At 37.4% G+C, this 144,179-nt stretch overlaps 1 protein-coding gene across 2 annotated transcripts; it reads right to left on the reverse strand.

Moving 5' to 3' along the window:
• Positions 1–45,005: 45,005 nt before the first annotated feature.
• UFL1 (UFM1 specific ligase 1) lies at positions 45,006–82,973 on the reverse strand. Of its 2 annotated transcripts, XM_036766511.1 has the most exons (20): positions 82,672–82,973; positions 80,351–80,496; positions 73,443–73,471; positions 72,192–72,289; positions 71,187–71,301; positions 69,782–69,912; positions 67,013–67,071; positions 65,325–65,471; positions 62,736–62,911; positions 60,749–60,928; positions 58,541–58,661; positions 56,717–56,839; positions 54,508–54,625; positions 49,450–49,616; positions 49,241–49,371; positions 48,961–49,041; positions 48,508–48,593; positions 47,043–47,223; positions 46,586–46,794; positions 45,006–46,252 (listed from the first exon to the last, which is right to left on the reverse strand). In XM_036766511.1, the coding sequence occupies exons 1-20, from the start codon at positions 82,746–82,748 to the stop codon at positions 46,228–46,230; spliced, it is 2,400 nt and encodes a 799-aa protein (XP_036622406.1). In that variant the 5' UTR covers positions 82,749–82,973; the 3' UTR covers positions 45,006–46,227. The 2 variants fall into 2 exon arrangements, with proteins under 2 accessions (XP_036622406.1, XP_036622407.1); XM_036766512.1 differs by having other exon boundaries at positions 45,006–46,794; positions 82,672–82,949.
• Between the last annotated feature and the right edge of the window lie 61,206 nt (positions 82,974–144,179).

The raw sequence follows: 144,179 nt of genomic DNA on the forward strand, positions 1-144,179 counted from the left end.
AGTGATTTGTCCAAAGTCATACGGGTAGTAAGCATCAGAAGTAGAATTTGTACCCACACTCTTTGAATCCAGAGGTAATGCATTTACCACTGGACCAATCTGCCTCCCTTTCAAGCGCCTGCCATGTGCTATACATTTTGCTTGGCACTGGAGATACAAATCCAAAAAGGAAAACCTCTAATGGAAAAATACATGTGATGCCCATATTTTTTAAAACCAACGAAGTAAGACTTGAATTTTTTTGAAGTGCTTGAGGCTTGTGCCAACTATGATTCTTTCGTAGGAAGATAATTTTCCAATATAGTTTATAAAACAAAGGATTGTTGCTTGATGGAGTCAATTACCAGATCATGTCTTCTATTCTTCCCCAGTCCTGCAGTTTATCTTTGGAGCAATTCATTACTTTTTATATCTTTTTATCCAGCCGTTATCCAAAATGTAGACCAAGGCAGGCAACATAACATTTTGAGATGTGTTATCCCTAGAAGCACCAATTAAATTCAACAAATATTTATTAAATATCTACTATATGTGGCACTGTGCTAGGTATTAGAGGAGATAGAGAATGTAGATAAGACAGAGTCCCTGCCTCCCTACAATTTAGTAAATGGATATGAAATCTATAAAAATAATAATAGTCCCTAAGTGCATAAAAGCAATGCGAGATTTAATTGTGGAAAGATCATTCCTGATCTGGAGAGATCAAGGAAGGCTTCCTGGAGAGAAATAGCCTTTACAGGAGAGGTAAGAATTCAACAGTTTGGATGGAAGAAGAAATTCTAGGCCTAGGGAACAGCATGTGCTATTTATTGGAGGAAAGAAAGCATGCAGTAGGAACAGGTAAGAGGTGTAAGACATGACAAATAGTCCAGTTTGGTTGAAATATAGAGCCTATGGCTAAAAAGAGTATGAGAAAAAGATGGAAAATTAGGGCAATGTAAGATCAGAGAGTTATGCAAATAACTATGACATAATATGTGCACAGATAATTGTAACAAATGGGAGTGTGAGATACATATAAAGATGTCAGGTCAAAGTGCTAAGAGAAATTGAAGGTGGAGATAGCATTCTTAACTAGGGATCAAGGCGGGCTTAGATGTGGTGGCACCTGATGTGGATCTTGAAGGAAGGGAGGAATTTCAGCAAATGGAGATGGGAGATGAGGGTCCATTGTCAGCAGAAGAAATGGTGCAGAAAAAGGCACAGAGACAGAAATTAAGGATGGAGAATAGAGGGTCCCTTTTGACTTGCATATGCTAAGACTTTGGGAACACCCCATAGACACATGAAGCGAGTTAGCATAGTAAAAATCTAAAAACCAAAAGTGGTGTGTTGCCATTGACCCGAGTTTAGAGTTCTCTCTCGATGCCAGGAAGTCCCAGGTCATTTGTACTGGATTCCACACTGTCAATCCTTTCCCTAGTTTTCTTGGACTCCCTAAAACCCAGATACCTACTATAAATCTCCTATGGAGGGAAGACAGTCCATTTTTTTACTTTGTTTCTCTACTCACTCATCCCCTGCCTTTTACATGCTCTCCCAAAACAGTACATCACCTTCTTGTGTACTTTTTAAAACGACACTGACTACATAGGGGAAAAATGGAGGTGGGGTACAAGCTATAAAAGTTTTTTTAGCTTGTAATATGGACCCTAAGTGGTAGCCACTGGATACTAGGTATCACTCTTTCTTGGGTACGTTGTTTTTGCCCAATTTCTTTTTCTTTGACAACTTTTTTATCCTTAATAATAATGCAATTCTAACTTTTTTCTTCCTGTGGACTTAGTTGGCAAGGCTCTTGGGTGTCCTGAAATCTGCTTCCCCAACCATCAGGTATAGGTAGGAAGGGACGTAGCCTGGTACCTCCTAATGTGCCTTAGAGAAGAAACCTTAGAAATACTCTATTCCCTGCAATCATAGGGTTGATATGGACCTCAGAAACCATCTAGCTCAACCCTCTCATTTTACAGATGAGGAGAGATACCATTTAGGCCATTCCATGGGAAACTTCACCTTAAAGTATTGGCTGTGAACTTGGGTGTCAGCAAATAGTTTCATTTGTCCGACTGTGGGGTTTCCTCCTACCCCTATAGGTAACCAGATAAGTGAAATTGTTTTCTGATCGTGCACCCCATTTTGCACCCTTTTACTTCCCCTCATCAGATGAGTGGACATGCACACCTTAGAGCCAATGGGACCTATATATTTTCATTTGCTTTTAACTACTAGCTTCAAACATTTCCCCGTCTTAGGGTGCTTTGTTATGGGGTTCAAGCTTGGGTGTCTCACCTCTGATGGTGAATCTTGTAGACTACATTAAAAAAAACATAATTATAAATACAAATCCACAGTTATAGCAATATTGGCATAATTCCCCATTCCTTCCCCACCATAGTCAGACAGCATTATATTATTCCCAGGTAGGTTGGAGGATTCAATTCAATCTAGGACTCACTGGGAACAACAGCAATGCCTATGATGATTTCCTAGAGTTTCACTGAAGGTGCATTTAACATAAATTAGCCCTTTTATTTTTTGTTCTTTTTTTGCAAGCGGGAAGGCAGGGCAATTGGGGTTAAGTGACTTGCCCAAGGTCACACAGCTAATAAGTGTGTCAAGTGTCTGGAGCCGAATTTGAACTCAGGTCCTCCTGACTCCAGGGCAGGTGCTCTACTCACTGTGCCACCTAGCTGCCCTTAGCCCTTTTATTTTAATCAGGATGATAAAATAATTTTTAAATTCCTGTGTTGCGACTACCACTGTGACTAGTGAAAAATCACTTTACTTCTCTGGGCCTTTTCTGTTTGAAGATGATGCTATCAATACATCAGTGGGATAAGTTTTCAGAATTTTTTTTCCAGTAATGAGGCTGGTTTTGTGGTGATCTCTCTGGACTTTTTAGTATTTGTTATAGCCAATAATATACATGGGTTATTCCCCAGTATTTAGGGTCTTTGGAACATGTTGAAACTTAATGGACCATGTCAGAATTAAACCTATAATCTCAATTACACTGACAACATACGCATGGGCCAAATAACCCACAATATGCCTGGCACTCAGTCTGTTAATGATTGTTGGTTTCTGTGAATCAGAATGAAATAAAAACTTTACTGGGGGCCACAGCAGACTATGTGGTTAGAGAAAACCACAGACCACAGAACATCAGAATTAGAAGGGATCATAGAGATTGTTTTTTTTTATTTCCCTCCTTTTGCCAATGAGGAAGCTGTGGTTTAGAGAAGTAAAATATATTGTCTAAGGTTTTACAGCTCTTAAGTGGAAGGCCTCAGACCTAGGTCTGCTGACTCCAAATTCAGTGCTTTGCAATATACCATGTGTATGTATATCATATCCTTGTTTATAGACTGTGCTATGCTAACCCATATATACTACTCCCCAGGATTTAGGGTGTTTGGAATATGTTGAAACTTATTGGACTTAACTTATTGATAGGGGGTGACATTTTCAGTCCTGTACTTTAGGAAGATCGCTTGTGATAGCTGAGTAGAAGACAAACTGGAGTGGAGAGAGACTTGAGTCAGAGAGACCAGCTAGCAGGCTATCGAAATGGTCCAGGTGTAAGGAAATGTGGGAGCATGCATTAATGTGGTGATGGTATCAGAAGAGAGAAGAGGAAATATATGAGAGATACTATGAAGGTAAAATCAACAGGACTTTGAAACACATTGGATATGAGGAGTGAGAGAGTTGCAAATATCTATATGTTGAGCCTGTGTGACTGGGAAGATGGTGATACATTCAACCATATTAGGGAAGTTTGGAAGAGGGAAGGATCTGAAGAGGGAAGATAAGGAATTCAGTTTTAGAGCTGTTGACATCCAGTTGAGATGTTCAGTAGGCAGTTAAAGATACCACACTAGAAGTCAGCAGAGAGATTAGGACTAGATAAGTAAATTTAAGAAACAGCACCACATAAAGATGATAATTTAACGTAGCTCTTTGAAACCACATAAAGCAAGTTGTTATCATGGAGGGAGAAGAAAGAGCTGTGTGGGATATCTACAATTAGAAGGGAAAACTTGGTTGGAGAGCCAGAAAAAAAAACTGAGGAGGATTGGACAGATAATTTGGAGACAAAATAGAGTATTAGTAGAGTATAAAGAAAAGAGTATTAAGGGCGGGGGAAGGGTGAGTAACATTGTCAAAGGCTGCAGAGAGATCAAGAAGGATGAGGAGTGAAGAGATTTAGAAACTAAGAAATCATTAGCCTGATTGCTCTCTTCTTCATTTAAATGAACCCAACACTTCGTAGCTTTCATTTCACTCTCATAGCTTCCAAATTCTATCTTATATTATAATTATTTCTGTACGAGTTGATGTTCCTTTCTGACTTGAACAAATATGTTTGGAGAAAGGGGCAGGAAACAGCCTCCAGAGACAAAGGCAGAGATACACAGGTGAAGATAGCTAAAGTATGCTGCTTTCCATCTTCTAATTTTCATAACAGATATGAGGTCTTTGGAATTGATAACTTAGAACCTCTAATATCTACTTTACCCTAAATTAGTGACTGTAGGGCAAATTATATTACATAGTTGTGACTCAGCTGCCAGAAATGTGCATTTTGGTTTCTCACCACAACTTAGAAATGAGCCATTTAAAACACAAGAGACTCTGTTTTGGAGAAGTAGGTTAGTCAAAGCAAGACCTTTGAGTGGGTCACTGTAATGACAAGCAAAGTGGGACTTTTTGTTTTGCTCTTTTTTCTTTTGGAGTTCTAGTTCTTCTCAGCACTAAGGCAACCAAGTGCCTTTGATTGAGTCTTGCCTTTGTTTGAATCAAGAGTCTTTGATTGCATTAAGAGTCTTTGATGACCTGCTTAAGTTACAAGAAAACCTGTCACATGAGTTTGAGTCACATGGTTGTGATGCCCTCTGTGGGCTGACCCTGAAGAAGTATATATATCCTCTGAGGTTAGCCTTTTGCTTCGGGGGCTCATTCATTGGAAGAGTGTTCCTATTATTTCACCAGAGGAGACTCTGGGTAGCCGTTAAGGAGCCCCATAGCTTTGAAAATCCAGCTGTTAGTGCTTTTCTCTCTGGTAACTACATATGTATTGCTCTGGACAGACAGAAACCCTGTCTGCTGGTTTGTGTTATTTGCTCTGTTTATATAACTTTTGCTTGTAATTTCTGTTTGTGTTTTCTCTGAAGGTCAGGGTGCTGACTTTATCCCCAGAACTAAGTGAATGATATATGCATGTTTAATTAAAGTGAGATTGTAAACCCCTTAAAGTTGCTTTCCTTAGAAAAGCAGATCAAAGAACCTGTGCTAGCAGCCCTCCTGCGTGCTGGCATTGTTAGTCTTATACCTCCACAGCAGCTGCTAGTAGCATTGGTGTTAGTCACAGAAGATTTCTGAACTGAGTCTGAGAAGGATCTTCAAAACCAAGACTATGAAAGACCTCTGTTCCAGTCTCAAAGTTTATATTGCTAAAAGAAATGACTAGAGGGAAAGAAATGTGCCACCTACTGTTAGCTGCCAAACTGAGGTTAGTGCTCAAAGAAGAGCTGGACTTGGAATGGAGCTGAGCAGAACTTAAATTTAGCTTTCAAAGAAAACATCTGATTACATCCTTATTTATGACTCATTATGGGGCAGCTAGGTGGCCCCCGGGACAATGAGTCAGGAAGAACTGAGTTCAAATTTAACCTTCTGTACTTCCCAGCAGTGTGACCCTGGGACAAATCACTTAAGTTCAGTTTTTTCATCTGTAATATGGGAATAATAGTAGTACCTCCCTTATATGATTATTGTGAGGATAAAATGAGATTATAGGCGTAAAGAACTTTGCAAACTTTAAAGTACTACATAACTGCTAGCTATTATTAACATTACCCCCAAAAATGAACAATAAAGGAATAGAAACCCTCAGCTTACTTAGGTTAATTTTCCTATATTGTTTAGGTTAATTTAGAATTTTAGTGGTTATCTTCACTTCTGTAACAAGAAAATAATACAAACCCAGTTTTCCCATTGGTTTGAAGCTTAGGTCACATTGAGTTGTTATATTAAGGCAAAGTCTAGCCCACACACAAATATCATTTTAGTTGATTTGCTTTAGGTGGTTCTAAAGAGCTAAATTTACACATCCTTCAAAATATGAGACAATAAAACAAAAGTGACTTTTTTTTTAAAATAACAGATTTTGCTGATGTATACTACAGGTAACTGCAGAAGCAGGAAAGTACAATGGGGAGGTCACTCAGTGTGAATTCAGGACCTGCATTCAGATTCTCAACTTGCATACTTTGCTACCATTCTGACCTTGGGCAAGTAATTTAGCTTCTCTGGGCCTCACTTTCTTCATGTGTTAAATGAAGACATTGTGCAGGAGGACCTTTAAGCATGTTCCCTTCCAGTTCATAATCTATTATCCCTTGATCTTGGTTCCTAGACATTATATAAATATTTCTTTTAGGAAGCTTGGACTAGAACAGTGGTTCTCAATTTTTGGTCTCAGAGCCCCTTTATAATCTTAGCAATTATTGAGGACCTCAAAGAGGTTTTATTTATATGGTTTGTATCCATTGATATTTATCATATTAGAAATTTAAAGTATATTGGTATTATTATTAAAATAGTTTTTATCTTCTAGGCTCTCTCAAAGGGTCTAAGGACCCCCAAAGATTCCTAGCCCACACTTCGAGAACTCCTGGTCCAGAAGTTTGGTGCTGTTTAGGGATTGCTCCTCTGGATCCATGGGGCTTGGTTCTGGAATTCCCCTGCTTTTATAGGTACTCCTTGGTCCCTCCATCATTGCCACATCACTGCTATTAACTAGCTCTCATCCTTCAGCTTCTGGTGCAATCCAGAAGTTCCTTGTCCCTCATTCTGCTGCCATCTTTAAGGCCATGTGGTTTATTTCCCCCTGTCCTGGGCCCTAATGTTCCTACTTTCATGGGGAAATGTGGTTCTCTGGAGCAGCACTATAGGTTTGGAACCTGAGTCCTGTTCCTATGTGTAGTTCTTCTATCAACTTCTCTTAGTTCTTGTCCTCTCCCTCTATAACTATTTCTCACTTCCCTTATGGAGACTAAACCTAAGGGCATAGTTCAGAATTAAGACTAGACATGACTTAGGGACAGCTAGGTGGCACAGTGAGTAGAGCACTGGCCCTGGAGTCAGGAGGACCTGAGTTCAAATCTGGCCTCAGACACTTGACACGCTTACTAGCTGTGTAACCTTGGGCTTAACTTAACCCCACTTAACCCCAATTGCTGTGCCTTCTCCTCTAAAAATTTTTTTAAAAAAAAAGTAGACATGGCTCAATCATCCTCAAATGTTCTGTAATGTTGAAATTTCCCCTTCCAGTGCTAAAAGTCCTCATCAATGGGTGGCAATGAGGACACAAGATAATGCCTAGGTCCAAATTACACACACACACACACACACACACACACACACACACACACACACACATACACCCCAAAACCAGTAACGGGAATTTACAATTTGTCAAAAACTCTGAACCTGACATCCTGAGTTAAACAAGTTTGTTAGGAAAAACTTTCAGCCACTTAAATAAGAGAAATAAATACAATTTCACATATAATCACATAATTCTTCCCTGATAACACAGCCGGGTCTAACTGTATAATATATCGGGTTTCATATATTCTGACATTGATGTGTGTTCTGGAGGCTATTGGTTTATGAACATCTTCTTCAAATTCATGAAACAAGCTGATGAGAGAAGTCCTCATCTATGTTTTATTCTGACTACTGAGATAAAGGCCTGTCAACATTTTCTATTTCCCCTCTGATTTTAAAGCTGCGAAAAGATTTTTTTCCCCTTTGACTAGAAATATATTTGAGATATCTGTATATTGAAATGTCTCAAGTTTTCATCATTAAAATATAATGATGGCTATGAAAATAAAACTGATAACATTTAGAAAACTTCATGATTTAGTGAACTGATACTGATCCAAAGTCAAGAAAGGGGCTGTGTCATTCTTGGCTATGACCAGATGTTATACGGTTGTCTTATTCTTAGCACAGCTCATGGGTTCATAGATCTAGAACTTGGAGATCATTTAGTCTAGGGATTCTAAAACTGGACTCCATAACCTTATGCGTGTATGTGGATGTGTATATGCATGTATGCATGTGTATATGATTGGGTAGATGCATTATACACATGTGTTGGTAATCATATTTCAATATAACTGGTTTCCTTTATAATCCAGTGTATTTTACTTTATGTATTTAAAAACTTTTTTCTGAGAAAGGGTCCATAGGCTTCACCAACTGCCTAAGAGGTGAAGAACCCTGATCTAGTCTAATCTCTTCATTTTACAGATAATGAAGGATGCCCGTGGAGTTTAAATGACTTGCCTAAGGTTGCACTGGTAGTAAATCTCAGAGGTGAGATTTAAATCCATGTTCACTGACACCAGAGTTAGCAGTCTTTCTTTATATCATATTGTCTCCTCCTAGACAGGGACATTATGAACGAGAGAAATGAGATTGAAACTAGGCTCTCTGAATCCAGAGTTAGTGTTTTGTCCATTGTACTACATTGCCTTGTGCCCCGCCCCCCAAATCCTGTGACATTATGAATGCCTTTTCCACCAGTTATAGGAATGGAGGCAATAGTTATTTTGACTTTTACCTTCTATGAAAGCCTTATAATGCCCCAGGAGAAGGGGAAAGATATAGGGATGACTCTGTCTTTTAGGAGACTTTATTAAGCTTCCAAAATAATGAGGAATATCTCTGTCTCTTTAGCCTCCAGTGAACTGAGCTCCATAGGTACATTTTGGGGGTGGGGTGGAATGGGAATGGGAATGGGAGAAAAGGGACAATTTTCTGCTGGTGTTCCTCCCAGAGTTGGTAAAGATGTAGGATAAGAAAGCAGTATTGGAATCCCCTTAACACATTCTCCCATGGGGCTGGGGACAATACAACTGAGGGTCAGAATGAAGGTTCTTGGGCAGGGGTAGAGGGAACCTATGGCCTTGAGGCCACATGTAGCCTCCTAAGTCCTTGGGTGCAGCCTTTTGACTGAGTCCATGTTTTACAGAACAATTCCTTTTATTAAGGGGATTTGTTCTGTGAAGTTTGGATTCAGTCAAAGGGCTGTACTTCAGAATCTAGAGTGTGGTCTCAAGGCTCCCCACTCCTGGGGCAGAAGGGTTGTGGTCCTATAGTCACCTCTTGAATTCTCACCTGTGTCCTAATTTCTGCTTTGACATTCTCCATACAGATTGTGTTTGTTTTGGTGTATCCCAGGTCATCCCTCACAATAGTGAGGGATGTCCCTTAAGTAGAAAGGGACAAAATGAATATATTATCAGCATCCCACCCAACCAAGTACTTTGGTAACATCTAAGTACAACATTAATCATATTGGGCAGGAACACACACATAACAAAACTGTCTTTGGTAGGGGCAATATTGTCCATTGAGAATGTTTCAGATAAAGCATGAGGTGAGGACGTGAAATTATCTATAGAAAGCAATAGTCTTTTGTATGAACTGATGCAAAGCAAAATGAGCAGAACCAAGAAAACATTGTACACAGTAACAGCAACATTGTGTGATGACAAACTATGGATGATTTTGCTCTTCTCAGCAACATGATGATCTAAGACAACTACAAAGGACTCATGATGGAAAATGCTATCCACATTCAGATAAAGAACTGATGGACTCTGTATGCAGATTGAAGCATACTCATTTAACTTTATTTTTATGTTTTTTCCCTTTTGGTTTGTTTCTTTCACAACTGATTAATATAGAAATATGTTTTATGTGACTGCACATATGTAACCTATATCAAATTGCTTGCCATTTTAGGAAGGAGAGAAGAGAGAGAGGGAGGGAGAAAAATTTTGAACTCAAAATCTTGTAAAAATGAATGCTAAAAATTGTCTTTACATATAACTGGGGGAAAATACTATTTAAAAAAAGAAGCCAATAGTCTTATCTTAATCTGGATAATAATGTTGTTCTGAATTTTGAATGTGACGTTTGACATCTGACTAAAAATCCACGCACTATCTTCCACTGCAGAGAGACAATGTTGTATAGTGGATAGAACATTGGGCTTGCAGTCAGGAAGCCACTGGTTCAAATCCCATCTCACCTAATAATTATATAACCACACTGGCTAGTCACTTAACCTCTCAGAGCCTCAGATTTCTGATCTGCCAAAGGAGTATAATAACAACACTGACTTCACAATATGGTTATGATGATAATATGTAAATTCTGCAAACTTTAAAGTGATAAATGAACATGAGTTATTATTATTAGATGTGATCCTTTGGTCTCAAGCTTAGAAAGCATCAAACTTTAGAACTGGAAGAGACCTTGGAAGATCATCTAGTCCGAGTCCAAGTCCCCATCTTTTAGTTGAGGACAAGACTCAGAGAATGAAGTCACTGTCTATGGTCACAAACCTGGTAAAAGAAACATGGAGCACTTCAAAGAGAATTTTCTTTAGGAAAGAAAGAGGAAGCCAAAAAAATGTAATTTATCATTCGTTAATAGTTTCAAGTAAATAGATTGAAAAATACTTAACTGTAAGGCTATATTAGTAATTCAAATTAACTTTTGCATGCTCTTTTATAGATAGCCTAGAGCTTTATAATCATTGACCTATTTAAAAGCAGCTTTTAAAGTAGCAATGAAGAGACTTGGAAGAAAACTAAACTTTTTTTTTTTTTACTCAGCCAAAGTTGGACATCAGTTTATTGACCCACTTAGGAGCAAACTATGTTTATCACTACTTTGGCCATTCTGCTCCACTTCTTTTCCCACAGCTCTCCTTCAGCTTAGCCTAGTTTTCTCAAGAAGTAATTTTTTTTAATGGCCTCTCTTTCCCCCTCCAATAAAACTTAGTCTTCTTTAGTACAAGTTCTCTCAGAGATATGAAATATTTGTCACAAAAAATAAGGCCAGTGTTCTGTTTTAATGAGTTATTGGGAAGAAAGCAATCTAAACATGGCCTTCATTTAGTTAACATGTGGAATACAGCTTTATTTACCTTCATTTTTTGGACTTAGTTCATAAACCATTTATTAGCCACCCAGTATGTGTGCTAGGTTCCGAGGAATTTTGATTCTTTGTGTCTCTTATAGAAATCAGCTCTATATTAATCATTAGGTTGTGAACTCCTTGCGAGCAGGATCTATATTTCACCCTTCTTGATAGCCCCAGCATTTTGCATAGTAGGTCCTTAATAAATGCTTATTGACTTATGATTGTCAATATTTACTAGTTGCTTGTCTAGACTTAAGGAAGTGATGGAGAAAATGTTAATCCCTGTGCTTCAGTTTCTTTACCAATAACATAAGGTGGTTGAAATCAGGAGTGTGCTTGTAAATACTTAACAACCATTTCTCCATAAAAAATGTATTCATGACATACTTTTAAGTATAATATAAATTAACATTTCCTCCATCATTTCTTTAAGTCTAGACAATCAACAACAACAAAAATAAAGCCTGGCAGTTTTCAGAGGAAGAAATTAAAGATATCTATAGGCATATGAAAAAATGCTCGAAATCACTAGTGATTAGAGAAATGCAAATCAAAACAACTCTTAGGTACCACATCTCTCCTGTCAGATTGGCTAAAATGACAAAACAGGAAAATGATAAATGCTGGAGAGGATGCGGGAAAATTGGAACAATGTTACATTGCTGGTAGAGTTGTGAACTGATCCAGCCATTCGGGAGAGCAATTTGGAACTATGCCCAAAGAGCTATAAAAATGTTCATACCCTTTGACCCAGCAATACCACTTCTAGGGTTGTATCTCAAAGAGACCACACAAGAGGGAAAAGGACCCATATGTACAAAAATATTTATAGTGGCTCTTTTTGTAGTAGCAAAGAATTGGAAATCAAGGGGATACCCATCAATTGGGGAATGGCTGAACAAGTTGTGGTATATGAAGGTAATGGAATACTGTTGTGCTATAAGAAATGGGGAAGATACAGACTTCATAATAACCTGGAAAAACCTACATGATATAATGCTGAGTGAGAGGAGCAGAACTAAGAGAACATTATACACAACCACACATATATGGATTCTGTGATGACTAACCTTGATAGACCTCACTCTTCTCAACAATACAAGGTTCAAAGACAACTCCAAAGGACTCACGAGGGAGAGAGCTATCTACACCCAGAGAAAGAACTATGGAGGCTGAAAGCAGATTAAGGCAAACTGCTCTCCTTTTTTCTCTTTTGTTTTTTTTTCTCTTTTTTTTTGGTTTTGTTTCTTCTTTCTCATGATTCATTCCATTGGTCATAATTCTTCTTTACAACTTGACTATTGTGTAAATAAGTTCAATGCGAAGTTATATGTAAAAGATATATGGGATTCCATGCTGTCTTGGGGAGTGGGGGGAAGAAAATCTGGAAATCAAAATCATGTGGAACTGAGTGTTGTAAATTAAAATTTAAAAAATCTTAATTTAAAAAAAAGCCTGGATTTTTAGCTTTTCCTGATTCCTGACGTGCAAATGCTCACACTGAAAATTTAACAATCAGCTCTTGATTTAAGCTGGCTCCAGTACCCCTACTGAAATGATCTCTAAGGCCCCTTCCAGTCCTAGTTCCATTATAGTAGGGCCTCATTCCTCATGTATAGAACAAACTGTCTCTTATTTAACAAAAGGAAAACTCTCTAGGGATGTAAATAATAGCATTAACGTCTGTTTGCTTTGGTTATAATCATCACTAAAGTGTCTAGAAAAAAAAATTCCTAGGAATACATCTGGATTTCATTTCTCGATCACCCTTTTTAAATATAGGAAGTAATTGTTAAGTTGTCTTCTTAGTAGTCATACCCTAAGAAAAATAATATGAAAGTTGAGTCCCAGCTTCACATCAGTTGTCTGCTAGGCACCTCCACCTGAAAGCACTACCAATACTTCTAAGTCAACATATTCCAAATAGAACTACTGAAGTTCCTCCCCACCCCAGTTTCCCCATTTCCCCACTTTCCCTTCCTTAATTCATTCTCCAGTTACCTAGGATTTAGACCTCTTTCATTTCCCAAATCTCACCATTTACCCAGTGCCTCATTCACCTCTGCCTGGACTTGTTTAATTGTCTACCAACTGGTTTGCCTGCCTCCCTGTCTCTCCCCTTTCCAATTTTCCCTTCATTCACTTGCCAGAGTAATTTCCATAATGCATAAATCTAACTATACTGTCCTCCTCCATGAAAACTTTCAATGGCTCCCTATTACTTCCCAAAAAAACATTAACTCCCTCTCTGGAAACTCAAGGCCCTTTTTAGTCCAGCTCCCAGTTTCATAACTTATTGCCACCACCACCACCCCCCCTCCTGTATTCTAAATTCTAGTCGAGTCAGCCTGACTTCTCATCAGTACATGATTTTGTCTTGCTCTCTCCCACCTCTTTGCCTTTGGATAGCCCATTCCTCATATCTGGTATGATCTCTCCTTTATCTTACCTATTCTACTACTGCTGTCTCTACCTGTTAGTGTCTTTCCTTTTTTTCAAGGTCCAGTTCAGATGCGGTTTCTTCCATGGAGGTTTTCCTGATCCTCTCAACTAGGAAAAAAAAACCTTCCTCTTCAAATTTCTCACCCGTTGTGAACCTTTCTTGTTTTTTTTTCTTTTTCCTGTACTTTTTAATATTTATTTTATTTTATTTTTTAAAATTCAATTCTATTTTGTTTTCAGTTCCAAATTGTCATATGCCCCTCTCTCCCAGTCATTAAGAAGCCCATTAAAAATATTTGGAGGCATGCAAACAAACTCCTTCATTAGCAATGTCCAAAAAAAAGAAAGAAAGAAAGAGAAGAAAGGAAGAAAGGAAGAAAAGAAAATATGTTTCAGTCTCCACTCTGAGTCCATTACTTCTCTTTCTGGAGATGGATCGCATGTTTCATCACAAGTCCTTTGGTACCGTATTTTATCATTGTGTTGAGCAGAATAACTAAGTTTTTCAAAGTTAACTATCTTTACAATATTGCTATTACTAAATAAATTTCTTCCATGCTTCTTAACTTACTTATGATGTCACCTTTTATGTCTAAATCATGTACTTATTTGGAACTTATCTTGGTATATGGTGTGAGTTGTTTGTCTATATCTAATTTCTCCCGAACTATATTCCAGTTTTCCCAATAGGTTTTATCAAATAGTTGAGTTCTTGTCCCAATAAGCTGGTATCCTTGGGTTTATCAAACATCAAGTTACAGTGCCCATTTGCTTTTGTATATTGTGATCCTAATATATTCTATTGATTAATCCCTCTTTTTCTTACTCAATTCCAAATAGTTTTTGACAACAAGCGTTTTATAGCATAACATAGTTTGAGATCAGGCACATGCCGGATATCCCCTTCTTCTCCCCACCCCTTTTTTTCATTTAATCCTTAATTATCTTGATCTTTTGTTCCTCCAAACAAATTTTGTTATTGTTTCTAGCTCTATAAATTGTCTTTGGTAGTCTGATTGGTATTGCACTGAATTAGTAATTAATTAAGATAATATTATTTTTATTGTATTGGTTCGGCACACACATGAGCAATGAACATTTCTCCAATTATTTAGGTCTGCCTTTTTTGGGAGAAGAGATTTTTGGTAATTGTAATTGTGTTCATATAGTTCTTATGTGAGTCTTGGCAGATAGACTCCCAAGTACTTCATATGGTTTGTAATTATTTTAAATGGAATTTCTCTCTATATATCTTCCTGCTAGATTTTGTATATACAGAAATGTGGATGATTTGTGTGGGTTTATTTTATCTACTGCAACTCTACTGAAGTGGTTAATTGTTTCCATTTTTTTAGTTGACTCTCCAGAGTTCTTTAAATAAACCATAACATAATTTGCAGAGAATGATAGTTTTCCTTCCTCTTTGCCTATGCTTTTCTTTTAATTTTTTTCCTTGTCTTAGTTCTATAGCTAACATTTCTGGTACAATATTGAATAGTAATGATGATAATAGACTTCCTTGATTCAACTCCTGATCTTATTGGAAAGGCTTTTAATTTATCTTTATTATAGACAATTAATTTTTAATTTTTGCTCCAAAAACCATTACTAAATATAATTTTTATTGTTTTATGATCAATAAAACATACATTTAACATTTCTGCTCTTTGCATTTGTTTGTTGAGGTTTTTATGTTGAATACATAGTCAATTGTTGTGAAGGTGTCATAAATCGTTGAGAAATGAGTATACTTCTTTCCTATTCTTATTCTATTCAGTCTTTTTCAGAGGTTTCTCACATCCAAATTTCCTAAAATTCTATTCATCTCCTTAAATTCTTTCTTATTTATTTTATAGTCAGATTAACCTAAATCTCAGAGAGATAAACTGAGATCTGTGCTATTATAGCTTTGCCATCTACTTCCTCTTGTGACTCATATAAGTTTTTCTTTAAGAATTTAGATGCTATTATTTGTAATGGCAATAAGCTAAAAGCCTTCCCAATAAGATCAGGTAGGGGTGGAGCAAAGATGCCTGTTATCACTACTATTACTCAATATTGTACTAAAAATGCTAGCTATAGCAATAAAAGAAAAAAAAAGTTGAAGGAATTAGAATAAGCCATGAGGAAACAAAAAACTATCACTTTTTGCAGATATGATATGATGGTATACTTGGAGAATACTAGAGAATCAATTAAAAACTGGTGGAAATAATTAGCAACTTCAGCAAAATTGCAGGATATAAAATAAACACACGAATCTTCAGCATTTCTATATGTTATCAATAAAGTCTAGCAGCAAGAGATAAAGAAAAATTCTATTTTAAAAACTTCAGACAGTATAAAATGCTTGGGAGTCGACCTGCTAAGACAAACCTAGGAACCAAATGAACACAATTACAAAACACTTTTCATACAAATAAAGTCAGATAGAAACAACTGGAGAAATATTCATTCCTTATAGGTATACTGAATCAATATGAAAGAAATGACAATTAGATCTAAATTAATTTACTCATTCAGTGCCATAACAAACTACCAAAAATTATTTTATTGAGCTAGAAAAAATTACAATTCATCTGGAAGAATGAAAGGTCAAGAATATCAAGGAATTAATGAAAAAATTGTGAATGAAGGTGGCTTAGTTGTATCAGATCTCAAATCATACTATAAAGTGGTAATCATCAAGACAATTTGGTGCTGGCTAAGAAACAAGAGTGGTGGATCAATGGAATAGATTAGGGACAAAATACACAGTAGTAGCTGACCATATTAAACTAGTGATTGATAAACCCAAAGACCCAAGCCTTGGGGACAAGAACTCACTATGTGACAAAAATTGCTGGGAAAACTCGAAAACAGTATTGGAGAAACTAGGTACAGACCAACACACTACTAAGATAAGGTTAAAATGGGTACATGATTTAGACATAAAGGGTGATACCATAAGCAAATTAGGGAAGCATGTCAGATCTATGAAGAAAGGAAGAATATAGGACCAAACAAAGGATGGGAAGAGCATTATGAGATATAAAGGGGACAATTTTGATTTTTTTAAATTAAACAGGTTTTGTACAAACAAAATCAATGCAACCAAGTTTACTTGGGAAACAGAAAGCTAAGAGAAAAATTTTACAACACTTGTTTCTGATAAAGGCCTTATTTCTCAAATATATAGAGAATGGAGTCAAATTTATAAAAACATAAGTCATTATCCAATTATTAAAATGTCAAAGGATATGAACAGGCAGTTTTCAGATGAGGAGATCAAAGCAATCTATTATCATATAAAAAATGCTCTAAATCACTATTGATTAGAGAAATGCAAATTAAAACAACTCTGAGGTACCACCTCTCAGACTGACTAATATGACAGAAAGAAAAATGATAAATATTGGAGGGGATGTGGCAAAATTGGGACACTAATGCATTGTTGATGGGGTTGTGAACTGATTCAGCTGTTCTGGAGAGGAGCAATTTGGAACTATGCCAAAAGGGATATAAAATTGTGTATGTGCTTTGATGATCCAGTAATACCACTATTAGTTTTGTATCTTAAAGTGATCAAAGGAAAAAGGGACCCATATATACATAAATACTTAAATCAGCTCTTTTTGTGGTGACAAAGAATTGGAAATTGAAGGAATGCTATCAGTTGGGGAATGGTTGAACATATGACATATGATTGTAATGGAATACTATTGTGCTATAAGAAATGATGAGCATGCAGATTTCAGAAAAACCTGGAAAGACTCATGTGATCTGATACAAAGTAAAATGAGCAGAACCAGGAAGACGTTGTATACAGTAATAGCAATACTGCATGATGATCACCTGTGAATAACTTAGCTATTCTCAGCAACACAATAATCTAAGACAATTCCAAAGTACTTATGATGAAAAATGCTATCCACCTCCAGAAACAGAACTGATAAGAGTCTGAATGCAGACTGAAGCATGCAATTTTTCAGTTTATTTTTTACAGTGTTTGTTTTTTCTTGGTCTATGTTTTCTTTCATCACATGACTAATATGAAAATATGTTTTGCATGATTGCACATGTATAAGGGAGTGGGGAGAGGAAGGAAAAAGGGAAGGATTTAGAGCTTGAAATTTTTTAAAATGAATGTTAAAATTGTTTTTTACGTATAATTGGGAAAAATGAAATATTATTCAAAAATAACAAAAATAGCAAAATAATTTAGATGCTATGCCATTTGGTGCATATAGATTTGATATTGATATTAATTCAGTGCCTGTGATACTATTTAGCAAAATTTTAATTATGCCTATTTTTGCTTTTGCTTTGATCATGATTGCTACCCCTCCCCATGGTGATTCATCAAATCATTCTCATACTTGATTAGAATATGGTAATAATTTTCTACTTTAAAAAATAAGCCATGTAATTTTGCCTAAATAGTTATTTGCTTTTTTTAAAGTTGAAGGTAAATGCTATATTTATAAAAGGTCAAAGTTTGGATTACTTTGTAATGATGGAAGAAGAAATAAAAGAGAAGGTCAAACTGACCTATGCCCATTGACTGATTTTGACATTCCACATCTTACCTCTGTCTCTTTTCATAGGGTACCACTGAAGCCTGGGATGCACTCCTTTCTCCTCACTTCTGTCCCTGAGAAGCCCTGGCTTAAAGATTAAGTTCAGGGGTCATATCCTGTAGGATCTCTTACATGACCCTGGAGTTGTTAGTACCCTCTTTTTTCTCTTCAAATTAACCTCTGTGTGCTTATCTATTTATGTATTATACCCTCAGCAGAATATAAAGCAACTTACACAATTCCTTTCACACAGTAGGCATTTAATAAATGCTTGTTGCATTGAATCAGATTGGAAGAGATGGAAAAATATGCAACTAGAATAAATAGAAATTGATCTTTGAATTAAAACTAGACTTACTTTAGCCAGTATGACAACAGTTAGGATGCAGGGGTTTTATTTCAAATACAAGGTACATAGTTGAATCTGATCAAGAATTTTGTTTTTTGGATGAGGAAAGAGAATCTTGTAGGAGATAAAGAAAGTAGATCTGGTAAGGTTTCACACTGGGAAGCTTTGTTGTTCATTACTATGATTAGGATCTGACTTGCCTCCTGACCACAGAAACACAGGAAAATTACTGTAGTCATCAGTACCAGCATGAAAGTTCATGACTTGGTGACTAATCAGCAGAAGACACAGTGATGTCCAGATTCCCGTTAGGTGTTTGCTGATTTTTTCTAGTGAATATGAAGGTGTTGGTCTGGGTGATAGAGGATACTTCAAGGTCAAACCACGTGGGTGGGAGAATTTTGTTTCCTCTTTGGTTGTTCAGTTGTTTTTCAGTCATCTACAACTCTTCATCATCCCACCTGGGATTTCTTTGGCAAAGATATAGAGTGAGTTGCCCTTCCTTCCCTAGCTCATTTTACAGATGAGGAAACTGAGTCAAACAGGTTTAAGTGACTTGTCTAGGGTCATACAGCTAGTACGTGTCTGAGACCAGATTTAAACACAAAGATTAGTCTTCCAACTCCAGGCCAGGTACTCTGTCCTCTGTGCCACCTAGCTGCTCTTTCTTCTTTGGTACTGTAGCTATAATGCAAATACAAATGATGAAGATAATTTTGATGTTGAATTATATGAGGGGAAACTTGGGGATATGAAGACTAGACCGTCTCTGAGGGTCCTTTTAGTTCTAAAATTCTGCGTCTAAAATGCCTTGCTAGAAAATATAACTCATGACCTTTTTTGGTATGTAGAGATTTAACAGAATGTGTGGGCAGAAAGGAATTTCTCAAAGCATTGCTAATGTAAGAGCTCAAGTTGAGTTTAAAATGGATTAGTTTCGGGTCAGCACAGTGAGAATAAAGCCCTCTAAGATAAGGGGTTACTCGTTCATTTGACACGCTGGTCTTCTCTCTTTGGTGAATTCGAAACCTCTTATTGCTGACACATATGAGAGTCTGATAGGGGCTGATTAGGAGTGTAGCTTACACTTAGATTTACATTATTTTTAAATGTAGGCAAAAATGTTGGCAAAGCGATGGAGGAGATCTAATGGTTTGACCTGAAATTTACACTGCTGATCTTAGCATAGAACACATATGTCCATCTTCTTTACTGGGACTCTGGTCCAAAGTGAGCTGGGCTAAATGATTGCCAGTCATTAAGATGATGTCTGTCAAGCTGTATGCAAAGCAAAATTAAATGTCCTTTTTTTGCTTGATAGGCTCGCAGGCTGACCCAGAGGTCTTTAAGTTCCGTTTTAAATTGAGCTCTCTTCATTCTATCTCTAATCCCAATTATTTCCTCTGTCTGTTCATATCCAATACTTATATTATGCCTACAGAATATTTATTCCAGTAACTTTTTTATTTCTCTGGCTTCTTTCAAAGAACACCTGAATCAGTAAAACTTCAGACCATGATGGAATTGTTCCTTTTGACTTCTTAGAGATCTTGGCCTTACTTCACTCCATGTCTTTTGGTAAACTCACCTTGCAGGGGAATGGTCTGAGACTTGAAGATTCACTAAATCAGCAACATAGCTTTAGGTAAAGTCTGTATGAAGTGCAGGTTAACAATTTTGAAAGGATTTGAAATATATTGGCCAGAAAAACGAATTCCTTCTTTGAAATCTTAGCACGAAATCCACTTAGGATTGTAGATTTCTTTAGAGTTTGGAAGGACCTTAGAAACCATTTAGTCTAATATTTTACAGATGAGGAAACTGATGCTTAGAGAGGTTAAATGTCATGCCCAAAGTCAGAGAAATAGGCAGCATTTGACCTCAGATTCTCTAACTCCAAAGCCAGTACTGTTTTTGATTATTCTACTCTGCCTCTTCTTTTAATACATTTGTAGTATATCAGAAGTCCAGTGAGTCAGTGAGTGAATGAAAAGGCATTTTATTAAGTGCTTACTATGTACCAAATAGGACGGCTAGGTGATGCAGTGGATAGTGTTGGGCTTGGAGGCAAGAAGACCTGCATCAGATTTGACCTCAGACACTAGCAGGGTGACCCTGCGCAAGTCACTTAACCCTGTTTGCCTCAGCTTCCTCATCTGTAAAATGAGCTGGAGAAGAAAATGGCAAACTACTCCAGCACCTTTGCCAAGAAAACCCAAAATGGGGTCGCAAAGAGTCAAACGTGACTGAAACAGCTGAAAAAAATGTGCCAAATACTATGGAGATGCAAATAGAAAAATCAAGACTATCTGCTCTCAAGGATCTTACTCTCTATTTGGAGATGACACCTATTAGAGAGTTTAACTGTGCAGTGAATAGGAAGTCCTGAAAGTCCTAAGCGTATTGCTACAGTGTTGGCAGAGCTACAAAGTAAGGTAGCAGAAATGTCAGTGATGCGATGTTACATTAAGGAAGCAATCCCTTGTTCCTGCCTAAGCTTGAACAGCTCCAGAAATGGCAGCTAAAGATTTTTCTTTTAAAAAGTGGGAATAAATAAAACAGGCAGAGCAAACAGACATCCAAGTTTTTCCTCTCAATCAAGAGATTTGGGTTTTAGCTTTAGGCATATGTCATAACAAATATGTTACAAGTTATTTTGCCTGATACTTATAATATTTATGTAGTCAATTACTTTCTATGTACTTGGCTATGGAGGAAATGCCAGTGTTTGAAAAGGACATAGCTGGGTATATGAAATCATACCTCAAATAACTCTTGTTATTTATGGCAAATCCACATTTTATTAATGCTTGTCCTGTGTTCCCACACTTTAGAAGCACAAATAGAAGCAGCTATATTTGGCCTAAACATGGATCATAGACACAAAAGAGATATATGATTCAAAGAGGGGAGGAGGAAGCTGAAGCATGTGTGGTGCGGATCTTTTCACACACCTTTACTTTATTCTTTGCTTTAAGAATCATCACTCCGGGGGTAGCTTGTCTATATGGGCTATGTGGCATTAGATCATAGAGCATCTCTGGGAATAGAATTCAGGGTTACTAACGGTTTCATTATTTTGAGTTACTGAGTACTAGATAACTTTTTCTTGAAGATAGGACACATACTGTCTTTTTATTTGAAACCAATGAGTGTCTTCAGAGAGTGCTATGCACTTTCTAAAAGAGCCCTGAAGGATATAACTAAAATAGGAAGCATTTATTAAACACTACTATGTGCAAGACATCATGTTAGGTTATGAAAACACAAAGATAGCAAAACAAAACGATTCCTACCTCTAAGGTACTTTGTTTTGAATGGAAGAAGTCATTCAGGAAAATGAAATGTAAGAGAAATCCACAATCCCTGTGTTTTTCAGACGGTGATATCATGTTGCAGTGTTAGGACCACTTCAGGAATCCAGGATACAACTATAGAGCATTATTTGTAAGCTATGTTGTTCTACCCTCATAGAATCAATATTAGTCACATGAAGAGGTCTCTTTTGAGCACACCAAATGCCAGCAAACAGCTATTGGTCCCAATGTCTTACTACACTTACTTTCGCAATAGAAAACTCCAGATTTACAGCTACTCGGCCAGTCAGAGCTTTGGCTAAAATGGCCTCTGGAAAGCTCATGAAGATCCCTGGTACTTTAAACAACATTTATGCAATTCAGGTACCCCACAAACAAGAGAGGAAAGAATTTACTCAAAGACTCACATTTGATGCATGCTGCTTCTCCCTGTGACTTACAAAAAGATGAAAGACTAGGAATATATTATATACCATGATTTTTTCTCTTTCCAACAAATACATACATTGAATCCAAAAGAAGCAGAACAGGCTGCCAGGGATGTTTGAGGGTATCCTCCGACTTCAGTTCTGTGGGAGAAACATGAGCGTCAGTTTGTTTTCTCTAAGTCTTGTGACATACAAAGAACTGACTCCCACTCTGCTACTGAACAACCACTCCCTGTCCAAATATATTTACACACTGTAGATAGCAAATCCCCTGTAGGATGTCCCTGAAGGAGAATTCAGTCTGATAGATTGAAATTTTTGGCTAAGAACCACCCACATTCACCCACACCCATCAGCGTGCATCCACATCCACATGCCTGGCATAAAATAATAAATGTAGCATACACTGGACTAAACCTTGAGCCTTTTTTCCAGTACAACGTTCTTTAAAAAATAATTTCTTGTCTGGTTATATGATGGAAATGGCTGACTGCAAAGCTCTGGTCATTAGGCAGTCATACTAAAGTAATTAGTTCAGGGTAAGAGTCCAGGCTGGGGCTCCCCAATGGGGGATTGTGTCCCCACTGCTCTCTTCCTATATCTTCTCCACCAGGCCCTAAGGAAATTCTTGGCATTTGAGCCCGGAGATGGCTCCTCACAGGGAGCCTGTTCTGTTTGGGGGTCCCTATGACAGTTTTTGGGAGTCCCTGGGCATATTTTCTGGGGACCCCAAAACTCCGTAACTATATAGTGACATGAGGTAGGGAATAAAGGGGGGTAGTAGAAGGAGAAAACCAAATAAATTTAACTTGTCCAGATGTGATTTCATTGTGGTAGAGAATTCCCAGGTGAGGAAACTCCCTCTACAGATGCAGTTCAGCACCTCCTCCAAGCTTAATAATCTTAGAGAGCTGACTTTAATTGTGAGAGAATATATGACTGGCCCAGGGTCGCATAACCAGCAAATGTCAGGAGGAAAACTTGACCATAGGTCTTCCTGTTTTAAGGCCAGCTCTCTATATGACATGCTGATTCTGACAGATAAGACAGCCATAGACAGAAACACATAGAGATCTGTAGATAGATATAGATAGACATAGAGATAAATAGATGTATATATTCTGATTCTAAGCCTAGGGTTTTTCTTATTTTGTTCTACTGTGTGATGCCCTCTGGATTCTAGTTCTAATTCTAATTCTTTTAATCATGTGACTACATGCCTGTGATTATAGCAAAGGTGTGTTAACCCCATGTACAGAGAGGCCCATATGTTGTAAGGATGCTGTCCTTGTGGGTGACTTGAAGGGAGGCATCTCTAGACATCTTTATCCTCTACTCCCCCCAACTTTCTCCAAGGGAGGCTTTTATTCCTGCCAGAAGAGAAAGCAGGGAGTTGGGGTTGGGGGCTACCACTCTGCTCTCCTCAGATAGAAGGGGTACCAGCCTGAAAACATGTCTATCTGCTCCCTTAAACATGATTATCTAGGGAATATGGTTGGATTCCATCTAACTTTTGACCACTTTGTAATTTTGGGAGAAGGAGGACCCCAAACTCTTTATGCAAGGCTTGACCCCGTTCCTATCTAATACCAGTTCCAAAATGAACATACATAGCTAATAGCAAAAGCAAAACCAAAGAGAGGATTCTGGGAAGATGGTGTAGTAGGTCAGAAAATTCCCAGCTTTCAAGATTTTCCTGCACAAAGGAGATGAAATAGCACCTCAGGACAAACATAGAGTGGTAAAAACTAATAAGAGCAGGGCAGAACAGGGGTCTTCCTAGGATAATTGGAAAAGATTTGAAGAAAAATCCCAGGATGAAGTTTGGTCCTGGTGAAGAGTAAACACTTCCATGTCAGAGACTGCTTAAACAACAAGGCTCAAGCCGTGGGGTTAGCTGGGTTGGGAGGCTGCCTCAGCTCCAGCCACAGGAACTTTTACCCCCAGGAAAGTGAGGGGAGTTTGGCATCTGAGCTGAGGAAGATTGAGGGAACCTTTGCTGACAAGGAAAACCAGACCTAGCTGGGCTGTGGAGATGCAGCACGGGGCAAGAAGGACATGCCCCATGAGCACAGAGGCAATGGGGTAGGGACACTGCTGGCTGTGGGCATTTAGAAGAGGCTGGAGGTCTTGGTTTCAATTCCAGGCCAGAGGGGAGAACTAAAGGAAGATCTGAAGCCAGAGCACTATCCCCCATACCCCAGGACTAGAGGTGATTACAAAAACTAAGCCACTACAAATTTTAAAAATGTACAGGCAAAGGAGAAAGAATCCAACCATAGAGTTACTATGGGAAAAGAGAAGACTGGGGTTCATCTTCAGAGGAGGATACTCAAGCAAAGAAACCCTCTTCTACCCCTAAGGATAATGTCAGATGGTCACCTCCCCCAAAAAAATCCATAGAAGAACTTAAGACTTTAAAAATCAAATGAGAGAGATTGAAGAAAAACTAAAAAAGAAAAAGAAAGAGAACATTATACACAACTACAGATATGTGGATTCTATAATGACCAACTTTGATAGACCTTGCTCTTCCCAGCAGTACAAGGTTCAAAGACAACTCCAAAGGACTTATGAGGGAGAGAGCTATCTATACCCAGAGAAAGAACTATGGAGACTGAATGCAGATTGAGGCAAACTGTTTGCTCTCCTTTTTTTTTCTTTTTTTTTTCTCTCTTTTGTTTTTGAATTTTTTTTTGTTTTGTTTCTTCTTTCTCATGATTCATTCCACTGATCATAACTCATCTTTACAACTTGACTATTGTGTAAGTAAGTTCAATGTGAAGTTATACGTAGAAGATACATCAGATTCCATGTTATCTTGGGGAGGGAGGTGGGGGAAAGGAGGGAAGAAAATCTGGAACTCAAAGTTATGTGGAACTGAGTGTTGTAAACTAAAAATAAAAAAGAAAAAGAAAAAAATAACAATCCAAGAAAAACAAGATTATGAAAAGAAAGTCAACCAATTAGAAAAGGAGATCCAGAATCTTAAGGAAGAAAAAAACTCCTTGAAAATCAGAATTGGGTAAAGGGAAGCTAGTGAAGTTATAAGAGATCAAGAAATAATAAAACAAAATATAAAGAGTGAAAAATAGAAGAGAATGTGAAACATCTCTTAAGAAAAACAACTGATCTGGAGAACAGATCAAGAAGAGAAAACATAAGAATAATCAGACTACCTGAAAGCTACGATTTAAAAAAAAAAAGAATCTTGATACTATAAAAGAAATAATTAAAGAAAACTGTCCTGAAGCATTAGAACAAGAGGGGAAAGTAGAAATAGAAAAAATCCCACCTATCACCACCTAAAAGAGATCCTATGAGGAAAACCCACAGGAATATTATAGTCAAATTCCCAAACACCCAACTCAAGGATAAAATATTATAAACAAGAGGAAAACAATTTAAATATGGCAATGCCACAATGAGAATCACACAAGACCTAGTAGCAGACACACTAAAAGACCACAGCAAAAAAGTGGGGTTCTGGCTGAAAATATCATACCAGCAAAGCTAAGCATAATCCTGAATGAAAAATAGACATTTAATGACCTGTCAGACTTTCAGGACTTTGTTTAAAAAAACGGAAGATTTGACATACAAGAGCCAAGAAAAATATAAGGTACATACCAAAGACTAATTAAAAGGGACTCAATAAGGATAGAATGTTTACTTTTTATGTCTGTAAAATATAAAATGTATATCAAAGATTGTTACTAGTGATTGGGTAGTTAGTTCATAAGAAAGACTGGGGTATACCTGAGTATAATATGACTTTAAAAAGTAAAATGATTTAGGAACAGCTAAAAAGAGTAATTATCTTATACAAATGAGGTACAAGAGGAATAACTAATATAGAAGAATTAGATGGGTGAGGGGGGCTGTTAGTTCTGAAAACCTACTTTCATCTGGAATAGGTTCAAGAGGGAGCAATATCTGTGTATCTAGAAAAGTAAAAAAGTCTTCTAAATTCAGAAAGAAATAAAACACTAAGGGGAAACAGAAGGAGGAGAGGATAAGGGAGGGTTCTGTAGAGGGGATGATGAGGGAATAATGTAAGGGGTGGTATAGAAGGGTGTTTAGATTAATGGGAATGAGAAGATAAAGGAGGAATCCTTGGGAGGATAAGGGAGGGATCTTTGGAGGGGAGGGTGAAGGAAGAGGTCAAAGAACAATAAAGATAGGTGTTTAAATTTATGGGAATGGGAGGATAAGGGAGGGAATCCTTGGAGGGGGGGATAAATTAAGCCAGGAGTGGGGAACCTGGGGCCTTGAGGCCACATGTGGCCTTCTGGGTCCTTGGATTCTGTCTTTTGATTGAGTCCAAATTTTATAGAACAAATCCTTTTATTAAGGGGCCTTGTTCTGTGAAGTTTGGATTCAATCAAAGGGCTGCACTTGAGAACCTAGAGGGCCACATGTGGCCTTGAGATTGCAAGTTCCCCACCCCTGGGTTAAGCAATAGGAGGGCAAGGTAGTGGGTAGAAGTAGAGGAGTTAGGAGGGATAGGAAATAAGAGATATATAGAAACATAAAAGCAAGGATCAGAGAAAGTATATGTCTATATATGTATGTGTGTGTGTATATGTGTATGTGTGTATGCATATATATGTGTATATGCATATATGTATGTGTTTGTATGTATATGTATATATACATATACACACATATATGACATGTTTCTTTTTCTTATTTTGTATTTAAGTTTCAATATTTATAATGTTTCTTTTTCTTTTGTTATTGTATATTTAAGTTTTTGTAATACAATGCTAAAAGCAAAACCAAAAAACCCAACATTTATCCAAATTATAGCAAAATAGAAATCAGAGAAAGTATACTTAGGAGAACATATACTAGATAATACAGAATGAAGGAGTTCTCCCAGTAGGAGTGAGATAACTCGGCTTAACCAAAAGAGAGAGTCCTAGATTTCACCCAAGGGGAAACACCTCCAAGTTTCTAGAGTTGCAATCTGGGATTGAGGACATGATGGAGACTGCCTCTTCCTCTCACATCTTCCCAGAGCCTTTCCTTCAACAACCTGAAGTGGACTTGTCTTCTTTCATCTTATTTCTCAAAGTTGGAAGCCAGGAGTACTAGAATGAAGAGTCCCCAAAAGGGAACTGACTGGGAACTGAAGCTCTCACCTCTCACTAATTCTGCCTCAACCTTCACACAGGGCAGAGCCTCTAATGTCCACCAATAAGGAGATAGTCTCATACCACTGGCTTTGGGATAGGGGTTACATGATGTAATTACTTAGCCTCAGTTTTCTCATCTATAAAATTGGCATGATAAGACTAGTCCTTCCTCCCCCACAACTATTGCAAGGAAAAAACTTTATATGCTTTAAAGTACCTTAGAAAGTGAGTGTTCATTATTATGCTCAGATAAGCTGTGGCAGTGAGGCTTTACTGAAATGTAACTTTGGTGTATTGAAAACTCTTGATTAAATGGAATTAAAATGGATTAGAGGCAGTTAGGAAGACTGAATAATTCAGGATGGGAATGAAGCAAGAGTTGAATAACAGATTAAATGGAAGTAAGACATCCTGGTGTTTAGTGGGGAAGAGCAATGGCATTTGCCCAGAGTATCTTCCTTTTTCCTCAGTTTGGGAAGTGAGGTTTTTTAAATTTTTTTTTTAATGGAAGAAAAGGGTATCCTTTCTGACCAAATTTCTGCCAGTTGCCCTTTTACCCTATTGTAACAACAATTTGGCTAGCAGCTGTTGTGGGGTTCATAGACCAACATAAGACCAACAACAAGAAGGCTGCCAACACAGGTTCTTTGATCTGCTTTTCTAAGAAAGCAAGTTTAAGGGGTTAACAATATCAGTTTACTCAAACATACATATATCATTCACTTAATTCAGGGGGAAAAGATCAACCTCCTGAACTTCAAGGCAAATACAAACAGAAATTACAAAGAACAACAGACAGACCTTGTCTGATCAAATCACAATTCATAGTTATCAGAGAAGCACCAACATCTATCTGGGTTACAAAGGTGGGGCGGGGGAGGCGGGGGAGGCAGGGGAGTGGGGGGAACGTGGGTTCAACGGCTTGCCCAGTCTTGTCACCCATATTTTTTCAATGAGTGAACTCCCAAAAGTCAAACACCAACCTTGGATCTTATATGCCTGTGTCAGGGCCCTGGGGCACATGAGGCTCACCATTTAGAGTGTGAGAAATCAGTGTGGGAAAGCTCCAACCACCAGCATCACATCATGTACAATTCAATGACTCTCAATTGTCTTAGTGCTGAGAAACATTCCAAGGCAAAAGATCCCTGTACCTGCCCCACTCAAACAAAGAACAGTGAAAAGTCCCATTTTGCTTGCTGTTACACCTATTTCTCCACAAAAGTCCTATTGCCAAAGCCTTAATGAGAGATGAAGTTGACCTAGAGTTCTAGATGATTGTGCCGGATTGAGCACAATTTCTAGCAGGTTACCAAACTGGAAAGGTTATGATTAAGGTCCCAGTGATAGAGTATGTGATCTGTCTGATTTTGAAGCTAAGCATTGAAAATAAATAATTAAAAAGTATTTGTTAATTACCTACTATATGATTGGCATTGGGCTAGCCTCTGGGCATGACAAAAATGAAAGAGACCTTACCCCTCAAGTGGCTCATCAGAGGAAACAATATGTACATATACAAGTACAAAATAAATACAAGAGAATTTGGTGGGGGGAGGGTCCTAGAAGCAGGGAGGAATCAGAAAAGGCTTCACATAGAAGATGATACCAAGCTGTGCTTTGAAGGGAACTAGGGATTCTAAGAGGTAGAGATAAGGAAGCAGTGAATTCGAGGCACAGGCATAACAAAAGTCATTTATCATTAGCAGTTTGGCCTCGAGTTCATGATTTCTTTGATTATAGTAGTTCACAAAATCAAGAAAAATACAAAATGGCACTTGGCCCTTCATTTGATTCAGGCAGGCAGGAAAAGTGGCAAAGGTTACTATGAACCACAAAGCTTTTAGACTTTCTATAAGCATTAACTTAACTGTTGACACCCCAAATTTGAGATCCTCATCTAATGACCTAAAAGTTGATGTTGTTTGTCCTTCATTCTCAAAGAAAACCAATGACATCAGGAAGGTGATGTCTTGATTTGCAAGTGAATTTAAGTGAGGTAGGGCTGTGCAAAATCACCAGCCTCACTCTCTCCTCCAGAGCCATCTGGGTCCAGGAGTGGCAAGATGTAGATCAGGACGAGTAGAGATGGCCCCAGAAGCAGTGGCCTTTTTAAGCTAAGGTCTTTCACAGATCTCAGTCTGTCTGAGGCAATACCCATGCAGTGATTAAGGCTAAGTAAGAAATGAGGGAAAAAATGGCCTCTTTTATCTGTTCAAAAAACAAAAAGTATACAATACTAAGCAGGTGGTCAGCAGTGTCAAAAACCATTGGATCTACCAGTTAAGAGGTCATTGGCAACCTCTGAGAGAATTAGTACAAGACTGGGATCAGGAGGGAGATCTCATGAGGTTGAGGTAGTAAGGAAGTGAAGATAGTAAACATAAACATATAAATTCCAATTTCCTGGAGAGAAGCCTGTATAACCTCATGGTACTCCCAGGGAATTTATTTTGACCTAGATTGACCTAGAAACTCACCATTCCATCAATATTTTTATCTAATCTCATCTCAATCTGGGAGCTAGTGGAACTTAAATTGGTATCAGTATTGCAACAGTGGCAAGAACATTGAATAAGATCCTGGTCTGAGCTTCTGAACCCAGAAGAAGGGTTCCTAGTCTAAGCAGGAGCCAGAAATAAAAAAGCAGAAAGGGACGGAGTCTTGATATGGAGAATAAGTGCTTACATTTCAAGTGGATTGTTCAGGCCCGTAGGTTTTGGAAGACCTCCCCTGGAGTACCATTTCATAACAATGTGCAAAGTCCCAACCTCTCTACAAAAGCTCCTTTAACCTTAGGCTGCATTTAAAGAAGTATAGTGTTCAAAATGAAAGAGGGGAAGAGTCCCACTGCACTCTGCCCTAGTCAGACCACACCTGGAGCATCTTGTTCTGTGAACCATGTTTTAGGAAGAACATTGATAAACTGAAGAGTATCCCAAAGATAGTGACTGAGACCTTCAGACTATAGGAATTCTTGGACAATAGAGAATATAATAGCAGTCTTTAGTTCTGCCCCCAAGGTATAGGCAGGGTCTCCAGAGATGCAAATGTAGGCTTTAGGGAAAGAAAATATTTCCTAACAAAACTATCAGGAAATGAAATGAGCTGTCTCTAGAGGCTGCAGTCTTTGGGGATTTTCTAACAAAGGTTGAATAACCACTTGTTAGGATGTTACAAAATGCTCTCCTTACTCACCTGCCTCTTTCAAGTACCACCTTCTTTAAGAGGGCTTCCTAATTCACCATCATTTCATATTTATTCTGTCTATATTCTGTATTACTTATCTGTGACACTATGTTCCATCTCCCAGTCATATGATACCTGTAAAATATTGTTATTTTAAAAATAGGCCTTTTTTTTGAGGAGTTTGGGGTCATTAAAGAAGCTTTTCTATTTCTTGAAGGTAATTTGTCATGTTCTTCTCATTTTCAATTCTGGATACAACTTGTCATCATTCATCCTGTATTACCACATGTAAAGACCAATGGTATTTGAAAACATGTGTATCCCATTAATACCTAGTAGATATTAAAATGCTATTGGATTCCGGAGGAATTTGTGTTGGACTAAATGGCCCAGCTTCAGGGTCTCCAAACTTGTGTTTGAAAAATGGAAATGAATGCTTCCTGTATTCTCAGCACAGTTCTTGGCACATAGTAATTACTCAGTGCTTTCTCATTCATTCATTTATTATTTACCTCCCAGAAATGTTATTAAGTACTTCATAAACTATAGTATTGTATCATTTGACTTCTTGGTCTGTCAATTTTCCTATTTTATATGTTTGTGAAGTTGTTAAGGTGGTGGGCCCCTTTTGTTCTATAAGATGCTAGGTGGATGATAAAGATAACATTTCCGTACAATGCCGTCACATCACAGCAAAGAAACTCCCGAGGGGGAAGGAATCAGTGTTCAACTGTCTCAGACACTGGCCTTTCTAGGTTTGGGCTTCTTCCGTCTACTCTGTTTCCCCACATAGTTCTAGGCTCACTCTCTCCAAATCATTTCTCTATTCCAGTTGACACAAAGTTTAATTTCTCAAAAGCATTTTTGTCTTTAGAATATTAAGGCAAAAGAAATGAAAAATAAAATAGTAGTTTAAGTCTAGAGAGTAGAAGAGTTTCCTGAACTAAATCAATTCTAGCTTCAGAATAGCACAGTTCATAAACAGTTTACCAGATATCAGTCCTCATTCCTCTTGATGACTTCCATTCAGAGTGGTGTGAATGTTTCCTAAGTGGATGATAACCAAGGGAACTTATATACCTTGCCTGAGACAGATGTATGCTGTTACTGTTGCCAATCCTTTGTCCCACCCCCACCCACCCAATTGTATTATGACAGTGGGACTTTGAGAGCATAATGTGCTTCACTCTGGTCACATTTCCTCAAAGGGAGAAAGGGAAGCAGATGGTCAGATAAGCTAGAACATGTCAAAAAGTTTTTTTCTTTTTTACCAACTACTGTATGTATATTAGTAATTTTTTCTAGTTTACTAATGACTAGCTTACTCAACTAATCAAAAAGCATTTTTTAAGTGCCTGGTATGTTTCAGGGACTTCGCCATGTGCTGGGAACATAAAAGCAAAAGTCCAATAGTTTCTGCCTTCATTTACATTTAAAGGGAGGTGGGGGGGGACGCACACATAGACACATACATATGTACTCATACATGTATACACACGTATATTCACTATAATATGTGTGTGCATAGTTATATACACACACAAAACCGGGGGCGGGGGGCAGAGATAAGGTAGCTGTGGGAATCAAGAAAGACTTCATGCAGAAGTAGCTAAGTCTATAAAGTCTGGACTCGAGCTAAATCTATATAAAGAAACTAAGGATTCTAAGGGGTAGAGTTGAGGAGGGAGTGCTTTCCATGAATAGAGGATCGCCTGTAAAAGAGACGAAGGGAGCTGGAGTTTCATGTGTGAAGAACAGTAATAGGTCCACTTATTACTAGACTACAGAGTACCTGAAGGATTCTAATATGGCTGGAAAAGTCAGGTTGTCAAAGGTGCCTGGGGTCTGCTTATTCTTATTGTTCAGTAGTGTCCAATTCTTTGTGACCCTGAGGACCATACTGTCCATGGGGTTTTCTTGGGCAAAGATACTGGAGTGGTTTGCCATTTCCTTCTCCAGTGGACTAAGGCAAATAGAGTCCTGGTCGGCTGTCACTGGGGTGCAGGCAGGAAGGGCTCTATGCAGTTTTGTGACAAGTGGCCAGATATTCTTACCACGTCATTTTTAACATCATTCAGTTATAGGAAGCAATGCGGCATAATGGATTACATTAAGGTGTTTAACCTAAAACAACTCCAAAGGACTCATGCTAGAAAATGCCATCCGCATCCAGAGAAAGGACTAGGGAGTCTGAATGCAGAGGGAAGCAGACTATTTTTTTTTCTTTCTCATGGTTTCTCCCATTTGCTATAATTCTTCTATACAACATGACTAATATTAAAATATGTTTAATAGGAAATGTATATGTAGAGCCTATATCAGATTGCAGGCCATCTTTGGGGAAGGAGGTGGGAAGGAGGGGGAGAAAATTTAAAACTTATGGAAGTGAATGGTGAAAACTAAAAATAAATGAGCTAAAAAAACAATTAAAAAAAACGACAAAGCAAAAAAACAAACAACCTTAGACTCAGGGAGACTTGGGTTCAGGTCCTGCCATTGACACATATAGTAATATGACCTTGGCAATTTTTCAGTACCTCAGGAAACCCTCTTAAGAGTATAAACTGCAGAGGTGCAGATCTGCATTTGTAAAGGAAGTTTCCTCACTGAGATTCCCTATGCCAATTAAATCATAAGTCCAGTCCAAACAAAAAGTTCGGAGTGAATTAAAATCCTTGTGAGCATGTGCCATGTCTTTCTTCCTTAGAGCCAGACAGACCAGGAGGGCCACACTGGGTAGTATCATCAACCAAGTGAATAATAATGATTACTGCCATTATCATTTATTGGTAAGTGGAGAAAATAAGTTGGCCTTGACTGTAGACTGTTGACTGTAGAAATCTCAAATTCAAGACAAATTTCAAAGCCATGTGGTCATAGAAAAAGCAAAGAACTGGAAGTCAGGGAGCTTGAGTGCTGCCGTGGCTCTGCTGCTAACTTGCTGTGTAACCTTTGGCCAAGGAATTTCATTTCTCTGGGCCTCATCCTTCTTATCTGTAGAAATGAAGAAACTGAAATGCATGATTTCTAAAGCTCCCTTTCTAGACCCTAATTTTGGTCTAAGTAAAATTCTTGGGTAATTAATAACTTAATGGCCCCCATAATAAAAGGTGACCAGTTGCAAAGTTGAAACCATTTTGGTTTCATTTGGAATCAGACATGTGGTCACATCTTTCAGATCAAACAGCTGAAGAGCAGCTAAGCAGCAATTAGGGAGCCATTTTGCGTTTGCTCTAAGAAGAATATTAATTAGCAATGTTTTATTCCATTATTTCCATTACATGTTCATATATAGGTTAGGAAAAGATGTAAATGTAAATCACCTGATTGCATAATTTAGCAGGTTTCCCCCCAAGAGTGAATTATCAATGCCTCAGTGTCAAACTTAAACCACAGGATCATTAAGTAAAAGGTGACCTACCGGCATCTCAAACTCAACACAAATGAAAACAGAACTCCTCTCCACGACTCGTACTCCCCAAACTCTCCTCCTTCCTCCAAACTGTTGCTGTGATTGTTTTTCAGTCCCGTCCAACTCTTTGTGACGCCTTTTGGGGTTTCCTTGGCAAAGATACTGGAATGGTTCGCCATTTCCTTCTCCAGATCATTTTATAGGCGAGGTAACTGAGGCAAACAGGGATAAGTGACTTGCCTAGGCTCACACAGCTGGTATGTGTCTGAGGCCAAATTTGAACTCAGGAAGATAAGATTTCCTGACTCCAGGCCTGACACTATCCACTGTGCCACCTAGCTGCACCTCCTCCAAGCTGCCCTCATTGAGGGCACTAAACAATTGAACAAATATAAAGCTTTTGTCTGAAAGGCTGTTCTGCTTGGATGAATACATTTTTTATTGCAATCTTCAATCCATACAGCTAAAAGGCTCCTTGTAGCTGTTTTCAAACCTCAAAAAGCTGATTTAACTTTGCCTTTTATTTTATTCCATCTGCATGCCTTACAATACTCTGTACCCTAAACCCAGGCATTCCAAGGTTTTGTCCTATTTTACATCAAATTTCTGCTCTGATATAAGCAAGCTTCTTCTTTTGGGGGGCTGGAAGTTTCCATATAAAGTATGCTTCTTGTCCATTTTGTTAAGGGTTCTTCTAAAAAAAGTTAACACAACTGTTAGGAATATGTTATCCAACAGCACATTACATCCACATGTAATAATAGGCTAGTTCAGACTGACAATTTAGATTAAAACCCTTGACTAGTTCACGTGTCACATTAATTGAATTTTTAAACTCATATTAAGTGTGACTTGATATTTTATAATTCACATTAAGTGGAATTTCACATTATTCAAACTTAATTGATTGCTACCAATATTCCCAGTCCATTTGATATAAGCTTCAGTAGGGATAGTTCCGTAGAGTGGTGGTTTTAGAAAAGGAAATTGAATACAGGGGCTGTAGCAAAGGAGCTAAGCTATGAGGGGACCTAAAGACAATGAAGTCCAAACCCTACATTTTACACATTAGGAGACTGAGGCCCAGAGGCATTAAGTAATTTGCTCAGGTCACAGTTACTAAGTACCTGAGGTGGTAAGTGCTCCAAGTTCAGCATCCTCTTTACTGTGTTATGCTGAGTTAGGATCTAAATAAGCAGCTTTTAGAAATGAATCTCTGGGGGCGCGGAGCCAAGATGGCGGCTGGTAAGCACGGACTAGAGTGAGCTCCGTACCCGAGTCCCTCCAAAAACCTATAAAAACGGCTCTGAACCAATTCTAGAATGGCAGAACCCACAGAACAGCAGAGGGAAGCAGGGCTCCAGCCCAGGACAGCCCGGATGGTCTCTGGGTGAGCTCTATTCCACACGGAGCTGGGAGCTGGGAGCTGGGAGCTGGGAGCTGGGAACGGAGTGGAGCAGAGCCCAGCCTGAGCGGCGTGGACGATCCAGACCGGAAGCCGGGCGGAGGGGGCCCTAGCGCCCTGAATACGGGAGCAGTTACCAGACCCCTCGACCCACAAACACCAAAGACTGCGGAGAAGGTTAGTGGGAAAAGCTGCGGGAGTGGAAGGAGTTCGCGGTTCGGCTTCCAGCCCCGGGGGCAGCGGAGGTGGGGCAGCTACAGCTGTTGTTACTTCCGGCTCCAGGCCCACCTGGTGGGGGGAAATAAGTGGCGGATCACAGCAGGGGTGCACAGCCTGCCGAAGATCTGAGCCCAGTCTGGACTGGGGGTCCTTGGGGAAGGAGGAGTGAGGCTCTGACAGAGCTGGCACCTCCCCCCCAAACGTAGAACATAGAACTCTGTAATCTACAAGCAGTCATACCCCACTGAAAAACTCAAGGGTCAAGTTAGTTGGTTGGGAATATGGCCAGGACGCGAAAACGCGCCCAGATTCAGTCTCAGACTTTGGATTCTTTCTTTGGTGACAAAGAAGACCAAAACATACAGCCTAAAGAAGACAGCAAAGTCATAGAGCCTACAACCAAAGCCTCCAAGAAAAACATGAACTGGCCCCAGACCATAGAAGAACTCAAAAAGGATTTGGAAAAGCAAGTTAGAGAAGTAGAGGAAAAATTGGGAAGAGAAATAAGAAGGATGCGAGAAAACCATGAAAAACAAGTCAATGACTTGCTAAAGGAGACCCAAAAAAATACTGAAAAATACACTGAAGAAAACAACACCTTACAAAATAGACTAACTCAAATGGCAAAAGAGCTCCAAAAAGCCAATGAGGAGAAGAATTCCTTGAAAGGCAGAATTAGCCAAATGGAAAAGGAGGTCCAAAAGACCACTGAAGAAAATACTACTTTAAAAATTAGATTGGAGCAAGTGGAAGCTAGTGACTTTATGAGAAATCAGGATATTATAAAACAGAACCAGAGGAATGAAAAAATGGAAGACAATGTGAAATATCTCCTTGGAAAAACCACTGACCTGGAAAATAGATCCAGGAGAGATAATTTAAAAATTATTGGACTACCTGAAAGCCATGATCAAAAAAAGAGCCTAGATACCATCTTTCAGGAAATTATCAAGGAGAACTGCCCTGATATTCTAGAGCCACAGGGCAAAATAGAAATTGAAAGAATCCATCGATCGCCTCCGCAAATAGATCCCAAAAGAAATCTCCTAGGAATATTGTTGCCAAATTCCAGAGCTCCCAGATCAAGGAGAAAATACTGCAAGCAGCCAGAAAGAAACAATTTGAATATTGTGGAAACCCAATCAGAATAACCCAAGACCTGGCAGCTTCTACATTAAGAGATCGAAGGGCTTGGAATGCGATATTCTGGAGGTCAATGGAGCTAGGATTAAAACCTAGAATCACCTACCCAGCAAAACTGAGTATCATGTTCCAAGGCAAAATATGGACTTTCAATAAAATGGAGGACTTTCAAGCTTTCTCAGTGAAAAGACCAGAACTGAATAGAAAATTTGACTTTCAAACACAAGAATCAAGAGAAGCATGAAAAGGTAATCAAGAAACGGAAATGGCAAGGGACTTACTAAAGTTGAACTGTTTTGTTTACATTCCTACATGGAAAGATGATGAGTATGATTCATGAGACCTCAGTATTAGGGTAGTTGAAGGGAATATGCATATATATATATGCATATATATATGTTTATGTATATATATAAGTGAATGTGTATGTATGCATGTATCTATGTGTATATGTATGTATGTGTATGTATGTGTATATATATATATATGTAAAAGAAAGAGAGCAGACACAGGGTGAGTTGAGGATGAAGGGAAGATAGCTAAAAGAAATAAAATGAAATTAAGGGATGAGAGAGTAACTTACTGAGAGAGGGAGATAGGGAGAGATAGAATGGGGTGGATTATCTCCCATAGAGGTGGCAAGAGGAAGCAGTTCTAGGAGAGGAGGGGAGTGGGCAGGTGAGGGGGGAATGAGTGAACCTTGCTCTCATCAGATTTGGCCTGAGGGGGAATACCATACATACTCAGTTGGGTATCTTACCCCACAGGAAAGAAGAGAGAGGAAGATAAAAAAAAAAATAAAAGGCGGGGGGATGATGGAGTGGAGGGCAGATGGGGGTGGAGGTAATCAAAACAAACACTTTGGAAAGGGGACAGGGTCAAGGAAGAAAATTCAATAAAGCGGGATGGGTTGGGAAGGAGCAAAATGTAGTTAGCCTTTCACAACATGAATATTGTGGAAGGGTTATACATAATGATACACGTGTGGCCTAGGTTGAATTGCTCAACTTCTTAGGGAGGGTGGGTGGGAAGGGAAGAGGGAAGGGAATTTGGAACTCAAAGTTTTAAAATCAGATGTTCAAAAACAAAAAAAAAAAAACTTTTTGTATGCAACTAAAAAATAAGATACACAGGCAATGAGGCGTAGAAATTTATCTTGCCCTACAAGAAAGGAAGGGAAAAGGGGATGAGAGGGGAGGGGGGTGATAGAGGGGAGGGCTGACTGGGGAACAGGGCAACCAGAATATACGCCATCTTGGAGTGGGGGGGGAGGGCAGAAATGGGGAGAAAATTTGTAATTCAAACTGTTGTGAAAATCAATGCTGAAAACCAAATATGTTAAATAAATAAATTGCATTAAAAAAAAAAAAAAAGCCATGACATAACCAGGCCCTGGATCCAGACAGGTTTTTCCAGGATAGGATCACTGACTTTGGTTTCCTGTTTTCTTTTTCTTGCATCAGTAACTACCCAGGCCTTTCCTCTAATTGCTTCAGGACTCATTTCTTTAGCAGCTAATACTCCTTTTGAAGGTGTTGAAGTTTCATTAATTATTAATGTTTCAACTGTATACCATCATTATGGCTGCTATTTCTGTGTCTCAGACAAACATGCTAACTCTTGATAATAGTATCAGTCCATGACCAAACCATATTAGAGAAGTCTCTTTTAAGATCAGAAATCTCAATTTGACAAGTGTTAACTTTCTCCTACATTGGTAACCAGAGATTATGTGGATTCTTCAGTCTAATACAATATTCAATAAGCACTCATGAAACCATTGCAGTCACATAGAAAATGAAACTTCACTTTGACATTCTACAAATTACAAAGTCATTCCAGTTCTTCTGCCAAATATACATACTTTTTTTGTACAGGTTCATGCTAGTGTGTTTGTATTAATGCTGTTACAAATCTTATTATAATAAATTTGTTTTAAGTAAAAAAAAAAAAAAAAAAAAAAGAAATGAATCTCTGGCTTGCTTTTGCTTTTTTTAAAATCTGTAAGTCAATCTAAATTTGCAGCTGCGGCTACCTGTTGTATAACCAACATAAAGTGGTTACGTATACTTGGTCCACTTAAATCATTTTTTAAAGTAAGTTTTTATCGATATTTTGTTTCGCCATCATTGTTATTACAAGTATCCTTCTCCCAACTCTTGCCAAAGATCCATTCCATGACAAGTAGAATTTTTTAAAGAGAAAAAAAATCAGCATAACTGCTTAGTACATTGTAAAGGTCTGAAAACATATGCAAATGTCTGAGACCAGTGGACCACTCATCTCCACAAAAGGATAGTTGAGGGGGGGGGGCAGTGTGTCTTCTCATATCTTTTCATTTGAGTACTGAGTGATCTTTAATTTCGTTAGTTTTTTAAAAACATTTTTGGTTTGTTTTTCCCACTTGCACCGTTTTAGTTGCTTTTATATTGTTTGTTCTGCTTACTTTCCTATGCATTAATTATATGGATCTTTCCATGCTTCTCTGTATTCATCTCACAAGTCATTTCTAACAGCACAGTAATATTCCATCATATTAATATACTGAAATTTGTTTAGCCATTCTCTAATGGTTGGGTATCTATCTACTCTGTTTCCAGTTCTTAGTTATTACAAAAAGTGTTGCTATAAATATTTTGGAGTACATGGGACTTTCTTATCAGTGTCCTCCTGGGGGCATAAACCCAGTAACTGAATCTAGTTCAAAAATTTTAGTCACTTTATTTGCATAATTCCAAACTGCTTTCCAAAAAGGCTCCAACAACAATGTATTTATTAGTGTGCCTGTCTTTCCACAAACCTTCCAACATTGACTGTTGTCATTTTTTGTCATATGCTGATTTGCAGGGTGAGATAAAACCTCAGGGTTGTTTTGACAAGCGTTAATCTTAGGCATCCTTTTATGTGGTTATGAATATTTTGCAGTTCTTCTGAGAATTGTTTTTTCATTTCTTTTGATCATTACCTATTGTGGAGTATCTATTATTACTCATGCACACACACAATTTATATATTTTAGATGCCAAACCATTTTTCCCCTATTTGACTGCTTCCCTTATCTTAGGTGCATTAATTTTATCTGTGTGGAAACTTTTCTGTTTGAAGTAATCAAAATTATATATTTTTATAATTACCTGTTTTCTTGTTTAAGAATATACGTCCTACCTATAGCCATGAGGGGTTTCTCTTTCTCTTCTAACTTTTGTACAGTATGATCTTTAATATTAAGATCACATGTCCATTTAGAATTGCATTGTGGAACTTGGCACGAGGTGTTGGCTTAAGTCTGATTTCTTCCAGACTATTTTCCAGGTTTCCCAGTAAGATGTATCAAATAAGGATTTTTTTCTTAGGTTATTTTCACTTCATCAAACACTGGGTTGTTTAGTTGTATCATTTCTGAATCTGTCTTACCAAGCATGTTTCATCTATCTATTCTTTAATACCAGATGGTTTTGATGACTGCTGCTTTATAACATAGTTTGAGCTCTGGAAGTACTATTCCCCCTTCATTCGTACTTCTTGTAATCATTTCCCTTGATATTCTAGATATATTGTTTCTACAAATGAATTTTATCTTATCAAGTTCTACAAAGTAGTCTTTAGTTAATGGCATTAAAAATGTAAATTATTTTTGAAACCTCAATTGGAGTCATGAAGAGTTGGACATGACTGAAACGACCTAACAATTGTTATTTTTATTATATTGGTATGGCCTAACCATGAGCACTAAATATTCCTTCAGCTAGTTACGAAGTTCTTTATTTCTTCTCAAGAAGCACTTTTAATTGAATGTATATAACTGTGTATGCATGTGTGTGTGCACGTGAGCTTTGGGAGCTTGATTCCCAGATAATTTTGTGCATTTTGTGGTGATTTGGACTGGGATTTTCCCTATTACTGCTTTTTGGGTTTTGTTATATAGAAATGCTGCTGACTTTTGAGGATTTATTTTGTAACTTGAAACTTTACTAAAGCTGTTAATTAGTATCTTTGCTGATTCCCTAAGATTTTCCAAGTAAACCATCCTATCAGCAGCAAACAAGGATACTTTTATCTCTTCTTTACTCCTTTATTTCCCAAGTGTCTTACTGCTACTGTTAAGAGTCCCAAAAGTTTATCAAATAATGGTGGGGATAGTAGGCATCTCCCTTGCTCTTATTTTTTGGAAATGGTTCTAGTGCACTCCCACGGCATATGACACTTGTTTTTGGTTTTAAATAGATGATTCTTATATCTAAAAAAAGGAACCCTACGCATATGTTTGTAGGGGTTTTAAGTACAAAAGTGTTGTACTTTGTTCAAGATTTTTTTTTTGCACCTATTGAGATGATCATGTGGTTTTGGATGTTTTCCTTTCATACCTACTATAAATTCCATTTGAGGATAATTTCTTGGATAGTATTATATTGGGAAGTATTATGTTTAAAGTTTTTGAGTTGATATTCATTAATGATATTGGCCTCTAGCTTTTTTTTCCCCCATGTTTTTTCTTTCCCTAGTTTAGGTATTAGGATGATATTTGTCTCATAAAATGTTTTCTCTATTTTTTAGAGTAATTTGGTTTTTTAAAATGTTTTATTAATTTTTGTTAATTTCCCATTATTTTAAAAATTCTCAATTTAAGAAATAGAACAAGCATTTCCATAACAAAGTAAAATAGAAAAAGAGTATTGCACATGAAATGGCAAATCTATTATGCACTACTTGCTTTTCCTTTTAAATAGTGAAGTTATCATGTAACTTTTTCCCCTTCCCTCTCTCCCACTCTGGAGACAGCTACCATTAAACAAATTATATATGTATGTGTGTATGTGTAAAGATCCCACTTCTGACACCAATCAATGTCAACCAGACCAAACTGGCCTTTCACCTGTGTATGGCCACAGCCAAGGAGAGTCAGGATTCAAATAGCAGTTTAATTTCAAAGCGAGGGAAATGGCTTGCAAGCAAGGAGGCAAATTAGACACACGCCAGCCTCCCTCTTCCTCCCCCGGGGGGAATCTGCTCTAGTGTGGTTAAACCTCAAATACCAATGGCTGGTACAAATGAGCTTGTAGCCCTGAGAATGCGGAGTAACAGCAACAAGCTAAATTTGATTAATAGCAGGGCTTCATGGTTGGAACACAGATACAGCAAGTGCTTGTCTGAGTTCAGAGAGCATGTGGTGCTGGTCAAAGCAATACAATTATGTGATTTTGCCAGAGGGTGAGCACAAAGGATTGTTGTTATGCCAAGTTCAGGGCACAGCTTGCTTGCTGGGCCATACCTCTGGCTCTTAATATCTTGACAATTCCTTTTCTTCTCCATTATCTAGATTAGTCTTTTTCCACCCAGTTGATTTTTCACTTCCTTTCCTCCCCTTTCACATAACTTCTCATGTTGTAATGTAGTCCCACAAAAGATGCAACCATTCACCCGTAGCCAAGGTGTCATCAGATTTTGTCTATAATGCCCCTAACGGCCTCTTTGCTGTTGCCTCCAACTGCCTTCACCCTTATTTCCTTGTGTACATTGAGAAAGGAATCTCTTAGCAATGTCTCTGATGTTACTCTGTGGTTGCTGCTGTCCTTGGCTACTGTAATTATTCACTCCTGTATTTGTTGTGTGGGATGTTCAAGAAGCAAATAGTCTATTTTTGGTTTGCTTTCTAAAAATGTTTCAAATGCTTCTTTATCATTGAACATCCATCTTTTACCCTACGTTGTTAAGCTCGTTATTTTCAGGCTAGATCACTTGGACTGCATCCTGAGTTCCGCTGCTCTTTGGAACACATTATCCACTCCTCCATTTCCTGCTGAGTGCAGAATAATATTATTTGAAATTTTTGTTTTTTTAGTCCTTTCTCCTGATTGCTGGGGAACTTGTTTGTGAATTGAACTGTCAAATTAAACCACTATGTCTTGGGGTTTGAAGCCTTTTATTCCCCCTGAAGGCAAACTATGAATTCTTTAAATTGTTATTTCATTTTCTAGGGTCAGGGAAAGGATCTCTTCATTAATTCCTGCATTGTAGTGTTAAGGTTTTTTGTCTTGTTGCATTCTTCAGGGATTTACATAGTGTCTAATCATTTTGTCTTTGAGAACACTCTATATGGTTAGTTGTGAGAATACTCTTAATGTTACTGATTTTTTGGCTTCTCTTCTAGATTGTCCTTGACTTCTGTGTATTTGCATTCCTAAGTTATTGTTCTTTTGTTTCTGGGGTGACTTGCCATTGCACATTCCAGTATTTCTGTTCTGCCCATAACTTTTGTTGTGCAGACCAGAAATTCTGCTCTCATAATTCTCTCTTTAGAACCAGTAAGGAACAGCTTACTGTGGTTGCATATTCTGTTCAAATTCCACAGGCTCCTCAGTCTTACTAAAAGTTGGATCTTTTCCCTTTGTTTTGCATTACTTATCTAATTTAGGTGACTGTACTTATTTACTAGATCTGGAAGTCATTTTTCCTTTACTGTTAGTTTTCCATATTTGTTTAACTGCTTAAGTTTAAGGTCTTTTTCTTCCTGAAATCTTTAGTAACTTTGGTCTTTTATTTTCCCCTATTGTGTTTCAGCATTCTTCCACGCAGAGCAATTTACAGTTCTACAACCTAGGTCTCCGCCCCAATTGATTTTGGGTGGCCAGAACTGGTCCCAGGTGGATGCTGTCCTTCCTCAGGCTTAGTGAACTGTTGCACAGCCTGCCATACAATGTTCTCTCTGCATCTCCAAAGCTGGTGCCACAGCACTGAGGCCCTTGGCAGGTACCAGTTTCAGAGATGCTGGGGCTGCAATGCCTTGTTTTCATTTGGGAAATTTGTCAACTCCCCCAGCAGTGAAAGAGGGAAAGGGGCCCAAGTACATCTAACACAGGTGTTGCTTACAAGGATGATTACAGGCATCAGACTGTATAAATTTGGGTCTACAAGGAGATAATGGTAGTGGTTCAAATTGTCTGGCACCTGATTCTTCCTCAGTATGTCCTACTTCTTTAGCTAGGTTGGCTAGCCTCCCTCTACACAGGAGTTGCTTTCTCAGATGATGGGTAGGCACGACCAGCAGTCTGGAAGGTGCTGCCACTCCAAGGGTGCTTATGCTCATACGATGAAGAAAAGTAGGTTGCTTCTCCACAATGATGGCTTGGGGGTGCACTGTATTTTCCAAGGCTCTTGGCCTCAGGGTTATGTGCTATTTGAGCTAAAGGCAAAGGGAAGATAGACTAAGGTAGGTGGGTAGTTTGACTTGCAAGGCCCAGGCTGCCCCAGTAAGGTCAATGCTATGAATAGTCTGTATTTTAGAGTAATTGATAGAATCAATGTTAGTTATCTAAACAGTAGTCAATTCACGTAAAAAAAAAATTCAGTTGCTTTGGTTTTAGTTAAGTGTTTCAGTACTAATTACTTCTAGGTGGTTCTATATTTCTTTTTTCTGAGTTTTGTGGACATTTTGTTTTTGCATTAAAAACATTTATACACTACTCCATCACGAAAAGTCTCTGGTAACAAAGTAAAACAGTTGTAAAACTAGTAACAGTGATCTAATTTCTTTCAAACTCATAATTTTTAGTACTTTTTTTGTCAAGTAGTTGAGTCTTTATCCCAAAAGAATTTGTAAGTTGCATACCATATTGTTTAATATACCAATGCTGTGTAGTGTAGTTTGAGATCTGGCACTGGGTATAAAACATGGGGAAAAAATTATGTATTAGATCTCTGGCTAGGATAAAAGTCCATAATCAAAGAATTAAAAATATCCTCATAAATTTTAAAAAGTTTTTGCACAAAAGGGGGGAAAATCTTTGCAAGTTTATCTGCGTCACATTTCCTAACTCTATAACGAACAGATTCAAATTTATATGAGAAAGATGAATTCTACATTTGTTCTTTACTTGAGTAAAGTTTGTGGTCTCAAAATTGTTTAAACTAGAATAGAGCATTAAGAAATGAAAATTAGTTCTAAGTTTCATCAAATTAAATTTTTTAAAAAACAAATGGTCAAAATCAAATGAAAAAGTGCAGTAGGCATTTTATGGACTTTTTCTCTGTTAAACTATGACATTAAAAGGTAGCAGCAAATCTTCACAAACCACTTCGAATACACGCTGGGTCTGAGTTATCGTGATGTGGTCTGCTAAGCTGAAAAGAATTATTATGACTTACAAAGTTTTTATAAAGTTAGCTGCCACTGACAGCATTAGCTTCTTGTTAAATCTCTTTAATCATTTTCAGAATTCAAATATAATTTGAAAACTCTAACATATTATAACTAATAAACTGATAATCATTCTGACTCAGTGCTGAGTAAAATAATTCAACAAACAATGAGAAGTAAAATAAGCAGAACTAAATAGAAATTACCATTTAAAAACAAAGACCATAAATTCTTAGTTCACAGGAGACAAATTAAGACATTTAATTCTTTCAATTTTATTAAAATCAGATTTACAAAAACCAGATCAACATATTAAAGATGACATTTTCATTTATTTTGGTGAAAATCAGAATAGTTAAGACCACCGTTTGAACATGAAAAGTACAGGCAGTAAAAATATTCTTACCTTTTCTTTCCAACTTTTTATTTTGTCAGTGACAGTAATAGCATTACTTGATACTCACACATGCACTTAGATGCTGATTTGGCATGATTATTTAAATTGTATGGTGGTCACAAAATAATTTTGAAGCAGAGTAAACCAAAATATAAACGAATATATAATGTTTGTGAGCACAGAGGAGTTGCTATTTTTCTATCAGTCATATGAAAATATCCCTTACCTTGAATTAGTTTCTACTCAATGTATCAATAGAATGTAAGTCTGTAGGCTGTCAACTGCCTTTTACTTCAACAATAGATGGAGTAAAAGAAAGCCTAGTGTTTTCATAACATTATGTAACAGATTGAATCAGGCTAACTGGAAAACACTAAAGTATCTGTGGTTTGTGATTTTTACCATTAGATCCCACAAAATTGTCAAAATGATTAAATTACCTTGAGAAAATATATATAAACAGAGGTTCCTCCCATTCTTGAGAATGACAGAGATGCTCAGCAAATTGTGGGGCTAATTAGACTACAAAGTAAGTGCTAATGTAAGAAAAGTTACACTTCTTGAAAGTATTTAAAATGAAATTTGTGGCTACAAAACTGCCCCAAGTTTTTAAAAACGTGTATTGATTTATTACAGTAACAGTTTAAATGACACCAAAACTACAATGGGAACAAGGAGACTGGTGACCAGCATCTGCCAACACTGACTGTGCTTCTTGCTCCACTCTGTAGGCAGCAACTTGACTTTGAGGACATGACACAGCAAGCCGTACAAGGGCACCTTTACTATTCCTGCATACATTCAAGTTTTCATTCATGGGAGAGACATAAGATCCTGTAATTGTTAGAAACAAATACAGTGGCCTAAAAAAATGCAATCAAAATCTAGCAGAGTATTTTTGGCTTTTGGATCTGAGACATTCTCAATCAAATAATGATACTAGGAAATCCTCATTGCTGACACCAAAAAGCTTAAACCTGCCCCCACCACAAAAAAAAACAAACAAAAAACCTATCATAAAAAGAACACATTTGAAGTTCTGATACACTACTTACAATGTCTGGAAACTGCAAATGTCACTTGTATAATCTAGCATTACGACTTTACGAGGGAAGAAAAGACAAAAGAAAAGGGATTATTCAGTTAGAATTTGAAAAGACAATGATAAATTTGCAAATCCTAACTGCTAGTTATAATGTTGAGAGAAATTTTCTTTGGATAACACATTTCAAAAAGAGACATCTCATAACCAGACAATTGGGATAAAAACATACAGTATATGCTGGTAGGAGAGATTTCACATAGCTTCTCAAAAAAAAAGAAGTGGTTGCAGAAGGCAATGCTGAAACACTCAACTGAGAAGTGTTTTGTAACTATTTTTTTAAGAAAATAACTGACTATATGAAAAATTTCAAATTAAATTAAAATCATTACTCCTCTGTTACAGAAGATTTTCTGGATTTGAGGACAAGGTCCTTGACAGAGCTGGAAATTTCCTGAAGTTCCTTTCGAATGGCATTATTAGCATCTTCTCTGTCTACTTGGTTTATCATCTGGTCATCTCCTTGTCCAGTTTTCTTACTCTGATTAACCAGCTGCTTCACAACTAGGCCTTGGTATCTGACCAGAAGAGAATGTTGATCCTAAGGTGGAAAGAGTTAAGGGAAGTTGACAAAAGTGACTGACAGAAAAGGAAATAGGCTGCCTATTTCATTTTTAAAATAAATCTTTGGAGTCACTAAAGACATTCTTAGACATGTTGAATTGGGCAAAGCAAAGACATATTAATAATATGGATGATGTATAGGGCAAATAAGAAATCATTCTATCCATTAGTCCTGATCTGAAGCCTGTGGGATAAAATTTCAAATACACTAAAATGAATACCTACCTCTGGTATTTTATTGCTAAGAAAAGCAATGATCTGTGGTACACACCGTCCAGGAGCATGTAACATACAATGAGTTGAGAACTGAAACAACAGAACTGAGGTAAGGTGTAAGATAAGAGCTGGGTCTTCTGTAATTTTCAGCTGTTCAATTAGCGCTTGTCTGTGTTGGAATAGCACCTGCCTGGGGGAAAAAATATTAGTTATACTACTTTATTTTATCACATGTAAAATAAAAGCTTGGGGACAGCTACATGGCACAGTGTATAGAGGACCTGAGTTCAAATTTGGCCTGAGACAGTTACTAGCTCTCGAGGGGACTGGGACAACAATGTTGTTAATTGTGAGAACTGGGCTAACCACACAATCTTGTGACTTAATTCTGGAGCTAGCTTAGTTCTGTTCCTATTCAATTCTAACCTGTGAGAAAACTTTATTGCATTGTTTGAGCTAGTCCTGAGTGGCTGGGAGCCTGGACTTCTGGCTGCTTAGAGATCCTTATCCAAGGACCTAGGCTATGCTGACCAGATACTCATTCAGATCCAAAGATTGATACAAGGAGTTTTCTCAAAATTGTACATCTCAAGCAATTCATGCATTTTATCCGAAAACCAGTCCTGTACTGATTAACCAATTATTGTTTCCATGTTCCTTTGATTGTTTACTGATACTTGCGAAGTAGGACACTCCTTTTCTGAATTCAGGGAACTATACCTTTTAACTCTCCCTCTCTCAACTTGGCAAAGTCCCTAATCTTTCATCCAATTAGAAATGTTGTATTGTTTCCTTTTCATTAAATGTCCTTATTCAATTATTTTTAAGGTATAAAAGTTGGTCTCCCCCTGTATTTGGGGTCTAGGCCTAAGCTGAGGAAGTCTGTTCCCGCCTGGCTAGCAATGCAATAAACTCAGATCAAACCTTTGTTTCCTTCAGTCATTTCATCTTTCACCCTTCAAAACGGTATGACCGTGGGCAAGTCACTTAATCCTATTTGCCTTAGTTTCATCTGTAAAATGGCAAACCACATCAGTACTTTTGCCAAGATGGACCCCAAATGCGAGTCACAGAAATTCATGACTGAAATGACTTAACAGTAACAAAGCTTTATTTGCTTTGCAATGACAATTTTTATTGCTCCCCATTAAAATGTGTGCTTTCTTTGGCTTTAATTTTTAGTCTTTTAGTTGCCTAAACAACTTAATCTTGTAACATTTCAAAAGGTGGGGGTGGGGGGGAGGAAGGGAGGAGAATCTCATATGAATAAAGAGCTGAAGATGCTAAAATTCATTCTAGAAAGTAGATGAAGAAAGTTGTAGATCAGGATAGAAAGATTTCTGGGCTTTATCAACTAGATTATTGCATTTAATAAAATGCATGAAAAGTATAAAATGCATGGGTATCATCATTCTTGTCCTAAGAAGCACAGTTAGAAAAAATGTTAACCATAGATGCATGAATCCGGTGATACCTTTCTTTTTTCTTGTCTCCTCTTTTCACCATAATATCACAAGCATCTGCTGCAGAATCCAGGAAAGAAAGAAAGTCGTCTAAGCTCTAAAGAAAGGCACACAATACCACACATTATTCTATATGTACATTATTAGAGAAATACATAAAAATAAGAGTTCAAGAAAAGAACAAAGAAGTCAGAACGCATAATTTATTGTTCTTTTAAAAAACTTGGACTGTTTTAAACTTTTGTTGCTTAGGTTTAAAACTTAACCCTGTATCTATCTCTTTGTCTCTTTTAAGTTGCTTAAATGTCAAACATGATTTTAACATATTAAAGTAGTTTAACTCTTGGTAATGCAGAGTTTCACTAATAATAATAAAGCAAATATTTATAAAGCACCATCATAGTAGTTTAATGTCAACAAAGACTTCTAGTCCCAGAATACTAATAACTTCAAACTTCACTTACTTTTTCATTCAGAGAGTTATGGAGCTTTGTGAGAGGACCTTTAGTCTCTTCTGACAGTTTAACTAAAATCTTTTTCCTTACCTAGAGAGTAAACAACAGAAGGTTAGGATATGTTTTAAAGATGGAAAAAAAGCATATATTGTAACCCCAAATTCATAGTTATTATTATTAATCTAATCGATGGTAATCTTTGGTTAATGTAAAAAAAATCAGCGTTATTACCCCCAAATAATTTCCTACACACTGTGTTTCTTCTGGAGCAGCAAAAAGATTAATATACCTCACTTGTTATGGTAGTAGGATCTTCTACTGCCATCATTAAGTCAGCAGCTAAGAAGTTGAAAATTAAATTAGTAATATCCGTACAAACAGTCTTCAGCAAGTGCTTGGCAAGGTTGGTTTGTGCATCGTCTGTAAAACAAGATAGTTATTGAACGTAGCTTCCAAAGGAAATACTGAGAATTAAATCAAAGACAATATTAAATGTACCTGTAAAGAACTTTGTTCCTTTTTCAAATAATCTAATATTGTTGTATAAATTTGACACCTCTTCTTGTAAATCTTTGATGGTACGTTTCCTACTAGCTCCAGATGCAGAAGAAGTTGAAGACATAAACACTGAACGTACCACTTCCAGATAACTTCTATTGAGGTATCTATGAATAAGAAAAATGTATTTACCTAGCACAATTAAATGTAGTTGAATTTACCCTGATAATTATTTTGAAAATAGTTCAGCCTGAGTGCTCCAGTGGCATTCACATAACATCAAGAAAAAGCAAGGAAAGACCACTTAAGTAGTGAATTCAGAACATATAGATAAGCTTTACAGAGGATGGAAGGGCAGGTGTGGATGGATTATGACCTGAATTGCTGAAAGGTCTACTCAAGTTGAGTAAACAAATAGAAGAAGTTAAACAAGGGTGGGGGCTCATCTAGAGGAGAATTCAAGCTGAAACAAGAACCAGCTTGGAGAGGAAGGATATAAAAAGGACTCAGGGAGATGGTTTTTGCTCAGTCATTTCAGTTGTGTCCTACTCCTCATGACCCCATTTGGGGTTTTCTTGATGAAGATGTTAGAGTAGTTTGCCTTTTCCTTCTCTAAGCTCATTTTCTAGATGAGGAAACTGAGGCAAAGAGAGTAAAGTGACTTGCCCAGGGACACAGTGTCTGAGGTCACATTTGAACTTAGCTCCTGACTCTCGGCCCAGGGCTGTATCCACTATGCTGCCTAACTGCCCCAAGGAGATGATAGAGAAGGTAAGCTAGAGAAGTTAAGTAAACATTAGTAAAAATAAAATAAAAGATTAGTGAGTGATAGGAAAGGAAGTGAATATGGATGATAGGTTCTTAAGAGGTGATAAAGGAGCTTAGGAATAAGCTATAAAGATCCAAAAGAAGTGTGAAGAAGAAAGACTGAGTGTATCAGTCACGATGAAAGCAAAACTGACTTGCACCAAACGTATGGTTTTGTATTAGTCACAGCAATGTGCCTGCCATCTGTATTCAAAAGGTAGGCTCATCTCCTTTGTGAGGAGATAAAACGGTTTGAGGAATGCCTCTTTACCTTCCACATTATCGTCAACCATTTAAAAAAAAAAGAGTAGAAAAAGGACCTAAATAAGCAGAAGAGAGAAACCTGACCTGTCAGGATGTTGACGAGTAGGATAATGTCTCAAAGAAGGATGAGAACAAGGATTATTACCCACTTAGATCTTTAAAATAAATTTTTTAAAATGAGGTTCTTCCCTCCTTCAAATAAATCTGAGGAGCTGGATCTATGAGCCAGAAGCAGGTACTCCTCCAAGGAATGATAAAGTAGATTAGCAAGCGTTTTCTTGGGTAAGAAATCATTAAGAGTCAGAGAAAAAACAAAACAAAACACAAGAGTCATGGTTGTTGATAACTCCCAAGTCAGAGGTACTGGGGCAGAAATTTTCAACCTGATAGCAAAAGAAATATAGGTTATCTTCTCAGGGCATGAATCTAAAACATAACTGAGAAACTCCCAAGACTTATCTAAAAGGCCAATCACTGCCCACCTTTAGTAATTTTTGTGGGCATAAACAGTATGGCAAGAAGGAACCTAGATAACCAAGATGTCTAGAGCAAGAAACTGAAGATCATAGAGTCACAGGTGGTATTTTAATTACTGCTGCCCATCAGATGCAAATTATTCAGAAAAGTGGACTTCAAGTAGCGAACAAAAGACTAACATGATCTTAGAGAATGGGAGTTGGATTTTCAAACCATGGTTTAAAATTGGCCAGGAATATTGTATACCTAACAGAGACTGGTAGTAATATATTTTCCTGCTATCTTGCAAATCTAGTAAAAAAAAAAAAACTGGAAAGAATGGAGAAAATTTCCTGTATCTACCAGGCTAGAGACTACACAGTCACCAGAATGAAGGAAAAACAGTAACAGTTGAGATGCCCAGATATTCACAGGAGGCAAAATCCAAGTTATGAGGAGCTACTAAAAAATAAAACAAAAAGAAGAAAAAACCCAAGAGATCAAATGCCTATGCATAAAATCACAAAGTTTAGGCCCAAACAAATAGAACCAGAGATCTGAATGCAAGGAGGCAAATTGGACTTCACAGGTATCATTTAGATTTATAGGAATGAGAGCTATAAACAGAATACTGAATAGGTACCTCTAATTTTTTCTTAAAGGTATGTTTGGGATGGAGAGGGTAGCATTGGAACCATAGTAGGGAGAAAAACAGAAGTGATTTTTTCATTAAACTATAGTGAAGGCCACCTGGACAGAAAAAAGAGAGATGAAGATTTCAGGAAACTAAGTGCTATTATATTTGGCACAGAAAATGTCATATTAGGCATGGGGGATTTAAATCATCCAGATAGCTGCTAAAGTTCTCTGTCAAAATCAAAGCTTAAAAAAATCTCTGACCTATCTTAATAAACTTAGCCTCCGAAAAGTGGAGGAACCAAAAAAAAGCAAATTTTCTTCTAGATCCAATTCTTACTAACGGAGAAAACAACTTAGGGTGGAAATGATGGAAACTTTAGACGTAATTAATAATTTCTCCTAGGGTCTGATAAGAGAATGAAAATGGCAATAGTATGACATACACCCGAAATTTGGGGAGAGCAGATTTCAAAGGATTCAGAAAATAGACAGGTATCTTTCTGATTAAAGTTCTACGAAGAAAGTTAGCAAGGAAGGATAGGATACTCATGAATGAAATCCTAAACAACTAAGTGGAAATGATTCAGATGAGAAAGAAATACAAGAGTTGTCCGAAGGGAGCAACATTATGAAAGAATCAGTTATCTACCAGGCTGGTTCTTTATCTAAAAAGCAAGGAATCTATCCCTAAGCCCAAGGAGCTAAAGCTTAAGCCACACAGTTAATGTGAAACTTCTCTGTGGCCTCAGGCCATGAAATATGGGGCTTCCTGGTCATCAAAAGGCCCACCCATAACAGAGATGCTCTTCAGATTTGGCAGACAGCTCCATGAGTCACTATACCCTGACCTACTAACTTGATACATAGTCGTAAGGGGATGAGGGGGCTGCATCTTACCTGAGCTACGTAGTATTCTTTCCATTCAATGACTACGGAAATCTGCTACTGTATAGTCCTGTGAGGATAATGGTCTTTAAAAAGGGTTTTTTAAGCTGATTTGGGAGGACAGAACCACTCCTCAGGGAGAACGTCAATGAGGCAGAGCTGGTCAATTCTTACTTTGCTTCTGCTTTCCCTGCTACAAAGAACAGCTTTTGGATTGGAAAAAAGGGAGTAAAAATGGCTAACAGAGTTGATGAGCATGCATTAAGAGAACACCAGTCAAAACCAACTGCACCCTATGGCTGAGAAACAGCTGTCACTGCTAAGTCACTCAAGGTCGGTGATATTGGAAAGACTGCAGAGAACTGAATAGAACAAAGCAAGAACAGGGGAAAGATCAAACGGTCATTCGCTTTTTTCTGAAGGAAAAATACAGTTTATAGGAAATAAAAAACATATATAAAAATATAGTCTATAGGACATTGAGCTTGGCTTTGATGCCTTGCAAAATTCTAGTTTCCATTTATTAAAAAAAATACTAGCAAACATTTAGAAAAGGAATCAGTGATCCCAAGACAGTATGATTTCAGATGATACCCTACTCTTACTGCCCTTTTGACAGAATTACAAAATTAAAGATCAGGTAAATGTTAATAATAGTTTACCTGGATTTTGGTAAAGTAGCTCATACTAACCTTTAGCAAAGAAGTGGGTACCGTAAGTTAGGCATTAGTAAAATTAAATGGACCCAAATGATCGGTCAGGGTCAGAGAGTAATCATCAATGGTTTAATGTCAACACGGGTATCCAGTGTTATGCCTGAGGGATCTATGTCATTTGCTCTATATTAGTTAACATTTTGATCAATGACTTGGATAAAAGGTATTTTCAGGTAATACAAAGCTGGAAGTGATACTTAACATTTGGGGATCCTGATAAGCTAAAATGTTAGGCTAAATCTGATAAAATTTAACAGAGATAAACGTGAAATTTTACACTTGAATTCAAAGTTAACTTCACAAATACAAGATGGAGGAAGCATGATTAGACTGTGCAAAAAATCTCGGGGGTTTTAGTGGACTATAAGTTCAATATAAGTCAAGTCCTGACTAAAATACAACTTTCTTCAGGAAGCCCTTCCCCCAAACCCTTTTAATTCCAGTGTCTTCTTTCCTATTTATCTTGTATATAGTTTGCATGTTGTCTCCCCCATTACTCTAAGTTCCTTGAGGGCAGGGGCTGTCTTTTTGCCTTGTCTTTTATCTCTACAGCTTAGCACAGTGCCTAGCACACAGTAGGCAGTTAATAAATATTTACTGAAGGATTGAAATGGTAGCCAACAAGGCTCAATATGATCCTGTGTTGCACTGAAAGGCATGGCTTACAGAAATAATAGCCCCATGTCTAAGAATTTAGAAAGGACATCATGAGCTGGAGAGTAACTAGAATGGTGAAGAGCTTCGAGTACATCACAGATGTGAAGACCAGCTTAAAAAAAAAAAGGGAATGTTTACACTGGAGAAAATTCAAGGGTGAAGCACGTGAGCTATCACACAAAGGAAAGAGTAGACTTCTGTTTGGGTCAAAAGGATACAACTAAGAACAATAAGGAGAAGTTGCAAAAAAGCAAATGTAAGCTTGAGGTAAGGAATGTCCTTACAATGAGTCACTCAAAAGTTGGATTTCAGCTTGTTGCCTATGTGGTAATGATTCTTTTTCGGTTATGAGTTTGCCTAAGTGACCTAAAAGGTCCCTTCCATCTCTGAAATTCTGTGATCCTGTGGATCCACTAAAGTACTGGAATATAAGAGAAAAGAAACCCACTGAATCAGTAGGAATGCAAAAATTAGAAAACTGATTTATGTTTTAAATTCTGAGCTCTTAGTTTCCAAACTTTTGATTAAATTCTTTTTCCTAATGTTAACAATAATCAGTGAATTTCTATGGACAAATTAGAATGTTACTTCGATGGCTAAGAATGAAGAATCCAAAGTATATTTCTATACTTGCCTTATTAAATGTTCAGCAAATTTTGTAACAAATTCTTCAGGGCCATCCTTTATGTGCTTCTTTAAAACATCTACAACTTCCTCCAATGACATGAACGTGATTTCAGGCTTTTTCCTACCTATGACAGCCATTAACAGTTTTTATAAACAATATAACCAGTAAAACATGAATATTCATTTTATCTGCTGAGAACAAAGATGGCAATACAAAACCTTATGTCAACAAAATTTACTAATACTTAACTAAAGAAAAGAAATAGGTATTAAAAATCATTTGAATGATTAACTCTACCAAAAATTTTCTTCTACAAATTACTGACAAGATAGTTATCAATGTGGAAGGTATGTTCATAAAGCTTTCTTTCTAACTAGATGAGAGTGTGGTACAACATACATTTATTTTGTCTGGTCATGAAATTTCTTAAGTGTTTTCAATTACTGGGGAATGGGGGGTGGAGCGAGGGATTTGTGTGTGGGGATTCTAATACCTTCTACATTTCATGGTCTTCAAAATCAAACGCTAAAAGGTTAGGTGGCTTGTTTAGGACGTCACAATTCAATATGTGTGAGAGGTAGGCCTTAACCTGAAGTCATCCTAATTCCTAACCTAACATAATCCATAACGTTACTTTGGCATTCATATTTAGAAGTAAAAATAAATGCAAAGATTTAGAGTAATTTAAAAACTAATAGCAATAATGAAGCCTTTTAATCTGTAACAACGGCTAACATTTACATAGTAGCTGCTAGCATGCCCCCTTTTAAGTGGCTGAAAAGACAACTTATTGTAAAATCATTCACATTTTTACTAAAAATGTGAGTGCTAGAAATATAGAATCTTTAAAGTCTTTTCTAAAATTTTATGCTCTACTACTTTTTTTTCTCATATAATACTTGTCATGAAGGTGGATCTTACTGAATGAATTACTATTTTAAAGTACTTAGGTATAGAGGCAAGACAGCATAGTGTTAGTTAGATAAATAGAATATCTCTGACACATACTCGGCCTATGTGCCCCTGGGCTAGTCACTCCACAGTGACGAGAGGAATTTTTCTTGTTGGACAGAGTTCCTTATAACAATTAAGTGAAATCATAGGTCCAGGTCCTACCCAGTAATGGTTAATTTTTCCTTCATTCAATGGTATTATTACATTTGAGGCTATGTTAAGAGGTAGAAAATGGAGCCATTTAACCTTTTCTATCCTAGTTCTCTTGACAGATAAGGCTGAGTCACATCAGTATAACCTTGCCTGATCTCCACTAAAACTTAGCTTAAACATTACCCTACTACATAAGGCCTTTGCTGATCATCCTAGCTTGCTAGTGTCTCCCCTACCCTCTAAATTATCTTGTAAATTTTGTCTTTCCTGTACAAAATGAAGCTTTTGTGAAGAGAGGGTCTATTTCATTTTTGGCTTTGTATTGACCATAATGGACACTTGATGCTTGCTGACTGATTAATTTAGGATATAGTCTCCCATGCCTTAATAATTCAACTTTTCCTAAAACATGAATCTAAGAGCTCAACATTGTCAACTAGTGAAGAGGGACATAACAATTTTTATGAAAGCCATACTTTCCTACCATTTACTAAAATTCTTAGCTTTTGTTGATAAAACAAGAAATCACATTTTTATCTGTTCCAATAAGAAAAAACACACAATAACCCAATACTATGGAAAAAAGCAGTAGGAGCTAAAAGGCTACAGTAAATCCAAAGCTGGCATGACTTTATGTGTATTCCTTATTGTTTGTCACCAGTATCTCTGTTCAGACTCAGTCTGATCAGTTCACTTCAGTGAAATAACACTTGAAATTAACATGGTGAAATTCAGTTGAAATTCAAATTAAGATAATAATTATCTTACATTTTCCTCCATTGAGGGAGACACCAAGTTTCAGTAGCTTGATTAACTTAATATTAACTTAAACTCAAAAGGAGAAAATTCTTATTTAAAATTGAATTTCAAAATAGTTCTTTTGTACAGTTTGAAACCAATAACTAACCATAAAACCAAACACACATTTACTTATCACATTTAGATAAACTGAAGTACTACAATAAAATGCTTAAGTATATTGTATTTCTTCTATGCTTTTCAAGAAACCAAATCTTAAAATTTTATAATTTCATAGTACTTGACTAAGCATGTACTCAAAGAAAAACCTATAGATTAGATTATTTAACAAAATAAAAATGCCACAAACCAGTGTTTGCTGAATGAGCCTCATCATCACTATCATCATCTTTCCTTCCTTTCTTCTTGGTCTTTTTGATTTTGATCTCTCTGGCATTTCCACCGCCACCTCCTCGAACGCTTCCACTGCCCTCTGGTGGAAAATAACATTATTTAGTACAGCCCATCCAAAGTACCTTACAGAGGAAAAAGTGTTAATATATTGTTACACGGCCCAGGTTTATGACAGATTCAATCAAAAGCTTGTGTTTTGCTTGTTTATTTGTCTCCTTTGTCTTTTTCAAGTTACTTGGGATTTTCTTAGTAAGATTATAAACACATAACCTCTCAAGCAGAGGTAGCAATTTTGTTAGATATATTTAAAAGAAAAAATTATTTCTTAGAAAAAGTGATTTTAGCTGTCTCAGAAATAAACTAACTTTATAAAAACGTGGAACCGAAAAAATCTGAAAAACAACAGGTGAAACAAGATTTCTCAGGCTGGCGGCCAATGCATCAATGTCAACCTTTCAAACATAGCTCACTAAACCACTTAGCATTTAGAGTGTTAGAAATAAAAGCCACATAATGAAGAACTAGTGCCTCTATTCAATGTTACCTGGAAATGATGCTTCATTTTAAAAGTTTTGCCCTTCAAAACAAGAACGAGAGGACTTCCCTAGAATCCATTACCTAATTATGTTTAAACTATAGCCATTGTTATATCATAATGTTTGTCTTTTAGAATACAGTAATTCGCATAAAACTAAGTTCTCTATGTCTCTCGACTTTTAGGATGAAAAAGACTTTATGTTCCAGAGCACAGTACTAAAACCAATGCGATTTTAAATCTGTTAATATTTAAGATGGCTTTCTTGCCTGAAGTCTTTTTCAATTTGAGGGATGTTAGGAATCACATTCAACTGTGTAATACCCAAACGATTCTTTTAATTATTGGAAAGGAATATAATACATTAGTTACACTGATATATCAAGAGACAAATTTATTATGTTCAATTTACGACAGTATCATCTCTTTAAAATAGAACAGAAGATAGGACTTTTGAACAACATGATGCTTTCCTACTGGGAGTAGTATATCCTTGGTGCAACTTCCCCAAAGTAGCAGAGAAAGTGATATTTAAAAGTATTAGAATGTTTGGCAGAACAAAGGAGAGAAATATAAATCAGAGGGCAAAAACTGAAGTGGTACGAAAACCACTTAAAAAAAAAAAAGATTTTTACATGTCTATGTCTAAATACCATATCTGTGAATGTCCTGAAATCTTGATTGTTCTAACTTGAGATTACACCTAGAGGTTGTATTTTACTTTTAGCTATTAAGAAAATATTTACAGATGACATTTTTCAATGATAATTAACAGCATTACCAACAAAAGATAATTTCCACTAATTCTGAAGCAAAAACTTCCCTTAAAAGAGGCCTGGTCTACTTTATTGGGAAACCACTTGATTTCGTTTAAAAATTCATAGAAGGCATTTTACTATTAGCATTAAAAATTTAAGTCATCCTGTTAGACAAGTTTACCAATTCAGACTCTGATTATCAATCATGTCCTAGAAACACGAGTTCTTAATTCTCAACTTCAGTGCCTTGATTTCCACATTAACATGACTCGTATTTTCAGAGCATAAACTGGAGATTTATCAAGTGTATCAGTACCCAAACTGGTTAATATTGACAATGAAAATTAAAACTTAAGAAGTATAAATCTTCTAACTTGTTTAACTTTCAGTGGGCATAATATGCAAGTTTAATGGTGACAAAGTAGATTTTATAAAATGGAAATATTTGGATTAAAACACCTCTAAGCTGCCAATACTAGTAAGCTACCTGTTGCTTTTCGTCGTCGTTCATCTTTTTTATCTTTTTTAGTTGAACTAACACTTTCCAGGATAGGAGACTGTTTCAAATCTTCTTCGGTGATTAAACGAACAGGATTATTCTTCATTTCCTGAGGGGAATAAAAGAGCTTACTTTCACTACATCATTATATGCCTACTACACACTACAAAACAAAATGATCTTCAATTAGGTCATACTCATTTGCTAATTTGAGATCTATTTTCCAATGCCAGGAGAAATGGAGAATTGTTCTGGACTGCAGGTGTGATCTCACTTTCTTCTCTGAGTCCTTTTGTTATTGAACACCCCCACCATTGCTTCTAATGTCCAATACCAGTCCATCTTTTCTTGTATCTCCTTTTTACTTTGCTTTTTTTTGGTTGCTGTTTTAACTTTTCCTGTGTTTTTGGCTTCTATGCCAGTAAGCTTGGCTTTTCTTGCCATCATTAGATAATATGAAAATTCTTTACTTCTGGGTAGTGAAACAACCAATCATATTACATTAGATGTAATTTGGGAGGCACTCTTTTTCACTATTCTGGATACCTCAGCTTTCCAGAAAGCTAACTCCAAATAACCACAGCACTAATGTATCCATATCCACAGAAATTACTAAACTGAAAGCTGTCACATTAACTCAATTTTTTGTTAATGTCCTTAGAACCATTTTTGGGTGACTAATAGTTTAAGTATATTAGAAAGGATTAATCCCAGTTCCAAAACAATTTTCTCTTGGAGTAACAAAAGTAAGATGGGCAAGTTTTCTACAAGGAATAAATTTGTCATTTGTTTGCTTCTCATCCTGTACTGCTCTTCGAAGGATGCATGTCTGAAATATTAAGACACAGCAAGTATAATCAATACCTCTTATTTTCTAATCTTATCACCAGAAAAGTCAATGGTTAGATTAACAGTCCTGTAAACAAATGAAGAAGCTCCAATCTTCTGAGCATAAATGTTAAATTCACAAAAAAATAAAAAAATAAAGCAACCTGCTTCATTTATGGTACCTAGGAGAAATATGTAAGTATGGCTGCTCTTAAGATGACAAACTTTAGGACCTCTACTACATTCAATGCTATCAAAATTTTTACTAGCAGACATTATCCAGGCATCCTAATTAAATACAAATATTTCTTCCAACTCTCTAATAATGTAAGTTGTGGAAAGGGTGACAACCTGAAGTAGCAAAGAGAGTTTCCCTATCTGGGAGTTCCCTATAGCAATGAAATCACAAACCCTATTCCTTATTTATTAAAACAGAACCCGATGTCATTTGAAAAAAAAAATGATAGCAGTAATTCAGTTGTAATATTAACAATAACAAATGTACATAATGTATTAAAGTGTTTATGTATAGTTTATTAAAATATGTGTGTGTACATGTATCATCTGTTCCATACAATTCTGTGAGGCGGTACTTCAGTTACTTTAACTATCCTACTGGTAAAGAAACTGAAGAACTGAGAAATTAAGTGACTTGCCCACAGTTACATGCTGAAGAGCAGCACTAATGTGAGACCAGGTTTCTCCTTATTCCTAGTCCAACATTTTTTTCCCCAGTATGTTCTTGGTAATAACAAAATTGTATTTCAATCAATAAACATTTATGTAGTGCCTACTATGTGCCATATACTGTACTAAGCACAAGGGATACAAAAAGTGATGAAACAGTCCCTACCCTTAAGGTACTATTCTGAAAGAAACTTTCACAATTCTGTCTTTTCAGTAATTTAAAATTGCCTTCCCCACACTTAAATTCAGTAAATAATACTTTACTACATGAAGTATTTATGTGTACATAGAATACAGAGAATATGTTTCATATTGGAAATTCTTATTCAAATCCAAACTGCTTTAAATACAGGGGATAACTTACATGCATTTAAATTTTCAAAATTTATATCTGTACCTTAAGGGGAATCAATTGAGAAGACTCTGATTTTCTAAACAGTCAAACACTGGGAGGCAGAGGGAAGACATTTAAAGAGAAACAGATTGAGAGACAAACCCAAAGGAATAAACTAAAGGGAATGCACATTTGAATATAAACTGATCATGCAAATACTGTAACATTCATTTCTTTGGCTACATTGCCAGTTCTCGTCCTCAAAAAAAAAACAAAACAAAAAAACAAACAGAATCAAATGTTTAAAACATTTCAATGTTTGGTCTATGACAGAAAAAATGGCCTACCTTTTCAGCTTTCTGTTGCATCAAATCACTGAACAGCTCTGTACAGCTCTTTATAAACGTTTCACTAACCACAATAGTATCATTAAAGACCACGGCCAATGGTTGTTTGTTGAATGCTCTCATCACCTGCTGAAGCAACATTCCAGCATCTTCTACTGATATAGAACTGGGCAGGAGTGGCTAAAATAACCAAACAAACAAAACCTCTAATATTACATACACAGAGAGAGATATTTCCAGTTCAAACATTTAAGCACCTACTATATGCAAATTGCTGTACCTAGGGAGAAAGTGACATAAAGCACAAAGTCTATGTCCTCTGAAAACTTCCCAATTCTACCTAGGGTGATGCAATAAGTATGATACATGTAAGTAAATACAAATAATTTCACAAAGGAAAGGGGTGAGGAGTACAAATGAAGGAAGGCTTTGATTTTGAAGTAGCACTAACTGTTAAAGGAAGCTCGAGAATTCAGAAAACAGTACATTCTAGATATGGCAGACAGACTAAATATAAAAGCATAAAGACAGAGATGGCATAACGAGTTCGGGGAACAACCCGTCAACCAAGTGGACCAGAAAATAAATTGCACAAAGCGCACTAATGTGAAGTAAGTCCAGATTGTGGAGTGCTCTAAGTGATGAATTTGTATTTTATCCTGGGAGGCACTGAAGGCTTCTGAGTATGGGAGTGATATGATCAAAACTGTTTCAGGAATTACCGTAGCTATTATGTGGGGGATGGATTAGAGAAAGAACAGACAATTAGGCAGCTATTACAGAAGTCTAAGCAAGAAGTGATGGCGGTCTGAAATAGAGATGAGGCGCAGTGAGTGTAAAGAAAGGAATGTATGGGAGACACATGAAGGAATCATATGTAAGTAACATCAATAAGGTTTGGCAAGTGAACAAATGTGGGAGGGAGAAGAGCTGAGGATTATTCTGAGGTTAGGAACCCACAAAATTGGGAGAATGGTGCTACCTTCAATAGCAAATGGAAGTTGGGCAAAGGAGTAGGTTTTTGAGATGCTGATGGGGCACCCATATGGCTACGTATAGCAGGAGGTTACCTGGAGTTCAAAAGAGAAATGTATATGTTCATGCATGCATGAATATGTAAGTCAATATGAATATAGATATAAATACCATCTGTAGAGAGATAGCCACTGAAACCATGAAGGCTGAGCTCCCTGAGAGTGCAGAAAGGAGAGCCCAAGGAAAGGCTTTGGGGAACACCTATACTTAACAAATGAGAGAGGATAAAAATAACGATGATGTAGTAAAGGAGAATGAAAGGCAACAGAATAGTAGGGGAACCAAACGGTGAAAACCAATGGAGGACAGAAAATCCAGGAGGGAATAGCCAACAGTGCTGCAGAAAAGTAAAGAAGAATGCGGAAATGGTTTTAGCAAGATTTGTTGGCAACTGAAGAGAAGAGAGATGGTAAGGAGGGGAAATGAGAAAGCAAAAGCAGTGTGAGAGAGCCAAGTGTGAGAAGAAAGGAACAGACTGGCCAGAGCATGGGTGACTGACTGGGAGAATAGGTAAGGGTGGAAAAACTAGTTTTCAAATCAATGAAGCAGAAGGACAGACCCAGGGATCAAAACTTGCCCAACATAGTACTTCAAAAACTAAAAGACAGAAGATAAAGCTGTTTCTCAGAGCAATTACAGTAATCTTAGCAGGAAAAAACCTCTCACAATTGCCCAAGTGTATCCTTCTCTTCTTTATTTTCCTCCCTTTCATTTGCATCATCGATTGCACCAGTGTGGGAAACTCTCTGGTACATCAACTCTTCCTACTGACGCAGACTGTCAACTTGCTTATGACTTAGTTTTAGAGAGTTGCCTGGAACACCGAAAGGTTAAATGACTTGCCCGGGCATATTATCTTTATTACGTGAATTCAACTGTTAAGGGCATAAAATGGCTAAACGTTAAAGAGAAATACCAGACTGCTATTGAACGTAAATAATACAAAACATACCAAAATATCCACCCAGGTGCCAGAGCTGATGGCTTCCTCTACTGAAGCTTCGATCTGGTCCACAATTACTTGACCAACACAAGCAGCTTTCAAAAACAAGAGCTGTGCAGTTTTGTATCTTTTCTTTACGTAGCTCGAAGCATCTGGGATCCCAAGTCTGGATAAAGCATCAAATTCTAGATATCCATCACAAAAAATTGTTAGAGTTATATCTTCTTCAGATGCTCAAAGCATTCAAATTTTCCATCATAACATATGCTTTTCTTACTACTTTCTACATTTAAAACATGTTCTTTTCTATCATTATAATGTGTGCATAATTTTAGTCATTCGTTCATTCAACAAGTTATTAACCACCTATGTGCCAGGCACTGAGATGCAAATGCAAAAGTTCAACTATCCACCACCTCAAGGAGCTCTCATTCTACCGAGTGTCTCGGACTCGGACATTTTTCAGTAGCTTGATGGGCAATCAATCAACCTCAGAATTATAAACTGTTCAGATGCTATAGGTGGAACACAAAATAGGAAAATTATCAACTATGAAATCCTCAGTATTAGAGGCACCCTCAATATTAGAAGAACCAGAGGAAGGACTCCACAAGTGAGAGGATGCTCTGTTGAAGACTTTTGGAAAAATATGGGTGATAACAATGAAAACATGACAAGTTGTAATCTGTCATCAGTAGAAGGCATATCTATACCAGTGAGAAGAGCGTTAGTTAGATTCAGAAAACCAGAATTCAAATTCTGGCTCAGTACTTACTCATTCTGTGATACTGAACTAATCCCTTTCTCTCTCTGGGCATCAGCTAACATACAAATGATTAGTCCTCTTTATGGGTATTACACAGTGATGTGTCATTCATTTTTAGGCAACTTAAGTGCTTTTGTCACAAAAGTAACAGAATATTCCTTAGAGTATATTATTTATTGCATTTTTAAAAATTCTTGATATTTGTAAAACATGACGATCAAGTATTACTCAATTAAAACTTTCTGGCTTTAATTATTAATACTAGCAACTCAGAGCTCAAAGAGAAAGATAGAACTGCAGCGAAGTAAATAGCATTTTATTTCCTATTAAATTCAATTAAAATGGAATTAGCGTTCTCATACGTGTAATTAGTTTTTCAAGATAGTTCGTGCATCACTAATGTATACCTATAACTTGAACTACAACAATGAAAACAATTAAAATAACTTAGTCTAATCTTCTGTGATAGCACTCAGTACATAAAAAAAAAATCGTACACAAATAAACCTTAGTTAAAATAACCTAATATGCAACAAACATTAAGTGTCTACCATGTACTAGAATAAGAGGATCACACAGATTCTGAACTAGAAGGAGTCTTAGGTGAACCAGTTCAATCCTCTCATTTTACAGATGAGAAAACTGAGGTCCAAAGCAGCTAAATCTTACACAGAGGTCAATGGTTACTAAGAAGTAAAGCTAGACTCAAACCCATGTTCTGACTCCAAATCTGTCATTCTTCCTCTCTACAACACTGCCTTTCAAAGTACAATTCTAATCTAAAGTTCATGGTTGTAGAATACAATACTGAAAAGATATATGTAATCTCCATAACCCAAAGTCTAGGAAATAAAACTTAAAGAGCAGTTTGTCTGTTTTAAAATAGTCCAGGGGCTGTTAACCTAGGTCTGTGACCTTGTTTTTAAAATATTTTGGTGACTATATTAAGTGGTTTCCTTTGTAATACTTTACACGTTTAAAAATATTACTCTCAGAAGAGGTCCTTGGCACAAAAATGTTAATAACCTCCAGTTTAGGATATATTTTAAAATATGGTACAGAATTATGACCAACCGCCCAGCAAGCAATGAAACAGAGATGACTGTGATGTAGCAGGCAGGTAATAAATGCCTGTTGATTGTTACATGGTCAACTTTATTTGGTTGCTAAGAAGACCAAAATAAACAGACCTCACTTTTTTATCTTAATAATAATAGCTAACATTTATATAGTTCCTTAAAAATTGCCAAGTGCTTTACATGTATTATTTGCTCCACCCAAGGAACCTGTAAGATTAATTCAAAGGAGATAAGCACTCTCAGTGAATGGAATCAATCAAGCACTATCTGAAAGACAACTCTTGCAGCAAGCATTATCTTAATTTTACTACCAACATTTTGAAGCCTCTCTTTAATGATAAAAATCAATAATGTAAAAAAGGTAAGACACTAGCAGATTTCTGGGACTTAAACAGTATACTGAAAATGACCTATTTATGAAAAATGTAATTCTATTAAGAATGAGAAAAGAATTGAGTACTTTCCCAATGCTATTTTCAAAGAAAAAAAATAGGGGTTTATTCAGAAAAAAATAACTATAATGTGAATTCTAAACTTTTGATATGGTAGTGATGAGATTAAGACCAAGATAAAGCATGTGTATTTATTGAGACTATTTTTACATTAAGAGAGAAATCAATGAAATCTGTTCATCTAACAGCTCAGTTCATTTGTTTATGTGACTATTTGGATTTTTTAAAATGTATGATCAAATTTTAGAAAGAAATCAAAAAGTGAAGTTTAGAAAAAGCTAAAAACAAAGAAAGTAGTTACCTAGATAGCCATTTTGCCTGAAAAAGGAATCCACCCAGTTGCTCTGTGTTCTTGAATATATATCAGGAACAAATACAGCCTTATCTTGTCTCCCTCCAACTATGGCACCTTTTAACCGTCCACCATTAACAAGTTCCTCAAGCACAGCTTTGGGGGGGAAAAGAGCACACAAAAATCAATAGGGGTATGAGATTATTAAAAATCAAACAATTCTTACAAGCTTATAATATTTTCCCATACTTCTTAAAGGTATTATCAGATGACTGAAAGCACCACTTAAAATTCCCCACCAGCAAAGGAAATTCTAACATATCAATGCACCAGTTAAAAATGTTACTTCTTACACTATTTGAACTTCAGACATTAATCTTCCTCAAATTCTCAAAATGAGTATCATACTTATTAACAAAATTTTTTTTGAATAGAAGGTAGTTACATGATATTAAATCTGTTCCTCCACTAGTGTTATAAAAAAATCAATGTTCTGGCATTTGGAATGCCTATAACATGCTAAGAAGTTTGCAAAATTCATACAAAATTGGGTTCTTTGCAATTAAGCCATAAACATTTAGGTAGATCTTACAATTGCTATCTTTCAAAACAAAAAGACAGCTTAAAACATGTATAATTTTCATGCCAACTTGACTAATTTACAAGTGGTGCTATTTGCACCATTATGATTCTAAATTCAATGTTATCCACTATTTCCAGATGCCTTGCTATATAAACTCTATTGCACATTAAAGCTGAATTTCTAAAAAGAATTTTCTTAAATGCAATATAGCTATGTTCCTAAGACTCAACAGTTTTTTTTTTAAATTACTGTAAGTTTCTGATTAGAAATCCAGCAGCTTACAACACATTGTCCAAATTCCTGGCAATCTTAAGTCTTTATCATTGATTCAACTGGAATATTCTCTGCTTTAAGTTGATTTTTTAATTATATCAAGAATATTGGTAAAAACCCCAAAACGTCATAGACTCAGATTAAAGTAACCAGAGTTATCATACTAGGACCTTACTGTAGTTAACTATAAAGTATGCCATTTTGTGGCTCAGACCCCTGTTCTTAGTGAGGCTGTAGTTTACTTCATATTTTTCTACATTTTAAGTTTCATTTTTAAGTTATGAAAGAGATAAAAGTCAAATACTAGTTGAAATAAAATTTCAACATTACAAAAATAAAATGAATGAAAATACATCTTCTCTGCAAGGAATTCCTTTTCCTTTAGCAAATTTAATAAGCAAGTGCTTAATAAAGTGGGTAAAAAGATGTTCAAATTCCCAAATTTATAGAGAGGACTGTGACTCTGCACATGATGACAAGTGGAAGTAAGTAAAATCCACAACTATGTGAAATTTATAGTATCATGAAAAGCTGAATGATAAAATTCCCAGGGGCAAGCACTAAGTAAAACAGAGATTAAACTTAAGATTTAAGTTTTCAGACTTTTTAATATAATTTGACTTCTAAGGATATAATTTCCTTTGGTACCTTCAGAAATAACTTCAGTGCTGGCAAAAAAAAAACAAAGCACTTTTAAAAACTTTTTTTCTTTACTAGGCAATTGTGTTGGCTAAAATACACTTTATAAATAAAGCAAGAAAGTATTAAATTTTTAAATTTAAGAATCACAATCTGTAGAGTAGCTATTTAATGAATGGAACACAATTTGAACCCAACTTACAATAAAGCAGTTGCTCCTGAAATCCATAGCGGGAAATCAAAGAAATCACTGGGGTAGGCCTATAAAGAGTGAAAAACTTGTCATCACTGATAAGACAGTACAAAATAAATTAATTTACTTTGAAGTAGATAAGCACAAGGAAATTTCAATAAATTTTCTAGTAAAAATGAAAAAGTGAAAAACTATTGGTTAACTTACAACAAAAGTGACACTCAAAATTTTTTCCTACGTTGGCATACTTAGAATTACCTATCAAGATACACAGGGGAAAAAAAAAGATCACTGCTCTGGCTTTTTCTGGAAAAACGTTAAATACCAAACTACTTCAACAATGAAATATATTTTTAGCTTCCCACATAGGCTTGATCCTGAGTCCTCCTCTCTTTTCACTGTATTATCTCATGGGTTCAACTGCCATTTCTATACAGATGATTCCCAGATCTATATATCCAGCCCTAGCCTCTCTCCTGAGCAACAGGCATAAATCACCAATTGACTTTTTCAAATCTCTTGAACTACATATACAACAAAGGCATCTTGAATTCAACATATTCAATACAGAACTCTTAACTTTCTCCCCAAACTTTCTGTTCCTCCAACCTTCCCTTTTATTGCCAAGAACACCTCCATCCTCCTAGTTATTGCCCTGGACTCCTTTTCTCACTCATCCCCAAAATGAATGAACAATGAATTAAAAAGCATTTAAAAGTGTTATTATTCCAAGCACTGTATTAAGTGCAGAGTACATAAAACAAAGTTTAGGTGCAGAGCAGATAGAGACCCAGAATTCTTAAGGGTACAATTGTGGACAAATATTAAGACTTTGTATTCTCTATCTCATAAATGTCAAAACACACTGTCCATATAGGCCACATGTAGCCCACAACACTCCCAAGTGCAGTCTGAACCAGACTAAAATGTAATTCAAAAGTATTTAGCAAAAAAAATAAAATACGATAAAACACAGATGATGTTGATATGTGGGTAAGTCAATACGTAGCTCACAGGCTGCATTCCAGCCCCATGTAGGTTACTGGCCCCTATTTCTATTTGAGTTTGACACTATTACTCTATCTCATCAGAAGGAACGGAGTTAATTTCCATCTCATTCAATCTCTGAAAGGAATCAAGTAAACCAGCCTCCAAAAGGAATCATGTAGACCAGCAAGAGGCAAAGCGTGGGGTAGAATGCCCCTGTGGAAGCCTTCTCACTGCTCTTCCATTCTGGGTGGGTTGTGGGACAACCCAGACCGAAGACGAAGAAGGCCAAAGGATAGGGCATGCCTAAGTTGGCCATCCCAGATTAGTTCTGGGACGGACTGGGGCCAAAGCTTGTCATTTCTACATTCATAACTCTCATTTTTCCATTCACACAGCTACTATCACCTGGACTACAGCAATGGCCTTTTAACTGATCATCCTCTCTCAAGTCCCTTTCCGCTTCAATCCAACCTCCACTCAGCTGCCAATCCCCTGCTCCAAGAGCTAAAGTGGCTCGCTGTTATTTCTAGGATCAAAAAGAAATGCCTCTGTTTGGAATTTAAAGCTCTTCATAAAAGATCTCTACCTTTCTGATATTCTTATATTTGACTCTCCTTCACATATTCTACAATTCAGTTACACTGACCAGCTCTGTAGTGCCAGAACAGGACACTCTTTCTTCTCATTTCCCTGCCTTTCCACTGACTCTCCCCTATGTTCACTGGAACACTGTGCCTCCTCTTCTCAACTTCTTGTTTTTCTTTGTATGCAAAGAACCTAGTATAGTCCTTGTTACATAGTAAGCCTGTAATATAGGCTCATTAACTAACTATAATAATTAATCATTCCTTCTAAGAGGTCTCCAAAGACATAGTGTAGACTTTCGGGACATCCTGAGTTTCTGGCTACCTGAGTAAGAAATCTAAAAATCCATCAGGAGTAATGGCAGAGTATCTCCAACCAGACATTATCACTAGGGTGTACTGAATTGCCTTGGAAGCCAAAATCAACACTGTGGAGGTGGTTCCACTGATGACTGATGCTGCTTGTATGACCGGGGCAGGGTGGGGGGTGGTGGTGGTGGTGTGTGTGTGTGTGTGTGTGTGTGATCAATAGCCACAGTGATAAGAACCTGCCTCCCAACCTGTCTATACAAAGCTGTCAACTACAGAAATTTCGAAGGCCAGAATGAGTCAATAACTCATTGTGCTTAACAGTGGTGAAAAAGTATCATTCATAGCACCTAGTGTGGTGCCTCGTACCTGGCATATGCTTAATAAATATTTCTGGACTAAGTGAAAAGTCAAATATAAACAGATGAAGAACTAGGGGGTGGGGGTGGAGGAAAGTGGCTGTAAAACAAGCCAAATAATAGTTATGACTAAAAAAATAACAATAGTAACTAAAAACCTTTAAAGTGATTTTGCCGAAACAGAAATAAATCATAAAATAACACAATTTTATTTTTATACGACTACACAGAAACTGAATTACTGTAATATTTTCTGCCATATGGGCACTGAATTACGTACTTAGATGTAAGATGACTCAATTTTGGAAGTAATCTTTTAGGAAAAATTTTTTTTTAAGGTATCAGGGTCCAGAATGCTTGGCCTCAATAAATGCCACTTTATACTACCTCTACAGCATTAAATTGAAGCCAGTCACAATAAACGAAAAGGATTCTGAAATCCTACAACTAAAAAGAAAGTTCAGCTGGTTTAAAATGTGAGAGACTACATCCAGTCTACATAAAAACATATATACTTTTTATTGTGTAATCCTTACCGGGTAATAGCACTAAAAAGGCCACGTATGCGTGCCTTATGTCGAGCCACAAATGCCTCAGTAAAAATCACTCCTCTGTTGTCCAGGTCTATTTGCCCATTGATAATTTTCCCCAGACGCTGGGACAGTGCCTAAATATAAACAAGATTTAAAATTACAGTAAATACAAGGATAGGTTACAGAAATATATAGACACACACTAAAATCCATTTTATTTTGTATTTGTGATGAGAACCAGAAATATCATAAATGAGTAAGCTGAAGGAGACCAATGATTGAGAGACTGAGTAGCTTAGTGATCTTGTGGCAGGACTGTGATAAGAAACATACTGAAATATCTATAACTGATTTTCAGACTAGTTTTTTATGTTGGACTTTCTTCAACTGGACACACCAAAAATACATCTTTTCCCTTCATGTGACTGATTGCTTTCATTAAGTAGAAAGTAAAGTGATGAAATGTTAATATATGTGAAGACAAAGATAAAACGCCCCATTTTTTTTAATGAAATGCCTCCTGGGTACTACTTGTCATTCAAAGTATAGTTTGATTGTTGTATTTGTTGAAAATACTAACAGATACTCAAAGAATAAGGTGTGTAAGAGTTCTCATTCTTTCAGTTATTAAACTGAGAGTAGGTTGACACAGAACCAAAAGTTCAAAATAAAATTATAGCCTACATTGGAAAATATTTGAAATACCACAAATAATCAGAATAAGAATGCTAATTTGTCATGTTTTTAGGAAATGTATACAAGTGATTAAAAGCATTAACTGCACCCACTTCACCATGATGAAACATTTAGTCTCTGGTCATCAAATTTTAAAGTTTCCTTATACTTTATACTACTTACACGACCACCAAAGTATTGAAAATTAATTTTTTAAAAAAGTCTCCCCTCCCCCAAACAATTAATAATTTACATGTGAAAAGACAATTTATGGTAACTATTAATTGGGAAATGGCTGAAAAAGAAAAACCATGGTATTTGAATTTACAGTAAATGAATTATTGTACCAAAGGAAATGATAAACGTAAGGAAATCAAAGAAACATGGAAAGACTTGTGTGAACTGATAGAAGAGTGAAATGAAGACCAAGACAACAATATACATAATGAATACAATAATTTAGACAAAAAAAAAATCACTAAGAGGCAGCTGGAGTGTAATAATGCAAAAAAGTGCATGAAGAGAAGAAGAAATAATAAAACACACCTCTTACTTTACAGTAGAGAGGTGGGAAGCTACGAGGACAAAATACTGACAAGGTCTGACAAGGTATCTGTATCAGATGATTTAGCTTAATTGTTTTCACTGTCACAAGAGAAGGTTCAAGGGGGAGAGGGGAGATAACCACGAAAGACCAAAGATATAAAAATATTTTTTGAATAAGAAAAACTACCTGTGTCAAAAAGTTTCCTGGAAGATCATAGGTTTTACAAAGTTCTGATATGGGTACTTGTCCTGTTTCCTGTAGTTTGTCATTTACTTCTTCAGCTAAGTGATCCAAATAGTTCCTAATAGGAAATTAATAAAAATGAATGCTCAAACTGCTTTTTATACTTATGTTTTCAGGTCAAAGTATTACTGACAAAAGGGACACATGTGTTTCCTAAACCTCACAATATAAATCAAAACTTATTTTGGAAAGCACAAATTTCTACCAAGAACCCAAAAAAAGTATTGCCATTTTTCTTACTATCATTTTTCTAACCACAAAGATATTCAAAGAAGTCTTAGGCTGTTTTATTTTTTGGTGGGGGCAGGCAGACGGGATATATGATGCAATATTTTTTCATTAGTAAGTAACTCCTATTTCTCCCAAAGCGGAAGAAAACTGCATGACGCATGGGATCACATAGGATGGACTACTGAAGAAAACCGTGTTTTCCATTTTTTTGGTTAACAGCAGTCAAAGAAAACTCACGGTCTATAAAATTTCACATTAGATCTAAAGCACAGCACTTCATATCACTACATACTTAACTTCTGAACTGCCGATATGTAGGGAATTATCAGTATTTTAAAATCACCTTTTCAAATAAGATGCTCGATTCAAATACTAAGTTACGTATACCAATCTAAATACAAATCATGATCGTAGATTTAAAACTGGAAGGCAGCTCAGAAATAATCTAGTCCAATCCCTTCACTTTACAGATGAGGAAACTGAGGACCAGGGAGGTTAAATGACTTGCCCAAGGTCACAGAGATAGCAGCATCAGAGGTGGATTTCATGTCACCAAAATGCTTTTTAAATATCAGAACGAACAGAAAAAAAGCTCAGAGTGGATAACAACACAAGAACAGGGTTAGGTACCAAATGCCAAAGTAACTACAAATAATCATATCAAATTTTAGTAGAAATTCTATCACACAATGTACTACCCTGAAATGTTATACTTACTCATCTATCAGCTGTCCCAACACTACTTGAACATTTTTCTCTGACTTAATAATGTCACTAAGTCTGTTTTCAATATGAATCAGATCCACATTAATTACCTGGAAAACACAGACATTCCATTATTATTAAATTTGCATTATTTCTTAGGTTATAAAATGCATGCTAAAATATAGCACATACAGACTTACATAATATTTACATTTCTTTTATATTTTAATCTCAAATATCTAACTTGAAACAATATTTCTTTAAAACCTAGAGTTAAATTGGAAGTTTATCACATTATTTTACACATTCCAATTGCTAGGAAAGAAAAGAAACCTTTTATTTCTAAATAAAAAGAGTACTGTACAAATTAGCAGTCGCCAATTTGTCTCTGCATATATGGTAGTACACCCTGGCGATCATACCACCTTTTACCATGGCTTCCAGTTTACTTTGTTAACATCACAGTGAAGAATAATGTGGGGACCAGACCAAAATAATTTGGAGATAAGTAATCTGATGAGTGACTTGATCTCTCAAATATTTATTTCTCTTTCCTGTTTTGGCCATATTTCTTCTATTAATGAATATAACTTAATTTTTCAAAATGATACAAAATACTCCACTCGTATTCTGTGATCTAGCTGAAAAGGCACTGTCAGGGGATTTAAAAAAAGTCTAAGTTCTTATCTCAGGCCTGTCACTAATTTTATGACTGTGTAAGTTGCACAACTCCTCTGTGCCTCATGCCAATTTCCCCATATGTTAAACAGAAATGGTAGTACCATTAGAAAGAAATGGTGTGAAATCCCTTATAAACAAAAGATTTATAAAAACAAACAATGACTTATTTTATAAAGACTTAAGTTTAAGGTGCTACTTTAATAGTACTTTTTCCTCAAGTATAAAGAAGAATTTCATACCGTGTACATTCAATCATTTTCAAAATGCTTCAAAACAAATCTCGTATCTACAGTTATGCTACAACTATCCAAACTTTCATGCATGATATCCTACTAATTTTGCAGAAGCAATGATACAAAATTTACAGGAAAGGGAAACTAAATTTGCATGCACTAGATAACTTAAATGTAATTATTAAATATAATTTTGCAGTTGCATACTTAAATACATTAGGCAAAATTATTTGCCCCTTGGTGTCAAAGACTACTTAAAAAAATTTTAAGTTAATGGCACCTACATTACCTACAAAAACAAAAAAAGATTATCCGTCAAGATCAAATATTTTAGAAATTTTAAAGTTACCTGCTGTAGGTCAACAATGTTTACTCGACCTTTAAAAAAAACACAAAGTTTAAATGTCACTTTTAAATCCATGTTCTAAAGTACTAGAAAAAACTGGCAGTAAAATAGGAAACATTTTTTCCCAATATGGGTAATTTTAGCACTATCTTATTTCTACACACAGAGGCAGTATCAATAATTTTCTATTTAACTATTAATCAACTATCTCAATAAATCCTCTTATTCAAGGCACACGCAAAATATATACATACACACAATCACATATACATGTATGTAAATGCATGTATGTTTATCTGTCCCATGTTTTATAATCACGTTTACTTCCCCATATTTCTCCCCCCTAATTTCCCCCAGTAAGCAATCCTTTGTAACAGATTTTAAAAGAAGGGGAGAAAACTCTCCAAGCTCAGCAAAACCAACCAACATAACAATTATTTCTGATACTATGAGATATTCTACACCCATCATCCCATACCCCCACAATGAAGTCAGGCGATAAACAGTAATATGTTTTTAAGACTTTGATTATGCTATATGACCAATTTATGAGATCGAATGATATATATTAGGTCACTGAGAAAACAGTACTAAAACAGTATTAAAACTTTCCAAAATTGCCCCAGATAATTGGTCAAGTATCATAGTATCCAAACTATCATGCCAAATTATCAAAGAATCATAGAATCTCAGAGTTGAAAAGGACTTCAAAAGCTATTTGATCCAAACCTTAACTTAAAAAAGATAATATATAACAATATCCTTTGCAAACAACCACAAAGACAGAACCCACGACCGCTCCTAAGGCAATACACTCCACTTGTGGAGATGTCTGTTAGCCTGTCTTTCCCTACACGGCCCAGTGCATTAAGTATTCTGCCTGGAGTTAGAAGATCGGAATTGCAATCTGGTCTCATACAATCACTAGCTATACGACCTGTGAGCAAGTCACTACCTCTGTATGTCTCCATTTCAAGTATGATGGGGATAACAACAACATCTGTCTCCCAGGGTTGTTGTGATGATCAAATAATATTTGTGAAGTGCTTAGCACAGTACCTCGTACACAGTAAGTACCATATAAATGCTCTCATTATTATTATTATGGAACCTAAATTTGCCTCTGAAATTTCTATCCATTACTCCTAGTTATATTCCCTTTGGGGCAGCCATACAGAACAAGCCTAACCCCTCTTCCATAAGACATTCATGTCAAGTCAGCTGTAACGTTCCTTCCTGGTTTTCTCTTCCTTTCCCTGTCCCTCCATCAAATCCCTCAAGTATATCAAGATCCTTCCTAAAATGTGGCATCCAGGACTGGACACAATACTCCAGATACGGTCTGCCCAGGGTGGAGAGCAGTGGGACTATATTCCTATACACTATACCTTTCCTTAATGTGACCTAAGATGGCATTTAGATCCTAGACTGCCATATGGGGCTGAGTTCTATTGAACTTTAAGTCCACTAAAATTTTCAGATACTTTCAGATGAACTATCTAGCCAAATCACTAGCCATTTTGTATTTTGTAAAGTGTTATTTTTTAAACAGAGGGTAAGCCTTTTAATTTAGCTTCACTAAATTTTATTTTATTAAGTCTGGCCTAATGCTCTACCTTATTAAGATTTTTTAGATCTATAATCTGTCATCTAAAGGGCTGTATCATCCACATACGTGATAAGATCTGTTTTGGTAATCCAAAAACCTGTTTTCCTGGGATAGCCTCTTTTATGACAGGCTACCTCTGCCCCAGAAACAATTTTCCATCTTCCTTTCTCAGAAAGGTTCTAAGAACTTTCACTCCACATGCTAGAAATACTTATTGTTTTTGTATGTATTGAGGGGAGGTCGTCCTCTGGATAATCAATACCTAATGCATCTACTTGAGTGAGACTCAACTTGTTGCTATGAAACCAATGGCCATAGCCTAAGTCATCGAGGATCTCAACTGTAACCTTTCCTGGCCCTGATGAAGAGGAGATAAAGAATCCAGGCACTACCCTCACTGATTATAAGGTGTGGTGAAAGCCTGCCCTAACTTGAGTGAGCCAAATCTAAGGGCAGCCTATTTCAGTGCTGAACCCCCTTCTTCCTCTAGCTGTAATCTCCAAACTATTGCACTTGAGGTGAGCCAAACTCCAGCAAAACAAGAGCTGGCTGCATCTATCCATCCCCCTCTGGCAACTGAGACCCAACTGTATCCTTCCCTTAAATTGACTGACACTCCTTTGTACTCTCTATCCTGAATCCCAGTTTCTTTGTTCCTGAGTGTCAGCTATACTGAACTGAAATTCACCTTAATAAAGGCCTTGTGCTTTAAGCATTAGCTGGTCTGATACTTTTGTAAAAGGTCCTTTAATACCTCTAAACTGCTGAAATGGACATCACATGCCAACTCTGCCTTTATCCAAGTCACTGATACAAATGATAAACAGCCCAGGGTCAAGCACAGACACCTGGGGCACTCACTGGAGACAACATTCTAATCTAATATTAAATTATCAATTTGAGTTCCCTCTCTCAATGAAAATGCAGGATTGTTAGAAGAAAGAAAAGTAACATTCTTAAATGGGACACTTAGAAAAATCAATCAACTATTCATTTCACAGCACTTTCATTTCATACAACCTCTGTGGATGACACTGATAAATTAGTACCAATAATACATAAATTATTCTCAAAAATGAGAAAGCGGCCTTCTAACATCCTTTTATGAGACAAATTTAATCCTGATACCAAAACCAGGGGAAGGCAAAACCCAAATGTTAAACTATAGGCCAATACCATTAGTGAATATTGACTCAAAAATTTTAACAAAATCCTGACAAACTGACTTCAATGCCTTATCTAAGAAATCCTCCTTTACAACCAAATTGAACCTATACCAGAAAAACCATTAACACAATTAATCATATTAAAAACCAAAACATCCAAAATCACTTATCTCAATAGATGCAGAAAAAGCTTCTGACAAAGTACAACAATCATATTTGCTATAAATTCTATAAAGTGTAGACATTATATGCAATGAGGATATGCTAGAACCTTTCCCAAAAACTACAGGAGTAAAAACAAGGATAGTAACTCTTGCCACTGTTACCTGATATACTTCTGGTAATACTAGCAACAGCAATCAAACAGGGGGAAGAAATTAAAGGCAAAGATAGGCAAAGAGGAGATAAAACCTTCCCTACTTGGTGATATGATGGCATAGACAGGAAATTCTCAGGAATCAGCAAAGAGACAATAGTTTCAGCAAAGTTGCAGTCTACAAAATAAACCCTCAAAAATCAACTGCATTTCTAATATTTATATGACTACATAAAATCCAAAAAGCTATTCCAAAATCACTACAAAGGGCAAAAAGTATCCTGAGGATCAATCTACCAAAGCACACAAAGCACTGGCAAAGATGCAATTACAAAGTTCTCCATAAGAAAATAAAAAACAACTTAATTAGCTGAAAGAGTATTTGATTCTCATAGCTGGGCCATGCTAACATAATAAAAATAACAGTACTACTGATGGGGTGCTCTGGCCCCAGCCCCAAGATCATGTCTCTGGAAGCCTCCCAACTTCTCAGTAGGCCCGTCCTGTGAGAAAATTTTCTCTTGTTACAGAATACATTGTCTTATCAGAACAGACAGAGGAGTGCTGGGCCCAACGATTCTCCCTCGAGCCAGATCCCCAAGGTTCATGCCTCTGACAACTCCCTCAATGTCTGGTACATTCTACACTTGCCCATTTGTAGATCCCAAAGGCACCTGGACCCTTAAATTACCTAATTGGCATCCCTGGCATTCCTTTCCCATATAAACCCCGGCACTATTCTCAGTCTCGCGCAGGTTCCATAAGGACCCTTGTCCAAATTGCAATAAACTTTTTGCCACTTGACTAAGAGGAGGCTTGAAGGTGTGAATTCATTCCAGGCAACTTTGTCTTGGCATTCTTGGGATCCCAGCAGCCCCAAACTTCTTCACTACCAAAGTTAATTTACATTTTTAACGCTGTACAAAATGCATTTGGAATATCATGGTAAATGAGGAAAAGAAACAGGGATGAAGGGGGAATAGCAATTCCAGACCTCACACTAGAAAGCAGCAGTCATCGAAACTGTCTAGTATTAGAAATAGACAGGTAGATCAAAGGGTTAGACTAGACATGGGAGAATGGAATGCAATCACCTAATGTTCGATAAAACAGAAAACAAAGATTACATAGGAAAGAATTTCCTATTTGGAAAAAACCAAAAAGACAAAAAGAAACCGTTTCTGGGAAAACTGGAAAGTGTTTTGGCAGAAATTAGGCTTAGACTGACCCCTCACACCATATTCCACAATACATTCTAAATGGGTAAGGGATTTTAAAGATCACACATTTAAAACAATTAGAAGAGAAGCAGATTATCTCCCTCTCAAAGACATGAGTAGGAGTTATATTCTTAACTGAAAGAAAGAAAGAAACAATTAGGAAGGATAACACAGATTGTTATTTAGCTGTTTCAGTGGCGACCAACTTCGTAATCTGGCAAAGATACTGAAGCGGTTTGCTATTTCCTTCTCCAGCTCCTTTTACTGATGAGGAACCGAGGCAAATTGGATTAAGTGATTTGCCCAGGATCACACAGCTAGGAATTGTCTGAGGTCACATTTGAACACAGGTTGGCTTGACTCCAGGCCTTGAGCTCCATCCATGCACCAGCTACCCGCCCTCAGAAAATACATAACTACGATAAACTGAAAAGTTAATGCACTGACAATGTTAATGCACCTAACGTGAAGATGGAACTGATAAAACAATAAAATTAGGATAAACTTTTAGTTTGGCATTCACAGACTCATAATGTTAGAGGCAAACTCATAATGTTAGAGGCAAATGAACCTCAGAGCTCAACTAGGTGAGAGGAGTGAAACTTGTAGCTTGACTGGGAAATGTTAAACAAAATACATAAAAATACAATATAGGTAATGTTAATTTGCGACTTTCTACGTCAATATGCAGCCAGCAATAGCGTTTCTATTTGAGTTTGATACCACAGATCGAGGCCAACTTCCTCATTTTACAGATAAATAAACTAAGATCTAAATAAATGAAGTGACTACACAACTAGGAAGTGTCAGCTAGAATTTGACCCCAAGGCTTCTGCCTCCAAGACCAGTTCATTTTTACTAGGCAATGAAGCTCTACTGAAGGTTTTTCAGCAGGGGAATAGTATGGTCAGGCCTGTGCATTAGAAACATTATTTTGGCAGCTACAAAAAGGAAACATTGGTGATATAGAAGTAGGGAGAACAGTTAAGACTAAGGCAATTGTCCAGGTGAAAAGGGATGAGAACCTAAATTAGCGTCGTGGCAGGAGTAGTAGAAAGGAGGGGAAGGATATGAAACATATTGAGAGCAGCTAGGATGCATAGTGGAACTAAAGTAAAGAATACTTGAGTTCAAACCCAGCCACAAATGCTTAAGTCACTTAACCACCTCCTACCTCAGTTTCTTCATCTGTAAAATGGAGATAATGAAAGCAAACCAAGGTTAAGATAAAACAAAACATTTGTAAAGTACTTTGCAAAACTTAAAGTGCTATATAAATGATAGCTGTCATTATTATATTGTGCAGAGAGAAGCAAAAGGATTTCGTAACTGATTTAATTTAGTAACTAAGAAGCTAATGAGGGAGAGGAAAAGACAATGACTATAGGCAACTGGAGAGAGAGAATAGTACTTTTAAATGAAATAGGGAAGTAGGGAGAAGCTGCAGGTGGTGGTGGTGGGGAAACAGTGAATTCAGTTTTCAGAATATAAATAATCCTTTAGTTCTCTTCAAGAAGGAATTACAACAAACAAATAGTATGTATGATTAATGATGTTTATATTAAATATTATTTTAACTTCTTGGGTGACAGGAAATTCAGTTTTTTGGAAAGAGAAAGGCTTGGCTACTACTACTAATATAATAATAAAAGGGCAATAAAAATCTGAAGGGTAAACTTTGGCCATTTTCTCAAAATTGTCACTTAAAAAGTGTCAGTCCAAGGCTAGGAAGTAGCTGAGAAAAGGTTTTCTTTTTTCAATTTTCACCGCTGTTTGGCTGAAATTAAAATGAAAAGCAAAGGGAAAAGGCAGCATATTTTTATCCTTGAAATTAAAAGTTCTTTATGCACAGATATTGTGATATTCTTAGAATAAAATACTTTGCCATTGAACTTACAAGGAAATAAAGCTTGGAGAGGCGAAAGAACATTAGAGATCATCTATTTCAACCCCTGTTTTACAAATAAAACTAAACCAGGTTCAGGGAGGCAGTAACTTATGGGAACTCACAGTACATCATGAAGCCAGGATATGAACTTTGGACACTAAAACTCAATGTTCTTTCCATTACATTACCTCCCAGTCCCTTTATTTGCAAACCTATAATTCACAGGTGAAAAAAATCATTACGTTCTTGACATGCTTGGTAGCTCATTTTTCCAAAATTACTTGATAAAATCATTGTTTCTCCCACAATTATCAAGTAGCTTACAGACAACATCTTATAGATAATATAGTGATATAATGCAGTTGGATGACTTGCATCTATAAAGCAAATTAATAAAGAAAAATAAGCAAATTAAAACTTAGCATTTATATACAACTATGTGTATTTACTATACTACATTATATAATACACAACTCCATTTGCTATTATTTACCACAACTACACTTAGATGTTATTTTGTACCTCTGTAATGATCATTTAAAGTAATTTCGATTTTCACATTTTTATTTCTACCAATAAGGTTTTATTAAATCACGTAACTATCACATTAGCAAATAGGAGAAAATTTATTATATGCTCTAAATGACTATTTCATAATTATTGTTGGTATAATTTTAAAAGAGAGAACAAAGTAAAATTTAAGGACACTTACCACCACGAACATGAAGCTCATCCCTCATTTCTCTAGCTATCTGAGCAGGAGTGATGTATTCTTTACCATCAAGTGTGTGAACCACATCTAACTGCTTCTGAGCAATCAATTTAGTTACAATTTCAATGCAGTTCCGTTCTGATAACCTGTGAAAAACAGGGAAAGACGTCCATTTAAAAAATATATTTTGATGGCCCCATAATCTCATTGGTGTTGGTACTTATATCCTCCTATGCAAATCACAGGCTATCCATGTATTCTCAACCTGTAGCATTCTTGTCCATGACCTTCCATAAATTTTCTTTAGAGGCTCTAGACACCCAATACACCAGGAAGCCTTCCTCCAAGTTGTTAATATTTCATGGATTCAAGTACATTTGGGCTTTTCATCCTTGGGCCCTTATTCTATCCTAGAATTTGCATACTTGTATCTCTAATAATTTTGATACCACTTCTTGAATAGAAATTATTTTTGGTAAGACATACTTAAAATAAATACTAACGACCGTGTTCTAGATAATAGCTATTAGTCATCTTAACTAGTACTCCCCCCGCAATAGCTAACTTAAAATTTTTAGTTCTTTAAAGTAAGCTAATTGAAATGTTTTATCATGTATTTACTTGACCCATTCGTACCTGTGAATTCTACCATACATTTCAAATTAATTCTCTCCATAGCCTGATGTTTACCTTGGTTCCCTTCATTCAAAGCAGAATGTCAAATCCATATCAAACAATTCAGGAATAAAAAAGATATTCTTATTTTCTCAAATATTTTGGATAATTGTAAGGAAAAAGCAATTTCTGTTCAGGCTATCTGAACATAGAAGTTGTCCCAAAAATCATGGTATAAATTTTAAGCTATATTAAAACTTCAAATCAAACGTGTACATTGTATGCTGTAATGCTTCACTTCACCTAGTATGTACAAAACTCAGTCTAATAATAATGTTTTTAACTACCTAAGCAATTTCTGAGCCTAGGGTATTTGCAGCATTACTAAATAGATTATCTTAAATATTACTACCAACTAGCTATGTGAGCTTGGGCAAATTAATCATTTGTGACTCAATTTCTTGAGTTCATAAAAGCAGAAGAATATCTTGATCTTTAAATTATCTTGGCTCTAAAACTTGATTCTGCTAGGTCAAAGGTTCTTAGGAGTATTGAACTTTTGTTATGAAAACATTTTGATAACTACATTTCAATAAATTTATTTCCTTGGGAATCTTATATATACACATTTATAATGCTGATACATATTGATATATTCTACATTAATATAGTTATCTACTATATTTATCAATAATATTAATAAAATATATTGGTTGAAGACCTCCCCTGGGAGGCTTCTGAGCCAAGCCCACCACAATCACAATTTGCCTCAGCCAGTTCCACCTGTTCTTGCTATCTGGGGACAAGCCGAACGAACGTCATCTCCTCTCCCCTTGAGGACCTCTCCGGGCCTCAGTTTCCTTATCTATACAATTAAGAGAGCTGACTCAATCTCCCACCAGGCCATTTCTTCCAGCGCCAAGTCCTGTGTTGCTATTCTACGAAGCAGCTTGGTTGGAATGGTGAAAGGAGGGTTGGTCTTAAGATACCAAAGACCTACCCCGGTATCTGGGCTCTTTAATTCTAAAACGGGCCAAAGCACTTCTATTCACAGGACTGCTTTGAGGAAAGTACTTTTTGTTGCTCACTGAGGTGTCGGTCACGTGCGTGACTCTTCCTAACCCCAAAGATACTAGAAAGGTGGGCCATTTTCTTCTCCAGGTCATCGTACACGTTAAAGAAACTTGAGGCCAACAGGGTTAAATGACTGGCCCAGGGTCACACAGCGGCCAAGCGTCTGAGGCCACATGTGAATTCTTGAGTCTGAGAAGATGCATGCTACCCACCGCAGCACCCGGCTGCCCCAATGCACGGGAATTATTACTGTTATTATTATGGTTATTACTGTTTCACTTTGTCCATTACATACACAGGTCTGGGAGAAAACTTTTACAACTCACGTGCGCTCCAAGACAACAGTTAATGACGCAACTTGACCCTCCCCCCAGCCCCAGGTGAAAAGACCCGAGGGAACCGGGCGGAGTATGGGACTGAGGAGGGAGGGGCCCGAACGCGGCCTTCAGTTGAAGGTTGGGGAGGGGCACCAGGGCCGAACCACGGAACCCAAGGACAAGGGCTCGGGGAAGGGGGCGGGGGGAGACCCTGGCGGCGCAGAGGCCGCCGCGACTCCAAGTCCTAATTGAGGCTAATTACGCAGCTTCCTCTAGCAGGAGAGCGGGGATGAGGGTTAGGGTCACAGTGGGCACCTCTGCGTTGTCTCTGCGAACTGCGCCCTCTGGAAGTCGGCTGCCAACCGCCGGATTTCGTCCCACGCCTCCGCCATGGCGAACGCGACGCTGGTCCGGCCCGGTTCGGCCCTGCCCGACGCACCGCAACAACCGCCGACACGTCAACCCAATTCTACTGCAGCCGAGCAGGACGGACTGCGCCTAGGGACAAACACATCCGCTTGAACAGGAACGCGTAGTCTGCCGAGACAAGACAGCTGGGAAGGAAGGGAAGGGGCGGGGAGAGACTGGAGGGAGGGCAGGGGACGTCACGCGTGCGCGGCTCCGCCTCGCCCGGCCCCGCCCCGCCCCTCCTCGCCCGGCCCCGCCCCTCGGAAGGAGGCTGGCGCTGCTGAGGTTTTGTTTGTCTTGTTTAAGAGAAAAACAGGAAATTTTTTTGTTAGAAACCCTCTGAAATAAACAATTTTAATGCTCTCCTGTAGGCTTTCAAACTCAGAACGTCCAAAACAGAACTTGTTATCTCCCCCACCCCACCAAACCCTAACTTCTTTCCCAACTTTATTATTTCTGTTGAAATGACCACCTGCCTCCTAAGTCACCCAAGTGGGCAACCTAGAAGTCATCCTTAAAGCTTTTTTTTTCTTTTGATTCTATTTCTTTTGGCGAACGTATGAAAAAGCAAACATTTAAGAATCGAAAACATAATTATTTCTAATTTTTTTATAATTATGAGGAGGTTGAATTTGTTCATGGTTTCTGAATAAAATAAGGTAACTAATAATAAACATTTACAATTACTATCTCATTTGATTCTCACAACAACCCCACACAAGCCCCATTTTACAGATCCAAAAACAGGCAGGGTCACACAGGTAGTAAATGTCTAAGTCTCAGATTTTTAACTCAGATCTTCCTGACTTCAGGCCCTGGCTCTGTATCCACTGCACCACCTAGCTTTGCGTGTCATAAAAGTCTTAGGTTTTCTATAAACTGCAGCATCAATAATAGCAGCTGTTATATAAAGAAGTGACAATAATTGTTTTTATGTATTTATATGTAATATAAATGTGTATTTATAGTATGTGCCAGGCACTGTGCTAAGCTCTTTACAATTATTATCTCATTTGAGCCTTACAACAACCCAGGGAGGTAGGTGCTATTATTCTCCCCATTTTACAGATCAGAAAACTTGAGGCAAACAAGCTAAGTGACTTGCCCAACATCACACACAGCTAGTAAATGTCTGAGACCCACAATTTTAACTCAGATCTTCCTGACCCCAGGTCCCACTCTAACCCCTGCGCTATGCAGTTTTGCATGTGCCATAAGCCTTAATTCTTATACAAAGTACAATAAGATCTTTTGAGAAATTGCAGGGAGGAAGGAAGGAAGGGAGAGAGAAAGAAAGGAAGGCTTTTCAAGTCTTCACTCCCTCCCATCCTGTTAAGTCTCATCAATTTCACCTCCCAGCCATCTGCCTTTTCTCGACTGACAAAACTACCGGCCTAGTTCAGGTTCTATTTGCTAGGATTATTGTAATAACCTCCTACTTGGTTTCCCGGCTTAAGGTTCTCCCACACTCTAATTATTAATAGTGCTGCCGAATGGTGTTCTTAAAGCACAGGACTGACCATGGCTTTTGGAATTAGGTTATATTCTTAACATGCATCTCCAGCAGAATTAGTATCACCTTCTTGGAAATTATTTTTTTCTGTATCCAAAGTGCCTATCACAGTGCCTGAAACATAGTGGTGTGTGGGACAAAGACCACTACTCAAATAAAATAAAGAGAAACACTTGAATACCTAGAAAACAAAAAGAAGCTTATTACCTTCTCACAAGGGTACAGCTCGTCTTCACTCAAGATAGCCAGGGACAAGGAGTACTAGTTGGGAGCTGCACCCTCAACCTTTTATCCCTAATGGGAGACCCCCCCCCACCCCCAACCCCTGCCCCCTTCATCCCATTGGCTGGGCTTCAGGGAGTACAGTCTATCTTACGAAAATCTACCCAGCACCAGAGGCTTTGCTGTTTGTTTACCATATAAGGGAATAAGGTACACAGGGTGCTAGGAAAAAAAACTGCAGACCAGGGATGGGGGAGTCTTAAGATAATTTGTTTCTAGTTCATGCTCAAAAAACAGGGTCCATGTGACTGGGGGAGGGGCAAGTACAATACAGGATATGCTGAAAAATATGTTTTAGCAAAGTTAGCTCCCCGTGGGTGTTTTTGTATGAGGGAGTATATTTCGATAGAACAGGGGGCACAAGAAATTATTAACCCTTTGAGGAGGCTTCACCTTTCGAGAGGTCATCTCTCACAGTGGGCACTTAACAAATGCCTTCTAGATTGATACCCTCGATAATGAGAAAGTGTAAAAATTAATCAACAGCTACCCTTTCAGTGCCTAAGAATGTGCAAGATACTATTACAAGAATCTAAGACACTGCCCCATTCCTAAAATGTATGTGAAACTATAGGAGCTGTTCAGTTCAACCACAGAAGAAATTTCATAAGTATATGAATAGTTGCCAAGAAAGTATCACAGATCCCTCTGTTAAGACTGAAGTGCAATTCACACGGATTGCCTACAGAATAATGGTGGCATACAAATTTGGAGTGTTGAGACTCAGAGTTAGTACAGCCTTTTGGTCATATGGATAATTGTTAATGAAGATAGAAATTACCTAAGACTGTGTGTGGGACAAACCACAGGCTCAAAATAAAAAAACAGAGGTGTCTCGGTTTTTCAAAGGTAGAAACAAAACAGAAGCTTTATTTGATCAAGTCTCGCAAGAATTGGGCATCTCCCACTACCAAGGCGGAGATGGTAGTGCGGAGAGGCAAGGGGGAGAAGGCAAGCAAGGGGATCTATAACCTTGTACAAACAATTCTAAGAAATTCCACCCCTAGAGGCTGGACCCCTGTCTCTATTTGCTGGGACGGGTGGCCTCACAATCTATCCCAGAATAAGTTTACCCAATACTAGCATAGAAACTGCAGAATTACCTTATAGGGAAATTTCAGTGTTAAGATGACGGCATGGGAGTAGGCTAGGGGAGGGGGAGAGGGGGAGACCACCTGATTTCCCCGAAATCATATGATTTACAGGAAAACGAAACTTAGGCCTAGTGAGGTCTACATCCTAACTAAATTTGTACTATTTGAGTATTACCTTGCCTGATTTATTCATGGGAAGCTTTCACAATCTTGTATCCCACACAGACTGTCTTGCTGCTAAGTTTTTATACACCGTTGAATATCTGGATACAAGTACAAACTAGAATTCTTGGAAATGTTTTCTTATGTCATCTACCATCTCTCTTTATTTCGAACTCTATGAAAAATGGTCTTTTTCATTTAATGCTAATAGTATTGAAGGTTTACATTGATAAGATTTGGGTGGCCTTTTTTCCATCATGTTGAAAGGGAAAGGATATAGGCTTTTGCATGCATAGGAGGAGAAAGAAGTTTCTTGTGTGTTGCAAGAGCAAAAGATGTACATCAACAAAATTCTAAAGGAAAAAGGAAAAATCATAATAAATATAAAAGGAAGTAAGGATACCAGATGTGGTCCATGTAGACCCTGGGCTTATTCTCTCAATCTGAGTATGTATTTGCAGGTTAAGTGTTCAGAATGTGGCTGGCTATATTCTGTCCCTAGACTTCTAGGGGTATCCCTCAAGGGTGGAAGCATTCTTCTAATGCTTTTAGCTTGAGTCCCCATTCTAGTATCCCTCTCACTCCAATGTCAATCACCACTTAATATCTTCACAATTTCATTGATAATATTGATTAGCATGCCATTACTAATTTAACCAATTTATATCTCCTCAATATCGAATATCAAAAATCAATTATAATTTACAAATATTGAAAATCAATTATATTTTACAAAAGGGATAGCTACCTAGAAGACAGAGCAAGAACAGAAGTTACCAACACACTTCCTTGAACTTGGGCGGGGTGGGGAAGGGGGAGTACATTCTTCTCAAAACCTCAGCCCTTTTGAAGATTGGGCTCAAACTTAAAGCATTTACTACAAATCATTCTCCCACAAAATTCACTTACAGGAACAATATAGCCTTTGGATAACTTGTTCCCTTGCTTGCAGGACAAGCCATCTTGTCTTCCAGGTCTATCCACTGCTGGGCTGGGTCAAGCAGGTTGCCCCTCAGGAATGTGGTAGCTACAGCTTCTGATGAGTCATCTTAGCTCTTTCAACCTTTTGAAGCTCACAAAGTCCCCATTATGCTTCCAATCTTCCTTCTAACAACAGGAAAAATAGACACAACGGGGAAAGAACCGACGTAGTCACTATATATTTCGGTCCACATTGTGCTTGGGTAGGGACAGCCAGAGATTCCTATGCCACCAGGAGGCCCACAGCAGTTCTCCCCTTGCTTGGCACCAGGGCTCAATGTCACCACTTAGTGCCTTTTTTATGCACAATCCCTTCCAACTCAGAAGTCCATCAAAAGACTGTCATCATGAAAAGCCAACAAGAATACCTGCTCTGAAGTGAAGAGCCAGGCCCTTCCATTCCACATTATCAAACGTTTCCAGAAGCAAGCCACCAAACATCAGCATGAGTCCTTTGCCCATATTCCCAAGACTGAGACTTCTATTTCCTGCTATGTAGGGAATAGCATGGGCCACTATATGCTAAAATCATAGCATTTATAGATTATATTGTTTTATATAGATTACAGAACTTAAAACAAATAGATGATTGCCTACAAAAAATATAAATTACTAAAAGAAACAAAGCTAACAGTTTCAAATAGATCAGTCTTAGAGGAGTAAATAAGATAGGTGATCAAGGAATAAGCTCACAAAATGAAACAAACAACAAAAACAAAACCTGGCCAAACGCTGTTCAAAATTGTAATGGGCTGCCTCAAGAGGTTATGGGTCCTCGGAGGTCTGCAGCAAGAGGCTGGATGACCACTCGACAGGTGTGTTACTGTAGGGAGTCTTTTCTGTTATGGGTTGTATGAAAAGACAGGTGAAACTCTTTTCAATTCTCATGTTCTGTGATTCAGTGATTCTGTAACAAAGATTTAAAAAGAAAGAGAAAAAAAGTTTGACCAACACCTCACCTGTGTATTCTGTACTCATGTGCCCCACCTTTTCAAAGAGAGGAGGGAGGTTTTTTTTAAAAACTCGCCCCTGGAAATACTCTTCTTTGCTTTTCTGATGTTTCCTAGTTTTAAGAGAGTGTGTCCTGTCACTCTCTTCCCTAAAACTCAATATTCACAATATATATTGAAATAATCTTCCCCTTCCTGTTCCTATTGTCACCATTTTAGTATAATCCTTCATTGTCATTCACTTGGATCATTGCAGTGACCTCCTATTTGGCTACTCTGACTTCAATCTGACTCGCCTCCTTTTATCTGGTACATTTATCAAATTGCTACCAGAGTAACATTCCTTAAACACAAATAGGATGATGTAACTATACTGCTGAAAAGCAACCTTCTGTAGCTCTCTATTTCCTACTAAAATAAACTACAAATTCCTTAGTCCAGCATTTCAGGGAAATGTAAAACGTGTATACATATATATATGTATATGTGTGTATGTATGTGTATATATATATATGTGTGTATGTATGTGTATATATGTGTGTGTATATATGTGTATGTGTATATACATATATGTGTGTGTGTGTGTGTATATATATGTACATATACATATATATATAGTCACCAGATGGTACCACTAGCCAAATGACTCCATTGAGGTAGTAGGTGTAAATTTGCTGTGGATGTCACAGGGCATATTTCAAGTCAAGCTGAGGGAAGAAGGCTCTAATTGCTGCATTAGAGAAAAAACAATTATAATAGCTGACATTTATACAACACTTCAAAATTTTCAAAGTACCGTCCTCATAACCACTCTGTGAGGTAGGTTTCTATTACAAAGGGGAACATAAGAGGTTAGAGGATTTGAGAATATATTAAAATATTGTCCAAATATACCTTTAACTGAACCCCAATCTAGGAGGTTTGGGAAAATGAAACTTATGAAACTGTATAAGTTGGCCAGGGCATTACTGAGCTCAGAGGGCATGATGGTCCACTCAGTTTGCCCTGGTAAGATCAGAAGACACTTCCATTAGTTACCTCTGTGACAGGTTCAACTTGTGTACCTCCTAGAGTTTCAGCTTTATACCCTGGCCTCCCACAACTGGTTTAAGACATCTTTGTCTTATAAAGTTACCATCTTAAGAGCTTGGTAACCCAGAACCAGAACTCTTTCTTTTATTTTTTTTCCCTAATGAAGACCACTAGTGTCCTTCCAAGGAAAGTATATGGTTGGATGAACTCCTTCAGCAGAATGTTGACCAGAACCGATCTGAGAATCCAGATTTCTTGTCTACCCAGCAGTATAGATGGCAGGCTGGAGTGGGAAGCCCCATGAACCATGTCTTTTATATAATCATGGATAGAAAACTCAGAACTCACTATGTTTTCTGGAAGAGTACTAGTCTGGTAACCAGTGACCCTCTGGTAAAGAGTGGTCCAAAGCATTTCCAGTAACAGTCCAGAAACCTGACATAATTCCCCAAATGCTCTAGGCAACATAGGAACTTGAAATGCCAACCAATGAGTCTTTGATACCAGCTACAATGACAAAGAGCTGGTGTTCCTGGTTTCTTACCTGGATCTACACTGACCATGCTTTCCTTATACTCAGCCTTATCGAGAAGGGCTGTCATCAGTGATGATCCAATGAGTTTCACCACTATTGCTGAGTATGGGGATAAACTCTTCTTCATAGGATGTTGCCAAATGTTGATTGGACTTTATAGAAGAAACCTTCAAGGTCTTCCTGTAGTAGGCTGTTTTGTGTCATGTATGGGGTGGCCTATTGGCTCAACTGCCCAGAAAACAAATACTACTTTGAGCTGGTTTTTGGGATCCGAGTTCTAGGAAAAAATGAGATCCAGGTTTGACTGGAATTTAATTCTGATTATGTGGTCCTGGACATGACATGCACTAATTTTTTGGCATGCCAAGCGAATTTTTCATATGATGTGATGAGATAAGCTGAGGAAAAGGAGTCTCTTCTTGTTGCTCCTGGAGCTAGATTTATTTCTGAGGGTTGCTAAGTGACTTTGCAGGGTTACGATCTTGTGGTGTAGTTGGAAAAGATGAGCCCACAGGTTTGAGTGCCCCCTTATGGGGTTTCTTTTTCAACTCCATTGCATGTATGTAAAGCCCCTGCATGCTCTGTAGCCACTGGCTAAAGGAATAAAGCAGCATGTCCAGTCTAGAGACAGCTTTATGCACTCAAGTTGAAGTCATTGTGCCAGAAATCAGCAGGAGGGATTCTGGGAAATGTAGTTCTAAGGCAAGCCAAGTTGGAAATCATCAAAAGCTGCAGCACACAGGATGATGAAAACAGTGTAATGAAAACAGAGATCGAAGAGCAGCATGAGTTAAAAAAATTAGGTCAAGAGCTATAATCCCACTAGAAACATCTCCAATTTAATTTCCTTTTAGAAATTATAATACTTTAAATAGGATAGTAACATAAACTTCATTCAAAAAAGCCATCCCAGCCACAAAAACTCAACAGGATTTTTATGTAGTTGTAGTCATTTTAAATGCTAACCATGCTAAGAATAACAATAAATGATTCCTAATTAGATTACTTTCAAAATCATCTGGTTGCCTCATTTGCATAGTTAAGTATTTTTCTGTCTTGTTTTGTTTTAACAAAATTTCTTTTGCAAACATGGCAGCAAGGTAGAATGATATTAGAAGTGGAAAAGTCTTCGATGCTATAAAAACAATAGAAAATGGGGCCAAATTCAAGGCACAGCTCGTATAGATAGAGGATTGCTTTGCTCTGTATTGTAGAGACTGAATACAACTTTTTTCCCCCATACACTAACGCCATTATTCCTGCATCAACTAGCCGGTTGAACTTTTATTCAGTGAATTCATCTTGTTTTACAATTCCTGAGCCCATGCTTCTTCATCTTGTCCACAAGGATAACTGTGTCAGATGTCTTGGCAAATCAATGCGATAAAAATTCTTATGGCATGCCTTGATCTGCCCATGATCCTATAAAAATATGCTAACCCATATTGGCTCCTAATAACCCTTTGTTTTCCTGAGTGTTCACTGGTCATCTATTTAATAATCAGTTATAGAATTTTGCTAGGGATCAATGCTAAATTGACTGATCTTTAATTTTTGGAATCTACTTTTTCTGACATTTTGAAAATCAGGTTAATGTTTACCCATTTTACCCTATTCTGGCATCTTTCTCAAATGCCAGGATTCCTCAAAGATTAATGGCCCTTGAAAGTTCTTTCTGTACCTTGGCATGAAATTCACTTGGTCTAAGGTTTAAATTAATTCTCAATTATGTGGCAAGAGTGAGGAATAACTACCAATAGATTTTCCATGTGCTCGATTGGCACCCTCATGCTATTGAGAGAAAACAAAGAAGATCCCTAGCATGTGGGTTTGTTCTGTCCCCCCATCCCCTGCCCCGTGATGAAGTTATGGGAGGATGTGGACAGTAGTTGTCCAGGATGGGCAGTTGTCTATGGGTTGTTTCTTGTGTTGTTAGAAGTGACATCCACTAATAAGGTCACAAATCCATTTTTATGTTTGAGTTAGTGCCCTCCTTACTATCTCTATACCTAACCTGAGCTTCAATTAAATCTTTTTCAAAATTCAGTTTTATTCTATTTTCAGTTCCATACTCTCTCCCTCTCCTTTTCTTCTCCCCCATCCATCTTAATGGTGCTGGTTTTATTTACCTTTTCTATTTTGAAGATCATGTGTCATGATGGAGAAGACTGAAACGGAATGGGAGTTGTGTATTTCTGCTTTGTCTCCTTTATCCGGTGGCATTATACTAATTACCCAAAGAATGGGCTATCCTTTCTTTGTTGCTGTAAGCTCTCTTTCTATTGTTTTTCACACGTGTAGCTAATTCTAGGCTTAGGCCTTTCTGCTGTTATTCTTACAAGTTTAGAACCTTCTTTTGCCTTTGTTTTAGGTTAAGTGCTGCTGTTTCCATCTTTCATCCCTGTCTTTTTTTTTCAATCTGAGCTTATTAGAGAACTGTTATTTGAATTTCTTCATCTGCCACCCTCTTTTCTATCACACCTAGATCTCTTATGATTTAGTTCATTTTGTGTGGTGTGTGTGGTGTGTGGTGTGTGTGTGTGTGTGTGTGTGTGTATGTGTTAGCAACACAGTGTTTGACAATTCAGTCGCAAATAAATTTAGCATTCTTTGTTCCTGAAGCTTCCTAAGTATTCTTGTGTTTCCAAGGGAGCAAAATCCTCTGCCATTGGTTTTATTTTTTTCTCCAGCTCTTCACAGTGTTGCAACAAGAGCCAGACCTATTTAGCTCCAGGCACCACTTGTATTCCTGTGTATCCTTCTCCTCCTCTCAGGCAAAATGACAAAAAGCAGTATCACAAAGGAACAAGTTAATGTTCTTAGTCAGTGCTGTGGGTCTGTTCCCACAGGACCTCAAGTTCTTCTATTTCATCAACCAAATGTGATTTAAAGGAAAGTGCTGCCAACTCATATCACTGCAGAGGTCCTCTTCATCATAGGAATGCATTCTCGAGAAGTATACTACCTGCCAAATCAAGGAAAAAAAAATAACAAAATGGTCAAAATTTTTAGGACCAGCTTGAATTTTGCTTTCTTTACTAAATTTACTATTAAGCACATCAATGAGACTATTTGTCTTAAAGGAAGGCAGAATTTGCCACAGATGTTATATTAAGAGCAGTAGCTATGATAGCATCTGGGAGTTGTCAGGAGCCACAGCTGGCACCCCAAAATCCATCCTCCTGGATTTCATTCTAAAGAGACTTTTTCTGAAGGGAATGCTTGGTTAGCCTTTCAGAAATGTTAAAATTAAGGGTAGTTGGCATCTTCTCTAGTCTATTTGAAAGGCAGGAGTACCTTTGGAAGTTACAGATTTGGAAGTTAAGTCAACAAGAATTTTTAAGTATCTATCATGTTCCAGGCACAATGCTAATTTCTGGGGATATAAAGAAAGACAAAAAAGAGTCAGTGCTCTCAAGGAGCTCACAGGCTAATCTAGGGTACATTGTACTTGTCAACAGCCATCTTTGCTTCAACACAGGACATTTGATTGTATTCTAAAATATATGTCCAGATTTTTACTTGACTGATTTGTTTACATGCAAGATATTTCAGATCTGCCTTATTCCTCCTGCCTGATACTTGTTTGTTAGGGCAAGAAGAGTCAAGAGCCTGAGAGCTCTTTTGGATGCTAGACTAGATGATCTTGAAAATTTTAAGACTTTTAATTTTCTAGTTACAATGCATCACAGTCAATCAATAAACATTTATTAAGTGTGTACTTTGGGTCAGGCTTTGCGCTAAATTCTGGGCATACAAAGAAAGATGAAAAATAGTGCCTGCTTCAAGTTTAATCTAGGAAGACAGTTTACTTGTTTGAGCATGCAAAGCCATTCAACTATCATCACTGTCATTATTAGCAATGACATAAAAAAGGAGACACTGAGCACAGCACAGTTTGAGTTATCTCTCTTAGCATAGTACAGTTTGAATTGATAGAGGAGTTCTCAGGCATATTTTATCTTTTAAAAAGTTTTATTGATGTCCTTTGTCGTTACACCATAGTAATTTATGGATTTAATCCTTCCTCTACTCCTCCTCCCCAATGGAACTTATCCTCATAGCAAAGAAACGCAGTTAAACAAAAGTGACTGCTACCAAAACATATACAATATCTCATACCCATAGCCCTCAGTCCTGTACTGACTGGAGGGATGTACGTATCATTGTCTGTTCTCTAGGACCAAGACTAGCTACATGTTTAGTCTGAATTCTCCTGCCTTTTAATGTTCTCATGCACATTAAGTATTGTGTTTATCGTTTTCCATTTTTACTTTCTTTACTCTGCACCAGTTCATAGACATAGCCTCGTGTCTCTCTGAATGTTTCATAGTTGTTTCTTATGGTACAATAGTATTTTTTTACATCTTGTCCACATTTTATCTGCCATTCCCCCAACATGTTTAATTTCAGTTGTCATCAGGATGTCTAGTTTGAAATATCTCACAGACATTTTTATTCAGATCTAAGTAAAAGGGAAAATTTCAGATGAATAATTACGTTAGACCCACTGTCTACACCCCAAGAGTTGTACACACAGTGGGGGTCATATAAGACCTATGAAATCATTATTGTGTAACTATATTCATATCTAAAGGAAAGAAACCTGATGAGATATTGGCATCTGGTATTAAAAATTATGGGTGATCTTGTTGTCAAATATAGAAATATGCTATTATTTTGTCATAATAACTACTACTAAAGATATCATAACCAGGATTTTCAGTTTTTATTAGAATGCACCAGTGATTGCTTTTGATTTTTCAAAGCGCTGTTGCATCCATTAGTTCATCTGATCATGACGACACCCTACTTCTTCTTCTCCCTCAATATATAGAATAGGTGCTATTGGCTCCATTTTAAAGAATAAAACTGGCACAGATATTTTAAGTAACTCAGTTTAGGTGATTCAGCGGCAGAACCAGGAAGCATGGCGGCAATAACATGGGATTTACAGTCAAAGGCTTGAATTTTAGCTCTGCTACTTATTAGCTGTATATATTACAAGTCATTTAACCTCTGGGCCTCAGTTTCCTCATCTGCAAAATGAGGGCGTTGAGCTAGAGTTAATTCAACAAGCACTTACTAAGCATTAAAATACATCCTCTCTACACAGCTGCTTTAACCAATTCAATAAAACTTCAGTGGCTCCCTATTGCTTCTAGGGTAAAATATAAAATTCTCTGTTTGGCTTTTAAAATCTTGCATATCTTGACCCCAACTCACCTTTCCAGTATCATTATACATTACTCACCCTCCCATATTTCATTGTCTAGCCAAACTGGGTTTCTCTGTTCATCTCACAGAGCATTCCATCTTCTAGATCTGTGTGTCTACACTGGCCATGGCCCCATGCTATGGAATTCTCTTGTCACCTTGTCAGGACCCCAACTCCAAGACTACTCCTTTCTTTTCACTCGTCTCTTTTCTCACTATTAGGAGATACCTTGCTTTCTAGAGCAAAGGCCAGCTGTGCCCTGAGCTTGGCGTAACAACAATCTTCTGTGCTCACTCTCCGGGTGAACTCTGCTGTAGCCAAGTCACAGTATTGGCTCAAACCAGCCCCTCGTGGTCCCTGAACTTGGACAAGCACCTGCAGGAACCATGTTCTGGTCATGAAATCCTACTATGAATAGACTTATTGTCAGTAGACAAATTTGCCTCATTGTTGCTGTTACATCTTATTGCTATATTACACCCTGGCTTGGTTCTTTGTCCAGCCACAACTATACGTATCAAGGCTTAGCATTGAGGCCTTGGGTCTTCTAGGTCTTAGAGGAAACTCCAGCAAGTATGTCTCCTCCAACAGAATAAAGATGTTGTTTTTGCCTATAACCTCTGTGAGCTCTTTGGTTTTACTTTATTTTTCAGAGTTAACAGTTGATGTACAACCACTATGGCTCTTTGGTCATTTATTTTCATAGAATCTTCTACTTCTTTTGAGACTTAACTCAAGCACTATCTTCTACATAAACTTTCTGGTTCCCCCCAATTACTAATGTTTCTCCTTCCTGAAATACTTTAGGTTTATTTTCTATCTAGTTTGTATATACTTATTTGGTTCATGTTGTCTATAAGCTCATTGAGAGCAGAGACTATTTTACTTTGTTTCCTCAAAGTCTACCACGGTTCCTGGCACATAGTAGGTATTTAAGAAGTGCTTATTAATTGACTATTGACTTTAAAGCTCTGGGCCATACAAAGATAAAAATAAAACAGTCCTTGCCCTCAAGGAACTTGCAGTCTAGTGGGATGCTCTCTCTCCTGGTTCACCTCCTATCTGTCTGCTCCTTTTATGTCTCCTTTGCTGGCTCATCATCCACATCATACCCCCTAACTGTAGGTTTTCCCCAAGATTCACACATGGGCTTTGTCTCTTGGTGAATTCATAAGCACCCATAGATTTAACCTTTATCTCTATGCAGTTGACTTCCAGATCTATATGTCCAGCACCAGTCTTTCTCCTGAGCTTTATATCTTATGTCACCAATTGCCAATTAGACATTTCAAGATGGATGTCCCAGAGATATCCTAAACTCAATATATCTAAAATAGAATTCTTCATTGTCTTTTTCCCCTAAACCCTTTTTCCAGACTTCTCCATTTCTATCTCACCATTATCCTTCTATTCTCTCGAATATAACCTCAGGATTATCCTCAGCTTTTAATTCTCCCTCACCCCACATGTCCAAGATGTTGCCAAATATTGCTATTTCTACATTCACAACATCTCTTTCATCTTACTCTTTCACTCACAAAGGTACCATCTTAGTTCAGGTCCTCATCACCACTCACCTAGATTATTGCAACAGCCTCCTAATTTGTCTCCTTGCCTCAAGTCTCTCTCCATTCTTGTCTATCCTACACACGATATCAAATCTAACCATGTCATTTCCCTACTCAACCAACTCTAGTGGTCTCCTATCACTTATAGGATAAAATATAAACTCCTTGGTTTAGCTTTTAAAGCCCTACACAAACTAGGCCCAACTACCTTTCCAGTTTCATTGGACATTATCCCCTCTTCCCATTTTGTAGTGTAGCCCAAGGCTGTCCAAAATCCAGCCCATGGGCAACATTCAGCCGCAGTGCTCTACAAGCATACAAATTTATGTAAATGCTTTAGTAAATGAAGCCAAACTACTGCAGAGGTCTCACCAAAATGGCAATTCAAAGTATGTTGTCTATTGTTTCAATAAAAACCTAAGGTTGGACAGCCCTGTTCTAGCCAAACAGGACTTCTCTAGAGTCTTCATCCTGTCTCTGGGCATTTGTACTGGCTGTCTTCCATGCCTGGAAAGCTCTTCTTTCTTTGATCTGTCTCAAAGAGTCCCTCTCTTCCTTCAAGAAAGATCTCAGGCACCAACTTCTTCATGAGGCCTTTTCTGATTCCCCCAACTACTTAGCATTCTCCCTCCCAAACTACCTTGTGTTCAACTAATTCATTTAACTACTGTATTTATTAACTCGGGGGAAGCTAGGTGGTATAGTAGATAGAGCTCCAGGCCTGGAGTCATGGAAGTATGAGTTCAAGTCTGGCCTCAGCTTTAGATAGAGCACTGGATAAGGAGTAAGGAAGACTTGAGTTCAAATCTGTCCTCAGACACTTACCAGCTGTGTGACCCTGGGCAAGTTACTTACCTCTGTCTGCCTCAGTTTCCTTATCTGTAAAATGAGCTAGAGAAGAGAATGGCAAACCATTCCAGTATCTTTGCCAAGAAAACCCCCAAAAGGGGTTTAGATGCAACTGAAAATGACTAAACAACAACAACAATTTATTAACTTTATATTTGTGCTTAATACGTGCTTGTTGGATGAAAGAATTATATAAAAAGATGATAGGATCTTAAGTTTGTAGATTTTGAGCTTTAAGAGACCGTAGAAGCCATTGAGTCTAAGTATAAAAAAAAACACAAGGTAATGTAAGTGGGTGGAGAGTAGAGCATAAAAATCTGCATTCATCAGGAAGTTCCATGTAAGGTTCTTTCCATCCCTAAATCCCATAATCTTTTGACTCCTATCCCTAGGGTACTTCTGCTACTTCAAAGTAAGGAATCATTTCTTTATTGAGGCTTTTGAAAACTAATTGATGTCAATATATTTAGAATAGTTCCCCTCCCTCAACTGTATATGCATTACAGACAAGATGCTTGTCGCTATAGGCATGAACCATGTTATGTATTTATTTGGAAAAGGAGATAGTTATAAATGCTAATTTGTTATAAATCAGAGAGTGACTAAAAAGAAACAGAAAGGGAGAAACAGGAGAGTTGTCAGTCTAACTGGGGGAAAGGAATGTTCAAACGACAACAAAACTCAAAACATGGAAGAAAATGAACTGGTACTTGGTTCATTGAGAAAAGTATTTAATTCATTAGCATAGGACCCAGAGGATAGTAGTTTGGAATGTTGATATAGATTATGACTCGTTATCATCACCTATGGTCACAGTAGTCATGGTCTGGAAACAATTATAATACATACCATAATATATACATACATACATATATACATATACATACATACATATATATATGTATATATGAAATCCAACCTTCTTATTTTGCAGATGAGGAAACTGTGACCCAGAGAAACAAAGTGAGTCAAGGCAGGGCAACTGACCTTTGAGGTGGGAATGCAGCAACTACTGTCAAAGCATTACTCTCTGAAGTAAATGTAGGACGGCTTATAAAAATCAACCTAGGGCCAACGTTCTTCAACTGGCCTCGATGCTACACAGACCTGAAAATGTTAGCAAGAGGAGGAGCGAGAAAGCCAGATGAGACGTTTTATGGCAGACCAGCGCAGAGTCTGCTTACTTAAGTGGCTTTTTGGTCAGTTTTGTGTGTTTCAGTGAGCATTCTCTTTTGTCAGAGGCCAAGGAAGGGCAAAGTGATGTCTAAAGAGACAACCAAGCTGAAGAAAGGACATGGGTAATTAGATTTAATTAAATTCTTGCTGAGAAGTAGCTTAGCAAAGGCATAGGAAAGAGTGGATAACAAGTAGGCCTTAGAGCTAGGAAGACATCAGTTTAAGTCTCCTTTTGACACATGGATTGGTATCCTGGAAAAGTATCTTCTCAGTGCCCAGGATAACATTTCAGGACTTTAATTTGTGGAATCTGCATTGTGTTAGTAAGAATTCCCTGTACCAATTAAATAACAAGACTTACTTTAAAAAAATATTCAAAGCCTTGCTGGTAATTGCATTTCTTCTTGATACCAATACACAGAGGATAGTGGGGGGCAGTTTCTGTTTGCTTTACATCTTGGCAGGATTCTGCTAATTTACTAATCAAAGTGTTAGCACCATATCAAAGGAAAAGGTGGGAAGCCTGTGATTTAAAAAAAAAACCAACTTTTTTTTTTTAAAGAAAAGTCTCCTTAAGCTTTCAGTGACTGAGAATCTCCATGATTAAGATGCTCAGTTCATCCAAAAGGTATGGAAAATACACAGTTTGTCCTAGTAGTTTACTACAAGAGTAAAGCATGAGAGAGAGCAGCCGGAATGACAGAGTACCCAGAGAAATTAGTTGCCAAGAAGAATGATGTGTTATATCTCACTCGTGTCCAGAATGTCTGGAGAACAAGAAGAATTTTGCAATGATTTGAAGAGAGCATATTATTTTTGTCTCTCTTCTTGTGTCTAGTAACATAATGTATGCACAGAAGGAAGGTTATTTTCCCTTCTAGAGGAGGTAAAAGGTTGGAGAAATGTTTATTTACTTCCCAAGTTGTTGTTGCTGAGTCATTTTTCAATTGGTTTGCCATTTCCTTCTTCAACTCAACTTACAAATGAGGAGCTGAGGCAAACAGAGTTAAGTGACATGCCCAGGCTCACACAGCTAGTAAGGGTCTGAGACCAGATTTGAATTCAGATTCATCTCCCTGACTCCAGGCCCAGCACTCTATCCACTGTGCCATCTAGCTAAACCACTTCTCAAGTTATCAAGAGGGAAATCAAACATTCTATGGAGAATGGAAGAAATATTTCAAGGAGAAAGTGATGAAGAAAACATATCTATAGGGGCAAAGGATAATCATATGCAACGTCTCTCAGGAGGCTAGTAAATAAGAGAATCTGATATGGAAAAAGAAGATAAGAAGGATCACTGAACATATAGAGCTAAAAAATAGTAGAGGACTCTTTGTTAGAGAGGGGTAAAGATGCTCTTAGAAGAAATAAGACTCTTGTGCTATAAGAAATGATGGCATAACTTTCATAGGTATCATTAAGAGAAAGGTCATCCATTTCTAGCCCCAGGAAGAACAAGAAAGTAGTGGGGGAAAAAATGGTAGTTTACGAGGCAGAGAACCTGGGTTTATATCCCACCTCTGACACTAATATGTGTGACCTTGGGCAAATCACAAACTTCCCGGGCCTCAGCTTCCTTATCTATAAAATGTGTGTGTCTTTAAGGAAGGGGGCAGTTTGGATCAAATGACCTCTGAGAATTCTTCCAGATCTAGGCCCGTGATCCTTTGGAGTGATGGTTGGTCACTACCAGTGAGAGACACTGAGACTATTTGTTAACTTCATATAGGGCCTATATATAGAATGTGATGGAGAATCACCCAAGACACATCAAGCCTGATGACTATAACTCATTCACTACTGTTGAAGGCAAATGATACCTTCAGAAGGAATTTAGGAAGCAGAGTTAGAGTTTAGGAAGCTCTGGGTGAGAAACTGAAGATCTTAGGAGTACAAATGGTGTTTTAATTACTAATATAGATAGGTCATGAGGGAGTAAGAAGAGAAAGGCAGGTTTAGGAAATGAACAACTGGTAAGAAGATAGTGTCTGAGAATAAGATTTTTGTTTGTAGACAGTGGGTTAAAATATAGGCTTGCCCAACATCTAAAAAGGATTGGTAAAAATAAAATTTTTACTGGAGTTTTGTCAATGTTATCAAGAGAGCTTTAAAGTAAAAAGGAAAAGGATGGGAGAAAACTTCCCACATAGATCTGCCAAGCCAGATACCATGGAGAATATCGTAGGTACAAAGTAATAAGAAGTATAGCGGTGGAGAAGACCAATAATTTATGAGATACAATATCCAAAAAAAATTAGCAATAAACTCATGTCCTCAAATCTCTATATGTAAAGACAGAACATACTGCAAAACTTTGATGGATTTGTTATCTTATTGATAGGGGTAGTTCTTTAATGACACAGATTGCAACAGGGTCAATAAAAGCACTGCATAATTTCCCAAATGCAATCCAGCCCAGTCCTTCTCTGCTATTCAATTCTGGGCTCAGCAGCTTGCCCAACTGCGTTCAATGTCTATCTAAGATTAATGTCCTTTTCTTTGTTTTTTATTACAATTGATGCCTTTTGTTTTTGTATCATATTTATCTCTGCATATATCCCTCCCTCTCTCCCACCTGGCAAGCCCTACTTCGTAGCACAGATTAAAAATGAAAGAGAAGGGGGAAAAAGCAGTTCAACGAAACCAAACATAACTTTGACTACATCTGACACTATGGGAAAGACTGAAGAATGAAATATCCCTCACCTCTGCAATGAAGGGAAGGAGGTGCTCTTTCATAACTCTTGGCTCCAAACTTAATCATTCTAATTACAGTGTTCTTTTTTTCTTTCATTATTCCTTCCATTTCAACATATCTGTTCTAATAGACCTGGTTTCTGTGCTTTTCATCCAACATATAAAAAACGTATAGGTAACAAACAAGCTGAACTAGAGATTCTAAGGTAAGGAGGAAAATTTGATCTCAGGGATTTGGCGGGATGAGACTCATTACTGGAATAAATCTGTAGAAAGGGAATAATACGAATAATAGGTAACATTTATATAATGTCTTAAGGTCTTCAAAGCACTGAACATATATTCTCTTTTAATCAATAATTAACAAGTATTTATTAGGCACTTCAGATATAACGGGCAATGTGCTAAGGGTTAGGGATAAAAAAATAAAGCAAAAGGAGTCACAGCCCTCAAGGAACTTAGAGCCTAATGAGGGAAGCAGAGTTTCAAAATCAGAAGATCCAAGATAAATACAGAAGAGATACAGGTTAGGTGCTATTACTACTCACTAATAAAACTGAGGCTGAGAGAGGTTGTGACTTACTCAGGGTCATAGAGCTACTGAATACTGTATTCAAAAGTAGCAGAAAAGAGAATAAAATGGTAAGTAGATTAGTGTTGTATATTAAGATTTACTCATGTGAGGAAAATGCAGGAACTTGAGTTGGAAGGCATTTGAGCGATGAATAATTGAAAGGAAAAAAATATTGCAATAGGAATATAGTACAGAGCAAAAGGTCAGAAGAAAGAATTCACCAAGGAGCTTAGAAAACAGATGCATGATGTAGAATTGATGTGGCTCTTCAGTTACTTGGCCGTGTTCTGGAGCTGTGTTTCACTGCCTGAAGCCAAGCAGCCGATAATTCCTTGTTTCTTTGTTCAAAAGGTGGATAGAAAAAAAAGGGATACTCCTATTATGGACCTGATTCTGGCCAGCAAGTAGGGACTGGTTGCTGAAACAGAAGTGATGAGAACCTTAGAATCTGAGACAGAGAAGAGGAAATTTGGGGATAATCTGATGTATACCCTGGATTCATAAAGAGTTGATTTTAAACTGTCCAGATAAAAGATCGATCCTGGAGAATTGTAACTTAAAATTTCATAAGTGAATTTCCCTCCATCTTAGTTGTGGTATATGATTTTGATGGAATACTACTATGGTTTAAGAAATTATGAGCTCAATGATTATAGAAAAACATGGATAGACTTGCACGGAAAAATGATGAAAAGAGCAGAACCAAGAGAACGTTGTATACAGCAATAGTCATATTATTTTAAGAACAGCTTTGAGTGACTGTTGCAACAATTTGGCTAGCAGCTGCTGTGGGGGTGAAAAACCAACATGAGCCCAACAACAAGAAAGCTGCAAGCCCAGGTTCTTTTGGTCTGCTTTACTAAGGAAAGCAACGTTAAGGGTTTAACCATCTTACTTTAATCCAACATACAAATGTCATTCACTCAGCTCAGGGGAAAAGCCAGCACCCTGAGCCTCAGAGCAAATACAAACAGAGCAAATAAACACCAAATCAACAGACAGATTTCTGTCTGACAAAATCACAATATATAGTTACCAGAGAAGCATCAACATCAAAGCCAGGGAGCTAATAACAACGGCTAGCCTAGAGTCACGCACCACTCCTGCTGCGGCTCAGAGCTCTGAAAGAGAAAGCCAATTATCTTTTTCAGGGTCAAAGGTGAGTCACACATGCGACTCACCCACATGACCTAAAATCATCACAAAAATTTGACTTAAACCCACGTGGTCTAAAAGCCTCTGAGGTCACAAATATGTCACTCAAACCCATGTAAAGTAGGCTTTCCCTTGAGGGAAGGAGGTCATCAAGGACTCCTAATTTAATCAAGGAAACAAAGGCCAAACTCTTCAAGGACGCCTGGTTGAATAAGCGCTAAGAGCCCATCTTGATTCCCAATACAGTGACTAAATCATTTTGACTATTAAAAATATAGAAATTAACTACAAAGGACATATGGAGGAAGACACTATCTATATCCAGAGAAAGAACTGATTAAATGAAATATGTATAGAATGATTTTACACATATATATGTGTATACACACACACACATACACACATATATTTGTGTCTAATGGTAGCCATCTCTAGGGCAGGGACGGGGCAAAGGAAAGGAAGAAGAAAAATAAATTTACACGATAATTTTATTATATATTTAAAAGGAAAAGCAAGTTTTATGTAATAGATTTGCAGTTATACTATATTATGGAAATGCCTGTTTTAGTCCATAAATTTAAAAAAAAAATTGCATAGGTAAAGTCAGCCCAAGATGAAGGGAAGTTCTCAAGACTAAAATTATGAGAAAGAAATTTTTTAAAAGTCAACTTTCTAGGAAATAATTTATTTCATTATTTCAGGGCATTAATTAGAATTAGGAATATCACGCATTTTACACTAAACATAATATTATGCTATACAAAGAATAAATGAATTAAAAGCATTTATTAAGCACTTATTATATGCATAGCACTATAAGCACCAAGGCTGTAAATAGGACAATTAGACAGTCTGTATTCTCAAGGAGCTCAGATTCTAATGGGGAGTTAATGTATATAGGTTTCACTTGCAAATGAGATAGGACTAGGGTGCAGCAGCAAAGCAGACAGTAATATATTTTTAAATGTCATTTCCACTGATAAAACCATATTCCTTTCCAATGTTGAACCTTTGGTTAGCACCCAGGATTTTGGGGGTGAGAACTTTCTCCTCTGGTTCTTTAGTACATGACATTACATGGTGGGGGATTGTTGGAACTGGAGGGTGGAAGGAGTTGCAGGAGCTGCTAATTAGTAGCAATTGGTTAGTAGTTGGGAAGTTTGATTAGCCTGACACAGGCTTCCTTTCCTCTTTTATTCCCTCAAGGTGTCTTGCTCCTTCAGCAAGAAGCTATTAAATGTTCAAGGAGTAAATAGAACATTGCATCTCTCAAGACATATTTTATATCCCAGATGTCAGTTATGACAGTTTTTTTGATGCTCGTAGGAGCTCCCCTTACACAGGTCCCAACCCCCTTTAGACAGTTACAAAATATATTTGTCTCAAGAACACTTAAAACATCATATTTTCATGAAATGCATTACAGATGACTCTAAATAACTTTGGTTTTGTAAAAGTAAATAGCAAACATTGGTGTAAATTTACCAACTAGATTCGATTTCATCTTTTAAAACTGAAAATTAGGATAAATAAAAAACATTGCAACAAAGGATTCCATGGCAAATCACAGATGCTGGGCAAAGTAAAGGCAGGTGAGGTTCTTTGGGTTCTTAAGACCCAATGTTCTTCCAAGTGTAACTTAGCACATAATAGCAGGTTTTGTCTTTTAAGACTACTAGTTAATTGGAGCTTTTTTCTAGCACCTTTCCAGGCCTTTTTTAGGCTCTACATATACATTCATATTAAACATATTTTCACATTAGTCATGTTGTAAAGAAGAATTAGAACCAATGCAAGGAACTACAAGAAAGAAGAAACAAACAAAAAAGGAGACCAAGAGAGCAAATAGTATGTTTTGATCTGCATTCAGGCTCCATAGTTCTTTCTCTAGATGTGGGTGGCATTTTCCATCATGAGTCTTTTGGAGTTGTCTTAGATCCTTCAGTTGCTAAGAAAGGTATGTCCATCAAAGTTAGTTATCATACAATGTTGCTGTTACTGTTTACAACAGGGCTGTCCAAAATACAGCCCGCACTGCATGTGGCCTGCAATTCGATTTTATGCGGCCTGCCTGTGGGTTTTGATTTTCACGAGTGAAAAAATAAAATAATAATATGCATGGAATGCGTATTCGATTTTTTAATTCCATCACTAACAAATAATCTCGTTGATGTTAATTTTCTTTGGTGTTTTAAAGCAGTATTATGGACAGAACACATCCCACAGAATTTTCTATCAATCTGTGGGATGTGTTCCGTCTGTACGATGCAAACTAGTCAGTATGCACCTACCTTTATACTGCTGTGTTGTTGCTTTGTTGTTTTGCGTTTGCTTTTGCGCTTCATGCTGTTGCCTGTTGTATTGATGATGCGCGTTCCCTCACTTTCTTTAGCGTACTGTATTTTTTATTCTGGGTGTGGCCTTCGAATAATTATTTTAATGCAGCCCTAAGATAACCTAAGGTTGGACAGCCTTACTATGGCTTACTATGCTCTCTTGGTTCTCTACTTCACCCAGCATCAGTCCGTGTAAGTGTTTCCAGGTTTTTTCTGAAGTTTTCCTGCTCATCATTTCTCATGGAATAATATTATTCCATTATATTCACATACCATAACTTGTTCAGTCATTCCCCAATTGATGGGCATCCCCTCAATTTCCAATTCTTTGCCACCACAAAAAGAGCTGTTATATTTTTGTACATGTGGATCTTTTTCCCATTTTTATGATCTCTTTGGGACACAGACCTAGAAATGGTATTGCTGAGTCAAAGGGTATGCACGGTTTATAGCTCAAGGCCTTTCTTAACCTGGAGTTATGGTAACATTTCATTCCCATTCTTTAGCATGGCTAGAATTTCGAGGTTGGAGCAGTGGGGACTAGTTGGGCTTGATTTCAAGTTGGCAATGTTCCCATACGGTATTCTCCTTCTGGTCTGCAGACACTGGCAGTGAAAAGCATTCTACTGGAGAGCCCAAAAGAGTTTACCTGGAGGAGCTCAGGAGGGTTGATCTGGAGAAGATCAGAGGTATCAGAGGTTCTGGTGACAGGGGCCATACGGAGGAAGTAGCCAAATGTAAACTGAGGCTCAAGGTAAATCAGAGCAATTTGGTGCTTTGAGCTTGGCAGAAGGGAATGCTACGAAGTGGATCCTTGGGGGTGCATCTCCCTACATTCTGTCAATGACTTTTTATTCATATAGGATCTAGCCTGGAATCTGGAAATCCTCAGTGACCAGGAAATCTTCAGGATCTGTGTGCTCTGCACCGTCCTGACTCAGGAAGAAAGGCAAAGACCCCATGCTGGGGTGGGGATTGGGGGATCTGAGGAGAAGTCTTCCAATGAGGAAGTAGAAAAAGCAGTCCAATAGATGTGCCGTGAATTCATCCATCAATTTCAGTATTTAAGATATATGGAATTCCACAACTACAATCCTAAGAGAAAGAAAGAGGTACATTTTCATATCTTCTGTTCGGTGCTAAATTCGGCCATTAAACTATGTTTAGTTTCTATCTTTATTGCTGCTATTCTTTCTGTTTATATGGTTGTGGGTGTGTATACTGCATCTGTTATTGAACCTGATTGTTGTTGGTTAGCTTACCTGGGCTGCCTTAGTAAATCTTAGTCATGAGGGAAGGTTACCAGTTTAAAGGAGAGGAGGAAAAACAATGATATATTGGGAAATGAAGTTGGTTATAAGCAAAAAAAAATTAAAGTTATGGAGGAAGATGGGAACAACAGTATGTAATATAGGATAAATAAAAATAAGCATCAGAATTGCAAAACTAGTATCAGTATTGCTAAATTTCAAACCAAGTCTGGATTGGTGGCAAAATCTAAGAACAAGTGAAAGGGAAAGAAATAAGCATTTATTAAGTGCCTACTATGGGTCAGGCCCTGTGCTAAGCACTTTACAAATATTACCCCATTTGATCTTCACAATAGCTCTGGGAAGTATATTATAGCCCCTATTTTATAGTTGAAGAAACTGAGGCACAGAGAATTTAAGTGATTTGCGTAGGGTCATACAGTGTCTGAAGCTGAATTTGAACTTAGGTCTTTCCTGACTCCAGGTCCAGCTCTCTAACCACTGTACTGCCTCAAAAAAATAAGAATCTCAATTTCTGTCTTCAACAAAATGAGATTACTTTTAGTTATTTTGGGGGTAAAAAGAACCTTAAAGATGAAGTAGATCACTGCTCTGGGTTAATGGTAAAGCACTATAGAAACAAAGCAGAACTTTTCATCTTTTAATTTGCTTCCATTTTTTCTGACATGGGGAATCTGTTGTTTGTCTTTCATTTTGAAGATGACTGATGACAACTCAGGATGATGTTTTGACTTGAGGGTGAATTGGATTCAAGTGAGGCAGGGTTACACAAAGTCATCAGCCTCATTCTCTCTTCCAGAGTCCTTGAAGTCCAGTGGCAAGGCAAAAGTCAGGACCAGGGTGCAGTGGATGACTTTGGGGTCTTCCATGTCTGATCAAGCTCTAAGTGTTCTACAATGCCTGCTTCAGCTTCCTTCACAATCATCGGAATAAATTGTTCTCATCTGCCCATTCTGCTGGGGGAAGTCTTCACGTGTTTTGGGTAGATATTTCCCTAAATTACCAGGGATTTGAGGTCTGTCAGTTACCCTCAACCTGGTTTAGCTCATTTGCTGAGACCATTTCACCAGGTTGTGGCTGTTGCACATGCTACAGCTTCTTGGAGCCACAGGTGAGAGTTGGGTGAAGGTAGACACCGAAGGTGGATGAGAAGCTCTGGAAAGGGCTTAGCAAGCCCTCACACCAGAGGTGCTAGCCCTCCTGGAAGACCCCTCATGGAGAATACTCTTCAGACAGCACATAGGGAGCAGGGATAGTGGTTAACAAGGGGTAGAAATGAGTTTAAGCTACAAGTCCTAGATGAACTCCCTCTCCAAATGTTGAGGGAGAAATGAACCCCAGGGATGTAGGAATCCCAAACCAAAGTTCCCAGGTCACCTGGAATGAATTTGTGGACCCAAGCATTCTTTAAGTCAAGGTGGCAAAGATTTATTATGCTTTATGTAAATAAAGCAGGCAAGAGTTCTTAGGGACCTGCAACCATACAGGGCTACAGGGAAAGTTTTAGTACAAGACTTAGGAGTGAAGCCTGTCAATTAGGTGTTTTGGGGTGGGATTAGGGAGTGATTAAGGAGTGTTTAAGGAATGGTCAGTTCTTAAAGGAACATGCACTTTTTGTATCTACTGTGCAGGTATCTTACCCAGAGTTCACTGGGAAATAGCCCAAGGCGGGGCTACCTGTGGGTGCAGTTTTTGCTGTGAAACATCACTAAGTTACCAAAAGTTCAGGGCTGACTGTGAATATCCAGGTGGACTCCATCACGTGTCTTGTTAGACAAGATTAATGTAAGGGAGTATACATTTGACTATGTCCAGGATACATGTTAGACTCAGTGTATCATCCGGAAATCAATCTATAATTGGGCATAGCTGTTTACTGAGGAAGAAGCAGAGATAGCTTTGGGGCACACTGCTCTTTAGCTAGAGAGAGAGAGAGACTGCCTGGGTCAGTGCTTTGAAGCTAGGAAGAGATGTGATTTTAGAACTGGAGTTCAAGCACAGGCACCCAGGCAGAGGCTAAGGGGAAATGTGATGTTAGAATTAGGGTCTAAGCACAAGCACCCCATCACTGGATATGACTGCCAAATCTCCATCAGTGACCTTCGAAAAATCACTAATAGAGAGACAAGGTGCCACAGCATTAGAGTCATGCAAATATGCTTGGTTTTCTAGGAAATAAAGAGTGAAATCATCAAATTATAGGTCAATGAGCTTGACTTTACTTTGTGGCATATTATTAAGTAGATGATTTGTAGCATTTGGGAATCACTGGGAGCCTGCATGGCTTCATTAAGAATGGGTCATGCAGGATTAACCCCTTTTTCATGTTGCTGTTTTGTTGTTATTGTAAGCATTAATAAATAAGTCAGTAAATGGAATTCATTGGATAGAGTTTATTTAGATATCCACAGGGCACTTGACAAAGTTGTTCATCCTATGCTTGTGGATGAGATGGAGAGATAGGATTTAATATAGTTAGGTAAGTAGATTTGGAACTTTTGGAAGGACTAGATCAAAAACGTAAGCATTAGTCAGTATCAACTTGGAGCAAAACGTCTAGTGTAGTGAACAAAGGATGAGTCTGGTTGTGTGGTGCTCAGCCTATAAATCAAGATTTGGATGGAACCGTAGATCTTTAGATGGCGTGAAGTTGAGAAAGAACCATTTCATGGATTCAAAAAGATCTGCATGACTCAGAATTGTTGTTGTTTTCAGTTGTGACTGACTTTTTGTGATCTCATTTGGGAGTCTTGGCAAAGATACTGGAGTGGTTTGCCATTTCCTTCTCCAACTCATTTTGTAGATGAGGAAACTGAGGCAAACAGGGTTAAGTGACTTGCCCAGGGTCATATAAGCCAGTAAATATCTGAGGTCACATTTGAACTTGTTTCTTCCTGACGCCAAGCCTGGTGCTCTATCCACTCTGCTACCAACTCAGAATTATAAACCTAATCTAATAACATGAAAATTAATAGGAATAAATGTATCATGATTTTTGCCTGGAATTCACAATTACAGACTGAGGGAGTCTGTGTAAACAAGATCTGCAGGCTTGTGTGAACGGCAATGTCCATGTTAGTCAGAAAGGTATGATGGACAGCAAATAAACTAATGTGATTGATACTAAGTTGCATTAAAAGAGGTCTGGCATCCGGAATGAACAGGGGCATTTAACTGATGAAGAATGAGGGACTGGGTAACCCCACTATACTCTGTCCTGATCCGACCACTTCTGGAACAGAGGCTCTGCCAAATGACCATTTTACTGTGTTTAGTGTCTTCTTTGGTAGATGTTTTCCATGTAAATCTTGGTGTGAAAGTTACTCTTCTCTATTTTTCTTGAAGAGCTGAGGGTAGGGGGTGAGAGGGTGAGAAGAGGCTTAGAAAATCCCTTGGCTCCAAATATATTCCTCAGTGATGCCAGAAACTCTGTTAGTGTGCCTTTCTCTTAAATGAAGCATTTCTTTCTCCTTGAGGGGATCTACAAATGTAAGTAACTCATAAAGGCTAAGTTGGTAGGTCCTCAGCGCCTCAGTGGTACAGTGGAAAAAACACTGGGTCCAAAGTTAGAAGACCTGAATTCAAGTCAACAGCATTCTTTCATTACGCAAATCTTTGAATATCAGAAAAATACTAACACTTTTTGCCTCTTGGGATTATGATCAAAAAGTGTTTTGCCGACCTTATGATACAAATGTGAAATAAACCAGTGAATTTATCATGTCATTTTCCTTTCTGAAAAAGAGAGAAGAGGCATGGAAAATGTGGACAGGAACACTGAAGACAAAATTTGCCTATACAGTATTACAGCCTTATAAGCCTTATTGGGGTAAGTACCATTGCCATTATGACAGATGAGGAAACTGACCTAGAGAGAGCTGACTTACATAAAAGATATTGAAACTACCTGCTATACCACTCAGCTGCCAGTGCTCTCCGCCATTTTGTTTCTACCCATTCCTCTTTCTATGTCTTCCCCTTGCTTCTTTTCTAATGACTAATTACACACAACTTCCTGAGTCTCACAATTTCTGTTGAAGAAACATGTCATCCTCTTCTAACTAAATTATATTTAGTTCTATTTATTTCTATTACATATTATTATAGATCATTACATATACATATCAGCATATATTATATATGTAGTTACATTTATTTCTATTATAACTAAATAGCTTTTATAACTAAAATCTCCTTATATAAATATGTATTTACATATAAAATCTCCAGATAAAAAATTAGGATTAAAATAACTATTATAACGGATGAATATTTTTCTCAAATCCTTCTAATTGAGACTTCTCAAACATTTATTTTTGAGGTTAATTAGAGTTTATTTATTTGCTTGTTTTATTCCAAATATACGATTTCATAAAATGTAGGGAACTTCTAGTGTGGAGACTGCCTCCAGAGATGCAGATCAACAATGACGTCTATAAAAAAGGAGTTACATGGGGACACTGAGTTAAGTGACTTGTCCATGGTCACACAAATACAAAAAAAACTCAGGGACAGGACTCAAACTTCGGCTTTTCTTAACCTAGGAACGGCTCTTTATCTACTCTTCCAAGTTGTAAACAGCTAGTTATCTGTATGAGATAGGCAGAGACCCTGTTATGAAGTGAGAAATGAAGTGAATTTTTGTCCCTTGACTCTTCCTTGTAAGGGGACTTTTCTTAGTAATTTATAGGAAAATTGCTCATCTCTTCACTCTGTCTTGGTTATTCAGACTTGCTTTGAGAAGTCTGAACCCAATCTAGGCCTTTAAGAACAACCAAAAGGAATACAACAACATTGCATAATTCTGGCCTGCTTTTTAAGAAATGCTTTTCTTCCCTAAAGCATATTCTTGATTTTCCTTACTTCTCTGAGTTTGTGCTTTGCCTGCCAAATTTACATTTTTAAACCGAGGGAGTAGTGTCTCATTGTCTTTCTGGTATGTTGTTGGCAATGAAAATGTGTTAGATAAGACAAAGTAACATATTTGTGGCTGTGGCAAGCAACAAAAGTGTAAACAAACAAAAAATGATCACATCTGTTGGGAAGGGGGTAAGGCTGGTGATTGCACTGACAGTGGGGCTGAATAAATTAAGAAACCTACAAATATTTATTGAGCAACTACTCTGTGCAAGGCATTAAAAAGTGAGGAGCAAGGTCTTTATTATCAAGGAGTTTATAGTCTAGTTGAGGAAATAAGATATCCGTGTGTGTGTGTGTGTGTTATGTAGGTATATACTCACTTATGACAAGTTAACCAAATTTCAAGGCAGTACATGTTCAGTACTAAGTGAATGATAGAGACAATAAAATACTCCCAGAGTTCTGAAGACAGAGAAATCAGTGTGAGTTAGGATGGACAAAGAAGATTGTACAGAAAGAGCTGGGTCTTGAGCCGTCCTGAAATGATTTCATTCAGTAAACACAGAGGAACAAGAAAGGGACACCAGGCAGAAGAATTTTACGAACCAAGGCTGAGAATATTCAAAGCATGTACACAGTAGAGGAGGGATGATTAGGGAGTAGATCAACCTGACTGGAACAAAAAAAATGACACAGGGGAGTGAGCATAAATAATGACCAGATTACAGAAGAACTTGACTGGTAGGTTATGAAGTCTGCAGTGGAACCACTGAAAGCTTTTGAGCTGAGGAATCCCATAACCAGGTGTTGTTTTAGGACCATTCATTTGGGAGTACTGACTAGGACTTGTGAGGGATGACTTGCAGTGAAGTTCCCTCATTAGTATCTCCTTGCTACACTCTTATCTCCCTGTTACGCTTAGAACTTTGAAAAACAATAGGACAGTGGAGAGATGGCCAACCTTGAAGTCAGGAAGACCTGGTTTAACTCCATCCTCTAACTCATACTAGCAGTGTGACGACAAGGAAAGTAACTCGCTTAATTACTCCATGCCACCAGGCAACTCCTCAAGACTATAAATCACGTATAAGCTGCCAATCTGCATCAACAGAGAGAATATTCACACTGAAAATTCCCTGAATTGATGAAATCACAGGTCATGATATATATGTTTGTGTATACAACACATACACACATATAAAAACACTTTAAAGTTAGCAAAGTACTTTGCATATATGTAATGGCAAGCAGGGTGGGACCTTTTGCTGTTTTTTTTTTTGTTTTGGAGTACTTCTCAGCACTAAGACAATCAAATGCCTTTGAGTCATGCCTTTGTTTCAATCAAGAGTCTTTGAATCAGGAGTCTTTGGTGACCTGCTTAAGTCATGGAAGGCCTAGGTCACATAGGTTTGAGTAGCTTGGGTGTGATGCCCTCTGACCCCAAAGAAGTGTATATATACTCTGAGGTTAGGAGGTGATACATAGATTCTTTTGATTTCTATTTTACCCTCTGGTTTTAGAATATCAGGACATTTTCCTTGATAATTTCTTGAAAGATAATGTCTAGGCTCTTTTTTTTGATCATGGCTACCAGGAAATCCAATAATTTTAAAATTATCTCTCCTGGATCTATTTTCCAGGTCCGTTGTTTCTCCAGTGAGATATTTCATGTTGGTAAAGTTGTGAACTGATTTAGCCATTATGTAGAGCCATTTGGAATCATGCCCAAAGGGCTATAAAACTGCATGTCCTTTGACCTAGCAATACCACTACTAGGTCTGTATCCCCAAAGAGAATAAACCAAAAAGGATAAGGATCTATATGTATAAAAATACTTATAGCAGCTCTTTTCTGGGATGCCCATCAATTGGGGAATGGCTGAATGTTGTGGTATATGATTGTGATAGAATACTATTGTGCTGTAAGAAATGATGATCTAGATGCTCTCAGAAGAAACCTGGAAAGACTTATACGAAAAAAGTAAAATAAAGCAAAGTAAAATGAGTAAAACCAGGAGAACATGGTACACAGTATGTATGTACATATACACAGCAATATTGTGTGATGATCAACTGTGAATGACTTAGCTATTCTCAGCTACACAATCATCCTTGACAATTCTGAAGGACTCATGATGGAAAATGCTATCCATTCCCAGAGAAAGAATTGATGGAGTCTGAATACAGATAGCATACTTTTTAAAAACTTTTAAATTTTTTCTTGGGTTTTTATTTTGGTCTAAGTTTTCTTCTACAACAAGACTAATATAGAAATGTTTTGCATGACTGTACATGTATAACCTATATCAAATTGCTTGCTTTCTCCATGAAGGGGTTGGGGAGGAAGAGAATTCAGAATTCAACTTTAAAAACTAATGTTGAAAATAGTTTTTACGTATAATTAGGGAAAATAAAAGTAAAATAAAAGAAAATAAGGCAGTAGGGTAAGATGTGTAAGATATTATGGAGGAAGAATCAATGGAAGTTAGGATGATAGGCTCATAGATCTAGAGCCATAAGAGATACCCTGTCATCTAGCTCTGAGATTTATTTATGAGGAACCTGAGGCCCAGAGAGGTTAAAAGACTTACTCATAGTTACAAGGGTATTACTAATCAGACAACTTGAATTTGAATCCAGGTCCTTTGACACCAAAGTCACTATTCTTTACTGGGAGCTGTTCTCCGGGTTTCTTAGATTGCTCCAACCCTGGGCTATTCACAACCCTAATCCTAACCTTACATGAATGAACTCTTGATGAAGATTTTCCTCCTTGTCCTCCTTTTTCTGGTTATGTAGATGAACAAAAGCAATCAAGAAAAAAATTCTTGAGCCCAGTAAAGCAACGTGAGGGGAATATGATTACACAGTGTAGTCATAACACCCATCTTTGTTAATATGGAAAAAGATCAATACATTAAGGCTAATTTTTTCCAAATAATTAGCAAGGCTTGAAATAACTCCAGAAGCCAGGTTTTGAAAATATTTTTCTTCACCCAAGTAGTCAAATGAATTTTATATATTAAGTACATTTTATTTTATTTTATTTTTTGGAGGGGGTAGGGCAGGGCAATTGGGATTAAGTGACTTGCCCAAGGTCACACAGCTAGTAAGTGTGTCAAGTGTCTGAGGCCACATTTGAACTCAGATCCTCCTGACTCCAGGGCTGGTGCTGTACTCACTGTGCCACCTAGCTGCCCCTAAGTACATTTTATTGATATGGTTTTTATTTTACCTACATTTCTCAACATATCACTTCCTTTCCCTCCCCCATCATCTATTATAATAAAGTATTTTTAAAAAGATGAAAAAATTCAACAAAAAGAAGTAGCCTATCAAAAATGTCTGACATTATATGCAGTATTTAAAATCTATGGTTTCCTACCTCTTCAAAGAAGCAGTAGGAGATATCGTTACATATTTATCCTTTGGTACTAAGTTTTAATCTTATGAATATTAAAACAAGCAGAAAGCCTCAGTACAGGAGAGTATATGTTCTTCAAATGGTTCATATGGTAGAATTATGGTGTTTTTTCATGTAGCTAACTTTTACTTCTGCATCAAACCTCTGGGATTGCAGGGATTTTTAAAGCGTGATTGCCAAGTTCTTTTTTATCCCTATATACAAATTGTTCCTGGTATCTATCATTTTCTTGAAAGATGAGTGCCTTGCCTTGTAGAGCACACAGATATAGCTTCTCCTTCTGAGCTACACTGATGAAAACTTCCAGTAAGCAATTATTTTGTGAATGAATTTTATGGAATGCCAGCTCATGCTGAGAAACTAATTTATCCTTCTGTTAACAACAAATATTCACCCAAATGTCCCCTCCACCTGCCAAAACAAGTATGTTGACAAATGTTGGATTTGAGAAAACAATGTATTTACCAAGCGTTGAAGTAGTATTCGATCATACAACATTTCAGATTCTTTGTGAGAGAAATCCATTAGACTTTAAGCTTCTGCGGTATATCACAATTTCAGAACACTGTGCAATGTTACAATATTTTAGGAAAATAATCTTGTTAGCTCTATAGAAGATGTTTGAATCTTAAAAAATGCATCTGGAGAGTTTTTCGTGCTGGCTGGCTTTATTTGTGTGAGCCTGCTCTAGTTCCTTCTTTGATTATTTCTTCAATTCATTTCAGTTCAATAAGACTTTATTAGTTACCTACTATAGGCAAGGCCCTCTGCTAGATACTAGGTTTAGAAATACAAATATATAACAGATCTTGCTCTCAAGGAGCTTGCATTTTTTGACAAGACTTACATTCTACCCTTTCCCACTTAACTGATTTTCCAATAAAGATGAATTCTTTTTTGGGGTTTTTTTGAGATTTTTTATTTATAGTTTACAATACTCGGTTCTACATAATTTTGAGTTCCGGATCTTCTTTTCCCCCTCCCCCCGCCTCCCCAAGATGGCATGGAATCTGATATATCTTCTACATCTAACTTTGCCTTGAATCCACCTACACAATAGTCAAGTTGGAAAGAAGAATTATGACCAATGGAATGAATCATGAGAAAGAAGAAACAAACGAGAAAGAAAAACAAAGGGGAAAAAAAAGGTGAGCATAAAGTATGCCTCAATCTGCATTCAGACTCCATAGTTCTTTCTCTGGATGTAGATAGTGTTCTCCATCCTGAGTCCTTTGGAGTTGTCTTTGCACCTTGTATTGCTGAGAAGAGCAAAGTCTATCAGGGTTAGTTATCACAGAAGCCATAGTCTTGTGTATAATGTTCTCCTGGTTCTGCTCTGCTCATTTGCATTATATTGTGTAGGTTTTTCCAGGTTATTATGAAGTCCGTATCATCCCCATTTCTTATTGCACAATAGTATTCCATTACCTTCATATACCACAACTTGTTCAGCCATTCCCCAATTGATGGGCATCCCCTTGATTTCCAATTCTTTGCTACTACAAAAAGAGCTGCTATGAATATTTTTGTACATATGGGTCCCTTTCCCACCTGTGTGATCTCCTTGGGATACAACCCTAGAAGTGGTATTGCTGGGTCAAAGGTTATGAACATTTTTATATCCCTTTGGGCATAGTTTCAAATTGCTCTCCAGAATGGCTGGATCAGTTCACAACTCCACTAGCAATGTAACAGTGTTCCAATTTTCCTACATCCTCTCCAACATTTATCATTTTCCTGTTTTGTCATTTTAGCCAATCTGACAGGAGAGATGTGGTACCTAAGAGTTGTTTTGATCTGCATTTCTCTGGTCGATAGTGATTTAGAGCATTTTTTCATATGCCTATAGATATCTTTAATTTCTTCCTCTGAAAACTGCCTGTTCATATCCTTTGACCGCTTCTCAATTGGGGAATGACTTGTATTCCCATAAATTTGGTTCAGTTCCCTTTATCAGAGACACTGGTTGTAAAGATTTTCTCCCAGTTTTCTGCTTCCCTCCTAATCATTGTTGCATTGGCTTTTTTTTAATACAAAAACCCTTCAATTTAACATATTCTTAATAGCTCAAGAGAAAATACTTCTGTTGATAATTAACATGAGAATTAAAACTCTGAATGAAAATAAATTCAAGCCTAGAAACTGAGGCTTTTTTTTTTAGGAAGTCTTGAACTGTTGTTAATTGCAAAGTGACTAGATTTTCAGTTACCTGGCCTTTCTGGGTTCTGGTTTAATCATCTATATAATAGGGATGTCTGAATAGATAATTATTAAGATGCCTTCCAGCTCTAAAAAATTCCTCTGCTCTACTATTTGGTTTCTTTCTGTTCCCATTTTTCTTCTCTCCTTTCTTCTTTTCTTCAGAGTACTTTATACTGGTAAAGGAGCTCGTATTGTTGTTTCTTCTCTTGTCCTAAGGTCTTAGAGAGTTGACTGGAGACACTGAGACTTTAAATGACTTACTCAAGGTCTCACAGCCAGGATGTGTCAGATATGGGGCTTGAACTCAGGTATTTTTAACTCTCTATTTACAATGCCATGCTGTCTCTCTTTTCCCCTTACCTGTGCATAAAGCAGAGCCATCTGAGTAACTCAGAGGATTGGGTACCCTGTAGAAGTTTAAAGGAATTTAGCTGAAGTCCTGCTCTTGAATAACTTTCTATAAACTACTTTCCTGACTTAGCAGAATCTGTTAAGTGGGGACTCTACCATCCTGCTACTCACTCTGGTCGTCTCTTGAGTGCCTTTAGCTTCTCCATCCCTCAAGCCTTGCTTCAGTGGTAAGTACTCCAACATCTGGAATTTATGTTATAATAGCATTTTAGCTTACCAGTTAGAAGTTTTACTTTTAATTTAAATTTTAAAGGTTACATACTTTTAACCTCTACTTGGGACACATATTCATCAAATGTAATGAATGTTGGTTGTTCTTTGTCATGTGGAAATGGCCTTCTGCAGGCAAATTTGGTTCAAGACTTCTGATTTGGGAGCAATAGAGCAGAAACACTTATGTGATGTCAGGATGTACAACCTTGCTAGACATTTCCTATTAATTCAGTCCATAAGTGGAAAAAATCATTCAGAGGAATATAAAGAATAGAACAAGGAGGTGCTGATATATATCTGTCCCTAAAGATGAAGTTGAATGGCTTGGACACAGACATAAAATCAGATAACTTCTAAGCTCTACTGTAGTTAATTTTGGGGGGGAAACCAAGTATTTAACCCATCATTACTTCCCCCAATTTTAAAGGTCAGAATACTAATTTGTTACTTATAAAATGATTTTTTTTCTAAAATTAACGAGGATTAATTAGCTAACACTAAATGAATGTACAGGTGCTGACTTTTAGGAGCTATGCAGCAAGGAAGTTAAAACTTTCACATATTAACTTTGAAATAAGAGCAAAAAGAGGGTGAAGGTTCCTGCTTGAACTACAGTATATTGTGTCTGATTTCCTTTTGTTCACAGCTGAGAAAAAACAATGTACACTGTTTCTAACCATGCTGCATTCTGTAATTCGTAAGAGGAGCACAGTATTAATGCATACTTGAGGAGAACACGTAGCATAATTTGGGCACTCCATGTACAGAGGGCTTTGTATGTGCATGGGGGGAGGGAGGAGTTGGGTTAGTTTTTAAAGTTTTTTCCTCCTTTGTCTAAAGAGGTTGCATAAGGTTCTCTTTATAATAACTTACTCCTTGCTTCCACACATGACAGTGGAGAAATTTTTAAAAATATTATTTTATTTAAAAGATGTATGTTTTGTTTAAAACTGAAGTCCATGTTACTGGAGAAGGTCTTTTCTCTCCTTCCTTTTTATTTCTCCTGGGTTTTACATTATGTGAATTCAGTAGAATATAAACTGCTTGACAGCAGGAGTTTGTATTTTTATCTGTTTTTTTAAATCTCTAGGATCAAGCACAATGCCTTGCACATACTATAATAGGAACTTAATATTTATTGAATTAAATCTCAACTGAGAAATACGACTAGACTATACATGCCCTTGAAACTACTTCTAGTGAAAGAAGTCCCTCCTGGCAGTCAGTCTATTTTGTTTACTACTAGGCATTGTGCTAAGTGCTTGGGATACAAAGAAAGATAAAAGTCAGCCTCTGCTCTGAAGGAGTTCACCGTATAATAGGGTAGACAACATGAAAACAACAATCATGTACAAACAAGATATATACAGGTTAAATAGGAGATAATCAACGGGGGAACACATTAGCATTAATGGGAATCAGTAAAGGCTTTTTAAAGAAGATGGGCTTTTAGCTGGGACTTGAAAAAAGGCAGGGAAGCTAGGAGGAAGACATGGGGAGAGAGAGGTATGGGGAATAGCCATTGAAAAAGCTTTAAGTTAGGAGATGTCATTGAAGATTACGTGGAAGAGAGAAGAGGGTAAAGTGTAAAAAGACTGGAAAGGTAGGAAGAGGCCAAATTACAGAGGGGCTTTACAAAACAAACAAGATTTTTAATTTAACCTTGGAGGTTTTAGGAAGCCATAGGAGTGGAACGAATGAATATAAGACAAAATTTGCACGTTAGGAAGATTACCTTGACAGCTGAGTGGATGGACCGAAATAGTGAGAAACTTGAGATAGGGACACCAACCAGCAGGTTATTGTAGTAATCAAGATAGGAGGTTCTGAAGGCCTATACCAGGAGGTGGCAACGTCAGAAGAGAGATGGGGGAATACACAAGAAACATCAAGGATGTAGAAGTGAGAAACTTCAAGGATGTAGAAACAAAACTTGGCAACTGACTGGATATGGGTATGTGTGAGAGAGACTGAGGAGTCAAAGATGACACCTAGGTAGTGAGCTTCAGAGACTGGGAGGATAGTGTTACCTTTGACAGTAATAGGGAAATTAGGAAGAAGTGAAGATTTTTGGGAAAAGAAAATGAGTTAATTTCTGTTGCATTTAACATATATATGTATATATGTACAGACATACATATACACACATACATACATACGCATACATATATACACATATACATACATACACACACATATGTGTGTGTGTATGTGTGTATATATATATATATATATATATATATATATATATATATATATATGCTATCCTGTTTGAGATGTCTAAAAGGTAATTGGAGATGGAAGGCTGGAAGTTAGGGCTGAGATTCATTTGTATAATCATTGAAACCATGGGGGCTAATGAGATCGGGAAGTGAAATAGTATAGAGGGAGATGAGAAGAGGGCCCAGGATAGAGACTCGGGGGACACTGGCAGTTAGCAGGGGTGACTTGGACGAAGATCTAGCAAAGGAGACGGAGGATCAGTCACACGGGTAGGAAAACCAGGGGAGCTGTGTCATGAAAACAGAGGAAAAAAGTATCAAAGAAAGCAGACTGATTGACAATGCCAAACACTGCAGAAAGATCAAGAAGCATAAAAATTAAGAAAAGGTCATTAGATTCGGCAACTAAGAGATCATTGGTAACTTTGGACAGAGCAATTTCCATTAAATGATGAGCCTGCCCCAGAGTAAGAGCGAGCCAACCAGTACCAACTTTACTCTCCAGTTTTATATTTTCTTCTAAAATGCAACAGAAGAAGTTATTCTTGGCACTCTTGCTTTTGCTTGACAAGAGTTTACATGATGTGTTCTTTTGTTGTGTCATTCACTCCTCTCTCTGCTCCTACTTGACTTGGCAAATGTTTGCTTCTTTTCTACATAAGCAAAATAGCTAGCTACAGTTAATTCAAGAGTCCATTTCAAGTCCTAGAGGAGGCCTCCCAGGATGTTGAGTAGCTACTCTGCCAAAGATCTGTGGAAGAACAAGGGCAAGAACCACACAGGTTGAGAAGGTCTGGATTGTTTACCATCTTCCCTCATCTGGGGAGAGCCCACATTGGTATGCTCATAGATCCATTTAAGTATTGAAATACACATCTTATTTAAATACTAGAACTTAACTCTTGGAAGGAGGAAGGCACATCCTGTGCAAACACCTTGGATATTGCTCACTGCTAGATTTTGGCCTATGATGTTCAGACCAAATTTGTATAGATAATAAGAATTATTACTGCTAGTAACCATTAATAAGTTTATTGTTTACTTATTATTAATACTATTATTAATAATAACTAGCATTTACATAGTACCTTAAGGCTTGCAAAGCACTTTACATGTATTAACTTACAACAACCCTGGGAGGTTGGTGCTATTATTATATGCATTTTACAGATGAAGAAACTGAAGCTGACAGAGGTCGAGTGCCTTGTCCAGGGTCGCGTAGCTCCTTAAAAAAAAAGATTGCTTTGTTTCTTTTTTTTTTTTTTTTGGTCTTTGAAATCCTTCAACTCAGCATGGTGCTTGGCACCTAATAAAAGCATGGTGGTTGACTGATTGATTTTTGAGGGATTCAAACCTAGCTCTTCCTGACCCATCCTAGCATATTTACTATACTACATTGTTTTCTTGCATGAATCTACTCTTTAAAAAGAAAAAAAAATCAAATAGAATCCCAGTACTTTCAACTCATCCTATATGTCTCCATGTTCACACATTTATTGCCTTCTGTATTATTATTATTATTATTTGCCTGCTCAAAGAATTTAACAGTGAAATATATGGAGAACCTAGTATGGGGGGGGGGTGGTGCTGACCCACTTGAGAAATAAAGCCAGTGGAGTTTTAAAGAAATCTATTTATCAATGTCTATGAGATTTCTTCTTCAGTTCTTCCCACTGTTTCTAGGTATCTTTTGGGGAATGAGTCAGATGAGCTTGTAAAGGCCATTATTATGGCTTCCGTAAGTCTTTCCCCCTACCTCCACTGAATATATCTGTAAGTAACATGACAGCACTCTTTACCTTGTGAGTAAATACATATACCTTGTATTTATATCCCCAACACTTAGCACAATGCCTAGCACATAGTAAGCACTTAATAGATACTTTATCTCTTTGTCTAACTTTCCAGATTTTTCCACCTCTATGCCAGCAGCTTTCCCACTCTGGAGATGCTTCCATCCCTGTAACCCTCTACTGTGGTCAGTTCCCACCTGGGATCACTTCAGAGACTTTTTAGGATGTGCCTAGATCATCAATGCTTATATGCTGGGCTCTACTCACCATCCATGGAAATTTTCTACCTTTTCCCCATACAGGTATCCTCCTCCTTCACTTTTGCCAGCAGTAGCTCAAGTGTAGGATGAAGTAATTAACACACACACACACACGCATACACACACACACACACACACACACACACACATACACATACATGGGGCTAGGTGAGTCATATGGTCTGGCTATAGACTTATTTTAATGGAGTCACTGACAGTTTTTTAATACAGGTTAATTGCTGAGTCATTCTGACTTCTCATAAAACTACAATGCTGTAATGCATCAACATAGTAATATTTTTTATCTCCTTGTTCCTGGGTATGAAATGCTTGTTCCCTCAATGCTAACCATATTGAAACATTTCTGTTCTTTCCCATGTAGATAGCAGCTGCGAGGGCAGGTCCTTGCCTCATCCTCTTATCCTTCATGGCCTTGCCTTACATGGGCCTAAACACGATATAGCTGGCTGTCCACACATTTTTATGTATTATCTTCATCCATTAGATTATTAAGTTCTTGAAGGTAGCAACTATCTTTTTTTTTTTAAGATTTTAAGTCCTTGAGGGTAGAATCTGTCTCTTTTTTTTTTTTTGCTTATTTATCTTTTTCCCAATGTTTAGCATAGAATCTAGCACACAGTAAGCACTTAATAAATGCTCTATCTATTGAGGATATTGTGATATTATTGAACAGTATTTTTTTTGTGTTTGGAATGAAAGCTCTGAGACATCAAGAAAAGGTTAACGATAGCAGACATTTATACAGAACTTTGAAAAACAATAGGACAGTGGAGAGATGGCCAACCTTGAAGTCAGGAAGACCTGGTTTAACTCCATCCTCTAACTCATACTAGCAGTGTGACGACAAGGAAAATAACTCGCTTAATTACTCCATGCCACCAGGCAACTCCTCAAGACTATAAATTATGTATAAGCTGCCAATCTGCATCAACAGAGAGAATATTCACACTGGAAATTCCCTGAATTGATGAAATCACAGGTCATGATATATATGTTTGTGTATACAACACATACACACATATAAAAACACTTTAAAGTTAGCAAAGTACTTTGCATATATGTAATGGCAAGCAGGGTGGGACCTTTTGCTGTTTTTTTTTGTTTTGGAGTACTTCTCAGCACTAAGACAATCAAATGCCTTTGAGTCATGCCTTTGTTTCAATCAAGAGTCTTTGATTGAATCAGGAGTCTTTGGTGACCTGCTTAAGTCATGGAAGGCCTAGGTCACATAGGTTTGAGTAGCTTGGGTGTGATGCCCTCTGACCCCGAAGAAGTGTATATATACTCTGAGGTTAGCATTTTGCTTGGGGCTCACTCATTGGAAGAGTGTTGGTGTAGAGACTCTGCGTAGCCGTTAAGGAGCCCCCCAGCTTTGAAAATACAGATGTTGGAGCTTCACTCTCTCTCTCTGGTAACTATGTATGTATTTGGTCGGACAGAAGCCTGTCTGTTGATTTGTGTTTATTTGCTCTGTTTACATAATTTCTGCTTGTAGTTTCTGTTTCTGTTTTCTCTGAAGTTCAGGGTGCTGACTTTTTTCCCTGAACTAAGCAAATGATATATGTATGTTTAATTAAAGTGAGATTGTAAGCCCCTTAAAAGTTGCTTTCCTTAGAAAAGCAGATCAAAGAACCTGTGCTAGCAACCCTCCTGTGTGCTGGTATTGTTGGACTTGTTGGCTTTACACAATCTCAGTAGCTGCAAGTAACATTGTTGTTACAATATATTATTTCATTTAAACCTCACAACAACTTTTTAAGGTAGGAACTATAAGTATTATCTTTACAATTTTACAGATAAGGAAACTGAGGCTTAGGAAGGTTAACATAGCTAGCAAGTGTTAGAGGCAAGATTTGATCTCAAGTGCTACTATGCCATGCCAACTCTACAAAGTAAATGAATTCCATTAAGTATACTGTGTTCAAGGAGACATGAAAATATGTGATATGTTTCATAATGTCTTCCATAATAAAGGGTTAAAACATTTTTAAAAGCTTTGGTGACTAAAGGAGTGTCAATTTTATAGCAAATTAATTAATGGGGAGTACTTCATTCTCTTGACAATACTAGATTAATGAAGCATTTCTGTACTTCTTGGTATTTTACTTGATTACATTTATTACTAGGTAAATTGATTTTATTTTTTAGCAGTCTTATTTAGTATAACTTTGGAGTAAAATATTAATCTTAAAGAATGACAAATGATATGTTTAGAAACATATAATGTATTGTATACATTAGAATTGGAAATTGACAGCAGAACTACAAACATATGGATGAATTTGGGTGGTTTCTTTTGTCATTGATTTCAGTGCCACTGGAACCACTCGCTCTATTATATCTTTCAATCATTTATTCTATATGTATTGATCTACTGGCAACCAGAATAGCAGCTAGAGGAAAAAAGAGCACTACACTTCTCTGTATAAATGCATTCTGTGCCATAGTAACCTGAGTTGGAGTGAAGGAGCCATGTTGATTTATAGCCATGGAACCTCAGATTTGGAAGGGATAATGTTCTAGATGTCTTTTGGTTACTTATGGCAGGGGGGTGTGGGGTGGGTGGGTGGGGAACAAGTGCTTTGGTTATAGTGCTTTGCTACTGTCCTCCTCTGGTGTCAGGGAGAGAAAGACAGAGACACAGAGATAGAAAGAGACACAAAGGGAGAGACAGAGACAGAGGGAGAGGTAGACAGAAATAGAGAGAGAAAGAAAGATCTAGAAAAGAAAAAAAAAGAACAATTAAAAGGAAAAACAGAAACTTAAACCGAAGTTAAAAAAAGAAAGACAGAAAGACAGGAAGGAGGGAAGGAAAAGAAATTATGTCAGATACAAAATATTCAAAGAAGAGTCTACTGCACAAAGGGTGACATAAAGACAGAGGAGGAAGATCACAGATCTGATTTCAGTATGCTCTGTACCTTTCATCTCCAGCATTCAAGGCTCCCCTTGGAGCTAATAGCTGTTCAGGACTCCTAAGCAGGAATGTTGTGAAGCTCAAATGAGCTAATAGATATAAGGAACTTTGTAAACCTTAAAGCGCTATATCAATGCCAGCTCTTATTACTATTAGCTTCTAGTCACCAGGCCTCCAGTCTAGGGATGACTTCATCCCTACTGCATCTCTGCTGAGCTCAGGCATTATTCATAGACCAATATAGGTGCTGATAAATGTTTAATAACTGGGCTCTCCAGAAAAAAGAATGCACATACACACTTTTAAGTTTAATTTGCATTATTAATACTTTCTTAAGTCAGCCAATCAACAAAACAATAAATCCAGTCCAGTGGTAGTAACTGCGATTTCTGAGGTGTGAATGGAAAAAAATGGAGAATCAGAGCAGGTAGAGCTGATTCCAGAATGTCATTGTCTCTTAGGATAGTTTCTGAAGAACATTCAGTCCTTGCACATAGTAGGAGGACAATAAATACTTCTTAAATTGAAATAAAGATGAAATGTCATTTGTCCTGTTGTTATTATTGTGGTTGTACCATTTAGGGCGTAATGAAACTGGAAAATATCTTAGAGGTCACCTAGTCCAACTACCACTTTATAGGTGAGGGAGTCGAAGGCCAGTGAATATAAAATATAACTGGCTTGTCGGTGGTCACACAGCTAAACAGCAAAGCTGAGTTTCAAACCCAGTGGGTGTTCCATTATTACACCTCATGCTAACTAAGAGCTACGAAGGTCAAATGCCATTTAGTTTAACCTATACTTGAATAAGAATCCCATCTAAAACATCCTTGATAAATGTGAATCAAGGCTCTGCTTGAAGACCCCTCCTTCTTTCCTAATGAGGAAGAACCCCTTACTTCCAGGGTTAGACTGTTTTACTTTTGGATAACTCTCTTTAAGAAGCTTTTCCTTACATCGAGACAATGTCTACCTCCCTGAAGCTTCTACTCATTGTTCCCCCTCAGGTCTAGCAGGACAAATGTAGTTAGTTCCTTTTCCCCAGTTATACTTACTGTGCTCCCCAATATCTCTTCTCTAGGCTTAACTTTCTTGTTTCCTTCAACCGATTCTTAAGTGAAAAAATCTCTAGGCTTTTCACCATCCTGGTCCTTTCTGGATATTTTCTAGCTTGTCTAAATCTTTTCTAAAATGTGGGGCCCTAAAACTGATTGCAGTACTTCAGATGTAGCCTGACCCAGGGCAGAGCACAGTAAAAATATTACTTCCTTTGCTTTGGATTCTATGCTTCTTTTAATATGGCGTAATGCAGATTTTTTTGGCTACCATGTAACAGTTTTTGGCACACTACATCCTCCAAATCATTTTCCCAAACAAACTATTGAACTAAGCCTCCCTCATCCTGTATTTGTGAAGGTGCTTTTTGAACCCCTGCTCTGATCTTCCTTTCTTCCCTGCCCAATAATTAAGCAATTGAAATTTATTCTCTTCTCTGTTCTCCAATCCCACGTTGCCTTATCCTATCCTTGTTCATACCTTTTTCAACCCTGCTTGCTTGAGTGGTCCTGAAGGCTGCTGAAGGAAGTTAACATAGCTCTGCTGATAGGATCCGCTGAACATTTATATTATCTAACATAGACCAGGTCCTCATTGCTACTTGCAATCCTCTTACTTGTTCCTGATTGACTTTGTTTTGCACTCCCCACTCCTACAAACCTTCACTTCTATGCTTAAGTAAGCTAAACTAAACTTCCTTGCTCCCTCTCAGCAGAGAACTTTGACTCATATTTTAGTGAAGAAATAGAGACCATCTATTGTCAGCTTTTTCTTTTCCCCAATTCTGTATCTCAAACCTCCTCAAGATCCTTCCATGTTTTCTGTTTACTCCACTTCCTGAGAGTTACAACTTCTTGACAAATCTGATCCCCTTTGATCTCCTCTGCCCTCTTCTTGAGGAGACTTCCTCTTTTCTCTTTCTCCCTCTCTTTCCTTTCCTTTCTCTCTAATCCCATCCCTTGTACTCTGTCTTTGGTCTCTCTCCCTACCCCTTCTCTCTCGTCTTCAATTCCCAGATCTCCCATTCTGAAAAACCTTGACCTTGCTATCCATTCAAGCTGTTTTCCTGCATCTCTCCTTTCTCAGCCAAACTCCTAGGGGGAAAAAAAGCCTCCTACAACTCCTTTGCTCTACTTTCTCACCTCCCACTCACTTTTCAGCCCTGGAAATCTGGTTTCCGGCCCCAGAATTGCTCACTTCAAGATTATCAGTGATCACTTAATTGACAAATTCAAAGGCTTTTTCTCAGTTATTATCTTTCTAGACCTCTCTGCAGCCTTTGATATGATGGATCACTCTCATGATACTGTTCTCTCCTCATTTTCTTCCTACTAGTATTTTCACTACTTCTCTGTCCATGAGAAGGCTATGGAGGTTGTGTCTATCAAAGATGAAGAGAAGTGCTATTGTATCCTTGTTGAATATCTTTTCTTTTTTTAGGGTAAAATAAACCTCCTTTCTGTCAATTGTTCATTGATTTACTAGAGCCCCATTTCATCTCTAGCCTAAGAATGTCCTCATGTTACGATTGCTTCCTCCTCAGTAAGCTAAGTCTTAATTTGACTTAGTCTAACAGGTTCGAGGTTATTAAAAAATGTGACAAGTACTTATGAACCATGAAATCTAATTAAAAATAATGTTAATGATTAAAGATTAAAAACACACAATTCAAGAATGAAAAATGTGTTAAAATACATCTTTCCTTTCATAGTGATCAGATCAAGAACTCAAAGAAGTGGTGGGAATTCAAGAAAAGACCTCTCATGACCTTCCCTCCTCTTCCCTCCCCACCCCCATCCTTTTAGTGCTCAGGCCACCGGAAGTTAAAAGGACCAGGCAGGGCCGAGCAGGAAGATTAGCCTGGTAATAAGCTTCAATAGCCCTGGAACCCAAGTTCTTACCAAACCCCTATCTCTGTGACTATATTCGGCCTTTTTCTTGTTCCCTCTGTACACTCTCTCCTTTGGTGATCTCATCCACAACCATGGGTTTCATCATCCTCTCTTTGTAGATGTCTCCTGAATCCGTATATCTAGCCATCATCTCTTTTCCTCCAATCTACTTCTATATAATCAATTGCCTATTGGAGATCTCTACCTAGATGTCTCACAGGCATTTCAAAATCAGCATGTTCAAAATAGAAACCATTCTCTTCCCACTGTAGACCCACCCCACTTTCTAACTTCCTTATTCTTGTCAGGGGCACCACCATCCTTTCAGTCATACCAATTCACAGCCTTGGATCCATCCTAGATTCCTCATTCTCCCTCATCTCCTATAATCAGTCATCAAGTGTTAATGATTCTACCTCCAACATTTCAATCTGATGGGATCTCTTCATTTATGTGGTCGCTACTTTATCACAAAGTCACAGAACCACAGACCCATGACCAAGCACTCATCCAGCCCTTGATTGGTTCATACCCTTATCACCTCTAAGACTAATGTAATGGCCTCCTAACAAGTCTCCCTGCTTCCCATCTCTCCCCTCTCTGATCCATCTTCCTCACAATTTCCAAATTCATATCCCCAAAACTCAGGCATTCTGTTACTTAAGAATTTTCAGGAGTTTCCTTTTATCTCTACGAAAAATGCAAATATCTTTATCAGGTATTTATATATATTCACAACTAGGCCTCCATCTGTTTTTCTAGCCTAGTTACCCATTGGTCACTTTCCTTTTTTTTACTTTGGAAGATATAGTTATTTTTATTTTAAAAGCTATTTATGGTAACAGGTTTATTATTGTTATTAAAAATAAATATTTTAAAAATTAACCAGTTTCAATCTCTAATTTAGGCAATATCAATCAATAGATATACCTCATGTAAACAAATACTACTTGGAATCCTCAATAATTTTTTAAAAGAATAAAGGGGTCTGAGGTCCAAAAAGTTTGAGAACAGCTGGCCTAGCACATATTTGGCACATGATAAATGCTTGTTGATTAAAAAAAAATTGAGGAAATTCTTTAAGTATTCCATGAAAATGAAATAGGAATGGAAAAGAATATGTAAATAATGAAGTATCCAAAGGGAAAAGGGGCAATAAAAAAGGGAGTATGTTAATAACAGATTTATAATGTTTTTCAAGCTTTATAAACACTAGCTGTTTTCAATGCTTTTGTTTTTGTTGTTATAGGAAAAGTGATATTACTGAGAGAATTTTGAGTCATAAAAATGCAACCACAAATGTGGACATCATACACTAATATAGTTGTACTTCTGTTACAGTATATTTTCATAAGAACATTAGCCACATGGAAAACATTTTCATCCTTACTCCATATTCTGTTACTTAGCATTTACTTCTGATATAAGGAAATTAAAATTAATTTACTACATATATCATTTGGACCAGTCTCCTTTTAGGATAATGTCTTCATGGAGAGAGTTGAAAAGATGTTTCTTCTGTATACCTGGAGTTCACTCTTCCACAAATACATATCCTATCAGCATGGAAAAGTACACACACAGGGACCCCATGTGACCAGGATATACTTTGGGGGATATACAGGTCAGAAACATACATGACTGTGGTACATATATGGAGGGACAACTCACAAATCTGACACTAGGGGCACTGAAGTCATAGTTCTCTCTGCTAGCCTTCTCTGCTGATCTCTACCAGGTAGTTAGGCTTTATGTAGTTTCCACCAGTTATACAAGCTCTCTCTCAAGTGAACACAATTTTAATGGTGCTGTAATTGCTAGGGTTACTGCTAGGAATTGCTCCATTTAGTATAGAGTTTGTGACCTTTTTCCTCTCCTTTCAGTTTATCTGGGGTCCTTAGTTAAAATGTTAACTATTGCTTTAGTAAGAATAGGCTAGATTTTTCTTTTCCAGTAGGATGTCTTGGGCCTTCAGACTCAAGCCATTTTTGGAGCATATTTACTGATCCCTGGGGCTTGGGTCACCACAAAAGTGAAGCCAATTGAATGTGTATGTTATTCCCTTCTTAAGCCAAATCTGATGAGATCAAGATTTGCTCATTCCCTTTCACCTACCCCCTCTTCCCTGCCATTACAACAGCTTTTTCTTGCCACTTTTGTGTGAAATGATTTACCCCATTCTATCTCTCCCTTTCTCCTTCTCCCAATATATTCCTCTCTTACTCCTTAATTTTAGTTTTTAGATATCATCCTTTCATATTCAACTCACCATGTGCCCTCTGTTTATATATATATATATATATGTATATATATGTATATATGTATATATATGTGTATATATATCTATATCTATCTATCTATATCTATATCTATATATATATATGTATATTACCTTCAAATACCCTAATACTAAGAAAGGTCTCATGAGTGACAAATAGCATCTTTCCATGTAGAAATGTAAACAAAACAGTTCAGCTTTAGTGAGTCCCTTATGATTTCTCTTTCCCGTTTACCTTTTCATGCTTCTCTTGATGCTTGTATTTGAAAGTCAAATTTTCTATTCAGCTCTGGTTTTTTCATCAAGAATGCTTGAAATTCCTTTATTTCATTGAAAATCCATATTTTGCCCTGAAGTATTATACTTAGTTTCTCTGCATAGGTGATTCTTGGTTTTAATCCTAGCTCCTTTGACCTCCAGAATATCATATTCCAAGCCCTTCGGTCCCTTAATATAGAAGCTGCTAGATCTTGTGTTATCCTGATTGTGTTTCCAAAATACTCAAATTGTGTCTTTCTGGCTGCTTTGCAATATTTTCTCTTTGGCCTTGGAACTCTAGAATTTGGCTACAATATTCCTAGGAGTTTTTTTGGAGGGGGATCTTTTTCAAGAGGTGATCGGTGGATTCTTTCAATTTCTATTTTATCCTCTGCTTCTAGAATATCAGGGCAGTTTTCATTGATAATTTCTAGAAAAATGAGGAAAGTAGGGGGAAAAGGGATAAGAGGGGGGATGATAGAAGGGAGGGCAGATTGGGGGAGAAGGTAGTCAAAAGCAAACACTTTTGAAAAGGGACAAAGTCAAAGGAGAAAACTGAATAAAGGGGGACAGGATAGGATGGAGGGAAATATAGTCAGTCTTTCACAACATGACTATTATGGAAGTGTTTTGCATGATGACACATGTATAGCCTATATTGAATTGCTTGCCTTCTCAGGAGGGTGGGTGGGGAGGGAAGAAGAGAGAGAATTTGGAACTCAAAGTTCTAAAAACAAATGTTAAAAAAATGTTTTTTACATGCAACTGGGAAATAAGATACACAGGCAATGGGGTATAGAAATCTATCTTGCCCTACAAGAAAGTAAGGGGAAAGGGGATGGGGTGTTGATAGAAAAGAGGACAGACTGGGGAAAGGAGCAATCAGAATACATGCCACCTTGGGGTGGGGCGGGGGAAGGTAGAGATGGGGGAAAACCTGTAACTCAAAATCTTGTGGAAATAAATGTTGAAAACTAAAAATAAATTTAAAAAAATAAAATAAAAAGTGAAAAAAATAAAAGGAAAAAAAAAGAAAGCTAAGCCAAGAAGGCAAAGAAATTGTCTCTCCTACTTAGCCACACTGCTGCTAATTCAGGCACTAAAGTTCATCTCTACTCTCCTTGTTTAGTCTCAATTATTTTTCTCTTCTCCTTCCCTCCCCTGCCCCCATCTACTTCTCCAAAATAAAGAAACACTCTCTCACATTGGTCACTTTCACACACTACAAAATCCTGCCCAGATGGCCAGCTTGCTGCTTCCTATATACATCCTTCCACAACTCCTGACTCCATGTATTTGTATATGATGTCTCCTATGCTTGCAATACTCTACTTTCTTGCTTTTCTCTTGTGGAATCCCAAGAAAACTTTAGGTCTCAGATCAGGTGCCACTCCTACGGGCACCTGATCTTTTTTATTTTGGTTTTTTTTTTTTTGAAGGAGGAAGATAGGGCTACTGGGGTTAAGTGACTTGCCCAAGGTCACACAGCTGAGACTGTGTCTCAAGTGTCTGAGACTGGATTTGAACTCAGGTCCTCCTGACTCCAGGGCCACCTAGCTGCCCCCAGGAGACCTTTCTTAATACTCTAAGTGGTTAATGCTCTCCACCCACAAATTACTTAGTACTTCCTTTGTGTATCCTTTGAATTTATTTACCTATACATATGCTCTAGCCCCAACTAGAATACATGGCCACCTGCCATTCCAGGAATGTATTCCTTTCTCACCTTTGCCTCTTAGAATCCTTAGTTTTCCTCAAAATTCAGCTCAAGTGCCACCTCCTACATGATGGTTTTCCTGATATATCCCAGTTGCTAGTACCTCCCCTCCCTAAGAATGTACCAATCTGCCAATTAATTAGAGTGAAAAGAAAACCTGAAAACAGCCTATGAATTGACTTATGACACAGTTTATAAGGTATGAAGATCAGAGTTGTGGTTGCTAATAATGTCCTCTTTTAGAGCTAATTGTTAATGGGGATGGTTTTCTTTCTTTTTTTTTTTTTTCAGATGTGAATATCAGCTTCTCTGAAAGGCCTGAGATTTTAAATGTACTATTTATTGAACAGATGGCAACAACATTAGAGCAAATAGACAGAGCCAAATTCAAAATGATGACCTCCAGGTTGAAGACTCATATCCTTTTACCAGGCCTCTAAGCCATGCAATACCCCAGGCTTATCCTTAGTGCAACATGAACATTGCTAACTCTAACCTTTAGTCCATTGTGACCTGAAACATGAAGAGCCTGACCTAAATATTGTCAGGAACAAGAAGTTGCTGACCAGGCAACCTCTAGACTGTCTCACTAACTTTACTGATACTGAGCTGTTGTTTCTAAAATATACCTGTTAGGGCTAATCCTTGGATGGTACATAGCACTTCCAATTTATCCCCTCCGTGCATTTTTAAAGAAAACATTAAAGTAGTGGCAAGGGAACTAAAAATGAGAACATACTCACAGAAAGCATCATTTAGAATCAAATAACAATCATTTACTAAGTGCTTACTATGTGCCAAGCATTAGGATAAGCTCTAGTGTTATTCAAACAAACAAAAGGAGTCCCTGAATTAAAATATCCTATATTCTAATGGCAGAGACAACATATAAATAATTATATACGTAGAAGATATATTGAGAGTAAAAGGAAGGTAATCGTAAAATCGGGGTTCTTAACCTTTTTATATCATGAACTCCTTTGGCAGTCTCGGGAAGCCCTTTTCAAAGTAATGTTTCCAAATGCATAAAATCAAATATTTAGAATTATAAAGAAAAACCAATTATAGTGAAACGCAGTTATCAAAATATTAAAAATTCCAAGTTCAAAGATCCCCCCAATCTAGTCATAGATGATTGGTCTTTGATCCCCAAGTTAAGAACTCTTGCTTTAGCAGGAGGAAGAAAACATTTTGAAAAATTTTATAATTAGTGTGTTCTACAATTCATTGAGAGTCAAGGATCAGATCTCTAAATTTGCCTTTGAAAGAGTTGACAAGTATTCCAAAACCTGACTTATTCCTGCTAGTCTCTCTCATAAAGCAGCTTCACACTCTCAAATTATACTCTCGAAGCAATTTAAGGTTGAAAGAAACAGAGATTGTCATCAGCATCGACAATATCATGAAATATTTAGTTAGTACTTACATATTTGGGACTACAATATGTTACTAATGATGGCTTCCTTGAAAGAAAAAGACATGAACTTCATTCTCAAGGATCAGAAAAAGAGATAGGCCTGTCATTTAGCCACAGGGAGAGATAGCAAGCGGACAAGCGTGAATATTTCATTGGTATCTATGAGCAACAAAAGCAAAATCCATGCATCATATCTTTGAAATGTTCAGAGAAGCAAAGGAAGGAGGCAGCTTAGTACAATGGAACAGGTGCCGGCTCTGGGGTGGGAGTTTGTATAAGCAAACCCCATCTTTGACATTTACTAACTGCAGAGACTTGGGCAAATCTCTTAAATTTCCTGGGCATCAGTTTTCTCTATAAAATGTGAGGGAATTGGATTAGATGATCATTGAGATCCCTTCTATCTAGTTCTAGACCCTATATATTCATACACACACACACACACACACACACACACACACACACACACACACATATTTTTTTTTTGAGGGGGGAAGGCAAGGCAGTTGAGGTTAAGTAACTTGCCCAAGGTCACACAGCTAGCGTCTGAAGCCGGATTTGAACTCCAGGGCTGGTATTCTACTCACTGCGCCACTTAGCTGCCCCAGATCCTATATATTTCGATCTTGTTTTTTAGTGATTTCACTGCATAACATATGTGATCAACAATGGATTAATGGCGGTCATTACAACCATTGGGGTAGAAACAGTCTACTATTTCAAGTCGCAGAAATTCAGAATTGAAAGGGACTCTCTTGGTGGCTATCTAGGCAGCGAGGTGGCACGGTGGACAAGAGCGTTGGACTGGGAGTCAGGAAGACCCGAGTTCAAAGTCTGCCTCAGCATTTACGAGCCCTCTGACTCTAAACACATCAATTAACCGTTCCTAGCCTCAGTTTCCTCATCTGTAAAATGTAATAATAACATAGGGAGGGCACTTCACAGACCTTAAAGTGCTATGTTCTTGTTGTTCAGTTATTTTCGGTCATGCCATACTCTTTGACCCCATTTAGGATTTCTTGGCAAAGATGGCGGAGCTGTTTGCCATTTCATATCATATCATAATTTTATAATTCAAGGCACAAAACAATGTAAGAATGAATCTTATTCTTCTCCCTTCGTTTATGTTACTTGTAGACTCTCCTCCAGGCTAATTTATTAATATGAAACACTAAATGGCTTAGATTAGACTTCCAGAGTGTGACTGAACTTTGTTGACCGTGGTGCCACAAGTAAGAATCAATTAGATGAAGTAGTAATTGTCCTGGATGTACTCCTTTGCTAGGTTACTTTGGTGAACAGGCAACGAAAAAGAAATCAAACAAGCAATTTGGTGACTTTAAGGTCGTTCAATTTTAGGATAAAATACAAACTCTTCAGCATGGCATTTAAAGTCTTTTATAACTTGGTTCCAGCCCCTATTTCTAGGCTTTTTACATATTTCTTTTCTTTACAAATGCTATATTCCAGTCTGATTGACCTCTTTGCTATTCCCTGACCTTGGCATTCCATCAATCTCTGAATCTTTGCAGAGGATATCCGAAAGGTCCAGAATGCTCTCTGTCTGCACAACCTCTTAGAATATTGAGCTTTTTTTCAAGGCTTAGCCAAGGTACCACTGTAATGGAAGCTTTTTATGATTCCCCCTAGTCGTTAGTACAGTACCCCTGCTCAAATTAGCTTGTATTTACTTGTGCATGTTGTGTCCACCAGTAGGATATAAAGTCCTTTAGGAGAAGGAATCTTTTTCTTTTTTTTATCCTTGGAAGCAAGCACTTAGCCCTGGGCAGATGGATGGCCCAGTGGTTGGAGCGCCAGACCTGAAGTCAGGAAGACCTGAGCTCAAATCTACCCTCAGACACTTACTAGCTATGTGATTCTAGGCAGGGCCATCTCCAGTCATCCTGATCTATATATATATTGCCCCTGGACCCAGATGGCTCTGGAGGAGAAAGTGAGGCTGGTGACTTTACACAGCCCTCCCTCGCTTAAATCCAATTCACTTGCAAGTCCTAGCATCAACTTCCTGATGTCATTGTCCTCTTTGAGAATGAAGGACAACCAGCAAGCAAGTGACCCTAGACAAGTCATGTAACCCTGTTTGCCTCAGTTTCCTCATCTGTAAAATGAGCTGGAGAAGGAAATGCAGATCACTTTAGTATCTTAATCAAGAAAACCCCAAATGGAATCCCTAAGAGTCACACATGACTGAAAATGACTGAATAACAACAAGCACTTAGCCTGGTACATGGTAGATACTAGGTGCTTAATAAATGCTTTTGACTGGCTGACTGATTGTATTCCAGTGCTTAATGCTTAAAAATAATGGTTGAATTCTTTCTTCTTTATTGGCTATTTAGGGTTTAGAGGTTAGAAAAAGAATGGCTAAGGAACAATACAACCGAAAAGCTAAACCAAATCCTTTCCAGGTTTCTAGATATTTAAAACCAACACAGAAAGGGGAGTGTCTACTCATTCTTAGTGATTTCTAGCACAGGACATTCCACAAATCCTCTTGACAACAGAGCATATGTGTTTGGCAGGAAATTTCTTATATCAACCAAGAAAAATTTATTAAATGCCTATCAAGTGCCAGGCAATATACAAATACAAAAGTGAGACCTTGTCCCTGATCTCAAGAAATTTACATTCTTTACTACTTATGTTTAACTAAGCCCCACATGATGCAGTTTAAACCTATTTCTATCAACTGGCAAACATTTATTGAGAGTTTATTATCCCAAAATTCCATGTTAGGTAACATAGAATATAAAGTGGCCTATAAGACATAGCCCTTGGCTCTTAAGGCTCTTACAGTCTTGATCAGGAGTCCTGAACCTTTTTTGTGTCATGGACCCCTCTGCCATTTTGGTGAAGCCTATAGACCCTATCTTGGAATGTTATTTTTAAATGTGTGAAATGAATAGGTTTACAAAAGAAATGAATTATATTGAAATAGAAAAGTATTGAAAAAACAACTTAATGGAATCCAGGTTAAGTATCCCTGAATTAGGTGAAGAGTTAAGACACAAATTCATGAGAATTTAATTAATTACCATTATGTGTTCAAAACATATTTATCAAGTAGCTAAAACATGTAAGACTTTGTGTAAGATGCTTTGAAACCTATACAGATAAACAAGAAACTTATAATTTAGTAGAGGAGATCAAGCATATATACAATAACTACAAAATTAATGTGACAAATAAATAAGAGAAATAGAGTGCCATGAAAGTCTCCAAGGAGGAAAGATCTTTTTGATTGGTAGATAGGGGAATTTTCATGGAGGACAAGACATTTTGATTGGATACTGAAGGATGATTTATTCAAAATATGAAGATGAGAGAAAGGGAGAATATTCCAGGAATAGCGATTGACTTGAACAGAAGTATAGGACTAGTAAGGCACTGGATGTATTTGTGGCACAGTGAGGTCTCTTTGGATTGGAGCACAGGTAACAGGAAGAAGGGTTGTAATTAATGTAATTAATAAGACATATCAATGTAGATAAAATAGTTTTATTGTTTTTTGGAGGAGGGAAGGCAGGGCAATTGGGGTTAAGTGACTTGCCCAAGGTCACACAGTTAGTAAGTGTGTAAAGGGTCTGAAGCCAGATTTCAACTCAGGTCCTCCTGACTCCAGGGCCAGTGCTCTACTCACTGTGCCACCTAGCTGCCCCTAAAATAGTTTTATTAAGGAGATAAAGTAGAATGTGGAGGCCAAGGAGTTATAACTGCATTCTTTAAGCAGTTAGGGACCATCAAAAAGTTTGATGTTAGAAGATTTACGCATAAGGTACTGGTGGATTAGTGAAAGCTGAGACCAGAGTCAGAGAGTCTAGTTAGGAAGCATTGGAAACACTCCATGTGAGAGGAAATGAGGGTTCCAACCTGGATAAGAGAAAGAAGCTTAATGGATATTACGAACATTGGTTTAATGGTGAGCATTAGAACCTAAGAAAACAACCACCTACATTATAAAATAGCCTCATTTACAAGGTTACAGAAATCTCAGAGTTGAAAAGAACTGAACATAGTTCACCCTGTAAATGCAAAAGAATATACTTTAGAATTTCTCTGACCGATGGTCATTCAGTATTTGCTTGAAGACCTCTCTCTAGGGGAAGGCCACTACCAACGAGAGAGAGAGAGAGAGAGAGAGAGAGAGAGAGAGAGAGAGAGAGAGAGAGAGAGAGAGAGAGAGAGAGAGATGAGAGAGAGAGAGAGAGAGAGAGAGAGAGAGAGAGAGAGAAAGAGAGAGAGAGATTTGAGTGATATCTGTAGGATTTGAGAGTTGATTTGATCGAGGAGATAAGAGGGAGTTTAAAATGGTACTGGGCTTTGATGACTGGGATTGAACTAGGAAAGACAAAAGAAGGAGCAGGTTTTTTTTTTAAAGAAACAGGAGAGATTTTGTTTTTGAGATACAGATTAGATATTCAGGTGCAAGTGTCCAGTAGGGATTTTAAGATTTGAGTCTGGAGCTCAGGAGAGTGGTCAGGGCTGAAGACATAAATCACAGACTCATTGATATATGGAAGGTATAGTTGGAGCTTCGGGAAATGGATTAGATCCTGAAGGAGAGAGTGAAAGAGAAGAAAAGGGGGCTGATGGGAGAAACTTGAAGAAAGACTATGTTGCGGGACTAGGAGGAGGAAGAGAAATTTGGTAAGGAAAGAGAAAAGAAATAGTTTAGGGTGAACTATGTATTACAGAAATCAAAGGACTATAAAGAGTAGCAAGGAGGCAGATATAAAAATGTCAAAGAAGTGGTAAAGACGGGGAGGGAGAAGTCATGGTGGAGTGGAATGACCAAGGAAAACTTCACAGATGAGTTGAAATTGATGTTTGAATAATAAATAGGATTCCGATTAGCAGGGAATAAAGGAAGGACATTTTAAGTAGCTGGAATATCATGACCAGAGGTGTGTAGATGATCAATATGCCAGGTATATTTGAGAAATTTGAGTAGGCAAACTTGCCTGGAATAGAGGGTTTAGGTAGGAAAACAAATAGGTTTGGAAAGGCAGGTCACGGTCACATTGTGGAAGACCTTAAATGCTAACGTTTGAATTTTATCCTGTTGGCACTTGGGAACCATGGAAGTTTTGGAGTGTTTTGGGGGAAGTCATGAAAGTGTTCTAACATGATGGAAATGGTGTTTCAGAAAGATTAGTATGAGTCTGGCGCGAATCATGTATTTATGATTGCAGGAGTATTGTATATGAAGGAAAGATTAACTTGGTTTTTCTTGTTTATTTGGCTCCATGATGAGAGGAGACTTGGAAACACTGATGATAATACTTGTGGGTGTTGTTTTAATGAGCTGCAGCAAATTAGACATGACCAAATATTTGTCACATTTGATTTTTACTGCAGTCACATCTAAATGACCTTAGTCAACCCCTTCTAATGACTTTATTTGTTCTTTGAAATCGAACATGTCAGGATTTTAGGAATATGTGGAAACGCCATATGATAAAAGAGACAAATAATGTCAGGCTAAAACATCAGGGAGATTTTAGCCGGATAATGGCTGGTTGTACTATTATGTATAAAAGCAATGGGAAACCACTTAGCTCACACAGCTACTTTAGTGATTCTTCACTGCTTTCAATTTAGCTCTTGGTCGTATGATTGTCCTGCAGTGTTACCTATTCATTTGTAAGCTCTGTGAGGCAATGGTGATGTCTCATGTCTTCTATATCCTGTGTCTTAAAAAGCAGTAGTGAACATACATAAGTGACCAATAAGTGCTTAATAAATGAGTTGATATCAGTGGCTTACATTTACATAAAGTGTGACAGTTTGAAAAATGATTTTTTTTCTACTCCTAAGGGTAAATCATGAAAGTATAGCTGAGGAAAACTTAAAAGTTTAGAGCTAGCCCTTACAGAATTCCAGAGTCTTGGAGTCAGAAGGCACCTCAGAAATCATATAGTTCAACCTTTTCTGGGGCAAGAATGCCCTTTATAGCAATTCTGAAAAATGATTACCCAGCCTCCACTTGAAGTCCTCCAGTGAAGGGGAGCCCATTACTTTGTAAGGCAATTCATTCTATTTTTAGACAGCTGTAGTTATGAGGCAGGTTGTTCTTCTATCAAGCTGAAATGTAACTCTCTGTAACTTCTATCCATTTATCTTAGTTCTGATCTCTACGGGCTAGCAGTACAAGTCTAATCCCCTTTTCACATGACAGCATCTAAATACTTAAAGATGGTTATTATATATTCCTAAGTCTGTTCCATGTTAAATGTTTTGAATTGTGTAAATTTATCCTTGTATTGTAAGGTTACTAGGCCACTTACTTCCTTGGTTACTGTCCTCTGGATATACTCTACCTTGCCTAAAATGTGATATCGGTGACTGAAAAATATACTGCAAGTATGGTCTATGAACAGATCTCTCATTCTAGTTATTACACCTCTCACTGCATCCTAGGATATCAATAGATGTATTTCAGTTGGCATTTCATACTTTGGACATACACTGAGCTTGCAGTTCATTCAAAACCCTAGATATTTTTCAAATGAACTATTGTCTAGCCAATCTATTCCATTCTGAACAGGGATAGAATATTATATATATCTATATTTATCTATCTATACACACATATGTCAACACAAATATATACATACACATACACATATACACATATGTATATACATATGCATATAGTATATTTTTTAAAAACAAGTGTAGGATTTTATATTTAGCTATTTAAATATAATTTTATGAGATTTAGTCCATTTTATAGTCTTATCAAGGGCTGTATATGCCTTTAATAACACATTTTCAAATTTTTCTAAGTATTAAAATAGAGTTCTGAGGTCTATAGTTGAGAGACTTCATTCTACCCTTTCTGAAAATAGGGAAATTGACTTTATTTGAGTCTCTAGTATTTCTTTTGTTCTCAATGATTTTTCTGACATTGATGAGAGTGGCTCAGCAATTTGGAATTTATTACTTTGAGTACCCTGGGTGGGATGCAGCTCATGAGAGCCCAGTGACTTGGAATCACTGAGGGTAGCTAGGTGCTCACTAAGTATCTCTACTTATCTTGCTTTTAGTTCTGTACTAATCAATTTTGTTCTAGTCTTCCTAGTCTGAACCTCCTTCTATTTTGGGAGAGAAAACAGAAGCAAAATAATAGTTGACTAATATTGTCTTCTCTCTGTTATTATCATTCTGTCTACAGCAAATGGTGATTCTAGCTTTTCTTTGATCTTCCTCTTCCAATAAATCTAACCCCCTTTCCCCCCAAAAAATCCTAGACATCTTTTTTATTGTCCTTATCATTCACCACAAGCCTCAGTTCATTCTAAGCTTTGGTGATCCTGACACTAGTTTTACAGCAAGGTACCAGTTCTTTGTATTCATTCTCTATCGCCTGCCTTGCTTCTGTATTCTATGCATGCCTTTTAAAAATCCAAATTGGTTGATGAATTCTCTGCAAAACCAGAGCTTCTGACCCTAAGTCTAGAGCTTTTTCTCAATATTTCCATATACCTCAGTGTACATGATTGAAGTTGGTAATTCCAAAGCCTAATTTTTATTAGTGGTTGTCTGCTGTTCATTCCAACACTCCACATATCATTATGAAATACCTTGGAGACATTTCTCAGGCAAATGGTGTGCCATTTTCCTATTTCCACAGGCTAGCTGGAGTCTAGCCAAGCCACAAGGATGCAGATACAGAAAGAAATAGTCCAGCATTTCTGTTCTGATTCAAGGTCATTGCCAATGTGAAGGAACCTTAGAATCGGTCCTGTGCCTGGACTAGACTAACTGCCTGAAGTTGGAAGTGTGAAGTTTCTTCTCCTTAATCAAAATACCTAAATGAAGTTGATATCCTGCCAGAGTGCATAGAATTTCTAGATCATGTATGTGCTGTTCAGCCCATGAGAACGTAAACTCCCTGATGACAACAGATGTTTTGTTTGTCTTTGCACGCAGTGCCATGAGCATTTTATAGGTTTAAAAATATTTGCTGGGTTGAACCGAAGTTGAATTGATGGAGTAGAACAGTTTAGTGAGAGAATAAGGTTAATTTAATTCTATAGCATTCATCTTATGCTAAGATTTTACATTATTTGATCCCTCTGAGGTGTTCTTAGTCTATATAATACAAATGAAATTGAATGTTCCCCATGCATCTTTTTTATTATTAAGGAAGCATGTGGAACTATTGGAATGGTACTTTCTCAACCTGTCTTCAACTCTGCATGGTTGTAGGATGTTTTACATATACTTGGCTCTGTGGTTCTGATCCTTCTTTTTTTGGTGGGATTAGGCTAAGAATATGGAAGCTGGTGCTTCCATCCACATTCACCATTTTGCTCTACTTCCTGGTAGGTGAAGGCTAGGGCTTCAGAATGTTGTAGCTCAAATTGGAGTCTGAGGGATAAGGTATGAGCCAGCTTTCATCCTAGGTCATTAACCTACTGGTTTCTCGACTGACATAGGACCAGTTCATTATTACCTTTTGACATCTATGACACATATATACTCTCTGGGACAAAAGAGACTTCTTCTTAAAGAATCTACAGGTAACATGGCATGCTTATCTTGGGACAATAGGAGAAACCTTAGTCCAAGAGCAGAGTACATAGAACTCACAACACTGACAGTGAATGACTGAAGCAGTATATGTGTTTGTGTGTTGGATTCCTTGAAGAACCAAATCCTGTAACAATAGTCAATAACCCGGGGACCTAGGTCTCTGAAGTAACCCGCAACACAGTGGTCAAGGTAAAGTGTTATGGTACGATAAATGGTACTGAAGTAGGTATCCCCACCTTGTTGGGTGACTATCTGGTTAAGTAGAACTTCTTGTTCTGGCTGAGCAACTCCTACTAGTAACTGCTGTCTCTCAGGGGTAATTTGTTTTTCTGTAGCTCCCTGGTATTTGAACACTTGAGTTCTAGCAATGTCAGCACCACGGCCAGTGACTACTTACTTGGCTGCTGACGGAGAACTCTACTACTAAAATAATTTTTTTATTACATCTTTTCTACATACCACACGAGAAGCATTTCCTTATAAATGACCTACTTGAAACATAAATATTATCAAGAAATTAACAAAAATCAAATATACATGTTAAGTTAGAAAACAGCATCTGACATTTCATTCTTTCAACATGGATTTTATATAGGACTCGAAAAACCTCAAATGCATCAAAGTCTGACTACAGTAGAATAGAGTATCTGTCTGCTTTTAACTATTCACACCACAATCACTGTGGTTCAGGCAGACCCTCATCACTTCTTGCCTAGACTACTTCAGTAATCTGCTAATTGATCTCCTCTCTGTATCCATTCTTTGACCTCTCCAAATTATTTTCCATACAGTTGCCAAATTATTACAGAAATAAAGGTCTGACCATACTATTCCAAAAGCTTCAATGGTTTCCCACTGCTTTTGGGAGCAAACACAAATATCTTCACATAGTATTTAAAATCCTCTATTGGGATTCAGACTAACTTTTTAAAAAAATTATTTTTTCATTATGAACTCAATCTTCAGCAAATACAAATATTTCAATACGTAAGAAAGAATAAAACAGAAAATTGTGTAAGAAACCATGATCTTCTGTTACACGGCTTATTTTTAAGTATAAATTAAATTTAATATGGTATTAACATAATTGTTTAGTTTGTCCATGTCCCCTTCTGAACTTCCTTTGTTTTTTCTATGTATTTTAAAAAAGTTTTATTGCTAGTTAGTCATTGTCCATCAATAAACATTTATTACACACCTACTATGTGCCAGGCACTGTGTTAAGCTTTTAGAGATAAAAAAGAAGCAAAAGACAATCTTTGTTGTCATGGAGCTCATCATCTAATGGGGGGGGGAGACAATATTCAAGAAGATACGAATAAAAAGAACTATATATAGGATAGATAGGAAATAATTAAAAGAAAGAAGGTAATAGAATGGAGAGGGATTGTAAAGGCTTATTGCAGAAGACAGGGTTTGGCTTGGGACTCGAAGGAAGCCTGGGAAGTCAAGTAGGCAGAGATGAGGAGGGAGAGCATTCCAGACATGGAAAGTAACCAGAGAAAATGCTTGGATCCAAGATATGGAGTGTCTTGTTTGTGGAACAGTAAGAAGGCCACTGTCACTCAGTCAAAGAATACATGGTAGAGAGTAAGGTATAAGAAGACTAGAAAGGTGGGAGGGAGGTGCCTAGGTTATGAAGTGCTTTCAATGCCAAATAAGATTTTCTATTTGATCCTGGAGGTAAGGGGTAGCCACTAGAGTTTACTGAGTAGGGGAATGACATGGTTGGAACTGCACTTTAGGAAAATCATCTCAGTGGCTAAATAGAGGATAGACTGGAGTGTCAAGAGAATTGCGGCACTAACATGCTATTGCAATAGCCCAGGTGTGGGGTGATGAGGGCCTGCACCAGAGGGGTGGTAGGATCAGAGGAAAAAAGTGGGCATGTTTGAAAGATATTAGAAAGATAAAATTGACAGACCTTGGAAACAGATTGGATATAGAGGTGAGAGATAGTGAGGAGTCAAGGATGACTCCTAGATTGCAAGCCTGGGGACTGAGAATGGTGTTACCTTCTATAGTAACAGGAAAAGTAGGCAATGAAAAAGTTTAGAGGGAAAATATGATGGGTTCAGTTTTGGACATGTTGAGTTTAAGATTTCTACTAGACATTCACTTTAGCATTTCTGAAAGGCATTTGGAGATGCAAGACTGGAGATCAGCAGAGAACTTAGGGCAGGATAGGTAGATTTGAGAATCATCAGCATAGAAATGATAATTAAATTCATTGAAGCTGATATGACCATCAAATAGAATAGTATAGACATAAAAGAGAAGATGACAAAATCCTGTGGGATGCCTATGATTAGAAGGCATAACTTGGACAAGAATCCAGTAAAGGAGACTCAATAAATGGTCAGAGGAGGAGAACCAGGAGAGAGTGGTATTTCAAAAACCTATAAAACAAAAAAGAGAATCAAGGAGATTTCCTCAGTTGTTAGTATCCTTCCCTGAAATAACTTTATTTTTATGTTTAATAACCCTGTATTTACTTATCTGCGTATATGTTATATC

The sequence above is a fragment of the Trichosurus vulpecula genome, chromosome 7 (assembly GCF_011100635.1).
Source record: "Trichosurus vulpecula isolate mTriVul1 chromosome 7, mTriVul1.pri, whole genome shotgun sequence".
In the NCBI taxonomy this organism is placed as follows: domain Eukaryota; kingdom Metazoa; phylum Chordata; class Mammalia; order Diprotodontia; family Phalangeridae; genus Trichosurus; species Trichosurus vulpecula.

What these genes read in the sequence shown, in the direction of transcription:
- UFL1 (XM_036766511.1), bottom strand. Translation starts at nt 82,748, where the DNA reads ATGGCGGAGGCGTGGGACGAAATCCGGCGGTTGGCAGCCGACTTCCAG. An exon ending in TGAGCTTCATGTTCGTGGTG is followed by an intron (nt 73,472 to 80,350) that starts GTAAGTGTCCTT and finishes TTTTTTTTAAAG; the next exon opens with GTCGAGTAAACATTGTTGAC. An exon ending in GGAGACAAGAAAAAAGAAAG is followed by an intron (nt 47,224 to 48,507) that starts GTATCACCGGAT and finishes TTTTTCCCCCAG; the next exon opens with GCAGGTGCTATTCCAACACA.